This window comes from Drosophila willistoni (assembly GCF_018902025.1).
Source record: "Drosophila willistoni isolate 14030-0811.24 chromosome XR unlocalized genomic scaffold, UCI_dwil_1.1 Seg41, whole genome shotgun sequence".
Taxonomy (NCBI): Eukaryota; Metazoa; Arthropoda; class Insecta; order Diptera; family Drosophilidae; genus Drosophila; species Drosophila willistoni.
Window position 1 is genome coordinate 5,752 of NW_025814058.1, and position 140,174 is coordinate 145,925.

General features: G+C 35.7%; 17 protein-coding genes and 5 non-coding genes across 29 annotated transcripts; 11 read left to right on the top strand and 11 right to left on the bottom strand.

Annotated features, from left to right (window-relative positions):
- Nucleotides 1-8,020: 8,020 nt before the first annotated feature.
- Nucleotides 8,021-8,103, bottom strand: Trnal-cag. The gene has a single exon. It is a non-coding gene; the product is annotated as a tRNA-Leu (tRNA).
- A 409-nt stretch (nucleotides 8,104-8,512) lies between these two features.
- Trnal-cag lies at nucleotides 8,513-8,595 on the top strand. Its single transcript has one exon. It is a non-coding gene; the product is annotated as a tRNA-Leu (tRNA).
- A 278-nt stretch (nucleotides 8,596-8,873) lies between these two features.
- Nucleotides 8,874-8,956, bottom strand: Trnal-cag. The gene has a single exon. It is a non-coding gene; the product is annotated as a tRNA-Leu (tRNA).
- Nucleotides 8,957-17,312: 8,356 nt separating this feature from the next.
- Nucleotides 17,313-17,395, top strand: Trnal-cag. The gene has a single exon. It is a non-coding gene; the product is annotated as a tRNA-Leu (tRNA).
- Nucleotides 17,396-17,811: 416 nt separating this feature from the next.
- Trnal-cag lies at nucleotides 17,812-17,894 on the bottom strand. The gene has a single exon. It is a non-coding gene; the product is annotated as a tRNA-Leu (tRNA).
- Nucleotides 17,895-17,993: 99 nt separating this feature from the next.
- On the bottom strand, nucleotides 17,994-18,965 carry LOC26530133. Its single transcript, XM_015178311.3, has one exon. The coding sequence runs from the start codon at nucleotides 18,921-18,923 to the stop codon at nucleotides 18,066-18,068; it is 858 nt and encodes a 285-aa protein (XP_015033797.3). The 5' UTR covers nucleotides 18,924-18,965; the 3' UTR covers nucleotides 17,994-18,065.
- A 26,812-nt stretch (nucleotides 18,966-45,777) lies between these two features.
- On the bottom strand, nucleotides 45,778-49,884 carry LOC6643183 (dyslexia-associated protein KIAA0319). Of its 2 annotated transcripts, XM_002065679.4 has the most exons (8): nucleotides 49,071-49,884; nucleotides 47,579-48,925; nucleotides 47,372-47,503; nucleotides 47,205-47,313; nucleotides 46,941-47,131; nucleotides 46,345-46,879; nucleotides 46,108-46,278; nucleotides 45,778-46,033 (listed from the first exon to the last, which is right to left on the bottom strand). In XM_002065679.4, the coding sequence occupies exons 1-8, from the start codon at nucleotides 49,821-49,823 to the stop codon at nucleotides 45,828-45,830; spliced, it is 3,444 nt and encodes a 1,147-aa protein (XP_002065715.3). In that variant the 5' UTR covers nucleotides 49,824-49,884; the 3' UTR covers nucleotides 45,778-45,827. The 2 variants fall into 2 exon arrangements, with proteins under 2 accessions (XP_002065715.3, XP_023031966.1); XM_023176198.2 differs by lacking the exons at nucleotides 45,778-46,033; nucleotides 46,108-46,278 and having other exon boundaries at nucleotides 46,529-46,623; nucleotides 46,802-46,879.
- Nucleotides 49,885-51,438: 1,554 nt separating this feature from the next.
- LOC6642997 (NAD(+) hydrolase sarm1) lies at nucleotides 51,439-71,271 on the top strand. Of its 5 annotated transcripts, none has more exons than XM_002065681.4 (9): nucleotides 51,439-51,645; nucleotides 57,625-58,097; nucleotides 58,996-59,398; nucleotides 64,311-66,326; nucleotides 66,392-66,571; nucleotides 66,668-66,837; nucleotides 66,981-67,231; nucleotides 67,796-68,876; nucleotides 71,123-71,271. In XM_002065681.4, the coding sequence occupies exons 2-9, from the start codon at nucleotides 57,790-57,792 to the stop codon at nucleotides 71,205-71,207; spliced, it is 4,494 nt and encodes a 1,497-aa protein (XP_002065717.2). In that variant the 5' UTR covers nucleotides 51,439-51,645; nucleotides 57,625-57,789; the 3' UTR covers nucleotides 71,208-71,271. The 5 variants fall into 5 exon arrangements, with proteins under 5 accessions (XP_002065717.2, XP_023031964.1, XP_023031965.1 ...); XM_023176196.2 differs by lacking the exon at nucleotides 71,123-71,271 and adding an exon at nucleotides 70,651-71,020; XM_023176197.2 differs by lacking the exon at nucleotides 51,439-51,645 and adding an exon at nucleotides 55,669-55,709.
- A 309-nt stretch (nucleotides 71,272-71,580) lies between these two features.
- Nucleotides 71,581-72,682, top strand: LOC6642998 (vesicle-associated membrane protein-associated protein A). The gene has a single exon (XM_002065682.4). The coding sequence runs from the start codon at nucleotides 71,756-71,758 to the stop codon at nucleotides 72,488-72,490; it is 735 nt and encodes a 244-aa protein (XP_002065718.2). The 5' UTR covers nucleotides 71,581-71,755; the 3' UTR covers nucleotides 72,491-72,682.
- Nucleotides 72,683-73,526: 844 nt separating this feature from the next.
- LOC6642999 (transcription factor 25) lies at nucleotides 73,527-76,440 on the top strand. The gene is made up of 6 exons (XM_002065683.4): nucleotides 73,527-73,825; nucleotides 73,911-74,347; nucleotides 74,424-75,275; nucleotides 75,338-75,664; nucleotides 75,741-75,973; nucleotides 76,100-76,440. The coding sequence occupies exons 1-6, from the start codon at nucleotides 73,670-73,672 to the stop codon at nucleotides 76,246-76,248; spliced, it is 2,154 nt and encodes a 717-aa protein (XP_002065719.1). The 5' UTR covers nucleotides 73,527-73,669; the 3' UTR covers nucleotides 76,249-76,440.
- Nucleotides 76,441-77,303: 863 nt separating this feature from the next.
- Nucleotides 77,304-79,578, bottom strand: LOC6643152 (actin-related protein 3). The gene is made up of 6 exons (XM_002065684.4): nucleotides 79,349-79,578; nucleotides 79,020-79,200; nucleotides 78,630-78,941; nucleotides 77,748-78,284; nucleotides 77,600-77,683; nucleotides 77,304-77,527 (listed from the first exon to the last, which is right to left on the bottom strand). Exons 1-6 carry the CDS (start codon nucleotides 79,390-79,392, stop codon nucleotides 77,432-77,434), a joined length of 1,254 nt encoding a protein of 417 aa, XP_002065720.1. The 5' UTR covers nucleotides 79,393-79,578; the 3' UTR covers nucleotides 77,304-77,431.
- Nucleotides 79,579-80,009: 431 nt separating this feature from the next.
- On the top strand, nucleotides 80,010-85,358 carry LOC6643153 (importin-7). The gene is made up of 10 exons (XM_002065685.4): nucleotides 80,010-80,382; nucleotides 81,482-81,717; nucleotides 81,791-82,294; nucleotides 82,371-82,547; nucleotides 82,616-83,559; nucleotides 83,622-83,845; nucleotides 83,910-84,220; nucleotides 84,281-84,483; nucleotides 84,573-84,842; nucleotides 84,904-85,358. Exons 1-10 carry the CDS (start codon nucleotides 80,293-80,295, stop codon nucleotides 85,098-85,100), a joined length of 3,156 nt encoding a protein of 1,051 aa, XP_002065721.1. The 5' UTR covers nucleotides 80,010-80,292; the 3' UTR covers nucleotides 85,101-85,358.
- Nucleotides 85,359-86,829: 1,471 nt separating this feature from the next.
- Nucleotides 86,830-87,377, top strand: LOC6643154 (39S ribosomal protein L36, mitochondrial). Its single transcript, XM_002065686.4, has 2 exons — nucleotides 86,830-86,878; nucleotides 86,936-87,377. The coding sequence occupies exon 2, from the start codon at nucleotides 86,936-86,938 to the stop codon at nucleotides 87,326-87,328; it is 393 nt and encodes a 130-aa protein (XP_002065722.1). The 5' UTR covers nucleotides 86,830-86,878; the 3' UTR covers nucleotides 87,329-87,377.
- A 145-nt stretch (nucleotides 87,378-87,522) lies between these two features.
- Nucleotides 87,523-88,626, top strand: LOC6643155 (2-aminoethanethiol dioxygenase). Its single transcript, XM_002065687.4, has one exon. It carries the CDS (start codon nucleotides 87,647-87,649, stop codon nucleotides 88,457-88,459), a length of 813 nt encoding a protein of 270 aa, XP_002065723.1. The 5' UTR covers nucleotides 87,523-87,646; the 3' UTR covers nucleotides 88,460-88,626.
- LOC6643156 (lariat debranching enzyme) lies at nucleotides 88,603-90,729 on the bottom strand. The gene is made up of 2 exons (XM_002065688.3): nucleotides 90,425-90,729; nucleotides 88,603-90,342 (listed from the first exon to the last, which is right to left on the bottom strand). The coding sequence occupies exons 1-2, from the start codon at nucleotides 90,619-90,621 to the stop codon at nucleotides 88,929-88,931; spliced, it is 1,611 nt and encodes a 536-aa protein (XP_002065724.1). The 5' UTR covers nucleotides 90,622-90,729; the 3' UTR covers nucleotides 88,603-88,928.
- An 87-nt stretch (nucleotides 90,730-90,816) lies between these two features.
- Nucleotides 90,817-93,504, top strand: LOC6643157 (SUMO-activating enzyme subunit 2-B). The gene is made up of 4 exons (XM_023176106.2): nucleotides 90,817-91,088; nucleotides 91,165-91,319; nucleotides 91,418-91,705; nucleotides 91,775-93,504. The coding sequence occupies exons 1-4, from the start codon at nucleotides 90,945-90,947 to the stop codon at nucleotides 93,429-93,431; spliced, it is 2,244 nt and encodes a 747-aa protein (XP_023031874.1). The 5' UTR covers nucleotides 90,817-90,944; the 3' UTR covers nucleotides 93,432-93,504.
- Nucleotides 93,505-94,030: 526 nt separating this feature from the next.
- On the top strand, nucleotides 94,031-97,485 carry LOC6643076 (phosphatidate cytidylyltransferase, photoreceptor-specific). Its single transcript, XM_002065690.4, has 7 exons — nucleotides 94,031-94,326; nucleotides 95,690-95,814; nucleotides 96,031-96,127; nucleotides 96,204-96,380; nucleotides 96,449-96,937; nucleotides 97,012-97,143; nucleotides 97,215-97,485. Exons 1-7 carry the CDS (start codon nucleotides 94,192-94,194, stop codon nucleotides 97,425-97,427), a joined length of 1,368 nt encoding a protein of 455 aa, XP_002065726.1. The 5' UTR covers nucleotides 94,031-94,191; the 3' UTR covers nucleotides 97,428-97,485.
- An 892-nt stretch (nucleotides 97,486-98,377) lies between these two features.
- On the bottom strand, nucleotides 98,378-106,068 carry LOC6643077. Of its 2 annotated transcripts, none has more exons than XM_047012270.1 (7): nucleotides 105,747-106,068; nucleotides 103,413-104,484; nucleotides 100,975-103,348; nucleotides 100,770-100,903; nucleotides 100,605-100,703; nucleotides 98,925-100,543; nucleotides 98,378-98,852 (listed from the first exon to the last, which is right to left on the bottom strand). In XM_047012270.1, the coding sequence occupies exons 1-7, from the start codon at nucleotides 105,963-105,965 to the stop codon at nucleotides 98,703-98,705; spliced, it is 5,667 nt and encodes a 1,888-aa protein (XP_046868226.1). In that variant the 5' UTR covers nucleotides 105,966-106,068; the 3' UTR covers nucleotides 98,378-98,702. The 2 variants fall into 2 exon arrangements, with proteins under 2 accessions (XP_046868226.1, XP_023031933.1); XM_023176165.2 differs by lacking the exon at nucleotides 105,747-106,068 and adding an exon at nucleotides 104,550-104,862.
- Nucleotides 106,069-106,174: 106 nt separating this feature from the next.
- Nucleotides 106,175-110,670, top strand: LOC6643078 (helicase POLQ-like). The gene is made up of 8 exons (XM_002065692.4): nucleotides 106,175-107,037; nucleotides 107,117-107,569; nucleotides 107,631-107,836; nucleotides 107,905-108,507; nucleotides 108,569-109,468; nucleotides 109,529-109,663; nucleotides 109,820-109,933; nucleotides 110,019-110,670. The coding sequence occupies exons 1-7, from the start codon at nucleotides 106,224-106,226 to the stop codon at nucleotides 109,898-109,900; spliced, it is 3,192 nt and encodes a 1,063-aa protein (XP_002065728.1). The 5' UTR covers nucleotides 106,175-106,223; the 3' UTR covers nucleotides 109,901-109,933; nucleotides 110,019-110,670.
- Nucleotides 110,671-110,881: 211 nt separating this feature from the next.
- On the bottom strand, nucleotides 110,882-114,575 carry LOC6643079 (titin). Its single transcript, XM_047012271.1, has 7 exons — nucleotides 114,509-114,575; nucleotides 114,150-114,349; nucleotides 113,985-114,079; nucleotides 113,810-113,924; nucleotides 113,356-113,489; nucleotides 110,963-113,296; nucleotides 110,882-110,901 (listed from the first exon to the last, which is right to left on the bottom strand). Exons 1-6 carry the CDS (start codon nucleotides 114,549-114,551, stop codon nucleotides 111,007-111,009), a joined length of 2,877 nt encoding a protein of 958 aa, XP_046868227.1. The 5' UTR covers nucleotides 114,552-114,575; the 3' UTR covers nucleotides 110,882-110,901; nucleotides 110,963-111,006.
- A 12,013-nt stretch (nucleotides 114,576-126,588) lies between these two features.
- On the bottom strand, nucleotides 126,589-132,305 carry LOC26530134. 2 transcript variants are annotated; one of them, XM_023176149.2, is made up of 2 exons: nucleotides 132,192-132,305; nucleotides 126,589-127,847 (listed from the first exon to the last, which is right to left on the bottom strand). In XM_023176149.2, the coding sequence occupies exon 2, from the start codon at nucleotides 127,108-127,110 to the stop codon at nucleotides 126,859-126,861; it is 252 nt and encodes an 83-aa protein (XP_023031917.1). In that variant the 5' UTR covers nucleotides 127,111-127,847; nucleotides 132,192-132,305; the 3' UTR covers nucleotides 126,589-126,858. The 2 variants fall into 2 exon arrangements, with proteins under 2 accessions (XP_023031917.1, XP_023031918.1); XM_023176150.2 differs by lacking the exon at nucleotides 132,192-132,305 and adding an exon at nucleotides 131,989-132,075.
- Nucleotides 132,306-135,141: 2,836 nt separating this feature from the next.
- On the bottom strand, nucleotides 135,142-139,141 carry LOC6643080. Its single transcript, XM_047012287.1, has 4 exons — nucleotides 139,138-139,141; nucleotides 138,552-138,739; nucleotides 135,454-135,576; nucleotides 135,142-135,376 (listed from the first exon to the last, which is right to left on the bottom strand). Exons 1-4 carry the CDS (start codon nucleotides 139,139-139,141, stop codon nucleotides 135,185-135,187), a joined length of 507 nt encoding a protein of 168 aa, XP_046868243.1. The 3' UTR covers nucleotides 135,142-135,184.
- Nucleotides 139,142-140,174: the final 1,033 nt, after the last annotated feature.

The following is a 140,174-nucleotide window of genomic DNA, read 5'->3' on the forward strand; positions in this document are numbered from 1 at the left end:
TTACAGGATCACAAAGTTGGGTTAGGTGAGAATATTTGAGGTTTTAGGGATTTTCTATGTAAAAAAACATAATTTTTACTAAATCGTGATTTTCTCAGAAAAGATGAAATTTTACTTTTTGAGGTTTTAATGCCAACTGAAAGTCAATTTGCTGATGGATAAACTGATATATGAATTTCAAAAATCGGTCAAAAATTGACACTATTAGAGGTTCACAAAGTTGTGGTTAGGTGAGAAAATTTGAGGTTTTGGGGATTTTCTTGCAAAAATAACATAATTTTTACTAAATCGTGATTTTCTCAGAAAAGATGAAAATTTTACTTTTTGAGGTTTCAATGCCAACTGAAAGTCAATTTGCTGATGGATAAACTGATATATGAATTTCAAAAATCGGTCAAAAATTGACACTATTACAGGATCACAAAGTTGGGGTTAGGTGAGAATATTTGAGGTTTTAGGGATTTTCTATGTAAAAAAACATAATTTTTACTAAATCGTGATTTTCTCAGAAAAGATGAAAATTTTACTTATTGAGGTTTTAATGCCAACTGAAAGTCAATTTGCTGATGGATAAACTGATATATGAATTTCAAAAATCGGTCAAAAATTGACACTATTACAGGTTCACAAAGTTAAGGTTAGGTGAGAATATTTGAGGTTTTAGGGATTTTCTATGTAAAAAAACATAATTTTTACTAAATCGTGATTTTCTCAGAAAAGATGAAAATTTTACTTTTTGAGGTTTCAATGCCAACTGAAAGTCAATTTGCTGATGGATAAACTGATATATGAATTTCAAAAATCGGTCAAAAATTGACACTATTACAGGATCACAAAGTTGGGGTTAGGTGAGAATATTTGAGGTTTTAGGGATTTTCTATGTAAAAAAACATAATTTTTACTAAATCGTGATTTTCTCAGAAAAGATGAAAATTTTACTTTTTGAGGTTTTAATGCCAACTGAAAGTCAATTTGCTGATGGATAAACTGATATATGAATTTCAAAAATCGGTCAAAAATTGACACTATTACAGGATCACAAAGTTGGGGTTAGGTGAGAATATTTGAGGTTTTAGGGATTTTCTATGTAAAAAACATAATTTTTACTAATCGTGATTTTCTCAGAAAAGATGAAAATTTTACTTTTTGAGATTTTAATGCCAACTGAAAGTCAATTTGCTGCTGGATAAATTGATATATGAATTTCAAAAATCGGTCAAAAATTGGCACTATTACAGGTTCACAAAGTTGGGGTTAGGTGAGAATATTTGAGGTTTTAGGGATTTTCTATGTAAAAAAACATAATTTTTACTAAATCGTGATTTTCTCAGAAAAGATGAAAATTTTACTTTTTGAGGTTTTAATGCCAACTGAAAGTCAATTTGCTGATGGATAAACTGATATATGAATTTCAAAAATCGGTCAAAAATTGACACTATTACAGGATCACAAAGTTGGGGTTAGGTGAGAATATTTGAGGTTTTAGGGATTTTCTATGTAAAAAAACATAATTTTTACTAAATCGTGATTTTCTCAGAAAAGATGAAATTTTACTTTTTGAGGTTTTAATGCCAACTGAAAGTCAATTTGCTGATGGATAAACTGATATATGAATTTCAAAAATCGGTCAAAAATTGACACTATTACAGGTTCACAAAGTTGTGGTTAGGTGAGAAAATTTGAGGTTTTAGGGATTTTCCTTGCAAAAATAACATAATTTTTACTAAATCATGATTTTCTCAGAAAAGATGAAAATTTTACTTTTTGAGATTTTAATGCCAACTGAAAGTCAATTTGCTGATGGATAAACTGATATATGAATTTCAAAAATCGGTCAAAAATTGACACTATTAGAGGTTCACAAAGTTGTGGTTAGGTGAGAAAATTTGAGGTTTTGGGGATTTTCCTTGCAAAAATAACATAATTTTTACTAAATCGTGATTTTCTCAGAAAAGATGAAAATTTTACTTTTTGAGGTTTCAATGCCAACTGAAAGTCAATTTGCTGATGGATAAACTGATATATGAATTTCAAAAATCGGTCAAAAATTGACACTATTACAGGTTCACAAAGTTGTGGTTAGGTGAGAAAATTTGAGGTTTTAGGGATTTTCTATGTAAAAAAACATAATTTTTACTAAATCGTGATTTTCTCAGAAAAGATGAAATACTTTTTGAGGTTTCAATGCCAACTGAAAGTCAATTTGCTGATGGATAAACTGATATATGAATTTCAAAAATCGGTCAAAAATTGACACTATTACAGGATCACAAAGTTGGGGTTAGGTGAGAATATTTGAGGTTTTAGGGATTTTCTATGTAAAAAAACATAATTTTTACTAAATCGTGATTTTCTCAGAAAAGATGAAAATTTTACTTTTTGAGGTTTTAATGCCAACTGAAAGTCAATTTGCTGATGGATAAACTGCTATATGAATTTCAAAAATCGGTCAAAAATTGACACTATTACAGGTTCACAAAGTTGTGGTTAGGTGAGAAAATTTGAGGTTTTAGGGATTTTCTATGTAAAAAAACATAATTTTTACTAAATCGTGATTTTCTCAGAAAAGATGAAAATTTTACTTTTTGAGGTTTTAATGCCAACTGAAAGTCAATTTGCTGATGGATAAACTGATATATGAATTTCAAAAATCGGTCAAAAATTGACACTATTAGAGGTTCACAAAGTTGTGGTTAGGTGAGAAAATTTGAGGTTTTGGGGATTTTCCTTGCAAAAATAACATAATTTTTACTAAATCGTGATTTTCTCAGAAAAGATGAAAATTTTACTTTTTGAGGTTTCAATGCCAACTGAAAGTCAATTTGCTGATGGATAAACTGATATATGAATTTCAAAAATCGGTCAAAAATTGACACTATTACAGGATCACAAAGTTGGGGTTAGGTGAGAATATTTGAGGTTTTAGGGATTTTCTATGTAAAAAAACATAATTTTTACTAAATCGTGATTTTCTCAGAAAAGATGAAAATTTTACTTTTTGAGGTTTTAATGCCAACTGAAAGTCAATTTGCTGATGGATAAACTGATATATGAATTTCAAAAATCGGTCAAAAATTGACACTATTAGAGGTTCACAAAGTTGTGGTTAGGTGAGAAAATTTGAGGTTTTGGGGATTTTCCTTGCAAAAATAACATAATTTTTACTAAATCGTGATTTTCTCAGAAAAGATGAAAATTTTACTTTTTGAGGTTTCAATGCCAACTGAAAGTCAATTTGCTGATGGATAAACTGATATATGAATTTCAAAATCGGTCAAAAATTGACACTATTACAGGATCACAAAGTTGGGGTTAGGTGAGAATATTTGAGGTTTTAGGGATTTTCTATGTAAAAAAACATAATTTTTACTAAATCGTGATTTTCTCAGAAAAGATGAAAATTTTACTTATTGAGGTTTTAATGCCAACTGAAAGTCAATTTGCTGATGGATAAACTGATATATGAATTTCAAAAATCGGTCAAAAATTGACACTATTACAGGTTCACAAAGTTAAGGTTAGGTGAGAATATTTGAGGTTTTAGGGATTTTCTATGTAAAAAAACATAATTTTTACTAAATCGTGATTTTCTCAGAAAAGATGAAAATTTTACTTTTTGAGGTTTCAATGCCAACTGAAAGTCAATTTGCTGATGGATAAACTGATATATGAATTTCAAAAATCGGTCAAAAATTGACACTATTACAGGATCACAAAGTTGGGGTTAGGTGAGAATATTTGAGGTTTTAGGGATTTTCTATGTAAAAAAACATAATTTTTACTAAATCGTGATTTTCTCAGAAAAGATGAAAATTTTACTTTTTGAGGTTTTAATGCCAACTGAAAGTCAATTTGCTGATGGATAAACTGATATATGAATTTCAAAAATCGGTCAAAAATTGACACTATTACAGGTTCACAAAGTTGTGGTTAGGTGAGAAAATTTGAGGTTTTAGGGATTTTCCTTGCAAAAATAACATAATTTTTACTAAATCATGATTTTCTCAGAAAAGATGAAAATTTTACTTTTTGAGGTTTTAATGCCAACTGAAAGTCAATTTGCTGATGGATAAACTGATATATGAATTTCAAAAATCGGTCAAAAATTGACACTATTACAGGATCACAAAGTTGGGGTTAGGTGAGAATATTTGAGGTTTTAGGGATTTTCTATGTAAAAAAACATAATTTTTACTAAATCGTGATTTTCTCAGAAAAGATGAAAATTTTACTTTTTGAGATTTTAATGCCAACTGAAAGTCAATTTGCTGCTGGATAAATTGATATATGAATTTCAAAAATCGGTCAAAAATTGGCACTATTACAGGTTCACAAAGTTGGGGTTAGGTGAGAATATTTGAGGTTTTAGGGATTTTCTATGTAAAAAAACATAATTTTTACTAAATCGTGATTTTCTCAGAAAAGATGAAAATTTTACTTTTTGAGGTTTTAATGCCAACTGAAAGTCAATTTGCTGATGGATAAACTGATATATGAATTTCAAAAATCGGTCAAAAATTGACACTATTACACGATCACAAAGTTGGGGTTAGGTGAGAATATTTGAGGTTTTAGGGATTTTCTATGTAAAAAAACATAATTTTTACTAAATCGTGATTTTCTCAGAAAAGATGAAAATTTTACTTTTTGAGGTTTTAATGCCAACTGAAAGTCAATTTGCTGATGGATAAACTGATATATGAATTTCAAAAATCGGTCAAAAATTGACACTATTACAGGTTCACAAAGTTGTGGTTAGGTGAGAAAATTTGAGGTTTTAGGGATTTTCCTTGCAAAAATAACATAATTTTTACTAAATCATGATTTTCTCAGAAAAGATGAAAATTTTACTTTTTGAGATTTTAATGCCAACTGAAAGTCAATTTGCTGATGGATAAACTGATATATGAATTTCAAAAATCGGTCATAAATTGACACTATTACAGGATCACAAAGTTGGGGTTAGGTGAGAATATTTGAGGTTTTAGGGATTTTCTATGTAAAAAAAAACATAATTTTTACTAAATCGTGATTTTCTCAGAAACGATGAAAATTTTACTTTTTGAGGTTTTAATGCCAACTGAAAGTCAATTTGCTGATGGATAAACTGATATATGAATTTCAAAAATCGGTCAAAAATTGATACTATTACAGGTTCACAAAGTTGGGGTTAGGTGAGAATATTTAAGGTTTTAGGGCTTTTCTATGTAAAAAAAATATAATTTTTACTAAATCGTGATTTTCTCAGAAAAGATGAAAATTTTACTTTTTGAGGTTTTAATGCCAACTGAAAGTCAATTTGCTGATGGATAAACTGATATATGAATTTCAAAAATCGGTCAAAAATTGATACTATTACAGGTTCACAAAGTTGGGGTTAGGTGAGAATATTTAAGGTTTTAGGGCTTTTCTATGTAAAAAAACATAATTTTTACTAAATCGTGATTTTCTCAGAAAAGATGAAAATTTTACTTTTTGAGATTTTAATGCCAACTGAAAGTCAATTTGCTGATGGATAAACTGATATATGAATTTCAAAAATCGGTCAAAAATTGACACTATTACAGGATCACAAAGTTGGGGTTAGGTGAGAATATTTGAGGTTTTAGGGATTTTCTATGTAAAAAAACATAATTTTTACTAAATCGTGATTTTCTCAGAAAAGATGAAAATTTTACTTTTTGAGGTTTTAATGCCAACTGAAAGTCAATTTGCTGCTGGATAAATTGATATATGAATTTCAAAAATCGGTCAAAAATTGACACTATTAGAGGTTCACAAAGTTGGGGTTAGGTGAGAATATTTGAGGTTTTAGGGATTTTCTATGTAAAAAAACATAATTTTTACTAAATCGTGATTTTCTCAGAAAAGATGTAAATTTTACTTTTTGAGGTTTTAATGCCAACTGAAAGTCAATTTGCTGATGGATAAACTGATATATGAATTTCAAAAATCGGTCAAAAATTGACACTATTACAGGTTCACAAAGTTGTGGTTAGGTGAGAAAATTTGAGGTTTTAGGGATTTTCCTTGCAAAAATAACATAATTTTTACTAAATCATGATTTTCTCAGAAAAGATGAAAATTTTATTTTTTGAGATTTTAATGCCAATAAAATGTCCCGATTGGCTGCTGCAACGAATAGATGTCCTTTGTATCCCGTCTCTGGAAAGACTTCAATGAAATATAGACAGGCAACGTTCCTGAAATCCTCCAAGTTGCCAAAGAACTCTTTAAGCAGGTTGAAATGGTCATTGGTACGAATGTACCAATCATCATAAGAATTTATGATGAGAGGGTTAAAACCAATCGCCAATTCTCAGTCCATGTAAGGAGGACGGAGGAGGTGCTCTGCATGCTCTCCTCACCTCGAGTACCTGACTGAATTTTACCAGGTCCAACACGATGTCGCAACCCAAAGAGATCCTGTTTCAATCTTAATTTAAAGAAAAAGTAACTAAAAATTTCACGAATCTTTAATCAGAATGTTTTGACAAAAAGTAACGTAAAGTCCTTAATTTCGCATTATGTACCTAAATTGTTTGATTTTACTGCTATAACTATCCACACTGTGTGATTATGTATTAAATAAGAGTTCAAATATTTATGGATATTGTTTTCTTGGGTGTATGGTATATTAAAGTCGGCATAAGTATTTCCAAACATCTTTACATACAGTGAAGAGACAAGTTAAATGTACAGGGTACATGATTTCTTATCTTCATCTTTAAATCATAAATTATTGGAAATTCTTAATTAAAAGTGTTAAAAGTTTTTCCATCAATTTCATACACAGGTGTTAAGCTGCTTTTGCATTGAATGTCTATTACAATTTGTTGTCTCTGGTTGAATTTAAAAGCCAATTCAAATGTCATAAATATAAATATTTTCTTAAAAGCTGTCACATCACTCATAGTTAAAAACAATTTTATTTTGTTTATTTCTTTTTTTTCCAAGAAGGCTGCGGCAAACAGACTGTCAATACCCTGTCAATTACCTATGACATGGAAAGGGGCTTTTGTCGACATCAATTACAAGCATAAAATATATAAAACTCTTTCTAATCAATACAGGCCTTTGAGAAAATCTATCTTTCCACCTTTGAATATATCTACAGGAAACATAATTACTAGATTCTATAGGGTATAGTGTACGTCGCTATGTTTATTGAATTTGTTTAGTTTTATCATTATAAAGTGTTGCGAGCAATTAAACATTGGTCTCTGTGTTTTTTTAGTTGTTTAGATTTTATGGGTCTGCCGATTTGTATGCGATTTATATTATTTACGCGAAAATAAAAAACAAGAAAAACATTTGTAAAAATATAAGCTAAATGCGAAATTGGATCGATCTGGGAGAATGAGCAGCAAGTCAGCAATTTCAAATCGATCCGAATGAGTTGTCGGACTTGAAACAGAAGCATAGACATACATACATATTACATATACAGTGAAACCTCGATATAACGAATCTGAGGGGGATCGCAAAATTATTCGTTATATCTATTGATTCGCTATAGGTACTGAAATGTAAAACCTTAGTCCTTTCAAGGGACTTAACAAAAAATTCGTTATATTGGGTTTTTCGTTATAACGAAGTTCGTTATATCGAGGTTTCACTGTATATATGTAAGTGTGGCGATGCCAGACAGCGATAATTCAACGTCATCATCATTATTTTATTATTGGTGTGTGGTCTTGTCCAACTGACAGACTGACTGACTTGACTGACTGACTCTGACTGACTACTGCTTGCTGTCTGGCTGGCTTGGTGGGTGAGTGAGTGAGTGTCTTACTTACTTGACTGTCTGACTGAGTCTGATTGTGATTAGAATATTGACAACAACAATTAAGCCGCATACAAATTGATTTATTTGTTATTGTAGATCATTTCGGTAAAATTACTAGATTATCCCTCACAACGCAGCCAATAAATGGAATTCCTGAGAATCGTTTTGTCTGATTGCAAGAGAGATTACTATCATCATCATCATCATTAGTAACTGTGGCAAAAAAATTCTTGTCAGAAGTGGGATTCGAACCCACGCCTACAGAGTAGACTGCGACCTGAACGCAGCGCCTTAGACCACTCGGCCATCCTGACCATGTGTTGATTCAACCAGAAAATTAAAATTGAAAATAACCAAATTGAAAGAGCATACAACAAAAAAAAAAAAAAAAATTGAAAGGGTCATTTAAATTGCTATATCAAAGAATGTAATCCTCCTCAAATCAAATATATATCAAGCTATAGAAACCTTAAAATACATATACATATATAAATATGTACATGAGATTTTCAATATTCGATTCAATTACTTTCTCAGATTTGTTTAAAACTTATACACACACACAGACAAACGGATTCAATTCGGATTCAAATAAAACAAGAAAAAAAAATTTTGTATTTATCTTTTATTCCTATTATTTTAATTATAAAAAAAATAATCAAAATGATTGCCTGATCTCTTTTGAATTCATTTCAATTTTTATAAATTGCTGGTGGAAACACAGTCAGGATGGCCGAGTGGTCTAAGGCGCTGCGTTCAGGTCGCAGTCTACTCTGTAGGCGTGGGTTCGAATCCCACTTCTGACAAGAATTTTTTTCACAAAACAAAAAAAAATTTTTTTTTTTTAAATACTTTATGAAAAAAATACATATTACTTGAAAAAAAAAATTGTATACATATTTTACAAAATCTGTTTAAATTGTTTTCGAGAAATTCTTTCAACTTTATACTACATACACAATCTAATTGTCAGTTTTTTTCAAGGTTTTTAACAAATAACGTATTTTTTCTCTAGATATTTTATTATTAGATTGATAGAGAAATAGGGAAACCATTTGATGTTCATTTTGAAAACAAAATAGTTTGTCAGAAGTGGGATTCGAACCCACGCCTACAGAGTAGACTGCGACCTGAACGCAGCGCCTTAGACCACTCGGCCATCCTGACTACCTGAATGGCGCTCAGTCACAGTGATTCGATGCCTTAGAGAGAACGTATACGACATGTCTTACATGTGTTAGGCCAATCACAATTCACACTTAACACTTTGAACTTGCCTCTGACTCGGATTCTGCCATTGCTACTGCCCACATGTTGAATTCTGGATGAATTATTGCATGTGCAGCAGCGGCGCCCCAAAGGCAAAAGACAAATTGCATCTCCCTCTATCTCTCCTGTCCTTCTGTCTGTCATTTTGTCTGCATCGCACACAACAAAAAAAAAAGAAGAAAAAAATAAAGGTGTGTACACTTTGAGACTTACTGACAAGGCTCGAAAATGTTTAGTCAGTCAGTCAGTCAGTCAGTCGGTCGGTTGGTCGGTCGGTAGATGGAAAATAATGATAATAATAATACTATATTGTATACTATATATGTATATACAACAACAAGAAATCAGGTCAACATCATATATCAAGCAAAATGAGCGACCGACGATTGGCAAGTGTCACTTTTTATATTTATTTCGATTTATTATTATGCAAGTGACAGCAGATTAACCGAAAATAAAAGTAACAAAGTTTTATACATATATAAGTAGTTTATGCAAAATAATTAAGTTATACAATAAACTAAACGAAAAATGTTTAAAATTTATATACATATACATACATACATACATACATATATGCGTGTATGAAAAAAAGCTTTGACATTTCACACGCAGTTTAAGGCAGCAGCTGCAGCTGCTGTCAGTTGTTGCATTTGTTGTTGCACTTGTTGCAGTAGCAGTTGTCTTTGTTGTTGTTGCTAGATCGCACGCACTTTCAATGCATTTCAATTAGTTGAAGTTGACGCGCTACGCTTGCTCCACTTTGACTTTGAGCCTCGAGAGTTGCGCGTTTATATGCTATATAAAACATGCAATTAAAGGGTATACAAAGCTGAGCAAAAGTCTATATAATATTTAAGAAATTTACTTGTTAAAAGTCAAGCAATATATATGTATCTCTCCATATATGTACATATTAGCAAATTTAGTTTGTTTCTTTACCTATTACAGGGTATACATTAAGTTGAAGCCACAATAAATTACATTTTTGTGTTTATTTTTTCATATTTATAGCTTGATGGTAGACATTTGATAGGCATTTGTATATGTTAATCGGAAAAAAAAAAGAATATTGAAAAAAGTTAATTAAAGTTTAAGCTTAAAATTCTCATTAATTTACTTGTTAAATTTATTCTCTAGACATACATGTCTTGGGCAGACACTAAATGTACCTTCCACTTTGATGGCAATTCAAAAAAAAAAAAAAAACAATTCATTATGATTAATGATCAGTCTGTGATCGGAGTGATCAGTGATCGGACAGAGCAGAGCGGACAAAAAGCGCAAGAACTAGAACTTATCTGACCCATATTTTTTCCACTGAATTATTAAATGCAGCAATTCGAGCCAGTTTGTAAGAAATAAAATAAAATTAGCAAATTGCCCGAATGTCAATCAAGCATCATCAATCAAAATTTGTGTTTGCCACTGTCACATTGATCACAATATAAATACGTATAAATAATAACAAATGGAAGGGAGGGAAGGGGTAGCAGAAGAGAGGAATATACATAGTTGGGGCAATAGATGGATACACATGAAACATTCATTGAAACTATTTGCTTTAGGCCCAGCGGGTGGGTGCAGTTGCATTTCGACTTCGATTTGGTTTGGAGTTTGGTGTTCGTTTTAGGTGCAGCCAAAAAAAAAAAAACACACACACACACACACACATTACTGTTCTGGAGGTTGTGTGTAAATTACCATAACAATAGGGGGGAAAAATTATACATATATTGGTATTTAAGGGGGTATTATGTAGGTCAACCATAGAAAATATCAAAGTCAAATGTTAAATGCATACAACCATGATAAATACATATTCATATTCACCTTAAGTAGATGGCTGAACAGAAGAACCTCCACTCTCCTCCCATCCCTTTTCTTTCCATTTCGTCTTAGCCAGAAACGTCTGCAGACTAAATTCAACTGTGGAAAACTACCAAAATTTTCCAAATTCATCGAAAAGCAAATAACTTCTTCGAGCAGAGTAAAAGATATTTGTTTTGTTATTAGTCAATTAAGTGTGAAGAATTGAAGCCTTAAAAGGACCCAAATCAAATACTTAAGCCAAGAAAAAAAAATGCATATCATAAAAAATAATGAAGCAAAAATTTAAAAACCAAAAAAAAAAAACAAAAGTTTTGGCCAAGTTTAACATTGTGGTAGTTTTTATACCCTTACTAGCTATATGAATAAAATAATTAGCAAAACTTTGAAACGTTGTTAAGAATAATTCACTTGATATGCTAGAAATGTTTCCTATTATATAGATTAATATCTTTTATTTACTATTTTTCACTACATGGCACAAACTTGTGGCCAAAATGAAAGTACCCAATGCATAAGGGCAAGATACTGGCCCCTTCAATTGGTTTCAAATAAAGTTCCATCAGACAAGTCAATGATCTCCTTCAAGTTCAAAGTCAAAAGATTGCTCCACCTAAAAAAGCAACACACACACACACACACAAGATGCCGCCAGTTGGCTGGAAGATATTTGGACAAAAGCATTAATCAATTTCTGCATTGTCTCTTTTAACTCTAATTGTTGTTGTTGTTATTTTTGTGGCGACTCTTAGTGCCAAATTTGTACAAAGTTAATTAACAGGTTTCATTGTTTCATTCCAGGTCCAAAGTATTTCCTTTGCGTGGGGGGCGTATACGTAATATTTATGGAAGAAAGGCCAAAGAGAAAACGAGTCAGAACACAAACAAGTTTCATTTCAAATGCAAATAATAATAATAATACAAATAATAAAATGTGTTTTTTTTTTCAAATAATAATAATACGAATGTTTTGTGCATATGCAGATATTTTTGTTGTTGTTTAATTTTTGGTTGTGGTTGCACACGTGCAGCACTACCCCGCCTCCTCTGTCTCTCTCTATTTTTCTCGTTTTGTCTTGTTCTCTCAACAGCTTACGCCTACGCGTTGAAAAGAAGAAGCCAGCAACTTTAAGCCATGGCTCAAGCCAATAAAGGTTGTACGAAAAGTATATTATAAACGTCATAAGGGCGCGGGGGGTGTGTCCCATTCTGTTCGAGGAAAACAAACCAAAGGCCTCTCTCTCTTAATGCTACTGATTAGAACTTAGAAAGGCAACGCAAGGTAGCCAACCCTCCTATCACCCTTTTTACTGAGATGGTGACGTATACGCCACCACGTTGTCTTCTCTCATTAATGACGTAAAAGATGTCGGCGTTGTCTTTTATTTTATTTTTGGTATACAACATCATGTGGGCAGACGGCCAGCAAGTAACGCAAATTACGCTCTCTGCCCGCCGTTGCTCCTCTCTGGGGTTCTCTTTTGCTCCCACACTCTCACGCACAAACACACACACACACAGAGCGTCGCCGACGCTGTCGATCGGTTTGCTTCTGCGCTGCCGCTGCTGCTGCTGCTGCATTGAGCTTCAAGCAGCGTCGCAGTAAACAACTGAAAGCGCAACGCGACGGTTCGAGAAAATTTTTTGTTGTTATTTTTATGTGTTAACGGAAAGTTACAGACGAAAAGAAAAAAAAACCCAAATAAAACAAGACGAAATTTCCACCCTACATGTAAAGGAAAAAATCATTTTTAGAGTAAAATTTACAAATTAAAGTTTCCAAAACCAAAAAAAAAAGTGTTACAAAAACTTTTTTGTGTGCAATTACGAAATCGTCAAGTAGTATTGTCCGTGTGTGTGTGTGTGTGTGTGTATTTTTTGGGGATTTTTTTTTCCTTTTTTTTGTGGTTTCTATAAATACAAACAAATTTTTTTTTAAAACGCATATGGCCAAGAAAGAATAGGAGAAAAAAAAAAAAATAAATAAAAGAGCGAAAAAGCAGCAACTGAAACTGACGGGTTGATTGACTTAAAGGAATTTCAACTCAGCCTCCTCCAGCACCCACTGCCGACAGCACCAGCACCACCACCTACACCTCCTCCTTTCCTTGCTGCTTCTTTTTGCTCATTTTGTGTCCAGCTTCCGTTTTCGACGCTGCTGCTGCGACGTCTGCTTATCTGCCGCTTCAGATTTTGACGACTTTTGCCGCTGACATCGCAGAGACGCTCACTGCAGAGTCTCATGAATAAATTTTTCTGTAAGTGCAGTAGATAAATCTGTTTTACTCTCTCTTCCACTTCCTCATCTCTCTCTCTCTCTCTCTCTCTTTCGCGTAATCAGTGCAATTTCTTGTTGTTTACTTAATTTTTAGCTGTAAAATCAAAGTCGGAAATTTGAAATTGAAAAACACAGAACAAAAAAAAAAAAATCTTGTTTCATTTGCTTCGTAAAGTTTATAAGGCAAAATTCCACATGTTAAGTGAATGCGGCCAACCGACCTTGAGAAATTCTTAATCAAAATAATACACGAGAGTGCAATTAAATTTCCTTCTAATAAAATGCTCTCGGGGATGCCGACCCTTTCCTGACCAGGCGGTGGGGTGGGGAGGGGAGGGGTAGGTAGGTAGGGGCGTAATAGGATAACAAAATCAAATTCAAATTGCCAACCTGCTGTTATACGTGGAACAGAACTAACAGCAGTTTTTGCTTTGTATGACACCCACACATATGGATTCGATTCGATTGGGATTTTTAAACAAAAAAAAAAAAAAACATTCTTCTCCATGATATTTTTTCAACTTGCCCCTACCAGCCCCCTCGCGCCCCTTGGCCAATTGTCTATGAAATAAAATCTGATTTTCACTTGATTGAAGTTTGTGTTTTTGCACATGTTTTTGTTTATGCCTATAAATACATATATATACATACATATGTTTATAAAACTAACAAAAAAAAAAAGAGAGAAAAAAATCGTTGTAATAAATAACAAATGCTAAATAAAAAACCCAATTCAAATAAACAACAAATAAATAAATATAGAAAGAAAGACGGTTCCTTAATGGTAGCTGCTTGTCCGAAAGTGGTAACCCACACATTCACAAAAGAGGAGGAGACCTAAATACAATAGCACCTTATACCCATTGACCATCCTGACTGTAAGAGAATAATAGAAAACATATTGAAGAAATCTAAATTTAAGTTAAATTATTGCAAAACTGTCTATATAAAAGTGATGTGGCAAGTTCAAGAATTGTTATCCAATTTGGTTTTTTTAAATATTTAACCTAAATAATCTCTTTTATTTGAAAATACAGTAGAATCCGGTTATAACGACTCCGTTTGTAACCTCCGTACGGTTACAGCGACTAAAGTTCGATGAGTGATTGGTTGGTCCCAATACAAACTTATATGAAAGGGCCTCCGTCTAGTACGTCTTCCGGATATAACAACAAAAATCGTCGGTCCCCTAAGCGTCGTTATAACCGGATTCTACTTCACTTTCTACACTTCTTTTCTTTAGTTCACTTTTTTGGAAAATAATTACTATTTAATTACTTTTTGTGAATCTTAGAACCACCTGGTTTTATGTCCAGACCACTTTTTTTGGTTAACCAATTGAAAAAGACGGCGTAATTAATCCTTGTCATAGCAAGGACTTACATATTTCACTTTGTTAAAAAAAAAAAAAAACAAAATTTGGCACATGAATTTGAAATAGATAGTTTTCAAATTCTTAACTATATCAGAAGACTCTAACAGAACTCAAACTCTCTACCTTATAGTTGGGTATTCTGCAGGGTATCTTTATGCCAAACTTTTTGCTTGGTCTACATTGCTACTAGCAGGATATTAATCACTAGTTAACAATTTGTAAAGCAAAATAATCAATCAATCGCATAAATTACACTATTAAAAAGTTTATTAACCCTTTTTGATTTTTGTTTTTGTTTTTAAAAACCGCTTGTAAACGTGCTGGAAGGTAATTTAACAGTTTCCCACAATAATTGCACGTCTGTCGGGCAATAAAAGTGGGCAAAAAAGTTAAATTCACACTGACACACACACACACACACACATGTATATCTTATCTGTTAGCCCATGCATGTATTTTCAATGTCCATATCACACGATTTTGTTATGTTATATGTGTAGTAAGTAAGTAGCTGGGATGAGGCAATTGGGGCGGGGAAAAAGGCATTAAAATGCATTAGGCGTGTTACACACACACATAAAAAAGGGCTTTAACAAACATTGTTAGTGATTTGCCATACATTTTATAAGTCATTCATCATCCATATAAGTGACCATGAGAAAGTTTTATACACACATAGATATAGGTGTTTCTTTTTTTTTTTTGTATTTTTGGTAACATCAAATGATTTTTTCTTTTATCATTGATATGAAGAGAACCTTGTGAATATTTGTGTGGATGAATATTTTTTTGGTTGACGTCAGATAAAAAAGCCAAAAATCGACAAATCCAACAAAAGCTACAAAAAATAATAAAAACAAAACTGACCCAGCCAAAAATGGCATTGAGCTAATGGCCTATAAATCGGTGGAAATTCGAGAATTGCAAAGAACTACTCAACTCTCAATTGTGTCAATTTTTGCTTTGTTTCCAAGAATGAAAAGAAAATGAAAACGAAAAAAAAATTACGACAATTGCGATTATAAATTGTTTAATTGGTGTCAGTTTTATATTTCCACCTTAATTTTGTTTGATTTTTCTCTCTCTCTCTCTCTCTCTCTCTCCCTTTCAGTCAATTTTCTGCCAATTTGTGTTTTATTTGTTGATACAGAAAATGACTTTTTGATGAATTAAAAATTGCGCAATTGCCACTATAGATTGACCCATTTATTTATTATTTTTTTTGTGTTTATGATTAAATTAATTACTTACTACGACTTATCAAATTGGAAATGATGAGACAAAGACACACATACAAAGCTTTTTCTTTCGATTAGCAAGTTAGAACTACAGTGAAACTAATTGCAAGTACTCATTGAAAACTCAATACTTTTTAATTTTAATTAGTAATTGCAACACGTTCGATTATACGTTTCATTTGAAAAATACATAACAGTTATGAGTTGTTCAAGCATTTTGCAAAAAAATTTCCGAAACATCTTGTCAAAACATTTCATTTCTTTTCATTTTCCAATTTTTCCCTACTTTTCAGATAAACAAATAATTAGCCAGAAAACCGACAAAAATGCGCATTGCAAAAATTACTTCTATATATAAATCGACGTTGTATATTATCGCATAAACAAAATGTTGTTGTTGTTGTTGTTGTTGCTCCTGCTTGAGGCCTTTGAATTTGGTTTGAGTCTCTTTCATCAATTTTCATACACACATTGAGTAAAATGTCATTTGAAGAAAAACTCATTAAAATTTTTTGGACCAGAATCAGACTGGTGGAGAAGGTTTGTGGACACGCCCATTCTTGAGTTGACCATTCATTTACTACTTCTACCAACTATTCCTCCTCGTCAAAACTGAATCGTAACGCCTTTATTTTGGCTTAAATTCAAGAATGCGGGTCTTGACCTCTTTTTTTTTGTCTTTTGTTGTAGCGGCGGCTGTGTTACTCTTTGAAAATTCATAATGGTCAGAAAACAAAAACACAAGAGAGGTACATTTGTTTTTTTTTTTGTTGTTGTTGTGTGTAAATCTCTGTTCTTTATTTTAATACCCCCTAAACATGGGTAGATTCCCACATGGGTATATAAGAACAGCGGACAGATAAATTAATTTGGAATCAAAAGGGATCCCAATGGATTGCCACGCCCCATGGCAAATTTGGTATGACGTCAGAGAGAAAGTGATTTTTAGTTTTGGACTTTTCTTGATAAAGAGTATTGTAAAGTAGGCGCTACGATTTAAAGTCTACAAAAACATTTTTTGTTGTTGTTTTCTTCTTTTATGACTAATCGGCTTTAAGAGGCTTGGTCTTGTTGTTGTTTTTATTGCTGTTCACTTTGAGGAAAGATAAGAGATTTATTTATCTAACTATCTCCTTCTCGCACACACACTCACTGGGCTTGTGTTCAACCAATTTGTCGGCTTTTGTTTGAAAAGTAAAGCAGCAGATCGAATCAATTTAATTTGCCATTATATTGTAAGAAAATAGAGAGAAACAACAAAAAAAAAAAAAAAACAAGACTTGTTATTTAACTCTCAATTAGTTTTGGTATCACAAATTGGTATTTAACAAATTAGCGAAATACAACACACACATATACACACACACAGCAATCATTCACTCACATTTAATAATCAGTTTTAATTAAATAATTTGCATAGATCAAAGTAATTTTACCTAGAACAGCGAACTGAAAGCTCTCTTTACCTTTAGCTTTTTAGCAGTTTCTTGTCCAAATTGCTTGAATCGACGTTTTGACACAGAATCAACAACAGTCAGGATGGCCGAGTGGTCTAAGGCGCTGCGTTCAGGTCGCAGTCTACTCTGTAGGCGTGGGTTCGAATCCCACTTCTGACAAGATTTTTTTTTAATTTTACAAAAAAAAAAAAAAACGGAAACAAAGGTATTGAAAACGATTGTATTTAGCAAGGTTTTCGAAACGATAAAGGAAATATTATCAAAATGCAGAAATACAATTACGAATAAACTAAGAGACCCAATCAACTTATAATTTTTTTATATACAACAAGTATGTTGCTTATTATATTGATTATTGTCAACTTTGTAGACAATTAAATATTGTATGAACTGATCAATTTTACTTCTTTACTTTAAAAATGGCTTCCCAGTTTTCTACTTACTACAGATATAAAGGAATCCGCGTAAAGTGAGGTAAAGGTGTACTTTAAATTGCACATAAAAAACATTCTGTAAAAAAAAAAAAATCTCCCTCTAAAAAACAAAAACATTAAAATTAAGAGCCAAAAAAATCTTGTCAGAAGTGGGATTCGAACCCACGCCTACAGAGTAGACTGCGACCTGAACGCAGCGCCTTAGACCACTCGGCCATCCTGACTGTTACAGCGGCCGAGCCAAATTAAGCATACAACAAGCGGCCAGGCAAAACGCCATTCCCAAACACAAATGAAACAAACTAAAGACAAAGCGATGTATCTCACATTATTCAGTTATGTTATATATGTATATTGTATGTGTTCATATACATCAATTTCTTGAGTCAAATGCTTTAGTGTCCATATATAAGGATTAATGCCCTCAGTAACTGAAATATAACCATTCGATTGACTCTCTGCTCTTTGAATCCCTTTACATGAGCCGTGATGATCTTCTCAAAGATATCCAAGCGTTCCAGTGTGCATAAACGCAAACTGATGACACTGCGCGCCATTAGCAATTCCTTGGCCAAATTATGAAATTCGCTTATAAATTCTTTGAATCCATCGTTACCCTTCTCGGCGGCCAAATCGTAGTATTTGACAAATACTTCATCCACATTCTCATCGCTTATATAGTTTAGCATTATCTCATCCCAGGCCGATTGTACATAGGGATCATGAAGGGATAATAAACGCCATGCATTTGACTCATTGATGAATAGAAAATTATTGAATAAATTTAATGTCTTCTTGGATTCGGCGAATACTTTCAAAACATTTTGACTCGTTAGATCGTTGCGCAGCAATATGAATTTCAACGGGAAATTTGGCAATTTAGGTACTTCTGTTATTAACAAATTGGCCAAAATTTCACAAACGAAATGCGTAAGACTATCCATTTTGGCATCCTCAAGGACGCCCAGAAAGAGTATATAATGAAAATGACTCGTTATACCGCAGAGACTAAAAATTAATGCACTATATCTCTTATGTACCGGTATTAAATCGAAGGTAAGAAAGCATTCATTCTCCAGTTTATTGGAATTACCCTGCTCAAATATAAATGAAGTGCGTTTCAAATATTTATTATCCTTATTCTTGTCCTCAAGTCGTTCATTATAAAATCGATCATAACATCTTTGTCGATCCTCATCGTTCAGTTCCATATATGAACGTAAATGTTCGATTCTTACGCGTTCCATATCCATTTTGTTTAATTGTTTTCATTCGTTTTTTTTTTGTTGTAATTTTTTTTCCCAAACTGTAATTTTAAAAGATGTTTTCTTCAAAGATATGTTTATTCCATTTTTTTTCTGAATGAAAATTAACTCATTTGACAAGTTAAAGGTTCGTCATCGGATCTAAACTGGATCGGTGATGGGTCTGGTATAATCTTTTGTGCAATATTTTATCTGTTGTTACGAATCGTATGGAAGATAATGTTAGTATATTGATCTTATCTGTCATCAGATGCTCTTTAAAGTTATTCCCATTAAGAAAAGTATAAATAAAAGAGAAATTCATTAAAAGTAATAAAGTTCTTGTTGATTGATTTACGATTTTTATGGCTCCTTTTAAAAACAATTAGTTAACTTTGCAGTGATTTTAATAGAGACTTATATTCGATTAATATCAAGCGAATAAATTTCTTTTTGTTTCGTTGTAGACAACAATTCAAGGCCAAATGATTCTATTTAACGTAATGGGGGTAACACATGAAATCTCCCTCTACCCCACTCCACCCCATCCGCCATCTCCCGTGACATTCAGATCCAACTTGAAATAAAATCATTTATCATCATCCCCGTTTACGCCCCTTTTCAATATCCAATAATTGCTCAAAAAATCTTTTAACTAGAAGTAATCGTCATGATTAATGTCAGGCATCTTTGCAATTTGCATAATTGCAATTTATTGTAAAACCAACCATGGGCAAAAATAAAAAAAAAAAAATATTTCAAAAATTTGTTGTTTTTCTCTCGATACTGAAAAACTATTTAAGGTGAAGTTAAGGCCAACGGCTTTTCATTTCATTTGTGTTGTTTTTGAGTTTTGTTTATTTTTTTTGTAAATATGCAAATTATTGCGCCGCTGGCACTTCAAAAGAAACTTGTAAAACGCTTTGGCAACCCTGCCAATAACTATTCTCCCTGCCTGCACACACACACACACACACACAATGACACTTGACACTCTTCATCAAATGGTTTGACAATCAATCAGAATCAGAGTTGGGATTCTATTGACAGCATTGCTAATTAGTTGTCAAGAAGTTGAAATGAATGCAAATTGTAAACGAAATTGAAATCAAAATGCAATTGTCAAAGGTTGCCAAGTGGGTCGACCGTTTAAATAATTGATTAACTGCATCACTTGCATAGTTTAGATGAGAATACTGTGAATGGAAGGGGCTAAGAAAAAGGGCCCTTAGAATGTTCGGAAAGAAGTATTGGCTCACTTCTTATTCAGTTCTTCACGAAGCCAGTTGTTCACTGACTCACTTGTTCAGGTTTTCGCACAACCAATCAAAATTTTAGTTCTTTAGGTTTTTATGCAAACTTTTAATTTACTTTTGATTAGGAAAACTGATATATGATTTTTGAAAATCGTTTAAAAATGTACAAGGTTATAGATTCGCAACGTTAAGGGTATGAGAGAATTATAGAGAAATTTTCGAAATAAATTTTTGGGATTCCATGTGTTTTTTTCAGACTGTATTTTGGTAAATTTCTAACCGATTTCAAAAAGTTGTATTTCAGTTGATTTGTAATTTAGCATATTTTAAAATGGCATCAAACATTTGGATATTTAAAAAATTATTTTTTCATCCGATTTTTGAAACAAATCATAATTGTTAAGCATCTGTACAATTTTTTTTCAGAAATTGCCAAAAAAAATTTTTTTCAAGAATTTAATGCATATTGAAAGACAGTATTCTAACTCAAATATAAACTATTAAAGCAAGGCTTAATCTTGTCGCCACCTTCAAAACAAATATCCCATTATGATATCCTTTTCGCAAGAGTATAAGAACTGATCAGAGACCGCAGAAAACAAAAGTCAGTGCAGAAATGAACAAGTGGTCCAGTGAGTCACATGATTAAGTGAGTGTTTAACTGAACTTGTTCATCAAAATTAGTAGTTGGACCCAACAATCCTTTAAGAGATTTCATGGAAGTTTATTGCTGAGTCATATAGTCGATTTTGTATAGTTTCATTAGCCAATTGGCAACGTCTGCATAGAAGAATCATGATCTCGATTTGCGAAACATCGTTACACACTTGATGCATTCTTTTTTTTTACTAATTAGTCTTTCAATTGTGGTTTCAGTTACTACCAAAAGGTGCAATGTCTGACAATGACAAATTTTTGCTCAACGAGTGGGTGTTAAAATGATACCCTACAGTATATTGAAAGACAAAGGCATATCATTTCGATTGCCCAACAATAAAACTTTAGTTTTATTTCAAAGTTCTATTAGTTACTCAACTGAAGTCTTTGGATCTTACAATTAGTGTGAGGCAACGTCTTATTTTTAATGCCTAGTTAACCAATTGGAATAGCTCATACCCTACCCTATATTCCCCTTACTGAATGGATTGTTTTAGTGGGTAGAATAAATTTATTCAGCAGAGTTCAAGGCAAGAGAACTCACTCACTCTGTGTTCTAAGATTTCATTGTTATTATTTCCAAGTAATTTAACTAAAAATGGATTTTGATTTCTTATTCTTGTTTCTATTTATTACAGATTAAAACTTGCCTATTTATGGTAAGCTGACTTTTGTCTCTGACTCTGACTCTGGCTCTGGTTAACTGAGAAAAGAACCCACGCAAGTCACGAAAATTGCGACGAATGACGCCGCCGTCGACGACGACGACGACGACGACCGACAGAGGCGCGATGCGATGTGAATTAAATTGAACGACAAACCGCCGCCGACCACGTACAACAATATATATATATATGTATATAAAACGTTCGCTTCAAGTTCATAAAAAACAATAAAAGAAAATATCATAAATTAAAAGTGCAAGAAAAAGAGACAAGTGGAGGTAAAAAAAAAAAAAGAAGACATCGAAGAGGAAGAAAAGGTGTTGGCTGCATTTTGCTTTTGATGTGTTACCAGTTTCTGGCGACGGTGCGAAAAGTGGGTCATCATCAACAACAGTCGAAGAAGAAGAAAAAAACCCACACGGCAGAAAACAGCACGTAGCAAGGAAATTAAAATTAATAATATTTATTTATTTTGTTGTCTGTTTATGTTTATAAAGTGTAAATTATGCAATTGCAAATTCATTGATAAAAACAAGAGGAACAACAACAACAAAAATACAACATACACACAACTACAGCAACAACAGCAACAACAACAAAACAGAGTGAATAATTATTGAGTATACGCCACCGGATACAGAGTGAGCTCTCTTCCCGCTCTCTCTCTCTCTCTTAGTCTCACTCTCACTCTCTTTAAATATGAATTCACCACAGCTAGATCCCGTAAGTATCTGAAATGGCGTAACCTAACGTAACGTAAGACGATTTGAAAATTAACGTATTTCTTTTGGTTTCTTTCCATTAGCCCGCCCGCCGACTAGCCGCACGACAAACTTTACGCCTGGCCATACCCAAACAACAGGGTGACTCCAGTCTACTACATGGCCAAGGTCATGGTCATGGTCCTCATGGTCCTGCTCAGCAGCAGCATCATCATTCGGCTGGTAGCAATATCTATCGTTATTCACCCTCACAATTGCCACCAGCTCCCATGCTAAAGAAAACTGCAAACTTATGCTCAGGCATACCAAAATCCGCCTCACCATTGGAATCGCACAAGTTGCCCAATGTCACGCCCATTACAACGACTACCACACCACTGATCTATAATGGTGGTGGTGGTGGCTCATCGGCATGTGGCACAGCTGGATCAAGTTCCTCGTCATCGTCCAACTTTCTAGGAGTTCGCAAACCCAGCCTTACTCTCAATTCATCCGATATACGTAATAATAATGATCTTTTCGCCTTTGCCAAGGACATGTCACCTGCCTTGGAATTGAGTGGTAAATGAAAATGATTTTAAACTGACTTTTACGAAGTTTATTAACTATTTCTTTCTTTTTGCCTTCAGATCATACACATTCGCCCATGTTGACGGATATTTCATCCGTTTATTGCAATGGTTCGTCACCAACTTCGGGATCGACAACAGGTTCATCGTCACAACATCATTCGCAATTGGGCAGATTGTTCAGTTTAAGTCCTTCGAATATACGAAGTTATGGCAATGTAAGTATATTTAAACGTATTCAACGAGGGAAAATCTCGAGTTTCGAGAAATTTCAATAATAGTTTTTATTTTGATACAACATATTGAAAACATAGGAAAATATAGCTAAATAGCTTTATTTCACAAGGTATATCTATACCTCGATATACACTATCTCGCAATTGTTTGGCAACTATCGAAGAAAATTATAAGACTGAGTTTACTTTGGTAATAACGGTTAAATTAGGTTTCAAACGAAAATTCCCTGAATTATAAGAAACTGGCAAAACTTATACAAAACTCTGAGACTAGAGTGCACTTCTCTAAATAATTTGCTATATAGGTTAAATACTTTTTGTCAGTTCAAAAAAGGTTTCGAAAGCTTTTGAATTTTCTGAAAATATCTGTCGGTCTGCGTTATAGAGCTTGTTCAGATTCAATGAGGGAACTAAATTTTTTAAAGAACTTTATCAAATTAAAGTGAAGGGATCTCAAAATTATTATTCAATGAAAAAAATACAAACTTTCGGCTAAGTAATTTAAGTTATTGTGGAAGGAGGCATTTTCTTAGTACGAGGCTTGAATTCGCACGACTCTTTTAAAGTCTAACTAGTTGAAGTTATAAGAAATTTAAAAAAATACACAAATTTTTCGAAATATTGCCCAGAAACTCCGCAAATTCTCCTCCAGGATACAACCATGAATTACTAGTTTACCTTTCAAATGTTAATGGCCATTAAAGGGCCAAGATTTTTCTGAAAAGCCATAAAACAAACTTAATTTTTATATAGGAAGACCAAAACCTTAATACATTTCAAAAGTTGTAGTTAATATGAAGTTTTAAGGAGTTTTATTAAAGAATTCCTTTGGACTTGACTTTAATGCAAATAATAATTGCCACTCATTAAATGTCACCCATAATAATAATTACCCAGAGCTATTTTTAAGCACATAATTTTTCTCTAGTTCTCTTCTGGTCGACCGCCAAAAGGTCATGACTCAGTTTAGGCTCGTTTTCTGCTCCTTTTCTGCATACGAATACGATTGTTGGCCCACAACACAAACATAGAGTGAGCCAGTCGGATTGTCGGAGTCAGTAGAGCTTTTGAGCCTTCATTTATGACTATATACATATATATATATATGTATATACATAACTCACACCTCAAGCGGCGACTCCAACAGTCTGGAGAAGCGCGCGATTCCCGAAAGACCCTTTCGGGACACTCCCTTAATGACTTTCAACCAAATAAAAAAACCGGCTATAGCTGGCTAACTGACTAACCAACTAACTGGCTTTGCTTAAATCCACGTAACGCAAATGGCTGGAAAATAGCGTCAACTTAATTAATAAATAACATTTAGCACGTTTTTCTCTATAGTCAAATAAGCTGAGCGGGTGTAGTAAATAGGTAAAGGTATATAGGAGGTACATATATATATACATATGTATACCTACAAATACAATATGCAAAGTGTCGTTATGGCTAAATGAATAAATCGCTATTGGGTGTTTTGATTTTTTAATATGGCCCGCCGTGTGTCGTTGTTCATCGTTCATTCTGATTTATGCTGCTTTATGAATACCCTACACACATTCGGAGTTATTTCATTTCATTCTGTAGATTAAAGAAAAATGAACCCTTGATGCATTGATAAAATCAGTCAACAACCATTTAATTAAAAAGAAAATACAAAACAAATAAAACAAGCCAATAGCCGTTGACCCATTTTAGAAGGGCAAGATTATCAATAGAAACGAAAAAAACACAACACAACACGAGGAGGACAGACAGGGAGATCCCCCTGATCACATTACATTCCATTACTTTTTGTTTGATATCAATATAATTTATTACAGCTTACACATATCTATATAGATTTATAATGTAATTCTTTTGATATAATTGAAATGAATCGAGTATACATGAAAAACTTAAGAGCTTTAGAATTATTGAGAACTATGAAAGAGAGTCAACACGTTTGAGTTAAGGATCTACATTAAAGGTGTCTAAAATGTAAGACGATTTAACTGAATTCTATCAGGAAGAATCCCAAGATAAAGTATATAACCAGTTGGTACAATATCAATTGATATACACTTTCTTTCTTATGCTTTCTGATTAAAAGGGGAAAAAAACTGAAGAACGTGAGCACAAAGCAGATTAGTATAGAACATAATTATTAACTATGGATATCACACACACAGCAAACAAGAGACAGAGAAAGAGTGTTAAAAAATAACAACAAAAATTACTAAATCGATTAGAATAAACCTAAGAAACTTGACAATTCATGTTTACCCCTTATCCAAATGGAGTATATATCATGAATCTTTTAAACAAACCTAACTCAAACTTGGATTTAGAATACCATCAAATGTTGTCACATTGAGCCGAAAAGAATACTAAATATGTTGATAGTGATTCAATTTTGATTTTTTATCCATCTCTCTGGCATTATATCTATATCTTTATATCTATGCTGGACGTCATTTCTTTGCAAATCCAATCCAGTCTGTCAGTGCTTCACTTCGTTGTTTTTTTTATATAGTTTAAACTTTTAGCATAAATAATCTTGATCTTGAAATGAAATTGATTTGTTTAATCCATCTGTTATACCTATTTGTTTGGCTGTCAATCCATTCGCTTAGCCATCATCAACTTATCAGATGTGGATCCATTTTTTTGGTATCCAGTGGTGAATTTAGAAATATTTCAACGGATATCCGCCTTTCCCTTAGATCGATCAGGGAAGATATCTATTCAAATTTCAGGGTTAACTTATTTTCAAGTGGTGCATTTGTTTTCTAGGGTAACTTAATTTCGAGGCCCTGTTCTATAATTCATGGAAATTTGTTTTATTTCGAGGTTTTAGCATGACCCACACGGGGAAAGGGTGGCCAGAGAGGGTTGTGGTAGCTGGTTGAGGGGTGTTAGCAGGGAGCAGGGAGGAGAGGCAACTATTGAAATACAAATAAATACACACACAACACACACCATTATTATTATGATGATGATGACGCCGGCTTTTAGGTTTGGACGCCGAAATTTTTTGTGTTAGGCATAAAGCTCACCAACCAACGAACCAACCGACCAACCAACCAACCAGCCCAATGAAGCAACCAGCCAAGCAAAAGCAGAGGAGAACCACACACAGATACAAACAAACAAATAAATAAACACACACACATAGAAATGAAAGCTACTTATAAACTGACAACTGTGTTTTTTTTTTTTTTTTATATTATTGTACGGCATTTTGTGGTTTTCGAAAGAATTCCATTTTCAGTATTTGCTGAATTGAGATGCGCGCCGGTTGGGGCCACGATTCTTCCCAGTCAGAGAGAAAGATATATACGACATATGTGTATTAGAAATTTTGAAAGAAACAGAAATTATAAAAGTCAAGCAAAATCTGTAATTAATTGTTGAATGCCGTTTTTCTGTGTGTGTATTAGTTGTTTTTGTTTATGTGTGTGTGTATGCTAATGTTTATATATGTGTATCGGGTTGTTTGTTGTTAATGTTTCTTGATTAATCCGATGTTAAGTCATGGGCAATCGTTTGAGTGGCTTGTGGTGTAAAAAAACAACAACATTAAATATCACTAATAACGACAACGAGAAGCAACACCAACAGCAACAACGACAACAAGAACAACCATTCGAATCGAGCGATAAAAGTATTTGTAACCATAATAAATCACTTAGAAGGAAATCAGGTGGAACATTTGGCAGTGGAGTTGGCTTTGGTACCTTTCGTTTTGGTAGCGCTCGTCGTTTATCTTTAACAAATTGCGTCTCCAAAGATAAACGAACGCATGCAACAACAACAACAACAGCTACACCTGAAATATTGAATGATATTTCAATTGTAGAGCAAACATATCAACGTGCTTTAGAGGAAGATTCATCCAAATTGAAACCAGAAATGAAAGTTAATGCTCAACTGCCCATTGTCAAGGTGAGTTAAATACCATCAGTAGCGCCACCACCCTACCCTCCCTCCCTCCCTCCTCCCCCTCTCCTCATAGAGCCACCCACCTATTGTGTTTTTTTTTGTTTTTTGAAAATTCCTTTAACAATTATGTCATTTGTTTATTATTTTTTACACTTGCAGAAAAATTTAATAATAAAAAGCTTTTATGTAAAAGAAAAAAACTTTTTGGGGCTATTAAAAATATTTACTTAATGTAATTTTTAAACTATGTGGCACAAGAGCCTTAAATGATTCTCCTTTCTTAAAGAAAGACTTTCAATAAACTGCCTAGAAGAAGAGTCTCTAATTGACATTCTTTTTCCTTAAAGAAAGACTTTCATTCTTAAAGAAAAACTTTTATTAAACTGTAAGGAAGATCAGTCTTCAATGGAACTTCTCTTTTCTTAAAGAAAGACTTTCATCCTTAAAGAAAGACTTTCATTGAAGTGTGTAGAAGAAGAGTCTCTAAAGGAGCTTCTCTTTCTTTTAAGAAAGACTTTTATCAGTTGAAGATTACGTTTCTGGGTTTCTGGGTCAACTATAACACCCAAGTAAAATTTTTAAAATTCTGATTCAATATTTTATTTTCCTCCTACAAATGTTCAAACTAGATTCATATATGTATTTTAAATCTTAAGTGAGTAAAAATTGTAATAATATTGAATGCAGCAAACTTAGAGTCTTCTAAAACGTTAAACAGATTGGGGACTATTTATTTCACAAACTTTTCTCTCAGTGCATTCTACTATGAATTTGTATAAATAGCATAGAGTTCATTTCATCTAAGCTTTAATTATTTTGATTATGACTGTGTCTCACCGTCTACACGGTGCCCTGTGTGTGTGTGTGTGCGGTGTTTTCATAGAAGTTCATGGACAATAAGACGAATTTTTTAAGGTCAAATTTTAGATATACGGGTAAATTTCAATATATGTATATAATGTGTATTATTGTTGTTGTTGGATTGAATTTCGATTCGGTCATTAGCTGGAAATTGATAAGGTGTAAAGGCGGATGCTTGTTAGGTGTCAATTCCACTGTGCTTAGAGGAAGTTAAGGGGGGGAGGTTAGGGATTAGGTATATAAACCTGAAAACAGATTTATGACTAATTTGTAATTGAAATGCGTTATGAGCTATGAAAAATGAGACACAAAAACAAACAGTAATAACCAATAGATATTATCATATGATAATATTATCATTATAATGCATTATAGAGACAAAACGGAATTCCCTCTCAAAGGGGAACCATTATAGATTTCAATGATAATGAAAAACCTATTAGAACTTATGAATTTCATTTGCTTATAATATAAACTTGAATTGAGCAGTTTTAAAAGGTCTATAGTAGAGACTTATTCTCTACATCTTTAAGGCCAAGTTAAAATTGTATTCCACTTTATCATGAAGATGTATCGAAAATCTAATTTTGTTAAAATATATAAAACATTTCTATGAATTTTTGACAGCTAAATTTGTATTTTTTAAGGTTTAGAAAAACAGACTGAAAATTTATGTGATTTCGATAAGAATTTCTTTCCATTTTGTGACCCAATTCCAAATCATCAATCATATATACACACAGAAAGAAAAAATACAAAATTGTGAGGGAAAAAAACGTGTTAAGCACGCTTTGCACATAAATCTGAAGAGGGTAGAGGAAGGGGAGGGATAAGCGATGGAACAAAATGAAAAAGAAAATGCATAAAAATCAATTACGCATGAAAATTCAACAAATGATCAACATGATCACGATCACACAATGATCATGATGATGATGAAGAAGATGATGGAGGTTTTTTTTAGGGCGTGGAATGATTAGCCCACGGGCCCCTTTTTGACTACTACTATGTATGTATGTTGTATATTTGTATGTGTGTATGTGAAAGACCTGAGAAACTGTTGCTGGTTAGATGAAAGCTTGAGCATGAGTCACATATGAATGAATGAATGTCTGTGAGAGGGAGTGAGAGGTTTCTCAGAGACAGACACGAGACGACGATGTGAACCACAACAATTTTCTTGTTTCGCATTGCATTTTTTTGTATTTTGATTTGCCACTTGATATACCCCATACCCATTACCCATACCCATACCCCAACCAGCCAGCCAAATGAATGAGTCAGATGACTCAAAGACAGACTTTTAGGCGAAAGTCGTATCACCATTTCGATATAATTGAAGATGTTTTGTATAATCAATTCTGTTTAAACGCAGTTGCTAATGATGATCATGATGATGATGAGTCAGGGCAAAGGAGAGGATCATCGTCAAACATTATCCAAGATCTTGACTAGCCAAAAAAGATCAAAAAGCAGATCACGAGCAGCAGCCAAGTGACATGACTAAGTGACCTGAATGAAACTGATGATTTTGGTTCTTGGCAAAAACAGAAAACAGATTTTCTATAAATTTTGAAAAATATGATGGATTAGCTTTAGCAAGCAACTAATACGAAAAGATTTTCAATCGCAAATTTTAGCTATGTGAGAAATTTTGGCTTTTATTTTATTGGGTGTTCTGTTTGGTTGTGTTTTGTTTGGTTGAGCTACTTTGAAATTTCCTGGAAACATTAAAACCATTTCATATAAACACAAGAGCATTACTTTTCTCCCTCTCTCTCTCTCTCTCTCTTACACTTTTGTGAACTTTTTGGGTTTTTTTTTCTTTCGTTTTTGCGCTAAAATCAACAAACATTTAATGCACGTGTCGATTTCCATTCAATCAATAAGAAAATACCAGCAAAAAGTCAGAAAACAACATGAAAATGTTGTTTTTTGTTTATATTTGCCTAAGGTAAATATAAAATCAAAACATATATAAACAATTAAAAACTACGGCAACAACAATAACAATGGCAAAAAGAAGTTTAGTTTACTTTTATTCAATTTAACGAGGGTCAACCACATAGTTGGCTAAAATCGTAATGTAGATAACCACCGCAAGATCATTTGCCCCTTAAAATGAATTTTAAAAGAGAGTTTTTTGAATGCTCATCACTTATATAAGCACTTACCTGGTAAGCATAGCTGGAACCAGATGGGAGTAAGTCAGGTGATCTGAAGAAAGTGTTAGATATAGGTTCTTCAAATAGTTTTCAACTCTCCTTACAACTTATTAGTCAGACTTTACAATTATTTTCATGTTGAAATATCTTGATTTCTTATTGAAAATCCACCTAGACAATATTTTAGTTTTATATTAACAACAATCTGAACGATTGGCATTATTGATTTGTCTTTTTAGCATTCTTTCGAGTTATTTGTTATAAATAAATCTGAGTGGGTGTAAAAAATGTTACCCAAAGTCAACAAATTCAACCAGAAAACCCTTTAGAAAGGATAATGGAATTCAATCCTCTACTCTACCTTCCCGGATAGAGTACAGGATCTCACATATAGAATAGATGATCATTTAAATCGATTCTTGCTATAACTTTTGGATTTACGCTTATCAAATAATGCAAGCTCTTTTTCTCTTTTACCCTCCACCATCAATGAGAGGAGCACAAAGTGAAAGATACACTTAGAGAGAGAGAGAGAGAGAGAGAGAGAGAGAGCAAAGTATATAAGCGATCACTAAAGCTAGTTCTCTCTCTTTATATCTCTTTCTCATTCCCTCTCTCTCTCTATCTCTCACTCTCTGTGGCTGTCTTTCTTTACTTCATGTTGAACCTGCTGAATGCCGCTGGTTTTCGGTTTTGGTTTTGGTTTTGGCATAGAGAATATATATTTTTTCAGTCAGTCTTGTGTCGAACACTCAACCGTCGAGTTCAGACGTAACGAAACGTATCGAAGACAACGACATTTAAATGCATAAACAATTATAAAAATAAAAAAAAATATAAAAGAAAAAATACAACTTCTTCGTTTTTTGTTTTTGTTTTTTACATGACATGGTGAAATTGATCCAAGAATAGGTTAAACAAAAAAGTACGTAATGAAAAATGTGGAACAAAAATGAAAAAATTAATGTCAAACCATTTGAAATCAGTGACGTCTTTATATATATATATATACATAACAATATATCTATGAATTTCGTATATTTTTATGCATATATAATTTTGTGTGTGCTAAACTAAATAACAACAAAAAAAAAAAAAATGTGCTAATGAAATTTTCAATAAAACTAAAAGCTAGAAATTTACATAATTTTTTTTTTCTCCCTTTTTCTTTTGGTTGAAAACAAGTTTGTGTTTAAATAGTTGTTGTAACGTTACAACGGTGGTTATTGCAATCAACGGAAATTCATTAGCCAGTTTATATGGCCCAAAAAAAGAAAAACACCAACAACAACAATAACAACAAACATTTCATAACAAAAATGCAAACGGAAATGGGGGGAAAAACACACGTGGGCTGATTCCAAAAAAATCTGTGTCTCTGTGTGGGCTTTGAACTTGTAAGACCGCCCCAGTCCCCAGTCACTAGATATATGTAGATACATTCGATTGAAAGAGTCAAGGTCTGTCTATAAAATAAAAAACACAACTCAAGCCACTCTATATAGACAAGGAGAAGATAGAGATAGATAGATAGAGAGATAGAAAAAGAGAGCATTTGAAAGAGGCATAAAAGTGTCGCAAAAGTTTCATGCGAAATATATACACAGATATAAATCCATTGTTCTAGAATTTTATGGAAAATTTCACATGAAAATCAGTTTAAATTTGGTATATACAAATATTTGAGTTGTATAATGAATATTAGATGAAACAATAATAGAATATCCATGAGGTAGAAGAAGGTCTAAAACAATTTTATGTAAAGATCCTTTGTTTCACAATGATTTTTGGAAAATTATGATATATATTTAGTCGACAATTTGATGTAAATATCCTTTGTTTCACAATGATTTTTGGAAAATTATGATATATGTTTAGTCGACAATTTGATATACAGATCTTTTGTTTCACAACGATTTTTGGAAAATTATGATATATGTATATTTCTTTAACATATCACCATGTTTTTTCTATATTTTTGTCTTTATTTCTACAATTTCAAAAGATTATGGCATAAATGAACGTTTCGTTTACGATTTGGTAACATGGAAACTTTGAATGCATTTCAAAATTTTCCATTGCCAAGCCTAGAACTAAAATAAAGTGCTTTGATTTAGCTAAAGTAAAATATTAACTTGCCATAGGATTAAAATTAGGTTTTCCTTAATCCTTGCTTGAAAACTTTAAGTTAACTTCTATAGAAAGTATATATAAAGAAATATAGTTTTAACTTTAGCAGCAAACATTGTCACTTTTAAAGAAATTCTTGTTCTTTCTTTCTTAAACCAGTTTTTGTTTTTTTTTTTGGCTATTTTTATATTGTATTCTCTTCTCACTTCTTTAAGTAAAAGGTTAAGAAAAGAAAGTTTACTTGAAATATAAAATAAAGGAAGAAAAAAACTTGACTAAAAAGGATAAACAAAGGCAGAGATTTTAATTTAGTGTCTTTTGCCAAAAGTTAAGATAAATTGGCTCAGCACATGAAGAAGTCAAAAGTGACAGAGGGCAGGAGAGAGAGTGTATCTTAAGGTCGGCTTAAAGTTGTTGATGGTTTTTTTTTTTATTTCTTTCTTGGGCAAGGCTTTCTTGTTCTTCTTCTTTTTAAACACAGTCGTCTTTTGCATTGTTTGTTTCGTTTCATCTTGTTTTATTGGTTAACGGTTTTTGGCTTGTGCCTTTTTCGTTGTTGTTGTTGTTGTTGTTGTTGTTTTTCTTTGGCAAAAACCAGATGCCTGAATCAAAAAAAAATCAACAAAAATAACCAGAAATGTTTACAAAATATATTTCAACGAAAAAAAGTTTTTTTTTTGAAAAGGAATGTTAATTGTTGAAAATTATGTTTTGTTTTTACCCCCCCTCTCTCCTCCTTAAGCCAAATATTTTATTATGAACAACTAGCAAAAGGAAGAAATGCCAATGAACCTACCGACAAAAACAAAAATTCCAAATACCAAATCGAGTGAATAGAACAAATTTAACCAGAAACCAATAAAAATCAAAGAAAATCAAAAAGTGAAAAACTTAGTGGAACAAGAAATTGTGTTTGTTTTTGTTTGTTTTTTTTTTTGTTTGTATGATTTTTGGTGGATCAAGAAAACATGGTTGTCACATCCACACGAAATCCACTGCAGACCACAACAAATTCCAGTGGCAGTGGCAGTCATCATCATCATCACCATCACGCTGCAGCACCAACAGCAACAACAATGCGTTCCCGTTTGATATTTCCACGACAACATTATCAGGTAATGGGTAATGGCCCACAGCCCCCGCCCCCCAAAAACCCCTTTTATATAGCAGTTAAAGAAAATTCTACCCTAGATGGGGTTAAGAACCAACATTTCGATAGGCATATGTATTTCTCTCTATGTAGCCAAACCAAGTACATTAACCCCGAGGCGCCGCGGCTTGAAGTGACCAACAACAAGCGGCAGGCCAGGCAAGGCCAGGCAGAGGCAGGCAACCCAGGCAAAGTGACGCGGCGCGTCGCCTCTAAATGGTCGGAGTCAAAGTCGGAGTCAAGTGAAAGGCAGACAGCAAAATCTATTTATGACTTTTATTTTTTTTTTTTTTTTATGATTCTTATAAGAAGTTTGAATGGTGCGTACCAGTCTCTTTCTATCAGTGTGTGTGTGTGTGTGTGAAAACATGGACAAAGAGCATGTCACACGGTATTGAGCACAAATTGTTTCATACGAAACGATCTTTGAAATGTGAAATTTGAGATGTTTTCTTTATTGTTCCTTGATCACTTGTTAATGCTACCTGAAGAGCTAATAATAATAATAATATGAAAAATTGTTACTTATACGATCCATAGATAAAGATTTCGTATTTCATTTCCTAGAGTTGTCTTCAGTGGCGGATTAAAGAAAGCGCGGGGCCTGTTTTTAGATTAGAAGATTATTTTTCTAAGTGAAAGTTAGGACATGAATAAAAAACGATCAAAAACTAGACAATTTACAAAGATAATATTTTAAACATAATTATTTTGTGGTCAGTCTGCCTTCTTTTTAACCATTTTTAACCGATTTTTAAAGAAATATATATCAGTTAATAGTAATTTGATTTCCAACACTTGAATATTTGGAAAAATTAACTTCGACGCGATTTATCATAAAAATTACTAATTACTAATTATTTATTAAAATCGAAAGACATTATTCTAGCTTAAAAATAAAGACTTGAATTTTTTAAATACTCTAAATATTGACTAAGTTAGAGCTTTATGAAGTAATACTAATACAGTAAAATTCGGTTATAACGACTCCGCTTATAGCGTCCCTCCGGTTATAGCGACTTAAGTTCGATGAGTGATTGGTTGGTCCCAATACAAACAATATGAAAGGACCTCCAATTAGTACGTCTTCCGGATATAACGAAAATCGTCGGTCCCTTGAGCTTCCTTACAACCGGATTCTACTGTATTACATCTCTTCAAAAGATAGCTTGATAATTCGAGTTACTTAGATTCCAAAGTAAAACTGAAACAGCATTGAAAAAGAGATATCACTTTGGAATATCGGTTAAAGTTTGGGAAAGTTACAGATTCGCAAAGTTAAGTTTTAGAGATATGTTCAGATCGGTTTAGAATATTCTCTGCGTACTGCTTTAGTTTATATACATAAATTTATATAAGTATATCTATGAATTAATAGATATATCTAGAAGAAATAGTCTTTTAAAAGTTTATATCTATGAATTAATAGTTCTAGACTTTTAATATATATAAAAAGTTATACACATTTCAACAATTTAAGTTGATTTAAGATTTCAAGAAGAAAAAAAAGTCTTTTAAGTGTTTATATCTATGAATAAATAGTTATAAACTCTTACAAGACTATTTCTTGTTGAAATGTGTATAGCTTCTCATGTCCTTGTGCATATAACTGCCTACAAAATTTAAATGAATTTTAATTTTTGTTTCATATTCTATGAAAATCCAAAGGCAAACAAATGACGAGCTTGTCAAACTGTATATGTACATGTGAATGCATGTGTGTGTGTGCTTTTAAAACTGTAATGCGTTTGTGATGTGTTTAATTTTTAGCACATTTTGTGCATTTTAAATAGCATTTTAATTATTTTATGAGGCCGCTGGCACAAAAATTTCAAACGCATTTTCAAAGACTTGGTCGGTCTCGACTCTCCTCCTCATTCCTCACCGCCCCCTCTGTATCTCTCAATGCCCATCTAACGTTTTTGGTCTCTAGAGAATAAGCAACAACATCAACAACAACAACAACAACAACAATTTGTAGCCACACTATATGGTTTATGTTGTTTTTGTTGTATTTACCCGTCGAGCAGCATTTTGGGTGTTTTGTTCTTTTTGTAGTTTTTGCATTCGAAATTTGTTGATTGCAAAAACGAAAATGGCAAAAAAAACAACAAGAACAACAACAACAAAAAATTCTAAGAATCTGTGGAAAAGATAGACAGAGGGGGGAGACGAGGGCAGCGGCGGCTTTTGCGATGCGGGGTAAAATCCATTAAAATTTTGGTCGGCGTCGGCACAATACATAAATTTTGCGTATCGTTTATTTGTTTATAATTTAACATTATGTGGTTGGGTTTTCGGGTATTTTTTCTTTCTTTTGGGGGGAGGTTGGGCGTTGGGGTGGAGGGAGGGGTGCTGTTATTTTTGTTATTGTTATTGGGTCGTGGCTAGAGGCAAAAAAGGGAATATGCAGGGGAGAGAGGGAAAACTAAATGCGTCAACTAGTAGTGGTGGAGCGGCTTTCTAATTATAATCCCATAAGTTGCCTTTTTGCCCCTTTTTTTCCGGCATACCGACAATATATTTTGCCATATGCCGATTTGCACTCTCGACCTGGGACAAGGCAACAAAAACACAAAAAAAAATTTATCCATTTTTTTTTTCGTACTAGTTTAAAGTGTTTTTTATACTCCTCTTTTTCACTCACTGTTCCTCTTTCACTTGATATCAATGCTCTTTTATTCTATCTTCTCTCTCTCTCTCTCTCTCTCTCTCTCTCTCTCTCTCTCTCTGCATGTCTCTCAATTTATATTTATAGAGAATCTTTTTGGAATCAGTTGTTTTTTTTTTGTTATACTCAATTTGAAATATATTCTATACTCTCTTACTCTACTCCACACCACTTGCCCATTTCCACTTTCCACTCTGAAGTGCCTTTTGGTTCGCTGGCTCCGCGTTCTCCACGGAAAGCATCATTTGATTTCATTTCCAGAACGTGCCGACGATTCCCCAGATCAGCCAGACGGACAGACATCTAGTCAGGCCTGCCCCACTCAGTCAGTCACTAACTCTGAAAGCGGCGCCCGTCGGTTTGACGTCAATTGGCAATGGACGGAGAGACAGACGGGCAGACAGACACCCGGAATGGACAGTCGGCGCGTCATTGTCGGCAAAGGGGGCAACAGCCAGAAGCAGATTGAGAAACGAACGACACTGTCTGAAAGTTGAGAGAGAGAGGGAGAGAGAGAGAGAATGTGTGGCGTGCGGCAAATGAAATAAAACTAAAAGAAGAAAAAAAACAGCCATACACAACCGATATATTATCGTGTATATATATATATATGTATACAGATTCATTAGGGGGCAGAAAGAAATCTGCCAGTTGTTCTTATTGATATATGTTTGTACTAATATCAACTAGCTACATGAAGTTATTTTCAATTAAAGATCCACAGAGGGAAACAGAGACAGAGAGAGAGAGAGGGAGGGCACGAAAACACTAATTAATTTAGCTATAATTAATAAATGATTGGAAAATCTTTGGCAAATTCAATTCAAAGATATTTCTTACAAAGAATTTTCAAATTTTGAAAATTTATTCTTAAATAAAGTTAAAAATTAAACGAATTTTTCTAAAATTTTTAATTGATTCAAGTTAAACTTAAATTAAATATTTTATGAAATTTATAAAACAGAAATCGTAATTGATTCAACGTATACTTAAATTAAATAATAATTATTATTTTTGATTCTTATTTTATGAAATTAAAATGGTATACATAATAATTTCTATGATTTTTGTTTATATTGATCAAAAAACTTGAATTGTGTCATAAATAATAGTTATTTATGAGTTTTATAACACTTTTATTTGTTAAACAAGAAAAAAATGACTTATACTTTGGGATAAAATATATTAGGAAATTCTTTTTCGAATTTAATAATCGAAATATATAAAATGATGCCTAAACTATAAGAGAAGCACTTAACAATCTATGGAAATATGTAGTAAAGGAATATATATTACAAACCTAATATATAATTTTTGATCTGCTATGGTCTATAATTTCAAATGAGAAAAAATAATAAACTAAACATCAAAGAACCACCCAACAGAGAGCCATTCACCTTATGGTTCACAATATTATAATTTATGAATGAATTCAATTAAGATAGCGGGCCAAGAGAAGGGGAAGGAGGAGGAGGAGGCGGAGGAAACCGGCCTAGCTAGATACACAAACACCTCCACATTCCCCCTTCGCCCCCTCGAGATCAACCATTACATTGGACATACACAGATCAGACAAGTTAAATTGCAGTTCAATTTAATTAAAAGGCCTCAATTCAAAATGCAACGGAAAAGGATCGAGTTCGAAAGCAATTAAACAGGCAGCAAATAGATAAAGTATCTAACAGATACAAAACGCCAGAGAGATAGAAAGAGAGACACAGTGAGAGGAAGAATCAAAGAGCTCAACAAGTTAAAGCTCTCTCTCTTTCTCTCTCTCACTCTCTTCTCTCGCCGCCTCACAGTGGTTAGGAAAGAAAAGCTTCTCGAAAAGCACTAAAAATTGTGTTTTTTTTTTATTTTCTGTTGTGATTCGTTTTGGGCCAAAGAGTAGTAGACGACGCGTGGGGACTGGGTCTGGGTCGGTGGTGGGGGCTTTAGGGATCAGGGGTGAGATGACTGAGCGGGTGGGGGTGGAGGGGCGGTAGGGGAGGCGTGTTGCAAACAAGTTTATTGTGTGTTTTCATTCAGTTTTTGTTGCTCAGTTGTGTTCGTTGCTTCCGCGCGTGCAAAAGCTGAACAAAAAAAATAATAAAAACACAGCACAAAATATTGTATATTTTAAACACAAAACCGAAAAATATAAAGAATATTTTAAAAAATATTTAACTAAAATTGTGCCGCTCTTACATGGTTTTTTTTTTTTTTTGTGTTAAAAGTAGAAAAATTATGAAATAAAATGCAAAAATTATGAACCAGTCAATGTTTTTTTTGTTGTTTGTTGTTGTTCCTCTCAATTCAACAAATTTTAAAGTGTAAATTGTTAAAAAATTGTTGATTAATTTATTGTTAACTAAAATAAAAAGGTAAAGGCAAATGATTACTGGAACAATAGTTTTCATTATATGTACATATATTCTCTGGAATCGACAGATATATATAATTTATCTAGAATTTCGCACAATCGTTTTTTTTTGGTTTTGTTTTGTTATTTATGTATTTTTCCCCGTTGGTTTTTTAACGAACCGGTTTTCCTTTTTTTCTGCTTTGATTTTTTTTTATGGTTTCCTTTATATTTTTGCAATTTTTTACTAGTGTTTATTTATGGCTTATCTTTACTTCGGGCCTTTTTTTTTGTATTTGCTGTTGTTGTTTTTGTTGTTGTGTTATCATTACTAAACAGAAAAGTTGTCAAAAGACATTAAACCAGCCCACGCAATCGAGCAATCAAAGCTAATCAAACACACACACCCAGAAACACACACACACCGACACACACACAGAGGAGAAGTGAAAAGAAAGGAAAGCTAAAAGGTATTGCAAGGACTGCATTAAAGGAAATCCTGCTCTTAAACAGATATTTAAGGACTGACACAAACTAACAGTAATTGCTTTAACTAAACAAAATAATTTGAAATTGAATTTCGTATATACAGTGAAACCTCGATATAACGAATCTGAGGGGGATCGCAAAATTATTCGTTATATCTATTGATTCGCTATAGGTACTGAAATGTAAAACCTTAGTCCTTTCAAGGGACTTAACAAAAAATTCGTTATATTGGGTTTTTCGTTATAACGAAGTTCGTTATATCGAGGTTTCACTGTAATAGACATGAAAATTGTCACAACTATTAACAAAAACTATCTAAACTTAGTAATTTATTAACTAGAATTTCTTAAGGCAAAACCAAATCACATTTGTCCATTGAAAATTCAAGAAAATTCTTTATTTTTTGCTAAAATGTATCTTACAATTAAATACATTTCTGTTACATCAAAGGGTCAAAATTCTTTATAAATTCTTTAAGAATTTTTTTATCTCTTAGAAACCATTAAGAAACAGAAATGTATTTAAGATACATTTTAACAAAACACCTTAAAAAATCAATTCTCATAACTAAACAAGAAATCTTTCGATTTCATATAGAAGATAATCTTTAGTCAAGACAAATCAATATAATTCAAATTAAATTCAATTTAAAAGCAATTATATTTAATACCTAACTATAAAATATGAAACTTTGGCTTTAAAAAAGCAATTAAAATGGCAAATTAATGCTGATTATTAAAGAAGTTTAATTGCAATATTCAAATGAATATAAAACCATAGGGCCGGGGCTAACTTCGACCGAGTCAAAGTTTGTATACCCTTGCAACTTTTTTAATAACTTATCTAAAAAGGCTAATGTTTGCGAAAGAACGGCCTACAATTTTAGCATAGGAAATAACTAAGATATTGATCAAAGTCACTGTTTTCGCCCAAACAGTTCCTATGGGAGATATATAATATAGTTACCCGATCCTTATCAAATTCGGCACAGCCATTAACAGATATATTAAACTAACAAATGTTTAATTTGAAAGTAATCTCGTCAAAAGTAACGAAGCTATTGACAAAAGTCACTGTTTTCGAAAGATCGTTCCTATGGGAGCTATATGATATAGTCACCCGATCTTGATCAAATTTGGCATAGTCGTTTATATATGTAATTAACTCACCAATATTAAATTTCATGACAATAGCTCAGAAACTTTGCGTTGATCCAGACGGACGGACGGACGGACGGACGGACGGACATGGCTATTTGAACTGTTCTCGTCGTGCTGATCAAGAATATATACTTTACTTTATATGGTAGGAAATGCTTCTTTCTATGCGTTGCATACTTCTGACCAAAATAAATATACCCTTTTTGCAAGGGTATAATTAAAATGTTTAAGCCAACCGACCTCAGCTCAATTTAATATTTCATATTTGCATTTATAGTTTTATTAAAATTCTTATATAATATGTTTTATGAATTTTGAATTGAAATCATAAAAATAAAATTTCTTTTAGTTCATAGTAGCAATAAATTTTTCTATATACACATAAGTGTATATCTTTTATTGTATTAGTTGTAATCGTCAATTTATTCTTACTTTACTGTCAAATAGTTGAAATATTTGCAAAATGATCATTCTTGCTGCTTACTTTTGCCCCCCCATCCCCCCTCAATATTCTAATCAATGTCTTTTAACGCATTTCCCTTCCTTTATGTTTTGGTTGGGATATTAGAAACATTTTGCCAAAAATTAAATTGCATTTTACAATATAAATTAATCTCTGGGCTAATGAGACAGATTTCGTTTTGCTGCTATCTTTCGGTTGGTGCAAACGGTTTCTGCTGTCTGCTATGAGGCAAATCTTTTGGGTAATTGGCTGTGTAATGCACCTGTTTTACTTGTCCCCCCTATCCCCACCTTCTTTACCTGTCCCTTTTGTTTGTCGTACTCTCGTCTCTCTTTCTCTCTCTTTCTATCTATTTGTCTCTTATGTTTTATGCTATGCAATGGCCTTGAACTTGCCTATGCCTTTTGTGTGTGCTTTCTCCTCACTCTACCCCCATCCAACCTCTTTTTACATTTAGATTTTAGCAATTACCCCCCTTTCCGACCCCACTGTCCCCACCCCCACTTACATGCCCCATTATATTATCTGCTATCGGGAGAGAAGAAAATGCAATTTGTCTAGCTAAATTATTTTCCGTCTATCGCGTTAAAAGGGAAATGCCTTTGCCATGTCGCATTTATCTAGTATAGTTATTAGATTTTATGAATTGCATTTTCACTTCACATTTTAGCCCTGCTAAGACAACAACAACCACAACAACAACATCAACTACTATGAAAAAAATTGCGCACTTGGCAGGTGGGCAAAAGGTGGGAAGTGCAAATTGATTTACTTCAAGCTGAGAAAGTTGAGTGCAAAGGCGGCAACGTTGACAGCGGCGTCGACAGCGCGGCCTGGCTAGACATACCCAAAATGGTTGACAAAATCTAGACTCGGTCACAGTGAGTGCCAAAAGTGTGACATTAAATGCAAATTGATGATGAAAAAATGAAAGAAACTCTCAAAAAATATTTTGTTTTATGTGTGTTTTATATAGACTCAAGTGTCCTTTACTTTTAAGCATAAGGACTTATTCTTAATAGATTGAAAAAAAACTATTTCGTTTTTAAAAGATTTTAAATTTCTGAATTTATTGTTTTAACAAATAATTTTAATACTTTTTAAAGTCTAAAACACAAATTTCCATACCAAACTTTTTCCGTTTATTTATATTAAATGAAAATGTTTATTTTTTACAATTTTTCGACTAAATTTCATGACTAAATTGACGAAAACTTGCAGTACATGTATATTTGAATGGCAAGAATATTCAAAAATATTCAAATAAAATCCTTAGGATAGCTTTACACATGAAAACAAAATGCATTTGTGCATCTACTTATGGCAAACAGTGTGCCCTCGGCCCACATGCAAAAGTCAGGAAATCGAACCTTTAAGCCAATGCATTGTCTTTTCGCTTTGTCGTCTTCCCACATGCTATAGAATTCTAATAGAATTGAGGGCGATCCTCTAAGGTTTTTCAATTTTGTTGTTTTTGTTATTTTTAATATTTGCTTTTCATTTGCATTCATCTTCTCACTTCTGAACGCAGTCAGAACAATAAACTTGCTTCATAATGAAGGAAAAGTCATAACAAACAAAAGTTTGGCATTCATAGATGAATAAATGACACTCCAAAGAGAGAGAAAGAGACAACGAGAAAAAGATGCGAACATATACACAGATAGACAACGAGTGGGGTGGGGGAAAAGAGTGAGCGGGAGAGAAGAAGCCTAATTAAACAATAATAAAACGCAAATAAAACACACATTTTGTTTTTTGTTATTTTTGCTATTTTGGACTTGACTTGGGACGTGTATCTGCAAGATAAAACAGCAACAACAACAAAAAACTGTCACGAATACATTAAAAATCACTCAAGCGTTGTCTTCTGTGTGCCATTTTGCAAAAAAAAAAAACCAACCAACCCCTCCCAATCATTCACTGCCTCCACTCACTGCCACCCCACCCCCTTTTTTTTAAAAAAAAGTGGTGTTCATTTAAATCACATAAAAAAATTTACAAACCAAAAACAAAAAAAAGAAAAAAGAAAAAGAAACAAACAAAAAGATAGAATAAAATACAACAAACTTTTTTTGTCATCCAGTTTTTTGCTCTTTTTTTTTTTGCCACACGTTTCGCTTTTGTTTATGTTAATTGATAACTTTTTTCTCTTTTTTTTTTATAACATTTTGTTGTTGTTATTATTGTTGGTGCTGAATGAAAAACCGTATAGGTATAGGAAAAGACCTTGAAATAGTTTCAAATTGTTTGGCAATTTTTGGAATTATTGTATAACAAGAAAGAAAAACAAAACAAAAATTGTTAAAAAAAAATAGTTCACTTTTGATAACTGAGTTTAAGCATTTAAGATTTTTGTTCTCATTTAGTTAGAAAAAAGAAAAGAAAAAAACACAAGAGAGATAACAAATAACATAAAAAGCAAGCAGAACAGAATTGTGACTTTCAAACTGTTAAGCAACAAGGCATGTAAAACTATGCCAGGTCCAGTTCCAGTGATCATTTCTCTATAGCGCAAAAATTCTTCTTGCATGAAATAAAGACATTTTCAATTTATTTAATTTATGCAAAATGCTTATAACTCAAAGCGACAGGTGGCTATTTTTTTATTTTCAAGCCAAATGATTTGTCAAATGATGACAACAACAACAACAACACAAAAAAGAAGAGAGAAGAAGAAAAAAATAACGAAACACCAGTAGCCTGCCTGCCTGTGGCCCTTCCCCTCTAACCCAATGAGTGGCGGGGGGGATGGGTAGGGGAGGGGGGCTATTATATAGTCAATGTTAATAACTCTCAAACAGGTGTAAACTGTCAACGAAGTTGAACATGGAAATTAGTCAAAAAGCAATGAAACGATATTGAAAATTAATGAATTAACAAACAATAAAGTAGAAAAATTAATGTACAATGGATATTAAAGAATTTCAACTTGAAGAAACAACATTAATATCAATTTGACTTTGAGTTTTGAATCAACAACAACAAAAACAACTTCATAGAGGAATTCACGTGTGCTGTGGCTTGGTTTGGTTTGGTTTGGTTTGTTTGGTGGGTAAGGTCAAAAGTTCAATTACCTTTCTGGCATGCAAAATAATGTAAGGTCAAGAGTAACAAGAGTAAGAGTAGTATGTAATTAGCAGCCTTGACGAAAGGACACTAAGGACAACATTTTGGGCAATGGGCATTGGCGCTATGGGGGAATCGCGTGTTTTCTTGTTCTATGGCCGCACCCAACTACCCTCAAAAAGAGCTGTGAAAAATGGGCCATGCGTGTGGCATGTGCGAACCATAACCACATCAACAAAACTAATGCTCCACCATAAGACTGGCATACTTCACATTGAGATACCCTGTACAGTAAATGAAATGAACAAGATCACAGGGTAATAAATGGCTTACTACTTGAGAAATTTAGTCAACTTTTCTGCTTCTTAAAGTTAAATCAAGTTTTTATCGTTTTTTATTTTGGAATAAGTTTAATATACCTATCAAAATTAGCCATAGGGTATTAAAAACGCGAATAATAAAATGCACACACACATACAGATAAACGTACACGCGAAAAAGAATTCACCAAAAATCCGGCTAAAATCAATAAAAAGAAAAGAAAAAACATTTAAGCCATGCTCAGACAAGGCAGCCTGACAAAATAAAAACAGGCCAAAATGAATCACTTTTTTTTCGGAGATATTTCGAGAGAGAGACTATTACCAGGAAAACAAAAAACACACACACACACACAATGTACAAAATCCGCATACGGTCAACCGAATCGCAATCGGTCGGACCAAACTAGGCGGATGTGTGTATTATAAGACGACGCGTTACGCGTGGGTTGACCTGTGGTCCATGCAAAAAAGAACTGCGTCATTATTTGTATTAACTTCCAACACGAATTCTTCACTTTTCTTTGGATTTCTTAACTTTCGTTTCCTTGCGAAATTATGAGAGGGTCGTCTCTCTCTTTTTAGGCTGGTCGCGTGTGTCAACTTGTCAACAGGTTATCTCATCCACAGCAAAGGAATTCCAAGAAACCATTCAATAATACAAATATAGATTTATATATATATGTATTAATTTACTTTTTTAGAAAATCTCCTTTCATCTTGCACCAGAAGTTTTTAGCCAAACTAAAACTTAACTTAAATTGAAAGCGAATTTAAAGATACAAAGATTACATATAATTTTTAATTAATTTGTTACAGTTTATGCCTTTTCTTTTGAAGAAGTCTCAAGGACTTCTTATTATCCTTTATAATTTACATGTACCCTGCTATAAGAAAATTTACGGGGGGTCTGGCACCATCTGAGGCCGAAATTGCGCAGAATGGAAAATCCATTGCAGACTCGCCACCCAAAATGGGGGAGGTAAAGTTTTGGCAGCTTTTTGGGAAAACAACGCGTGATCTCAAATGAAAAAGAAGACATTCTTTTTTTTTTGGACTTAAAGAAGTCTTAAAAATGAAAGGAAACTGAATTCTGAAAATAGTTCTCGGGACGAAAATTATTAAAATCGGACTAAATTTAGCGTAAGAAACGTTACCGAAACGGTAGAAAAACACTATTTTCGGGAAAACGCATTTAAAGCGAACTTGGGTTCTCAGAAACGGCCGGAAATGGGGGCCTTCCGGTTACCAGAAACATGAGAAGGAATGCGATTTTCACAAAACCCTTTCTGTCACGTATTCTCAAATAGTAGTAGGTTAAAATAAAATAAAGTAAAAAAAATTTCGATTTTTTTTTCGGTGGGTTTCAATTGAAAGAAATAAATTTCCAATTATCAATTTCTGAAAAGTTTTCCTTAAAAAATGGTCAAACATTACAATTTTTAAGGGCTTTTAGCAAGCCATTTAAAATGCTAAGTTTGAAATCTAAAAGAGCAAATTGAAATAGGCAATTTAGTCAATTTTTTGTTAAGGAATTTAATCCTTTTCAATTGGTATGTTAAATGTTAAATATCTGTATTTTAAATGAGGTTCTTAACCATTTCGAAATGCCCCACTGAGAAATCGATATGATGTTAAATCATCATGGGGTTAAAACACATTTACATTTAAATATATAGGTATATATATTTTATTACATTGATTGTGAAACATTCTATAGCCTATATACAGATATAATATATATATATATAAATATAAAAAATGGAAAGCATAGTTGTGTAATAGTAGTCAAATGTAAAATTTGTGGCATAAACAATAAATATTATAAAAATAATACTAATTAAAAACAAAGGAACATAGCGAGTTTTTGTTTCCATCAACAAATATATATGTAAAAATATGTATATTGCACATATGTAGAAACGTATATAGAAAAAAAAAATCATATAAATTTATATATCACACACACACTATAGATACATATAGGTATATATATATGTATATATCAACTAACACACACATTTAGGTTACACGGATTTAGTTTTTAGTTAATTTTTTTTTTCACTTATGCCTTAATTTTGCGCCCCAATTTATTAATTTGGTATTTGTGGCCAGTTTCACGGCCGGAGGAACCACTACCAGTTCCATTCCCGCCACAACTATGACCACCGTGCGCTGAAGATCGATGTGGAATTTTGCCATTTGACTTTGTGCGGGTTTCGAATAAAACATCTGAATCGGTTTCCGATTCGGTAAGCGAAGTACGTGAATCTAGTTTATAAAAAAGGAACGAATTGATTAATATATCGGACAATGAGAGGAGGTAGATTTAGAGGTAGACTTACAATTGATTGACTCCTCATCTTGATTGCCTATCAGGGCATATTTTTGAACTTTCTGGCGTAGCCTTGGCTTCGTTTTGGTTTGTCTACAAGCGCAGGCTATGGCCCAAAAGACACCCGATAAAAGCAGGCAAGTGAATATTACACCGACAAACACATATAGAATGGACCAATCTGTATGGAAGAGAAATCAATATCATGACTCTGCTGGATAATCTGTATCTCATTTCTTGTATTTACCACAATTAGCCTCATCGTTGGCAAAGAAATAACCAGCCGAAGGCATCCAAAATGCCTCACATATGCAGGCTCTGGTTGTGGGATTACATTGACCATGTCCAGAGCAATTATTCTGACAGACTGTCGCACGTATATCCACAAATAGGGCACCCAAGATGGAGGCATCTTTCTGTAGTTTAGCTCGTAGTAATCTCTCTACGTGTAGACCATTTACCGCCTTCGATTCGGTGCCACTGGCCGGCGATATTCTCATCACATAGAAGACCAATACAGCTGCCCCTGTATTTAGATCATATTTAAGTTCCCTAATCTCAATTTTATTATCATCACCCAATAGTAATTGCAATTTTTGTACTATGGAATCTAGTTCGGATTGGGTTAGTATGGTTATATCCATGGGTAAAGTTATTTGTACCAAATGCATCAACATCGGATCGGGATGAACATTAATGCTTACGGTATCCGAGCTAGTTAATCCCTGATCATCGCTAACAGTTAGCTTGAAGACATAACGTCCCTGGACAAGATTGCTTAGCTGCCAAGAAACAAACAGATATTAACAGAGTGAAACTTTATAGTCTTCTCTTTCCTCTTACAATCATTATGGCTTGATTATCCGTATTGCCAACAATGACGCCTGCTGCCAAACTATTATCCTCACGTGTCCATTGATATTTAACGACTGCCAAATCATCCCACGATTGCGAACCATTCAAATATATAGCCGTCATGGGCAAGGTAATGCTATGATCTCCACCAGCATTGGCCACCGGTGCCGCATTGCGTTCTTGGGACAAAGTAGAACCATTATTACATCAATCTCTCCCATTGAGATGAAGGGGTGATGATGGATGACTTACCTTGAACTATTTTAACCCAAGTGGAATCGCTTGCTGTATTATTATTCTCATCCATTACGGTTAATTCAAATTCATATAGACCCAATGTCAGTGAAGTCGCATTGGCCATCTAAAAAAGGTTCACATTTCCTTCAAATTCTTTATAGTATATATATAGATTTTCTTACTGAAGTATTCGCTTCTAGTATGATGGCATCCTTGGGTCCACTTATTTGCTTCCAGTGATAGGTTTTAATGCCAATATCATCTTTTGATTCCGAACCATTGAGTAATGCCCAATTGATGGGTAAACTGGTAGTCTATATACGAATATGTGATAATGATGAATCACACTCGGTATATCTTAATTCAGCAGATATCAATTCTTTCCTCACCTGATTGGCACCTGCTTTTGCTATTGGCGGTGAATTGGTTGGTTGCTTAACAAATACATGAACTTTCGCTGTACTCGATTGGCCACTGGCATCGGTTACCTTCAATACGAATGTATACATGCCCTCCTCCAGATTCGATAATTGTACATAGGGAGTTCTTGTATTTTGCATATCAACAGCTTTGGCCTCATCGCTGGCATCTTTAGTCCATTCCCAGGCAACAATTTCATGATCATCCGAACTGGCCGTGCCATTGAGAGTGACATTATTATTGGGTAAATAGAGAATGACAGCATCACCGGCATTTGCCACCGGAGCATAATCCGTCTCTTTGAGCAGAGCTATAAAGGCTGTGGTGGAATTCGTGACATTATTGGAATCGGTTACAGTCAACTTGAAGGTATAGTTTCCCGGCGATGTCAGATCCAATTGCAATGTGTTTACCTCCGGCAATTGGGGTTGATAGCCAATGGGTCCGGATATTACCTCCCAATGCCAGTTGATAATCTTGTCATCATCCGTACTTGTACTTCCGTCGAGTATGGCATTTGTTGTGGGTTTCCGTATGATTTGCACTCGTGGTATTATAATCACTTGCGGTGCCTGATTAATACGCTTCTCGGGCAATACAGTGACATTTGCCTCCGCTTCGCCAAATGATAGATTATCCTCACTGGTAACAGTCACCTTGAATGTGTAGAGACCCTCGGAGAGATTTGATAGCTTTACTTTCGATTTACTTTGATCAGAAATTGTGCCATTCATTGGACCCTTTGGCTGTGATATTAGAGTCCATAGATATTTGTATTTCGTATCGCTTGTCTGCTCATCGGGCACTGTGAATGCCGCCAGAGTAACCTCCTGTTCGGGCAAACGGACTTCTTTGGACATCACCGATACCACAATATCCTTATCTTTGTCTTTCTCTTTCTCCTTGGGCACAACCATATCTGGGGACATTTCAGTTCCCACATCTGATGGCAACATCGGTTGCTGTTCCTGTTCATTACTGCTGCTGCTGCCGGCGGCTGCTGTTAAATAGGAACGATATGGTATTGCTCCCAATATGCATTTACGTTGTTTATTCCTTCGATAGCCGGTGAGGCAAGTGCATAAACCTGTCGCTGCATTCGGCTGTATGGGTACACATTCCTCTTGCGGTGGACACGGTGTCTCCAAGTCACATGTCATAAATTTTCCCTCTGGTCCACCGAAATAGTTTAAGTCCTCATTGATCAGGACATCATTCTCATTGTCCTGCACATTGGCGGCAGCGGCGGCATTCATCATACGTTTCTCGGCCATTGGTGGGAAATCCACTTCATCCTCATATGAAGGCGAATCTGGCTGCATTTTATTGATTGAAACATAAGTAAAAGAAGTTAACACTCCTCCGCCTCCCCCTCCCTCTGCAAGTCTCTACTTTTGTTTTATCAATTCCTTACGCCCTGCTTAGGTAGACAGGGAGAGCGTTAGGAACAGGGTTACTCACCTGAGTGCGTGTCAAATATGGCAGTCTTTGTCTTGGTTTCTTCCAAAAATTCAAGACCTCCTCATCGTAGGTCAAAATCTCAGTTTTCTCATTGTGTTTGGCCTTTTTGAGTATTTGTGACCAAGATTCATCTGTATCCTTTGGATTGACCAAAACCATTTGAACCTTTTCAAGCTCTTCGACTCCCGGTACGCCACCACCACCTCCATTACCACCGGCACCGCCTACTCCACCGCCACCACCACCGATGGTTCGTTGGGATTTCTTGGGTAAACATGCCTCATTGCTAACACAATGGATGTGAAAGCATTTGGCCTTGAAAACCAACACCACATTGCAAGCATTGGCAGTGTGATTCTTTTCACAACAGGCCTGCAGGCAATTCCATAGATAAGTCTCCTCTCCAAGATCACGGTCCCCACCCTGGGCCGCCGTTGTGGCCTCCGATGGTGGGGATTTGTATTCCTCAAAGATTCCTGCTTTCTGCTCATCTCTGGGCAGGGCATTCTCAAAGACATGTCGCAGCATGCGAGAACATATCGGAGTCGCAGTCGTTTTGCCATTATTGCCCAGAGAAGTCTCACCTGCTGCTGCTGCTGCTGCTGCCAGCTTTTGCTTGGCTGCGACGACGACGTCGTCGTCGACGTTGGCATATGCTGACGCCATCAGGAAAAGCAACAAACAAATGTAGCAAGTCCAAATTGTTCGTATGGCTACAGTCTTAGCTGCTGCTGCTGCTGTTGCCTGTGCCATTGTGTTAGCAGAGGATTTGTTCGTTTGCTGCTTTATGTTGTTGTTGTTATTATTATTTTGTTTTTGTTTTGTTACTTCGGCGTTCGGTTTTAATTAATTTTAATTAAATTAAAGTTATGAATTACACATTTTCAATGTTGCCAGAAGCGGAATTCCGCTAATTCTGGCAACACCTTGGTACAACTTTACTTTTGTCACAAGTTACTTTTCATCGCGATGTCTGGCCACACTGATTACAGATTACATGGCGGCGCCACAGTGCCACAAGTGCCGCCGAAATTCAAACAGACGACAAAAGCTTTTAAAAGCTCATTCGTGGTTCACATTAGTTTTGCTCTGTATTTATAATTTTGTAGGATTGTTGTACCCGTGTACTTATATTAATAACAGCAATAACGAAAAGTTAATTTGCAAAATTATCGATTTCAGAAAGCAAAGCACAATAAACACACCCACATATATATGGAGATGAGTGAGTATGAGTGCTCCCTCCCTCCTCCCACACACACAGAAACTGAAATGTAAATTTTTCAATCGCAAATCAAAACTGAAAATCGAAACAAAACAAAACATTAATTACAATTCCAATTTCAATTCTTAAAAGGGGAGGAAAGAAGAAAAAACAAACAACAAAATAGCAAAATGGCCATAAATCACAGCTATTGCTAACTATATGTATATGCAAATTTATCAACTCTACAAAAATCAAAAATAAAAACAATTTAAAGAAAAATGGCAAAAATTGCAAAGGCGGCAATAAAACAAAAAAATCTTGTTGAAATGTTAAAGGCTAAACAAAAGCTAATTAAACGTAAACTATTTATTTCGCATTACTTCAAAGCAGCAAAATTATCTAGAGAATTCTCCAATATCCTTTTTGATTTTCTTGTAAAATCTTTTACACAAATATGTGAAATTAAAACAAAAAAAATAGGAAATTCTTGCAGCTTGTGTCGGCTTTTTGGTGTTTGATAAATTTCATGGTAAATTTTAATATATCTCACTAAATAATTTAACTGGCTTTTGGTCTGACGTCTATTTTAGTGGGGGATTTTATTTATCTAAATCTTGCGGCATTAAAACAAAACTACATGAAATTGATAAAGTTTGTGAGCCATTGATACAGTTTGACAATCACAACACTTCACGATTCTTTTTTGTTTGTTTTGTATACATATCCAAAAAAAAAAAAAATGAAAAATGGGAAATGTTAATGCATAATATAAACACAAGCAGATTTATCTGCTGGGATTCACATTTTCTCTATATGTATGTACTTATTTGTTTATTTAGCAATTTTTTAAATGTTGAGAGGCAATAGGACGGTTTTTATTGCCTCTCAACAGTCATGTATTTAAGTGGGTGGGGGGAAATGGAATCCTTTTAGTAAATAAACCTCTGCTAAAATTTCGTTTCTCTTTTATTGCAGATGACAGATTTTTCGGATAGTTCGACCAATGGAGTCGGCGTGCTGAGTCCAGCCTCCACTTTGATTGAGAACTTTCACAAAAAGAATCACAGCAACAGCAATAGCAATAGCAACAACAACAACAACAACAGTAGTAGTAGCAGTAACAATAATAACAACAACAGCAGCAACAACAATACAAACAACATCAGCTGCAGCAGTTCTGGGAATTCACCTCAACCACCAACTCAATCACATCATCAGCTGCAACCAAGTCCACCCATTTGCCTGGCAACAACAACAACAACGGCAACAAATGGTGGTGGTTCCACAGGCAAACAGATCAACACAAGTTCTAGCTCTTGCAGTAGTCTTAAGGAAACCTCACATCAGTCTACTTCCACGTCACAACAGGTAAGCACCAACACCCCCACCACCGCCCCGGCCACCGTTAGGCCCTGCCCTGCCTGCCTGCCAAGCAAGGTGAATGATTAGACGAGAAACGCATATACGCATAATAGGGCTATTTTTACATTATTACCTTTTCAGTTGATAAACAACAAAAATTAAACAATGCATACATTGGCTAGGTGGTTGGTTGGCAGGTGCAGGTAGGGGGTAACCCTTCTTCGATTAGATTAAAAATTATTGGGGGCGACACTTTGGCTGCTGACCATCACCAACCACTCATTGATCGATTAGAAATCACCAAGTATACTCATTACATTATTATTAGACAAAGGTATATTGAGCCAAGATTCTTGTCCGAAATCTTTACGTTGCGTTGTCGACAAAATCTTTAAAATCTTTCAACTTTGATCATCAATTAATTTTAATCGTGAATGTGAATAGTTTAACTGTCACACCTTGCGTATACGTCATAAATGAAGGGATGCCAAAGGGCCAGGCTAATCTTGTCTGTCAAGTTTCTTTAGGGTATTGAAACTGTTATCATGACCTAAGCGCGCCCGCTCCATGCAAATAAAATGGCCAACAACAACTATTGTATTATTTCCGCTCTGTGATAAGAAAGTCAAATGTAGTTGGTCAAAAGTTTTGCCTAAAAATAAAGCATTTTCTAATTGTCTGTCTATCTCGGGCCTATCTCTTGAAGCCCCTTATTCATTTAACCATCCCCCCAGCTGTCTGCCTGTCAGTCAGCCAGCCAGCCTATGACACATATTTTATTTTCAAAAACGAAAAAAAACTAATAAAGCAATCAACAAAGTTCAGTTCCGATTTCATTGTCAGTTTGCATCTCTCTTTTAAATGAAACAAAATTTAATATTTGCTTTCTCTCTTCGTATAGATCAGAGTCATTCTCTCTCTCGCTCTCTCTCTCTCTCTCTCTTTAGCATTCTTCTAAAATTGTTAAGTATGACTCATTTGCCGGCACACGAGTCTGTTGATATATCATTCGTCTTGAAAAATTCGACGTCAGAAGCGTGTCTAACTGGCCCTCTCTCTATCTCTCTTTCTCTCTATCTCCCAAGCTCCCTCCGCAACTCTCTTGCTCCATCCAAAAGGCGGATGTAGATGATGATCTTTCAGGTCTTAGTTGTTGATTTAGATTTAAATTAGTTATTGCGCGACCACAAAATGAATTCTTACTTCCATAAATGGCACTAGCTTTGGGTCTATAAAAGATCAAGTACATTCGCGTGGGTGGCTGGTTGGAGGTAGTTAGAATTATCAACATTTTTAGCTTGTGCAAATTGCACTTGAATAAGAATGCCCGAAGCAAATAAGAGGCTGACAAGTAAAACTTTCATTTATGACAGTCAGAGGTGGTGGATCATGTGAAGGTCGTTTATCACTTTAGTTAGTTGTAATTTCCAACTAGTTTAAGGGATGCGATTCTGTCATCCTTTGGCGAAGTCTGCTGATGATAGAACTTGGTGGTTTCTCACCTTTCTGCTCTGGCTATAAAAATAATCTTCTTCGTAAGGTTTGATTAACTTCAAGAAGATGGAAATCTAGTTAGAAGGGGACAGCCCCTTCATAACTTGGTAACTTGGCTCCCACAATTGCTTGGGTTTTAACCGAATATTGTTTTTAGACCGTTTCTATGCCACTTGAAGAGAGAATATAAATAAAACGGTGTGCCGCTTAGTTGTTTTCTATAGAATCGATGAGAAGCAGGCAGAAGAAAGAAGGTGGCGGGCGACCTCATCCACCACACTTAAATTGAGTGGTATGACAATTTTTGTTTTCTAGGTAAAAAAGCTTTTTTTTTTGTATAGTCTCAATGATATGGTTAACAATATTTCGCAGAAATTGTTGACCTAAGCGACAAGGAAAATTATTCGCAATGAATTCTATAATATAAAACTATATGGCAAAAGAAATGATATGTATATCCTTCTCTTTCCAACTGACAAGCACAAAACCAACCGGTTGGTTCATTTTGAATTTATATATTGAGTCAAATATATTGAACTAAACAATTTATTAAAGTATTAACACCTAATTATGCATACTAATACTAATTACCTACTAGAAAATATAAACAAATATTAAAATGAAACAATAAAATACAAAACAAAAAAAATCACAACTCACTCACTCTCTCTCTCTCACTTGCTCTATCTACATTTATTACACTCTCTTTCTCTTTCTCTCTTGGCTAATGTGAAAAGTTAAGAACGCAAAAAATCAGCAGAGAATAAAAACACGAGATACAAATCTTCTGAGCGCTGGCATCAGCTTCAAGCAAAACGAACGCGTTAATTAGACACACACACACACACACACACACACAGACATAGAATAAAAGCAGCGAACGTGAAATGAACACACACATATCGAAACAGACACAAGCAAAATTTGATTGGTAATGCAAAAATATTCAAAAGCATAAATTAAAATATAGACAGAACTAAAACTACCTACTACGAGAAGGAGGTATTCAAAAACTTAACTTTGACGACTTTAAATTACCCTTTAACCCGGCATATTGAACACTTTTTACATAGTGTTACATTCTTACCTTGCACTATAATCATTTAACTATTTTTATTATATTTAATTAACAGTCATCTTGTTCTTAGATGCTCATGCTCACGCCGCTTTTCCTCCTGTCTGTTCATGCACCTTTTTGTTAGTTTTTTTTTTTTTGAGAGGGTGGTGGGTGAATGGGACAGGGTAGGTACATACCTATATATACATACTCACATCATATTTACATAGAACACCCAACCACAACACAACAACAGCGATTTCCTAGAACTCTCAGCTCACTTAGCGGCTCTCGCCCCCTCTCTTCCGCATACAAGCCAATAGACACACAGACACACACACACACACACTTAAGCTAATGCCAGCTCTTTCGCTCTCCCCAAAAGACCAAAGTGATCGTCGCGCAAAAAAAAAAAAAGGAAAAAAAAAGGCAGCAGCTGTCAGCTGTCAGCAGCCGGCGTCGCTGCCGCTGTCGCCGCTGCGCCGTTACGTTTTTGTGGCTGGCTAAAAAGCTCTCCCTCCCACTGAAGCTCGCCAAGTTAGAAATTGCTCAGCCTCAGAGAGCTCATTTTTACTTTAGTTAACGAAACGAACGAACACGAGGGTCGCACCACTAGCAAAAAAAAATTAACTAAAAAATAAAAATATTAAATAAATTAATAAAACGAATTCAAAATACCGCAAATAGTTATTCAAATTTTTCGCGTGTCAACCAATTTTTTTTTTGTTTTTGAAACGCATGTGTGTGTAAAACCCTCAAACGAACTTTGGAGAAGAGCAACAGAAAATTCCCCCCAAAAACCCCAACTCCTATTAAAAATCGAAAAAGAGACATTTTCTGTTTTGCTTATTATAACAACAAGAAAACGAACAATTTTTTTTTTTTTTATTATTATTATTATTGTAAAAAAACGAACTCGCCTCTCCATACCTTGTATATGTACATATAACAACAACTAAGTGTTATCAGTATTGAAAAAAAAAAAAACGAACAACAACGAAAACAACGACAACAACCACAAAAGAAAAAGACAAGAATTGTTAAAGTTCAGTCGTCTAGCAAATTCGAACAGGGAAAACGCGGAAAGCGAACGCGAATTTTGAGCGAAAAACAGAAAACTGAAAACAAAAACGGGACAAAAAAAAAATTGTGCAAAAATTGTTTGATTTTAGTTTTGGTTTTGGTTTTTTTTCTTTAATCTGTTCCGTGTGTCTCTGTGTGAAAAGAAATTTTGTGGAAAACATTAAATATACTATATAAATACCTACAAAAAATATACATGGTATATATAGATAGTTGTGTCATTTGCAATGATAACCAGTTGCCCGCCCCGCCACTCTGATTAGGCGGCCCGTATAGTATACGTAATATTTGGCTTGGCTAAACAAAAATAAATATTAAGGAAACAAAACAAGAAAAAACAAAAAACAAACCATAAATTTCTATTCAAATTTCATAGAAATTTGTAACGAACTCGCAAAATATAAGAATTTATATATATTTTGTAATAACTCGAACGGTTAGTATACAGAGCAACAACAACAACAACATCATAACGATAAATTAGTAAATGACGCAGTGTTTGGTATGAAGAAACGAAAAGTAAAAAAAAAAAGTAAATTGAAAAACATAAAAAAAAAAAAAAACAGAATTGAAGAAAAAGAAAAAAAATGTTATAAAATTGATATCTAATCTTTTATTTCAAATGTCCGACCGTCCGTTCGTCCGTCCGTGCCTCCGTCAGTCAGTCCAAGAGTATTTCCACTTTACACGAATGCTCTCTAAAATATTTACTAAAAAGAACTTGTCGATAAGAAACAAGTGAGAAAGACGAGACATAGAGAGAGATTGAGAGGGAGATTGAGAGAGAGAGGGGGGAAGAGAGCAAGAAAAAGGGTGAGAGAGAACGAATGGGTGATTGGTGGGAAGGGGGGCAGCATTTAAGGGCGGGGGTAAAGAGATTAAGACAATTGATTAAGCAAGTTAGTTAAAAGTAAATGTTTAACTTATATTTCGACCAACATGGCGTATACTTGATATTTGTTTGCAACTTCATTAGGTCAACATACATAGTTAGATAGATACATATGTATGTATGTACCTATGTACATACATATATGTATGTATGAAGAAATCTGTCAGGTCGCATCACTTGTATATAGTCGCCCACATTCCTTTTCATTATAGTCTTAAAATTAGCATTGATTCGTAATATCTGTGTGTTTGCTGCTGTTGCTGTGCTTGAGTGCCATATTTGTCGCACAATTCGTGAGATTTCTTGGCTTCTGGTCTGAGACCTTAAATAGCCAAAAGCAACAACACAATAACCACCACGATAGAAACCTCTTTAGACTTTTCGTATCGCATCGTCAAATTAATCATGGTTTTCTTTTTATACAAGGCAAAACTTTCATCATCATTTTGATTGTTTAATAATAATAATGGTCGGTAGTCTTTAACCAGTTGAGGATGAGTTCATTCCATTCAATGGTCAATGCAAACCTCCTACCTTAAGTCATTGACTTGAAAATTAATTTCAAAGTGATCGTGGACAAGAGAGAAAATCTTTAGCAGATCAAACTTACTTCTTAAACTTTAATTTTGTTGTTTTATATTAGTATATCATTTGGTTTGAAATTTTTAAAGGTGATCAATTAATTATTAACAAAACTCATAATGTTTGCAGCAGTCTCTGAAAAAAAAACTAAAAAGTATCTTAAAGTTAGTAAGTGATCAACTGGCAGCAGGTTAGTCATTTTCTCTCTCGTTTCAGTTAATTCTTGTTGCACATCAAACACCTGATAACAATTTGCATAGCAATATGTACCTTATCATTATGAAGTTTTCTTAGAAAAACTGCTTAATGTAAAAATTGTTGTCTTATCAATATATGGTGTTAAGAGATAGGATAAAATCAACATTCAAGTCATTGAGGCAAATCACAAGAAGACGCAAATTCTCAGATTCACATAAAAAGTGTTTTATTTGCCAATTATCAAACTTTCTGTTGGAATTTCTTTATCGCAAAAAGAAAAGACCAAAAATCATCATCATTATCATTATTCCCATCTATCAGTGGTGCGCAGTGGTCGTGTTGGTCGGGTTGGTAGGTTGGAAAAGCCGTGGCTAAAGTAAATAGTATACGGCTTCATGTCAATCCCAAAGCAAATGGCCCCAGTTGATTTATGTATCAAAGGCAAAACAAAACAAAAAAAAAATGTTAGAGCGCCAATGCCATAAACAGCCAAAAAAAAAAAAAAAAAGATAGCGCCACAGTTTATCAAGTGAAATAAAATATTTACTCTATATTTTATTGAATAATGCAGACAGACAAAAGGGAGGACGGACGGATAGAGGAGCTGAAAATATTTTGGCCAAAAGACATTTTTTATATTTATTGATGTTCTTGTTTGGTTTTCTGATTTTTGTTTCAGGTTGTTACCGGCAGCAGCAGTTTAACAACGCGTGTTGAAAAGAAATCGCAGCGTCTGCATCATCATCAAATCACATCCTCGTCACATTTGTCGAGCTCATCATCTCAGTCAACCACACAGTCCTCCACATCATCGTCCTCATCGTCGTCGTCGTCGTCATCGGAAATGAAAGCAGCGGCCGTAAAGCGTGATCTCACTAATATACAAAAGTCCATGTCGGAGATAAACGATTTGGCCATTGAACGTATGCAAGGAGGAGTAACTGGAACAGGTACAACAACGTGTACAGGAGGAGTAGGATTAAACAGCAGCATCACAGCATCCAACACACCAGTCAATACCAATAACAACAACAACAACACAATGGCCACCACCATTGTGACGCCATCAACAAAAATGACATCGACCCATCCATCGATCGATGATCTCAGGGGTCTGAGCAGTCAGGACAAGATAACGCGGTTACAAAATCAGTAAGTTTTCAAGATAAGCGGGGTTTTTTCTGTTTTTTTAACTATTACGAAGTGTAACCTTAAGTCTGATATCTAACTGAAGCTGTGTATCATTGGGAATTCCCCATCTTTTGTTCTGAATGTCACTCATTAGCTATGTAAGCTATGTAAATCAGATTAGTTGGGAACAAAGACAGCTCAAAGCTCTTTGGTTAATCAACACTTTGGCCATGCCGATGTTTGTATACCCTTTCCAATTGTTTCCGGCCCTGCACAATTTTGATCCGATACGTTCTTTCTTAAGGAGCATTCAATAATTCAATAAATTTCAAATGGAAGAGGCGATAAGTTCAGCAAAATCTCACTGAATATCAACGAAGATGAGAGACATAGTTAAAAATGTCACGTCAACCTAAAAAAAGTGTGAAAAAGTTATTAACTTTTGTTTTTTTTTTTAATCTCCAATAATCATTTTCAGATATATAGCTAGGAGTGGTTCCTCGAGATTTGCTGTAGCAATTTAAAAATTTTTGGTTTGGGCATAAAAAGATTTTAAAATACTCTTCGAAGTTGCATAAATTTTTGTTCAAAATCTTTAAAGTAAAAGTAATAATAAGAGCTTACCTCTTAGTATGCCCAATTATAATAAGAATCTAATTAGATGTGACCCCTTGGGAAAGTTTTCTTAATTGAAAAGGTTTTAGGATTAATCATTCCACAAGAGAAAATGTTTAGGATTAATCATTCCACAAGGAAATTCTTTAATATAGATGTCCGATTCGATCTTAAATACAACACGTTTAGTTTAATTCTCATGATTTTTTATATATGATCAAGGACTTAATGAATAAATATAGCCTACTTTTCTGGGCAACTTTTTAAACTAATGGCGCTCTGTTTATTTCTCAAACACTTTTAGATTGCGCACCTCATTCGAGAATCTAGTGGACGGCAATGATGACTGCAATGTCATAGTTACAATGCCCGACGACGATGACAATCCCCATCATCATCATCCATTTGGCAGCGGTTTGGATTTAACTCATCCCACTGCCGCCCAATTGAGTGCCAGCAGTGGTTTGAGCGGCTCGAATAAAACTATCGATACCATTAAGTTTCAAGAGAAACGCACCAAAACCGAATCGAAAACAAAAGTGGTCACCGATGGTTACAGTTCAGAGCAGGCGACAAGCAATTCGGCTGAAATGAAACGTCTACAGGCGGGCGATATAGATTACAAAGAGAATAAGGCTGCTGCGGCGATGAGAAATCGTACGGAAATGGATGGCGTTAAAACCGAGGAGAATGCTGCTGTGATTCAGGTTAGTCATCACTCTCGCTTTGCCCTTCGAGAATGGGAATTTACCACATACAACACACACATCCCAACAAACGATTCCATCGTATCAAAGTTAATACCCGGCTAGCTTATCCCACCCACTTGTGCCTTTGCTTTGCCCCCCAGAGACGAGGAGCTTTTTATGTGAAAAGCTTACAATAGAATGACGTACTCCTATTCAATGAACACCCTTTGGGGGTTTGTTTCGGTCGGTTGGTCGGTTGGTTGTTCGCTCGGTTGTTTTGGTGCCTTAACCAACTGTTAGACACTCCTTTTTAGTTTTAGTGTGAAGTTCATTGCTTGCATGTTTGGCTCGAATTCCGTTAGATGGGATGTGTGTTAATTACATTACAACAAAAACGAAACAAAAAAAGAAAAGAAATACCAAATAACTGAGAAAGTGTAAATTACCACCAGCAAGTGAAAGTAGTGAAAAAGATATTTTTATTGATTTTTATATTGCCCGAAAATAGGCAACAAATTTTTGTAATTCAATGTGAAATGTTTTTAAACAAATGCCTGCTCTTAAGGAGCCCCAAATTTTCATTTTCTCTGCGCCGGAACTTTTGCAAAAGTGACGACATCAAAGATAGCAAAAGCAAAGCAACTTCTAGCCCTTCATCGTCTTCTTCTTCAATGCTGCGAAAATTTCAGGTACCCGAATATACCAACATTTAGTTGCCATTGGTTACAATAATTTACCATTTGTAATTGTTGTTGTTGTTGCTGCTGCTGGTCTAGGGTCTGTGGTAGCCTTATCTAATCAGAACTTTAGTAAATTGCTTTACATCCTTTATTGAATAATTTGGGCATGGCAAATTAGCATAGATTGTTTTACGATCATTCCAATCAATGACGACTATTTTTTTTTTTTGGCTGATGAAATTTATGGCAAATAATTGCATAATAAGTATAAAAAATTTTGCTCAATTCATTTGTATTTCTTTTGCCTACTTTTGGGGGAATAAACTTTTAAATTTCTCTCGGGAAATATTCAAGTTTCTCAAAAAAAATATTCCCTTATGCATAAACAATTTTTGGATAAGGGTTCTCTTGTTTTTCTTCAAGTTTTTAAACAAAATAAAGGATTTTCCCTACTAAGTTTGTAAAAACATTCAATACTAATACAGTAGAAACCGGTTATGACGACTCCGCTTATAGCGTCCCTTCGGTTATAGCGACTAAAGTTCGATGAGTCCCAATACAAACTTATATGAAAGGGCCTCCGGTTGGTACTTCTTCCGGATATAACGACCAAAATCGTCGGTCCCTTAAGAGTCGTTCGAAAGAAATCTGCCCGAAACACATCAATGGATCAAAATAAAATATTATGATATTTTTTATTTACCTTATTGAGTTCTCCCCCGCTAAGAGACGACATCATCGTGCCAAATAGGTACATAATTTCCCATATAGATATACGATATACATATATGATGTTGGCTCTGGGCCAACAAACACACACGTTCCCGGGTTAGCAGCATCTTGGATCGGGGCAGACGAGGAAAGCGTTAAACACAAAAGCCCTCAATAAAATTCTTCAAAAACATTTATTCTCTGTGTTTGTGTGTGTTTGTGTTTGCTTATGTTTCTCATTGTTTTTCTTGTTAATTTTCAATGAAATTTTAGTAACAATTAAAAATCTTTGGGACCCCTTCTTTTGCGTCAATTTGTAAAATCCATTTAACGAGGAGGCAAAAGAGGCACGCATTGCAAGAATTTCCAAGTAACGCAATCGAAACTATATATATAAATATACATATAAATAATATATATATATATGTATAGAGTTCTTTTCTTTTTTGATTTATTTGCCATTATTTTACGCTCTGAAACTGTGATGTTGATATTGTTGTTGTTGTTGCTGCTGTTGTTAGAGTGCTCTAGAATTTTGCGTTTCTTTTAAATACATACATATGTATATACATATATATAAAACATTGCTGAGCGTTGATCGGACGTCTCAGTATCAGACAGACAGAGCAAAGCGAAACATCGTTCGTTACGCCATGTAGAAACAAAAGTAGAAAAATAGCAACAAAAATCGAAATAATTATTTGCATATATTTGAAATTTACTAAGTATACATATATATGTATATACATGTGCATGCATAGGATAGATAGAGAGAGATATATATATACATATATAGACGTACATATATGCCTCTACTTGTGTGTGTTGATCGGTGGGAAACTGTTGAACAAAATGTGTCTATTTGCACTTCCAAAAAAACAACAAAAAATGACAAAGACTTCCTAATTAAATAGCATAATAAGAATAAACCGAAATAAACGGCTGTGAAAATATTAAACGAATCGAGTGTGAAATTATCCTAATAATATATAGATACCTATTCAAAATAAGTAATACCTCTACATGATATTCAAAATACTATAATCTGACCTTCATTCAAAGTTTTTCAAACCAAAAAAAAATTGATTCCACAAAGTGATGAAATCAAGTGTGGAATGTAAATTGTCGGCGTCTACGCAATGAAACAGGTGTTTTTTGAAATTGTTCTACAACAAACTTAACGAAAGTGACAATTTGTTTGCTTCTTGTAGTGATATGCTCGAGAAATTTTGTGTTTTGATTCAACAAACAAACTCAATTTAGTCTTAAATAGCAATTAATATTGCTGGAATCATAAAAACATCAACATATTTTGAATTTGACGACAAAACTTAACGAAAGTGCTTGAGTAAAGAAAACTGAACGAGAAAGTGTAACACAGTTCTTTAAAAGATAAACCAAAACTTACACAAGATAACTCCAAATGGTCGCAACTGAACGAAAGAAAATTAATTGAAATCAAAACTTGAAATACTTAACGACGATTGAAAAAAAGTGTTTAATATTCGTATCGAACCCAACGAAAGATTCAAAAAAGTCAAAAGCCAACAACAAATTAAAGTTGGTCGAAGGGTTTCAAAAATCAAACCCAACGAAAAATCGCTACGAAAGATATATTTTCGGTTTTCTAATTGAAAAAAAAGGCTGTTTTTTAGATGTTCAATCTAATCCCAACGAAGGATAAATGAAAATTTACTCGCTGCAGTTTTTGAACCCAACGAAAGACTAACCTAAAGATGGGCTATCGTTTTCGACGTTATGTGAGCTTCAATTATGTTTTTTTTTCTTTTTTCAAAAAAACAAACCAAAAACATATTGTGTACAGAGCAACAAGTGTTTTGTCCCCCAATGTAAAATTTCTTGTTAATTAATACAACAACAACAAAAGTAATAATAATAATAACAACAATAACGACAAAAAGTTCAACAAAATAACTGTAAAACTCGTACAAAACCAATTTGTCGGTCAGTGTCACACACACACACACAGACACAGGCATATAGAAAGACATACACACACATACACACACAGAAAAGACACACATGGATACAAAAGGCAATTTAGTGCGCTATTTTTATGTGAATGAAACAAAATCGAAACATTTTGTTTAAATTATATGAGAAGGAGAAAGCAAAAAAATAAAAAAAAAAAACAAGAGAGAGATTTCTTCAAAAACACAAAACGAACCAGAAAACATTTATATTTTTTCTGCCTGTTCGTGTTTTTCGTTGGCATTGAAATTCCCTCGCAACGAATCAGTCAAATCAGTTTAGTTCCGTAACGCCTTTCCGCCGTTCTGCCGTCCCGATGTCGCAACAAGCACCTTGGCCCGTCCGTAAGGGCATCTTCCGTTCGAGTGGTCAATCGGATTTTGTGCCAAATCGTTCACCTAGTCCCATTGTTGAGATGCCATTATCACCACCACCGCCGACGCCTCAGTCCAACACAAGCACATCGAATCGTTTTTCTCATGGTCGTTCCAATTCACCAATGTCGCCGCCACCACAGCCAATACAAGTTATTAATGTTGGTAATAATACATCATCTGCCATGTCCACTTCATCGTCCGCTGCCGCCAGAATATCTGGTTCAGCTTCCAATTCTGCCGCCACCTCTTCATCCTCCTCCTCCTCCTCTTCTTCGTCGTCGTCGTCGTCGTCATCGGCTAAGTCTTCAAGTTCTAGTTCACATAGCACAAGAGTATGTAAAAGTTCTAATCCACCTTTACAGCCAATTGCCAACTGTCCTATGTCACCGTCACCACCACCACCACCAACAACAACAACAACAACTACAATACCAACACCACTCTCTCCGCCACCCTCAACAATATCAACAAATTGTCATTTAAAAAATGTTCGCGAAATACCCATCGAGGTAGAACAGAGCAAGGTATAACACAGTCTGATTGACTTGATTAGAATTTCAAGTGAAAAAATGGGTTATACATATTTATTTATTGCAAGTTTTCAATTGCTATAACTGCTAAGTAATATGGCTTATTTTAGCTTTTTTTCTTACAAACTGTTATACATTTTATTCTGTTATACTATTGCGCTTCTTATTTTATGTGTGGATAATGTTTGGCTATGTGAAAAATTCAGACTGCCAACAAAAACTGTCATTAAAAAATGGTATAACAATATTTAAACTGTTATACTTGCATTTCTGTTCAACTACTACAACCATTACTATAGGAATATGTTCTATAATGGCATAAAGCTTTTGTAACGGCGTTTTTAATGCTTTCAAAAACTGTTATACATAATTTAAAAGGCGTTACATCGGCTAAGAAAACAAGTCAACTTTCCTACTGCTTAAATTTGGATATTTCTCACAAAATCTACACCTACATATCCTACAGATTCGTCCCAGCTTTGGAGTATAACAGAGTAAACTGTTATATTTGATCTTCACTTTGTTAAGCATGATAGTTTGTGGCCCCACACATTACTTGTTTATAATTGATTTCAATCAAGCTGTTATATATATGTACTTACTATATCTCTGTCTCTCTCTCTCTCTCTCTATTCTGTAGGAAGCGCTCTCACTACGCACCGGAGACATCACACAACAGGCCAGCAATAATGTGGCCGCCGCCAGTATTAAAGTCCAAAGCGATACCTTTTCGGCTGACAAGAAGGCCATTAGCCAATCGCAGCAATCACAAACAATGACCACAAATGGTGGCATCATTAGCCAGGAGAAGCACATGTCATCGGCCAGTCAAGCCAATTATTCGATGACCCACAAGGGTGTCTCGAGTACGGGCAGCAGCATGATCACCTCCTCTTCTTCCGCACAAATGTCCTCCGCTGCCATGAACGGTCATCAAATGATCAAGCTAAACGATCTCAAATTGGACGATTTGAAATCGCTAACAGCCGGCAGTGGCCAACAAGAGATTGAGCAGACCATCAACAAGTATTCGAATGTCCTAACCTCATTTGTTAGTTCACTGCAAGAGGATGAGGGTGGATCAACGGCTGTTAGTCTTACTAATAGTAATGGTGGATCAGCAGGAGGGGGAGGAGGAGGTGGCGGAGGAGGCACCAATTCTGGGATCAGCGGAAGCAAAGAGAAATCCGAATATCTCGAAAAGATCAATGAGGTGATACGTCGTGCCTGGGCAGTGCCCACACATGGCCATGAATTGGGCTATTCCCTGTGCAATTCTCTGCGTCAAAACGGTGGTTTGGATTTATTAATGAAGAATTGTGTTAAACCCGATCTCCGTCTGCAATTCTCGTCGGCCCAACTGCTGGAACAGTGCCTGACCACAGAGAATCGCAAGCATGTTGTGGACAACGGCCTCGACAAGGTCGTCAATGTCGCCTGTGTGTGTACGAAAAAATCGAATATGGAGCATTCCCGTGTGGGTACTGGCATATTGGAGCATCTATTTAAACATTCAGAGGGCACATGCTCGGATGTGATACGCTTAGGTGGCCTCGATGCCGTACTTTTCGAGTGTCGTACCAGTGATGTGGAGACATTGCGTCATTGTGCCAGCGCCTTGGCCAATCTATCTTTGTACGGTGGGGCTGAGAATCAAGAGGAAATGATTCTACGCAAAGTCCCCATGTGGCTATTCCCATTGGCCTTTCACAATGATGATAATATCAAGTATTATGCCTGCCTAGCCATTGCCGTTTTGGTGGCCAATAAAGAGATTGAGGCCGAAGTATTGAAATCGGGTTGCTTGGATCTTGTAGAGCCCTTTGTCACCACCCACGATCCATCGGCATTTGCCAAATCCAATTTGGCTCATGCCCACGGACAAAGTAAACATTGGCTCAAGCGATTGGTTCCCGTCCTAAGCTCAAATCGTGAAGAAGCCCGCAATTTGGCTGCCTTTCATTTCTGCATGGAAGCTGGCATTAAACGGGAACAAGGTAATACCGATATTTTCCGTGAAATCAATGCCATTGAGGCATTAAAAACTGTGGCCAGTTGTCCCAATGCCATTGCCTCGAAATTTGCCGCCCAAGCCCTGAGACTCATCGGGGAGACTGTGCCGCATAAATTGTCGCAACAGGTGCCCTTGTGGTCGGTGGAGGATGTCCAAGAGTGGGTTAAACAAATCGGTTTCAATTCATTTATCAATCAATTCGCCGAATCCCAAGTCGATGGTGATCTTCTATTGAAACTCAATCATGACAATCTACGCAGTGATATTGGCATCACGAATGGCATACTCCTCAAGCGTTTCGAACGTGAATTGCAAAATCTCAAACGTATGGCCGACTACTCATCAAAGGATACGGCAAAAATGCATCAATTTCTATCCGAAATTGGTTCTGAATATTGTACCTACACGTATGCGATGCTAAATGCTGGCATCGATAAATGTGCCTTGCCCCATGTCAATGAGGATATGCTAATGACGGAGTGCAGCATTAAGAATTCAATACATCGCTTAAGGATATTGAATGCCGTTAAGAATTTAGAAAATTCTCTGCCCAGTTCATCGGAAGAGAATATGGCCAAAACATTAGATGTATTTGTTAGCTACAGACGTTCCAATGGCTCACAATTGGCCAGTCTACTAAAGGTATACACCCGATTATCCCCATCCATGTCTCCAGCCAACTATATTTGTCCTGTTTCCCTCTTTAGGTACATCTACAATTGCGTGGCTTCTCAGTCTTCATCGATGTGGAACGTTTGGAGGCTGGCAAATTTGACAATGGTCTATTGAACAGTATTCGTCAGGCAAAAAACTTTGTCCTAGTATTAACACCAGATGCCTTACACCGTTGTATCAACGACGAGGAATGCAAAGATTGGGTGCATCGTGTAAGTACATACATATCTCTCTCGAATTGACTTTAGATATTAGTTTTCTTTTGAGCCATAGTCGATATTTTATCTTAATATTTCTCGATTTCATAGGAAATTGTGGCTGCACTCAATTCCAATTGCAATATTATACCGATCATCGATCAGCATTTCGAATGGCCAGAGGGGGAGAAGCTGCCCGAGGATATGCGTAGTGTTACGCATTTCAATGGCGTCAGTTGGATACATGACTATCAGGATGCATGCATCGATAAGCTCGAAAGGTATATTAAGTGGCGCAACTAGGATTTAAAGACTAGGAACCACGCACAAGCACAAGATGGCTAAAAATCGAAAAAATAAAACCAAACCAAATATTAAATCTCTATTATATATATGTATATGTAACCTATATATTATGCGACAGATTTTTGCGCGGCGAAAAGAATATCGATCGCATTGCGGCCATGGTGCCCGGTACGCCCGGTACATACCAAAGAATGCACAGCAACGATTCCGACTATCAGCAAAACTCTGGCTCAGGCGGCGGAGGCTCAGGAGGTGGAGGCTCTGGCGGAGGAGGAGTGGGAGGATCAGGTGGTGGCGGCGGCAGTGGCGGCAACGCAGGCAATGTGGTGGATGGCCTAATGACGGCCAATGGCAATGGCAGCGGACAAGGTGGGCCAACGAGTTCAATACAAAATCAATTACCCAACTCAGCTCCAGCGTAGACAAAAAAAAAAAAAAAAAAAATTAATTCCCCCTATCGAATATATATTTTACTATAAAAAAACACTACGTTAAGCAAAAAAAAAAAAAAAAAAACACTGAAAAAGATAAGAAAAACGACCAGAAACAAACAAAACAGAAACCAATCAGAAACCTCGAAAAACCAATCGACCAATTCACACACACAAACTGCACATCACTCTCTCACACACACACACTCACACATACATATACACATACACATAATACATAAACTTTCTACTCTATCTAATATTGCATTCGGCACACCGAATTGATATGCTCTTGCAGTTTTCATAATTTGATCCGCAAACTTTGAAATTTTCCTAAAAACCAAACTGCAAGTGCATTAAGTAAGACTACTAATTTATATATATATTTATATATACCTCTATATAATATTTCCGTTAAAAGAAAATTCAAATTCAATTCAATTCAATCCACACCTAAAAATGTTGTTGACCCGCTCCCCCCCTTACAAAAAACCATCGGCAGCTAATCACCAGGCAAATAGATACCGGCAATCCCCAGCACCCAGCGGCAATCGTCAACGTGGCACCACCGGCAGCACCTCGCAATTGGTCAGCTATGGTCGTCGTCCTCATAACAGCAGCCACCATAACATATTGCCACCATATCGCACACAGCAAGCGGCCTTGCTGCATAAATCGAGCGCTGGTTCGGCCTCGATGCAGAATATGATGCCACTATCATATCTGCCACCGCGCAGAAGTTCTGCTGCAGGTCTGGCGGGGCTCAAAAATGGCATGGATACCTCATATCGTGCCCACAGTGTTGATGGTCTGCTCGATAGTCATCAGCAACAACAAGAAAATACACTGACAACGCCGGATCAGCGTATTGCGGCAGCAGCTGCCTTGGTCACTGCGGGTAGTGAAGCCCTCACATTCGGCAGTAGTTCGAAAACTAGTACGGATACTCTACAACCAGAGGAGGAAGAGGAGGAGCAGCAGCAGGATCAGCAGGGCAGAGCAAATATTCAGGCAACCGTACAGAGGCGAGAGAAATCATCATCGAATGTGCAACAACATCGCAAATCGCGTAGTTTGGATCACATATTGTCAAAACAAACACTGGCCGAGTTGAATATACGTGCCGAGCCAAACATTAGCATAAATGAACCAGTCGATGAGACGCAAAGTTTGCAAAATTTGTCCATGCCAATGGCAGATACTGCTACATGGCGGGGCACTGCTGCATCCTCGTCCACATCATCATCGAAATCGCCAACACCCGAGAGACCAGCAAGAGGCCCACCACCGGCATTACCGACGCTAAAGCGACAAAGTCCTGATGGTGTTAGCTCTACGGAAAGTGAGGATCAACAGCAGCAACAGCGTGAGGAGGAGGAGGATCAGCAGCAGCTGCAGCGATCGTTGCAGCATGGCAATCAGCAGAGGGCCTCGGCACATGTCCATCGTGGCAATAGTTTGAACAGCAATAAGACTTCCAATTCATCCCTTGGCTCGAATGCCAGTGCCAACAACAGCAACAACACCAATAACAAGACGATCTTTAATCGTACGATGAAAAAAGTACGCTCGCTGATTAAAAAGTAAGCCAAATCAAATCAAAACAAACAACCAAAGCGAAAGGATGATATAAAACGCTCCCGCTGCTTTCTATTTCTATATTCGCTCTCTCTATATCTCTCTCTCTCTCTCTCTCATTTAATTAGTTAAGTGCCTGTTACTCGTTACTCGCTACTCGTTACATTTTACTACCAACACTATCATCAATCCAACACACACACACACACATGTTAACGTTAAAACAATCCAAATCGAATCTCATTATCTACCTTTTGCAATGCCAGCGAAATCAAACGATAAATAGATAGATATATAGAAATATATTTGATCCAAATTTAATTTGTCATTGCCAAAAGTAATAATCTGTAATCATTTCACACACTCAGTCACAGTCCATCCATCCAATGTCTCTCTCTCTCTCTCTTTATAAATTATATATAACTCGATCTGGTGCTGGTTCGCTATAATTTATTTACAAGTAACTCGTTGTTTTCACTAAAACTCGCCTGCGTTGCCTGCCCCTGCCCCTCAAAACGAAAAACAAAAAACCCATGACCCCGCCCACGCTCTGACCAGAGCCGAGCTTTCTCTCTCTCTCTCTTTTCCCTCCTTTTCTATTTTTATTTCTCTCTTTCCGTCTGTCTTTATCACGTCACTTAAATAGTCGAAAGGAATCTATTTGCCTTGTGATTAGATTGTCAAAATAAGAGAAAAAAAATATATTTTTTTTTCATTTTTTTCGAATTTATCAAACAAAAATCAAAAAATACAAAAACCAAAAAAAAAAAAAAATAATAAGAAAAGGAAAAGAAAACAACAAACAAAACACCATTCAACTTTATACTATATATTCTATATGCAAACAATACATACATACATATATAGATTGTATGTAAACCAATATTTATGATTCATAATTATAAACCAAAATTTGTAAATGTCTTTTTTTTAATCTTCAAAATTATATTAAAAACAAAAACCTTGTACCGGGGCTGCTGCAAAATGAATGGCGCACTGCTTGCTGAGGAGAAATGAAATATTTCTCTTTATATACATAGATATAACTGTTTATTGTGTTTAATTCCAAGTTTTTCGCTTCGTTAAAATTCGCTTTATACATAGAAACTCGAGTAGCAGGAAGCAAGCAGTGCGCTTATACGACACAAGCTGTTTGAGTATTGTTGTGCAGCCCTGCTTGTAACCGTCCCCCCTGCAAAACAAAGTGGCTTAAAATCGAAAGAGAAAAACAAAAATGAACAAGTAATGAACACTATTTTTAGTGATATTTAAATATGACAAATTTACAAAACACAAAAACAAAAAAAAAACGCTGTACAATATTTAATTTTAAAAAACGCAAGAGATTTTTTTAAGGTCCTTTTTTTTTAATTGCAATATTATTATATAAAAATATTTAATATTTAAATACCGCCTAAAATATAAAGAAAACAAAACAAAAAACATCAACAAAGTCAAATAAAAAAAAAAAATGTAAACGTAAAAGAACAAGAAGAATCTGTGTATTATTACGAAAGCTCCTTAACCCGACCCCCCGACCCATCCCTAAAACGAACCACCCACCCACCGCCTTTTTCTTGCTATGTTCAATTATCATTTTGCATGCTCATCCAAATGTTATTAATGTTTCAATGTGTTTATTTGTGTTTTCTTTCCAATTGTTTAATTCGCTGTTATATTGCTCATTTTTTGTTAATACTTTTTTTTTTGGTATTTTTTTTTTTCTCTCCCTCTCTTCAAAATATGATTTTTTTTCGTTTGTTTCTCTTCTATTTGTAGACCTTAAAAGCGAAATTGGCTTCTACAATTTGTTGTAACTGTTGTATTGTTGTTGTGCCTGCACCTTCCCCTGCACCATCACCCCTTTGAAAAGAACAAAATATATACGAAAGAGAACAAAAAAATTAGTTCCCCACATCTTGCTCTCCACGCACTTCATCAAAATATTCTACCCATGATGGGGGTGGTGAGAAGACGCTGCGCGCAAATTCACCTCAACTCAACTCAACTTGAAGGAGCAAACACAACACAACACGCACACACACAAGAAAATCAAACTAAACATACAATTGGAGAAGAAAAGATACCAACAACATTCATTGTTATTATTTATTATACAACCGCAACATCCAATAATAAATATATATATAAATCTGTATATATGTATAAAAGAAAGAAAAAAAACTAATTGCATTTGTTTTCATATATATGTACGTATATTATGTATATATGTAATTGTAATTGTATATAGCAATGATCTGGAGGATGAGGAACTATCGAGCATAATACTGGCTAAGGCAACGGCTCCAACTGCTGGACGTATGATATTTTGGTAACCGAAACCGAAACAATTGAAACTAAAAATTTCAATAAAAACGAATCAACAATTTTTGAAGAAAACTTTTTGTAAATTATTCTTAAGGGGGTCCTGGGATTGGCATTAGTCTAATCAGGATCTCAAGTAAGTACGAAAGAGAAAGTGGTTCTGCTGCTGACTCTCTCACAGTCAACACAGTGATGGGTTATATTCCTCATTCACATAAAGAGGATCAACTGTTATTTGGAAGCTTAAGTGATCGATTTTCGATGTTGTTTCAATAATCGATAACACATTAGGGGTTTTGTCAATTATTTTTCCACCCCTAACGATAGAGCAAAGTAGGCTTTTATTTTAGCTGTCGTCTCATATGATTCCTTCATGGGATGTGAGATCTTTCTGTATATTCATTGTTGATTTCGACCTACACTCATTCACATCGTTTGGCTTCCAAACTGAGAAAGTAAAATAAGTAACAAAAAGCACAGTACATAGTTTCAATAAGTTCGAAAAAGAGAAGACAGACGACGAAAAAAAAAAAACAAACAAACAATAACTACAATAACAATGGCCAAAAAAAAGGATGCTTTGCTTAAACTGGATCCCGAGCATGAGTTGATTTTCGAAGGACCGTTCAATCGGACCATTTCGAAACATTTGGTTATAAAAAATCCGAGCAAAAGTATCCGTGTTGCCTTCAAAATGAAGACAACATCTCCTCGCTTGTTCTTTGTGCGTCCCAATATTGGCATTCTGGATCCCAAACAGCAGGTCTCTGTGGAAATCTATGTGCAGCCAGTTCATCTACGTCCCGACATGCAACAAAAGCGCCACAAATTTCTGATTATGGCAGCCGAGGCGTTGCCCGATGTAGAAATGTCCAATTTACAGGACTTTTGGAAGATGCAGAAACCTGACGATATATGGGATACCAAACTCAAGTGTTTCATGTTGGCCAACAAGGATGAAAGAGTGCGTGAAGCCGGCGGTGGATCTGAACCTCTATCGCTGCCCCAAATAAAATCTATGCCAGAACCTGCTTCTGCTGTCGGTCAAAACGGCCAAGACGATAAACAAGAAACTGGTGGTGCTGCTGCGCTGATGGATGACGGATCTCTGCAGGAGAAGTGTCAACAACTTGGCGCAAAGGCCACATTGAACCATTTGAACACAATTACGCCAGTTTCTGTTTCCGCCGATTCGTCGTTGAAAGGTCGTCAATTTTTCTATGCAATGGCCTTCATGATAGCCCTATTGGCTGCTATTGTTGTCGCCTTTGCCGCTGGCCAGCTCCATATTTAGAGAGCAAATCATCAAATGTTAGTTTTTTCTTTCGTTACATAAAACACATTTTGTATTTCAATGTATTCAAACCATTTAGCTAAACATCCACACTCCATCACATCAAAAACCCAACAATGAAAAATTATTTTTGTGTATTTAAAAATTCAAATATAACCTCAAAATTTTACCAAGTTGTATGTAAAAAAGAAATATATATATATTAGTTTTATACAAACATACATACATAAGTATGTATGTACATAACGAAATTCATTGCGATTTGTAAGCAAAATAATTTAAAGAATAAACCGTTTAACGGTGAATGACTTACCAATTTACAATTAATTTCTCCTTTCTATCGTTCTCTTTTGTTTTCTTACACACACACTAGCACTCCCGTTTAAACGAAACACTAACAAAAACAAAAGCAAAAATGGCGCCCAAAGTCAAGCTTGGGTTACTCTCCATGTGTGCGTGAATGAAATATGTAAAGCAAAACCGTTTGCTGAATCCTTTTTCCGATTTATCAGATTAACAGCAGCTTATGTATGTACATATACTTAAACTTGTGTATACATACATATGTATATTCATTTAAAGATCTTTAAAAAAACACTTGCAATATAAATAGTATTAAAATGCCATTGAATAAAGTATTTGTCAATAAAAACTTTTTCTTAAAACAACGAAAATATTTTTTAGGAAGCACTACATCACTAGAAAAAAATTAAGAAACTGCGAGCAAGGAGCTTAAGCGCGAAAAGCAACGGTAAAAACAATCGCATTGCAGTGTGACCAAATACCAGTATTTTAAAAGCGCCATCAAAAAGATCAATAGTTCTCTAGGTTTTCTATGTCAAACAGTTGCAATTATTATTTATATATAAAAATAACATTTGAAAGGCAAATGCAAAACGCTTAATCACCGCGGGCTTAGAATTACTTGGCAGTCCGGCAATTAGGTCACACTAATCAAGAGCAATTTGTAGTGTGACCGCAGGTGGTAAATTGAAAAAATATCATATTGCATCAATAATCGATAAAGATAAAGTGCAATAATAGTGACATCTCTAAAACGTTCTGTCCATCTCCGATTTAATTTGTTGTTAAAATAAAAGAGCGGAGCAGAGCGATGCCACCTTGTTGACATCATATATAATATAAATACATAAGAATTTTTAGAAAATCAATCACAATATGTCTGTGCGTATGCTGAAAAAGCTGCAAAAGGAGGCAGACCTACTGAATGAACTAGTCTTAGACGAAGAGTCGGAGGAATTGACAGATAATGATGAGTTGCAGGGTCCAGATGTTGTTGCGGCGAGGAAATCAAACCTAAATCCATTCAATTTGGTATGTATATAAATACATGCATATGTATAAGTAAATAGAAATTTTAAGAGCCATGTGATGATGCCAACTCAACTAATCCAAATAGCTGAATCAACAGGGCGAATGCCTTTCGGAGAGTGAATTCAAGGAAGATGACAACGAGACAGAACATCCATCATCGGCGGCTAAAGCTCCAAGCGCTGGTCAGAGTAATGCTAATACATCAGCTACCAACAAGAAGAAGAAGAAACGCAAGAAGAAGTCCAAATCGAATGGCAATCATATAAGCAGCGAGGATAATGAGCAGCAAGATGCAAAAGTTAATCCGTTGCTGGGCGATGTTTGTGATGTAGCGCCTAATCAGGCCAAACAGGAGAAGGAAGGCAAACATCAGCAGCAAGGAGCGAAACAGAAACAACCCCAGAAAGTGGAGCAGGAACCGATACATCAGCCACCTAAAAACTTATTAAACGTGGAGCTTAAGCACTTGAATGCCCAGAACGAAATGAGGCGAACGTTTGGCAAGCGAGTGGTCAAAGTACAGTAAGTACATGGAATGACCAATCCAATTAACTATATATGTACATATATGTTAAATCCAACCATCTCTTTTATCCAGAAATAGACGTGGCCGGCAAAAGGTGACCTTAAAAACCACCCATATGGTAACACCTAAGGATACATGGCCGCCATTGACAAAGAATGCCGTTACCATGAGGCTAATACCTACACAAGAGCAAGCCGGCTCCAGCAAATCGCCTGGAAGTGTTCAATGGTTCACGTTCGAACATAGTGAATACTATCAGGGTATCCAATCAATGTTTTTAGCAGCATTGGAGCGCATCGATTCAGAATTTCTGATCACACTTATTAAACGCTGTCCTTACCATGTGGACGCTCTGATCCAGTTAAGTGAAGTGTGCAAGATGACAGAAGATTATGCCTTGGCTTCGGAACTTATGGAGCGTGCTCTATACCTTTTGGAGTCTTCGCTTCATATCAACTTCAGTCTGACATCGGGTCTGTGTTGTCTGGATTATAACTATCAAGAGAATCGATCGTTTTATGTTGTGCTCTTTAAGCATGCCCAATATTTGGAAGAGCGAGCCTGTTCACGCACTGCCTTTGAGATAAGCAAATTGTTGCTTAGTCTTCAACCAAATGCCGATCCATTGGCTGTCATCTTGGTCATTGATTATTATGCCCTAAGAAGTAAACAGTTTGCTTGGCTGGAGGAGTTCTACAATGAATATAATGCTATCAGGAATCTATCGCAATTACCTAATATGGCTTACTCCTATGCATTGGCATTATATATGCTTTATGGATCTTGCGAGCGTTCCAATGAGGCATTACAATATGCTTTGCTTATGTTTCCGGGTATTCTACGGCCCCTGCTTGATGAGATGTCCGTGCAGGCGGACAAACGCGTGTTGGCTTCGTCTTATTTCTTTGCCGATGGAGCGGGCAAGTAAGTTTCCTTCTAAATCGATGAAGGGGCTTGGACTTCATATATTATTATTTTTTTTGCAGACAATCACCGGCTCTAAATCAGCTAGTGTGTCTATATATATGTCGTGCTCGCGTCGTTTGGCGCCAAAACGATTTGCTGCCTTGGCTGGAGTCGAATGTGAACGTTGTACTTGATCGCATTAATAACAAAGACCCATTGATTAAGGAATATCAGAATAAACGCATACATCGCTATGCTGGCACGCCACCACGTCCCATTCTACGTCATGTCATACTGTCCGATTTCAAAGAGAAAGTCCCATTGGCAGTGTTTATTTCCAAGGAGAAACGTGCCATCATGACCTATGATCCATTGCCACCAGAAGAAAGCATAAATTCGTATCATAGGTGCGTTAAGTGCTGCTAATCCCAGAGAAGGGGAAGCTGAACAACTGTCCCTAACTTTTCTATTTGCTTATTCAAGAAAACCACCGACGTCGACGGCCAGCAGCCCCGCAACCACAACCAGCACTGTATCCACATTTTTTCAGTCTTTGCTGCCATCGTTCAATTTACAACACTTTCAACAAGAGCGTCTTCATGCAGAAATTGAATATGCGGCAGCAGCTGTTGAAGGAATCGAGGCTGCCGAAGCCGCACTTGAAGTAGTTGCAGCTGCAGGACAACCTAATGCTCCCAATGCCAATGCAGTTGCAGGTAGACCTTAATAATTAATAACATTTGCCTTATCATTCGATGAGAATGCGCAAAAACAATCCACTTGAAATTGTTATCCAATTATTGTTTCCCGTTGCATAATATTATTAATTATATCAATTATAGAAGCGGGACTACACCAATCTTTGAACCAAATGATGGATGCCATGCGCGAGTTTTTACAACATTTTCGTTTCGAGCAATTTCGAACACAGGATATGGCCAGTGACGAGGAAGATGATGAGGAAGAGGGATCTAGTGACTATGTGGATTAAAAAAAACTGTTGACAACACAATACGCTTTAACATATATATATATACAAATATATATATCTGATCTGCTATAATCACCACCCACAGCCACGTCACAAACAAATTTCTACTGTATGTACATAATATATAGTACGTGTTTAGAAAACTTTTTTTTCAATTTGAAGTAATAAAAATTTCCATGTAAAAAGCTTTAATGAACAAAATATTTGTGTATTTAATATCGTTTACCGTCGTTCGATCTGAAAGTAAGAAAATATCTGAAAAAGAGTTCATTTTTTAAGAATTTTTCAACGAGAATCGCCAATGTACTCTTAGAAATTTGGCTATATTTCGATAAATAGTTATCCAATTTGATTGAAATTTTCATTTAATGTACTTACTAAAACTTAACATGGATATCACAGTATCAAGTTGAGATTTATCTGATCGAATAAGTGGTAATTTTCTTCTTCTTTTCATTAAAATGTCAAATGCCAAATAGATATGTATTTATTTTCGTTTTGGGCTTAACGAACGTTTTTTTTTTTCTTTTAGTTTTTAATTATTGGTTTATTGATTTAATTAATGCCTTTTCAATTATTACGCTTATCAATATAACAAACAGATTTTTCATTTTCATTACTTTTCTCATCAATATTTCTTCAGTTGTTGTAATATTACTATGACAAGTACAATTTTTGTTGTTGTGTATAGAGCGGGGGGGCAATGATTCGGTGTGTGTGTGGTGTAAGTGTATCTGTATCTGCGAATGTGGGTGTGTGTGTGTGTGAGTGTGGTGTCTAAAAAAATTTTAAAAATAATGCACCTTATAGGAAATGTTCAACTGGCATATTAGAACTATTTTTGTTTTGTTTTCTTTTTTTTTTTTTGTTTTTTGCTTAACAAAATCATCACACAGAAGAAACATAAAATGTATAAAAAACATTTGGCCAATTTTTAATCCTTTTTTCTTTTTTGTTTGTTTTGGGATTTTACACTAAACATTACTAATGCCTAGGCAAAATAAAAAAAAATACTATAGCTCGGGGCGGGTAGCGGCAATAATAATAATAATACATCGAAAAAAAACATGAAATTTTGTTATTGGAAAATAATCAAATATAAACGCAGAATCGGACAGGCAGATCAGATCAGATGATAAATAGATAATGGGAACGCGCTTTCGTAATCCGATCCAGGATCCAATTATGTCATGGTACCAAAAACAGGATTGTGACGGCAAATGCTGGGACCATATTCCTCATAGGCAGCCTTCGTGTGACAGACTTGATAAAATTCCGGCTGACAAATGATAAATTATTTAAACAATTATTCAAAATATTCTTCAAAAGATTTTTAAAGGTCTATACACACCGTTGAGGCCAACATGCTGCCACCGAACCACACGGCGTATCGCTGCATGGGATGCGTAATCACTTTGACATCAATAGGTTTTGGCTAAAGAAGAAAACAGAAACATGATTAATCAATCTAAACGGTGAGTCATGGTCAAGAAACAAACCTTAATGCGTCCCTCGGACAAATTCTCGCTAATACGTAAACGGGTGTCCACCGAACGCTTAATGTCACGCTGCAAACGTCGTCCGAAATCCTTAAACATTGTGGATCCACCACTTAGTACAATATTATTATACAATGGACGCCTCACATCGATTGGGCAATTTTGTATAACATTATCAACAATTTCCGATAGTGGAATGGTAAAATCGGGATTCGAGAATTCCGGATGAAAGAATATTTCAGGTCCTAAGAATCTTTCATAGCCGACATCAACTTGGAATGATTGTTTTGTGACCGTATTAGCACCAGTATAATTGCGTATCCATCGATTTGGTTCCGCATCGTACTTGGCAAACTCTTTGGCAATATCTGGACAAATATAGCAATGTTTCTCTTTGATCGCTTTGGCAGTTTCCAGACTCTGTTCGGGTGGTATGCCCACTTCACGTTCACGCAATAAACTTTGAATAAACGACGTAATATTGCGTCCGGCAATCGGTATATGCTTAATGCAAGATCCAATCACATAGCCATCGGCCTGTAAGAAGAAGCAGAAATTCAAAAAGAGAAAGAAAATGTTTAAAAGTGTGATAACGATAAGCAAAATAACGAGAAATAACAAAAACAAAACATGTATATAAATAGCAGTATTAACAAATACAATTGGAATGAGGTCAAATCTAAATTAATGTTCCCAATGCTGATGCTGAACATATTTAACTATCATAATCGATGACATTTTGACTGATGATGCATTTCCATACGAATATAGTAATCTAAATTCCAAATACTTTCTTTTCTGAGCAAGTGTTTACTGTACATACTTCAAACGAGTATATATATATAATACTGCTGATAAGATATGCTGGCTGGTGCTGCTTACCACGGGTATAACATGCGTCACTCCATCTCCACTATCCACAACAATGCCTGTTAAAGTGCGCTCCTCAACTCTAGAGGCCCAACTGGCTGCCAGAGCGAGAACAGCCTGTACGGCTATATACAGGCCAGGAACATTGAAAGTCTCAAACATAATTTCAGCCGTATATTCTCGATTCTCTGGCGTATTTAGTGGCGGTTCAGTCAGCAGGAAATAATGATCCTCCGGTTCAGCGCGTAAATACTTAAAGACACACTGCTCCAAGAAGCGTTCCATCAAGTCCCAATCCTCCACAAGGCCATGACGTACGGGATACTTCATAGAATACAAAAAAACAAAACAGAAATTAGCACTCACATGAAGATTACTATTTTGAGTCAAAAAATACCTTACCTTAATCGAATAGCCAGTGGCATCGAAGGCTTCGTCACCAATGAAGAAATCTAAATCTTCAATGCCTTTTGTGATGCGTCGCGTATTGGTGTCACCAACTCGAGCCGATTCCTTAATGGCTATGGCCGAGGGTATAATGAACTGGGGCTCCTTGTTGCCAGCGAATCCCAACTTGGTGTAGCTGTGATGAAAATAACAACAACATTTGGGGGGATTAGGCTTTATTTTCTTTTTCCCCAATTTATTTTCTTTCCGTCTTTCTTTTTGCAACATCTAACACGGGGGCGGGGTCCGTTGAAGGCGGTGTGGGGGGCCAAAAAAAAACTTACCCGGTTCCAACGTCGATTACGCATGCCGGTAGCCTGCCTGCCATAGTCTTTGCTGTTGCTTTATATGATATTGTATTCCAATTTAATTAATTTGTCACTTTAAGCTTATGTTTAACACTAATTCAAATGCGTTTCCCCTTGCTGATAAACACTAAAACTTTAGAAATTTTCAACCACACCTCCGCGATGTGTCACTTTGCTTTTGCTCTTTGTCACACACACACACACTCATACCATATATGCAATTGGGTTCCAGAGTTGCTTTTGGTGTGAAAAGAGCCTCAGAACTAGTTCATAGAACTAGTTGAAATACTGATAAAACTAATAACATTAAATATTAAAAATAATTACATGGAAAGTCTTTGTTGGACCAAATTTAGCCAATATTAATGAATTTTAACTCCAATTGAACCATCAAGCACACATACATAACTAGGATTTGAGAACTATTTAATTTAAACTGTAACTTTTCCACTTTTACTTGTTTTAGATTCATGCATAATATCTCACTTTTTAATGGATTTTTCAGATTATTTTATTTTTTTAGTGGGTTAGCTTAGATATTATTATTATTATTTAAATACAGTGACTTTGAAGAACTACCGAATACTAATTTTTTGCGGCATTCATGGGCGCTGAAAATTTATCGATATATCGATAAAGCTTCGGCAAAGTTCGGCGGTGTGGCGCTGCTTGTTTTTCCACGTTTTTTTCCTTATTGGTTTTGCATGTCTTCTAAAATATTATTCACCTGCAATAATATCTAGTGAACATTTAGAAGCGGTTAGTGGGTGTGTACTCAGTCGTACTGGTGGTCAGAATTGAAGGTGCGTGTGTACTGCGACCGGCGAAACGTGTGTACTGTGCCCAAGACGGTATCAAAGAAGAGAACAACGCGTGTGTGCGAGAGAGAACTAAAACGACTAATAACGACAAATTAAAAAATGGAGGTACAAAAACTTACGGAACTGTTGCGTGCAACGATAGATCCAAATCCTGAGCAAAGGAAGGCTGCCGAGGATCAATTGGCCCAAGTAAGTGCAATACAGATTTTTAGCTAAAATGCATTCTCACCCACACACGCAAGCACGCACACACCTACCTAACCCCCATCTCGCTAGCCCGCCCACAAGCTCAGCTGGAAAGTTGCGGTTTCTGAGGTGGCGCCATCATCTCGTTGACCAAAACCATGTGCTTTTTTTTAATTGTTCGCTTTTAACCTACCTACTACTATCTCTCTCTTTCACTCTCACTCTTTCGCTTTTGGTACAAAATTCATTTGAAGTGGGAATCCACTAGCGAGCGCGGGGGGTAGAAATAAAAATGTTTTGCGGCAACAAGTATCTGGCGGCAGCAACGGGCTAAGACCGAGAAATGACCAGAGAAATAAGAGAGCCAACGATGATACGGTAGCTAGGGAGCGGGATATGGCCACAGTGACTACTTTTACTGTTGCAATTTTTGTGCATGTGTGCGTGCGTGTGTGTGTGTGCACTGTGGCCCTAAATTATTAGAATTATTTAGTTCGCCTTTAATGAAACTTTCTAGTCAAAATCTGTTCGATTTAACCCATTATCTTGTAGCTGATGAGATCACTCGTCAACAATTTTAATTAGCCTAGACCTATGATTAGAATTTCCATTATAAATTTAACCAATTAACCAATTGTTTTTGTGTCACTGTTCTGGCAAAGCATTGACTCAGCTTAGCCACCAGCCACAGCCGCAATCGTTGTCCGCCCTTCCCTTTTTTTTTTGTTCAAATGGTTAATTAACTTTATCAGCATTTATAGAAAATTGTTGTCGTCGTTGCCGTCGTTGTCGGCGTGGTCGATGGGGCTTTTGGGCTATGATTCTGGGATTGTGTTATGAATTTAAATGAATTCTAAACACCTGACCCGACCCAACTCTCACCCGCCTCCTCCCCACCCACCACGTGTTATTTACTTTGCTGTTATTTGAATCTTTTTTGGCTAAAACCCTCCATCCCCCCCACCCACACCCACACCAAAGCATCTCCACTTACAATTTCTCCAGCTGTGTAAACACATAGAAAAATCTATTTAGACTTTTATTTCTCTCTCGGCATAACATCTATCCCACTCTTTCTCTTTCTTTACCTCTCCCACTCTAGATACACAAAATCATTGGATTTGTGCCGACCATATTGCAAATTGTTATGCAGAACACATTGGAGCAGCCGGTACGTCAAGCTGCTGCTGTCTATTTAAAGAATTTGATCAATAGCAGCTGGTCGGATCATGAGGCAAAGCCAGGCGAACCGATACCATTCTCCATACACGAACAGGATCGGGCCATGATACGTGGTTCCATTGTAGATGCTATTGTTCATGCCCCTGAATTAATTAGGTAAGAGGATTCACGCTTCAGATGATTCAATTTACTCACATTCTACCTTTCTTTTGTTTTACCTTTTACCTAGAGTTCAACTCTCTGTGTGCGTTAATCACATAATTAAAGTTGATTTCCCTGGAAGATGGCCACAAGTGGTTGATAATATAAGCATTTATTTGCAAAATCCCGATGTGAATGGCTGGAATGGTGCCTTTGTTACCATGTATCAATTGGTCAAAACCTATGAATACAAACGATCCGAGGAGCGTACCCCATTGAATGAGGCAATGAATTTGCTATTGCCAATGATATATCAGCTGATGCGTTTATTGACCAGCCAGGAGCAGCAAACGGAACAGGCGGTGCTATTGCAAAAACAAATACTCAAAATCTATTATGCATTGACACAATATAGTTTACCCTTGGATTTGATAACCAAAGAGGTATTCTCACAATGGATGGAAGTATGCCGTCAAATAGCCGATCGTCCCGTGCCAGATTGTTCGCATTTGGAGGATGATGAGCGTACCGAATTTCCCCATTGGAAGGTCAAGAAATGGGCTCTACATATTATGGTTCGAATGTTTGAACGGTGAGTGTGGTAGTAATTAATTTTAAGTTCAAACTTATCTTATCTATTTCTATCTATTTTCGTTTCTCTTTTATAGTTATGGCAGTCCTGGAAATGTTGTTAGCGAAAAATATCAAAAATTCGCCGAATGGTATTTACCTACCTTTAGCCACGGTGTCTTGGAGGTACTATTAAAAATTCTAGATCAATATCGCGGTGGGGTCTATGTTTCGCCACGTGTCCTTACTGATGTACTCAATTATTTGAAAAATGCGTAAGTTTCATTCATTGATTTATAATTGGATGAAAAGATCAAAGTGTAAACCATTTACTACTTTCTAGTGTGAGTCACGCGTATACGTGGAAGCTAATTAAACCCCATATGGTTGCTGTCATCCAGGATGTGATATTTCCGGTTATGTCATTCACTGATTCCGATCAAGAGCTATGGGAAAGTGATCCATATGAGTATATACGCTTGAAATTTGATATATTCGAAGATTATGCGACACCGGTGCCGGCGGCACAATCCCTACTCCATTCGGCTTGTAAGAAGCGCAAGGGTATCCTGCCCAAGGCCATGAGTACGATAATGCAAGTGATTACGTCACCCAATGCGGATAATAAACAAAAAGATGGCGCCCTCCATATGATTGGTACATTGGCGGAGCTACTATTGAAAAAGACTCTGTATCGGGATCAAGTTGAATCGATGCTAACCACCTATGTGTTTCCGGAATTCCAAAATCCGGCTGGACATTTAAGGGCACGAGCGTGTTGGGTCCTACACTATTTCTGCGATGTCCAAATCAAGAATCCCGAAGTTCTACGCGAAATTATGCGTTTGACAACCAATGCCCTGCTAACGGACAACGAGTTGCCAGTGAAAGTTGAAGCAGCCATTGGCTTGCAAATGTTCCTATCGTCTCAGGAGAAGGCACCCGAATATGTTGAAGGACAAATTAAAGAAATCACCAAGGAACTATTGACCATTATCAGAGAGACCGAAAATGAGGATTTAACGAATGTTATGCAAAAGATCGTATGCACATTTACCGAACAATTGTTGCCTGTCGCTACAGAAATCTGTCAGCATTTGGCAACGACATTCAGTCAAGTTCTCGAATCTGAGGAGGGTTCTGATGAGAAAGCAATCACAGCCATGGGTCTATTGAATACCATTGAAACCTTATTGAGTGTAATGGAGGAACATCCTAATGTTCTAATCAATTTGCATCCAATTGTCATTAATGTGGTGGGTCATATATTCCAGCATAATATCACAGGTAAGTTTTAAGTCACAAATTGCCCCAAAGATGTTCTTTAATTTTTCTTATTTCTTTTGCAGATTTCTATGAAGAAACATTTTCACTGGTCTATGATTTAACTTCTAAATCCATTTCACCCGAAATGTGGCAAATGTTGGAATTAATCTATCAGGTTTTCAAAAAAGATGGAGTCGATTATTTTATTGATATAATGCCAGCGTTGCATAACTATGTAACAGTCGATACACCAGCGTTTCTTTCTAATCCCAATCGTTTGCTGGCAATTTTGGATATGTGCAAAACCGTAAGGCTATCACTAAGAATTATTATAAAAAACCATTAATTTTTAATATTCCAATTCCAAAAAGATGTTGAATGGCTCGCCTGGTGAAGATCCTGAATGTCATGCCGCCAAAATAATGGAAGTCATAATTTTGCAGTGCAAAGGACAAATTGATTCTGTTATTCATATGTTTGTTGAATTAGCTCTATCCCGCTTGACGCGAGAAGTTCTATCTTCCGAATTGCGCACTATGTGCCTCCAAGTTGTCATTGCTTCACTCTACTATAATCCCCAATTGTTATTATCCATTTTGGATAAGATGTCACAGCAAAACAATGAGCCAATTATATCGCATTTCATTAAACAATGGCTACACGATACGGATTGTTTCTTGGGGTGAGTTGGAATTGTATTGCATTGAAGCTTTTCTCTATAATTTTATGTTCCAATTTCCAGTATTCATGATCGTAAACTGTGTGTTCTGGGCCTGTGTACGCTTATCTCATTGGGTGATGCAAAGCCTCAAGTACTGAGCGAAGTTGCTCCAAAGATTGTGCCCTCGCTGATACTTCTTTTCGATGGTCTAAAACGCGCTTACGAATCCCGAGCACAAGAGGAGGAGGAAGAGGAGAAAGAAGAAGATGGTGATGACTGTGAGGGTGAGAGAGATAAAAAAACCCATAAAAATACTATAGGTTGAGCATTTTTCACATTAATCTATATAAATATTATTATTACAAACTTGCAGAAGCACTATCCAGTGATGAAGATGATATGGATGAAATGGCTCCAAATTATTTAGATAACTTGGCAGAATTCGCCAAAGCGAAGGGTGCCGAAGCTGGATTCGAGATTAAGGCGGAACTGAAAGATGATGATGAGGATTCTAATGATGAGGCTGAAGAGTCTTTGGGTGATCTAAACGAAACTGGTCTTGAGACATTCACAACGCCGATTGACGATGAGGAGAATGACTCTGCCGTTGATGAATATTGGACATTCAAGGAGGTTATAACAGGTAAAAAATCGTCTATACATATTTTTAGGATCATTTGAAATTGACTATTTCCTTCACTTAGCACTTTCCGCCCAAGATCAGGCCTGGTATGCGTTACTCACCTCCAATCTGACAGCAGAGCAGGCTAAGGCTCTGCAGGATGTTGTTGTCACTGCTGATCAGCGTAAAGCTGCCAAGGAATCAAAATTGATTGAAAAACAGGGTGGCTTTGCCTTTCCCCAAACCACTGTGCCCACTTCATTCAAATTTGGCTCTTAACTGAGAACTTTGGCGACAATTTAACACCAATAACAACAACAACAAAAACTAGAACGTACATCGAGACTTGGTTTGATTTTTGACTTGATTAATTGTTTTTTCTCATAATTCTTTCCACACAAACGATAAAACATAAAAAAAAAACACAAAAAAAAAACAATTAAAACTACGAAATGTTAAATGGCTGTTAAGGCATTCTCTGGATTTTCGTACATTATATTGTACAAAAAAACAATACGCAAAGCATGCTGCAAAATATATACATATTATATTTATTTTATAGATATAGAAATATAAAAGAAAAAAAAAACACAAAAAAGAGAAAACGACAAAGTGGCCGGATCAACTTCGGCCGGGTCGAAGTTTGTATACCCTTATGTAAATTCTCGTTTGGACCGATCAGCTAGGGCTTTTTTCTCAATAGAACAATTTTTATTTGGATCTATCGTTCCTATAGAAGCTATGTATATGACAATGCACTAATCCGATCGCATTGTCCGATTATTATTAATTTTTTTTTTTAAATTGAGAGATCAATTTGTATGTACAGTCGGATATTGTCGTCGCCATTAAAACAGTTTTTGAACTTTTTTTATTTAAAATGAATAATGTGCTTTTTGTTGCAAGGGTATTAAGAATACACACATGCACCTGTAGAATTACTTCGTAAAGTCGAAAAAGCTATATACATAGCACTATATATATATATATTCTTAGCATTTCTCTGACTTTGATGCTTTACGGTATTCAAGTCACTTTCTCTTTCACTTGGCATGCAATTTTAAGAACTTAGATAATATACCAAAAACTTATCAATAAGAATATATTTGTATGTATATGATAGATAGACTAGCCCGATCTGGATCGGACGGATCGAAGCTATTTTTCCTTTGATACAAAATTTTATCCTCTCAAAATCTCTTAACACAAAAAACTAGTTAATAAAATTTGATTGATTTTTTTTCTAGGGATACATTCCTTTGAAAAATGTAACAAAATTTATTTGCTAATAGCAAAATAGAGAAGACTAGTTATGGCTAAGAATAAAGCTTCTTGCTGAGCATGGTAGTACTTTCTGAAAGGGTATACAAACGGACAGAGTCACTAAAAGAACACTTTTTTTCGAGCAACTACACTAAAATTGTTACGATAATAACTTTTAAGTTGCAAAGTCCATTTGTAAATCATTGTAAAATGTAAAAAAAAATTCTCATAAAATGAGGCCCAAAGTCCCCTAAAAAACTTCATTATAACTCCTAACCTACCTTTCTCATTTCTCTTCAAGCAGAGAGAATTAGAATTCAACACAGAGCATTTCACTTTATATACACACACATGCACACCATACACACATAAATATATATATATTTATATATATACACACGTATATAGTTGTATTAGATGGAACGATATTTTTGAAAATAAACAAAAAGAAAATAACTTACAAATTTTTAAAGTTTAATAAGTTTGTTTTAAAGACACCTTCATAATATGTGACAAAAAACGTTAGTTTGTTTTTATCTTAAATTATGTTTCAGAATAATTTTGAAACATTAAAAATCTGTTTTCTTAATTCTACAGATTTGGTTGTTAATTGTGTTGCTATGAATGTTTGAATTAAGCGCCAAGAAAGAAATTTCAGTACAACTCTTATATTAGTGATGGCATTATTCACATGCATTGCGAGAAAAGTTAGGGACTATCGTTTACTTTTCGTGTTACCTAACACTATTGCTCATGTGCACATCTCTAATTACTTATCACAGCTGAACGGCGAGGTATCTGTTGTTTTATTTTTGTTTTGCCTAATTTAAATGAAAACTTTAATATTTTAGATGTCATTCTCCAGTAAATTGTTGCAGCAGAGCTGCCGCCTCTGGCAGAGTGTAAATGCCACTTGTCGCTTTCACATGTTGACCCGACCGGCAGTAATTTCCACCCACATCAATAGCAACAACAGTAAAAGCAACCAACTGGCTCCTTCCACAACAGGAGGACTTGGAGGATTATTGTTGCCATTCAACAGCCTTTTACAGCAAGTAGCCGGCTTTAAAGTGAAAGGACGTCTCAAGAGACGTTGCAAAGATTGCTACATAGTTGTGCGACAGGAGCGGGGTTATGTCATCTGCCCAACGCATCCGCGCCACAAGCAAATGTCCATGAAGAAGCGTGATTATAAATCTTGGATATTGACTCATGCCACGCAATCGAAAGAAAGGGGGTTCTAAACATAGAAGGCTTGGCATTTTGTTAAAACTTAATAAAACTTAGAAAGAAGATTAACCGCATTCAATTATTGACATAAATTGCCCCCATCTTTACCAACACTTGATAGCGATTAGAGACAAACGGTTTGCCACCATCACTTCTGAGGTTGTCACTGTTATCTGTCACAATATGTTAACTGTGACTTTTACAGTCTGATTGCCCATCACTATTGTAAACGGCTGGCTTCGACTTTAGTGTAATTTGTTTATCTGTGGATTTCGATTTTCTCAGTCGAGAAGCAAGCGACTGTCAGTTGGGGCCTCGGCTGATAAAAAAAAATGACCGCACACTTTATTAATGTGCTGCGTCAGGCCTTTAAGACATTCGACCGGGCCAACAACAACAGCTTTCAGGCAAATCTCCAGCAGTTGAAGCTTCTGACAGATGAACTTACATACCGCGATTTGGATCTCAAGGAGGACCTGTTTCGCAATGCCGGCAATGTTGGCCGTGCTCCTTGCACATATATGCATATCTTTGAGGATGAACGCTTCTCGATGAGCCTGTTCATTGTGCGTGATAGCAGTTCCATTCCCCTGCATGACCATCCCATGATGTATGGCCTTTTGCGTGTTATTTGGGGTCAATTGCATATTCAAAGCTATTCCCAGCAATTGGAACCTCATGAGCCGTTAACCTATGAGAAGAATCCCTCTGTGGTCAAAGTATCAGCTGAGCCACCCTGCCTAGCCACAGTGGAATCACCCACAGTTTTGCTTACTCCGCGCAAGCGAAACTATCATCACATCACACAATCCGTCACCCCAGGAGGGAATGGAGTGGCAGCGTTTTTTGATATCCTAAGCCCACCCTATGATGCCAATATCCCCTTATATGGGCCACGTCGTTGCCGCTTCTATCGCCCTAAAATATTGGATAGCAATGAGGTGCAATTGCATTGTATACCGTCGCCCCTTAGTTACTATTGTGATATGCTCGATACGCCGGAGACTATTCTGGCCTGTGGTTTCCGTTGTGCTGCCGAAGCGGCAGAAGGAGGAACAGGCAGTGATGGAGGAGGAGGAGGAGGAGGAGGTGGTGGTGGTGGTACAACGGCTCAAGGACAAGGACATGCCTCCAAAATACAGTAATATTTATCATGGAAATCCATTTAAATCTGATATTCTTATTTTTTTTACCCTGTTTAACTTATTTAATCTCTATGCAAAAAAAAAAAACAAATTAGGCGACAATTGCCAAGCATTTTCTGTGTTATTTAAATAAAAAAAAGAAATTTGCCTCTTTTTTTTTATTTAAATGTTCAATTATAAAGATCAATCAATTACTTCCATAGGTTTTCTGCTCCTGTTTCTGTCAGTATGAGTAGAATTTGTACTTAAGATAGAAAAATATCAAGAAATTTTAATTATTTTCAAAGACTGTTCATTATATTGCACAAAATTCAAGGTGGGCTTGTCGATTTGTGCGCTTATAACTAATTTACGAATCAAAATTTGAGTTGAAATATCTAGTTTAAGGTATTATTTTTGTACAATTTATGTTCTGCAAAACATAAAATTGAATTGTTCATCTTTTCGCAATATTTTTTAACTAATCACATTAGTCGTTATCTTCGTTTTGATAAATACTTTGGTTTCTTCTTTTAAATTGTTTGGGACTTCCAAGCACAGCAGGTGCCGCCTCATCCTTTGGCTTATCCACCACGGACACATCCTGAACATCTTCATCTTTATCTGGTTCATCGGGCAAATCTATGACATTCTTATCGACATTTGCTGTCTCTGTGTCCTTTTCATTATTGTCGCCTGCTGTGGGAGCTGGCAAATTTAAATTCAATTTCCTTTTCGATGGTGTAACTATTGAATCGCTTTTAGTTTCTTCTAGTTCTTCATTCATCGATTGCTCTTGGTTTTCTTCTTCCTTTTCGAATGCCATCATGGATGGCAATTGCTTACCGTTGGCCAGAAGTGCCAAGCAAAGAGGATCATCTATTCCCAAAAGGGCACAAAATTCATTACATTGAGGATTCAGCTGAGGTGTAGGTTGTTCTATATACATGTGTTTATAATTCGATTGTTCCAATGGATCGTATGCCTTGGAAGTCATTTGGAAATTCTCAGGTATTCTCAGACTGCTGAATTTCTCATGGATTATGGCCAATTCTTCTGGAGTGGGTGTAAAATTAAAACGTTCTGTAAGCTCTCCAGCCTTCTTACCAGGCAAATAGTAATAATTTTCCTTGACTGAAATCAAATGATTCGTGGTAAGGAGTATAGACAACCATTCTGGATCATATTCTAAATGGGGTTTGCCCTCTATAGGGTTGCTTGGTAGATCAAGAACTTGAAGAAAACCCCGTCGAGGCAGGCATTTGTCCAAAGCTAAGAATTTTGTTGTGGTGACAGGCGATTTGGGAGTAGAAGGCATATCTCTGACATCGTCATCATCACCATCACTATCGCTACTGCTTGATGAGGAGCAGGAGGTTGGTTTAGGCTGATGCGGCACCAAAGCGGCAAATTTACAATGTAAGTGGGCCGCAAACCAATATTCCGGCCTTACTGCCTTCAGCAATTCTTCAAGCGGCACACTACCAAGTTTGCCAGTTTCCATATCGTCTGCAAAGAAGGGTTTTCTTTTCAAGAGATGCTCTTTGTTGCCGTATTCGTAAATGCCGGTGGGCCAATCATGTGACATGAAAATATCCACCTTTCCCGACAACTGTTTCAGTCGAAAAACCTCTAACTGACGCACATGATAGACACTCCGACAAGTGCTTTCCGTATAAGGTGGAAATTCATGGTGACCCCTTAGAAAATCGTGGCCTTTGTAAATGCCACTGATGCCAGCTATGCGAAGGCCATTAACTTGCACCACCCCAGCATATCCAAGATAGTAGATATTGGGTGCTACCCATCCACCATAAGGTAATTCTTGCAGGTAATTGGATGCTTCGTGGTTACCGCCAATAAAAATGGTCAGCACAGGAGCCACTAGTTCCCCGCTATAGTATCTGCAGAAAGACAGAGTGAGAGAGAGAAAGATGTCGCAGTGAGTGAGATATAATACGAAACTGTGTTGTCAGCATTGCTCACTTGTAAAACGTGCAAATGTCCAGATACTTCTTAGGCACTGCCATAGTTTGTAAGTCCTTCAGATTCCTGGTGGATTGAAAGTCGCCGCAGCATAGAAGTAAATCAATTTTAATCTTCTGCTCATTCTCAATGCCCTCTATGGTGTTATAGATACGTTCCAATTCGCCATGGGCACATCCTTCTATGGCAATTTTCATGATTCTTTGCTAATTATTTAATATTTGTTTTGTAAACAAAAAAGTAAGCCCGGCATAACAAAGTGTGGGAAAACACGCAGCACGCTAGAGACGATCTTTTTGTTGTTGAAATACTTGGCGCCACTGTGCACGGTTGCAAGTATGTTATCGACTACTAATAAGTCACTGTGCGTGGACAATAATAATTTATCGATAAGCACTTAGCCTTTTGTACCATCTCTATCCGGCGTCATCTTTTGCAAATTTTAACGCCAATTCTTCTTTGATTTGATTTGTGTGAATAATTAGTTACTCGATTGTTCGAAAGGCAAATTAGTCACGAAATGGCTGCATCTATTGATGGCATATTGCCTAAGACTTTGCAAGAACTAGTTAAGTCATCAAAAGTTCTTGTCGTGGGTGCCGGTGGCATCGGCTGCGAGGTGCTGAAAAATCTCGTCCTTAGCGGTTTTCTCGATATTGAAATTGTGAGTATTAAATGGACATTTGACTCTTTTTTTCAAAGAACTTGTTTACAATATGCCATGTACGTCTATTGCACAGATTGATCTCGACACAATTGACTTGAGCAATTTAAATCGACAATTCCTATTCCATCGGGAACATGTGGGCAAATCCAAGGCGAATGTAGCCCGTGAAAGTGCTCTAAGCTTTAATCCGGATTCCAAAATAATTGCCCATCATGATAGTGTAACATCGTAAGTATAAATTAAATTTGTTGAAGCAGATCGCGTTTACCTTTAACAGTAGATAGAAAACAATTGAGCCAACCGGATAATTGACTGATTCTTTTCAGCGCTAAATATGGTGTGAATTTCTTTAAGAAATTTAATGTAGTTTTGAGCGCCTTGGATAATCGTGCTGCTCGCAATCATGTTAATCGCATGTGTCTCAATGCTGATGTACCACTAATTGAAAGTGGAACCTCTGGATATAATGGTCAAGTTGAGATTATTAAGCGCGGGCTAACGCAATGCTATGAGTGTACACCAAAGGAAAAGCAACGCAGTTTTCCAGGATGCACAATAAGGAATACACCATCGGAACCCATTCATTGTATTGTATGGGCTAAGCATTTGTTTAAGTATGTTGCAAAATCAGACATAACCTTAAAATCACAACTAATAACTTCTATCTTTCATTTTTCCTATAGTCAACTTTTTGGAGAATCGCTGGAAGATGAGGATATATCACCGGATTCAGCCGATCCAGAAGCCCAGGATAAAAAAGATGATGCTAAGGAAGATGAAGTTAATGCAATTGAAGCTAATGAAAATGAAGCTAATGAAAATGAAGCTAATGAAAATGAAGCTAATAAAAATGAAGCTAATGCAAAGAAAGCTAATGAAAACGAAGCTACTGGAAAAGAAACTAATGAAAATGAAGCTAATGAAAAAGAAGCAACTGAAGGTGATGCTAACGAAAAAGAAGCAAATGAAAAAGAAGCAACTGAAGGTGAAGCTAAAGAGCAAAAGAAAGAAGATAAGCAGGATGATGGCAACATTGTACGGATTAACACCCGTCAATGGGCCAAAGATTGTGAATATGATCCAACTAAGTTGTTTAACAAATTCTTTAATGAGGATATCAATTACTTGCTTCGCATGTCGAATCTGTGGGAATCTCGTAAGGCTCCAACTCCAATTGAATGGTCATCGCTACAGCCAGTCGAGGGCGAAGTATCTGAATACGGGAAACAGCATCATAGAATTTGGTCCATAGGAGAATGCTCTCAAATTTTTGCAAATACTCTGAAAGACCTAAGTTCGGCATTTCTCAATTTAGAAGGAGATGATACTTTGGTCTGGGATAAAGATGATCAACCGGCAATGGACTTTGTTTCAGCCTGCGCTAATATACGTTCGCACATCTTTGATATAGAGAAAAAATCTCGTTTTGAGATTAAATCTATGGCTGGAAATATAATCCCAGCCATAGCTACTACAAACGCAATTACTGCTGGGTTGTCGGTGATGAGAGCATTTAATGTCCTTCAAAGCAAGTGGAAACAATGCAATTCAGTGTATGCTCGTCTACGCACAAATGGTCGTAATCAGTTCCTGGTACCGGATACCTTTTTCCCGCCACCCAATCCTAATTGTTATGTGTGTGCCAGTGATCCGGCCATCATTCTCAAAGTTGATACGAAACGTATTACCATTAAGGATCTTCGTGATGAAATATTAATTAAAACACTAAACATGGTGGATCCGGATGTTACTGTCGATCGAACCGGTTCCATTTTGCTTTCCTCGGAGGAGGGCGAGACCACGGAAAATGAGGGAAAACTTTTGAGCGAAATGAACGTTGTTGATGGCGTGATATTGGAATGCGATGATTTCCATCAGAATTACAAACTGAGAATTATCATAAATCACTTTGATGCAGACCGAGAGGATAATCTATTCGAAGTTGTAGCCGATAAAAGCCAATTGCAACCAAAGGATGAAATTAAAGAAGCCGAGGACAAGCCAGTGGAGGAGAAGCGATCTCGCAAGCGTTCTGCCAATGGTAATGATAGCCCAGACGATGGACCCTCCACTTCAAAACGATCACGCCCCGATCCTGAGGAGGACGATTGCATGGTCATTGAAGACGACGATGATGATGTGGTTATCACATCGCCTCCCGATAATGATAGCGATCCAAGTCCTCCTTCTCCTAAGAAGCCAGAAACAGGCTGTAAGCGCAAAGCCAGCACGGATATAACAGAAATTTTGGACTCATCTGATGAGGATGATGACGACAACACCCAACCCAAAAAGACCAAGCTGGATGATACTCCTTCGGATGTCATAAATATCGATTAAACATTTACATTCTCAAAATAATGGAAACATGTATTTAAAACATTAAATAAAACAAATCGATTTTTCTTTTGAACTGTATTAACTTTTAAATATCAATTTATGAAGTAAATTGTTTGCGACTTTCATTAATTAAATATTTACATGATAGAAGAAAATGTTGAATTCGAGTCGAAAAAAAACATAAATCCAATTAGTTTTAAAAAATTTGAATATTATGCTCCCACTATTCTGTGGCCATTAACAGTGTCATCACTGCTACACAGCTGTTATGTACAATCCAGAGGGTCGGGACTAAGTTCGGCCGCGCCGAAGTTTGTATACCCTTGCATGTTGTTTTGTTACTCTTCCCTTACCTATAGTCCCTAACCTATACACAAATTGAAAAAATCTTTTGTGTATGTATATGACAGCTATACAATAAAGATATCAGATTTTGAACAAATTTGGCACAGTCATTAATAGATATATGTATATCGAGTTGTTAAATATTTACATTAAACACTTTTAACCAAAATGAATATACCCTGTTTTGCAAGGGTATAAAAATAGGGGTTCAACAAGCACCATACGATAAAAGTGAATAGTGGGCACTGCAAAAACAATCAAAAAGGCAAATAGAGAAAAATTCTCGGGGAGAACGGAACAGAACAGAAACAGAAACCCGAGAGTTAACAAACTCAAAACAAACTTAATAAATATAAATTAAAATCAATATTCAATTTGAATCGATTTCGGTTAAAGCGAGATTCGGTTACAAATAATGACCGAAGTGCGACGCAGAAGGATAGAGGATGAAGCAGCGCTCCATGCTGGTGAAGCAGCGCTCTCCGGAGGTGAAGTTTCTACTGGAGCTGGAGAGAAACGCAATTCATCGGCGGCTGATTCCTCTGATCATGTAAGTCAACGTTTTTTTTTTTTATGTTTTAGAGAGACACAAAGGCAATTGACTTAAATGTGGAGCAGGCCAAATTCCTTTCCAATTCCATTTGCATAATTCAGTGGAGCGCAAAAAAAAAATCAAAAAAAAAAAAAAAGAAACCAAGAAAAACGAGAAAAAAAACAAAACACAAATTATTTGTATGTATTCCAATTCTCGTGTGCGCGTGTATGTGTGTGTGTGAGTGTGTTATTGTTATTTTCTGACGCACAAGCAGGTGGGTGAAAGAGCGAGAGCGAGCATAAAGAGAGGCTAGAGAAAATCCAATAACAACAGAGATGCACAAACCAACCCCCACCCTCAAACCACCCACAGTGCTGTAATGTAGCGCCATTATGCCCAACATACAAAATCCAATTAAGTCCACTTACATTACGGAAGCCGAATGGCTTTCCTATCTACCTCTCTCCTCTCCCCTCCCCCCATTCTTATTATTAATCTCAAATCATCTCTCCTTCCTTATGCCATTCATCCTTCATTCATTCCTTGGGCCGATCTGTTCCGGATGGTCTTGCCATCTCTTTTTCCCCCGCGCCATCGCCTTATCAGAACTCGACTCACAATTTTGGCAATAAACACGCCACCAGAGAAAAAAAATTGCTTGTAATTTTCAATATACCGGCTACTATGTACCCTATAGTTATTTCAGCTATAAGCTGTAAAAATATTCCTTACAAATATTGATTGTTTTTTTTCATTATAAATGACCTCAGCATATGTCATCAATATTTATAAACTTTTTAATGGCCATACCTGTGATAGACACAGATTTAAACATACTCGAATGTACTCTATAGAAAACTAAAGGGTAATCATCTATGAACAAAAAAAAACCTAATAACAAACACAGAAAAATGATAAAAAGTCGCGCAAAATTTATTCGGCGGCGGGGAGAATTTTTTGGATAAAAATGTTCATTTTGATTGTATTTGCTGTTGTTGTTGTTGTTGTACTATACATTTGCTTTTACGTATCTTTAGGAGCTGACTGATTATAAAGTAACTGTATATATGTATGTATGTATGTATGTGCAATATTTTGTTGTCCATTGTCAATGGACTTTGAATTTAAACCCTAATTGCGAATAGAAACAATTTTTTGAAAAACAAAAAACCATACCCAACACTTTTTAAATAATAAAGCAAAGAGAAGTTGTTCAAAATTTGATCATTAATGTTGGTCAGGAATATCAATATACATTACATATATACAAATACAGTAATACAAGTGTCTGATAAGAGGAAAAGAATTATGTACATGTATAAACATTGTCTAGGGTAATTTTTGTTTGCAATATATATTTAATTCCATATTATTCTAGGTCGATTCGGAGGAAGAAAAAATTCCTGAAGAGAAATTTGTTGAAGAGTTGGCCAAAAATTTGCCACAAGGTACAGATAAGACGCCAGAGTTATTGGATTCAGCTTTAAAGGATCTACCAGATCGGTATGTACATATGTGTGTGTGTAAAAATAGAAACAAAATGCGCTAAATGAAATGAAATTCCAAAAATATTTCATCATCATCATCCGACACAGCAGACAGCTGTGCACAAAACGGATACTATTTACATTTGTACATACATTTCATTTCATATATATATATATATGTATATATTTATGTATATTCACTTTGGCATATTATTTGTTTTCATTTTGGCAGATGGAAAAATTGGGTCATTCGTGGCATATTTACATGGATTATGATTTGTGGATTTGCCCTAATCATCTATGGTGGACCATTGGCCTTGATGGTTACGGTGAGTTCTTCTTAATGATTCACTTAATCACTGAGAGAGACAATCCCCTAAATATAAAGCTTTGAATCCATTTCAGACTTTGCTTGTGCAGGTGAAATGCTTTCAGGAGATTATCTCAATTGGTTATCAAGTGTATCGCATACACGGTCTACCTTGGTTCCGTAGTCTCTCATGGTATTTCCTCTTGACTTCAAATTATTTCTTCTATGGCGAGAATCTTGTTGATTATTTTGGTGTAGTAATCAATCGATTGGTGAGTAGAATCATAGAAAGATTGGATTGGGTTGTCAACTAAATTACAAATTCTTTCTCTTTCTTTAGGAGTATCTAAAATTCTTAGTTACCTATCATCGCTTCCTATCGTTTGCTCTCTATATAATTGGCTTTGTATGGTTTGTCCTGTCGCTGGTCAAGAAATATTATATTAAACAGTTTAGTCTATTTGCCTGGACTCATGTCTCATTGCTGATTGTTGTTACACAATCGTATTTGATTATACAAAACATATTCGAAGGCCTTATATGGTTCATAGTGCCGGTATCGATGATTGTTTGCAATGATGTCATGGCCTATGTATTTGGCTTCTTCTTTGGTCGCACACCGCTCATTAAGCTGAGTCCCAAGAAAACCTGGGAGGGTTTCATTGGTGGTGGCTTCGCTACCGTGTTATTCGGTATACTGTTCTCATATGTCTTGTGCAACTATCAATATTTCATTTGCCCCATACAATACTCGGAGGAATTGGCGCGCATGACCATGTCTTGTGTCCCAAGTTACTTATTTACTCCACAGGAATATAGCTTAAAATTGGTAAGTGTCACAAACAGCATAATGGATTATTAATAATTGTTTTAATGTTGTTTCTTTTTGTTTCTCCAAAACAGTTCGGCTTGGGCAAGACCTTGAATATTTATCCCTTTATATGGCATTCTATTTCGTTAAGTTTGTTTAGCTCAATAATTGGACCATTTGGTGGTTTCTTTGCTTCCGGTTTTAAGCGAGCTTTCAAGATTAAGGTAAGCGAGCAATAATGCTCATCAATCATTTTTCGATTGGGTAAATTAATGAATTTTTGATTTTGTTGCAGGACTTTGGTGATATGATTCCCGGCCATGGCGGTATTATGGATCGTTTCGATTGCCAATTTTTAATGGCAACATTTGTTAACGTTTACATTTCCAGTTTCATAAGAACCCCATCGCCGGCCAAGCTCTTGACCCAGATATATAATCTAAAACCAGAGCAGCAATACCAAATTTATCAATCCCTTAAGGATTCTCTAAGCGAAGTGCTGACCTAAACTACAAATACTTGAAAACTAAACAAATATTAGTTTCCCACACATTTAAAAACATTAACTAAAAGAAAATTGTTTGCTTTTAATCAGCAAAAAAGAAAAAGAAAACAAACAAAAGTTTTTAGTTTTATCGAGCCAAGAGGAGGCGGCAGTTAAATATTATGATTTTTTTTTTTGTCATAGCTTTTAGTTTAGACACTTTTGTTATTAATTTTTATGATTATTTTAAGTGCAATCCAAAATTTGTTTATTGAGCGATTCCATTAATCTAATATCTAGGGTCTAAAGCAAACGAAACAAACCAGAAAACAAAACAAAAAAAAAAATCAATTAAAAATGAATTTAATTATAATAATTATATATATATATATGTGTGTGCGTGAGATGTTGTTAGTGAATTTATATAAAAACTTAACTACTATAAATGTAGGAGACAAAGAAGATGTGTAGATGAAAGTGATTAGAATACAACAATTGAAAATTCTAATTGCTAATTTTAGTCAATGACCGAAGCATTTTAAGTTTCTAATCAAACAAACCAATAAGAACAACACCAACAACAATAACAAAATACGTAAACAAAAAATGAGTTAAGTTTATTGAAAAAGAATGAAAAGACTTTTTGTTTTTATTATATTATTTCGCTTATTTTTGTGCAATACAAGAAATGAAACAAAAATGAATATATATAATGATATATATAAATCCTTTTTTTTATTTGTATTCATTATTTTCTTCAATATGTTCCTTTCGACTTAGAAATATACACACATAGTGTTAGATTGAGTCATCAAATATGTTTTACGAATTAAGTGTACAAAGATTTCCCATTTGAACGAAAAAAAGTAAACTAAACTATAAAAAAAAAATGAAAAGTAAGAAAAACTAAAATTCTCTTCAAGTCTCTCTATTGATGTTATAAAAAAAATATATATATACATATATATATAAAATTGAATAATCAAGTAATTGTATTGACTTTATTTCTTATTTCTATCTCTCTCTCTATCTCTATCTCTCTCTGTAGCCTAGTCAGTGGCTCAATCTATAAAACTGTTGTAGGGTGGCGTTTCTCCCCCCATGAAGCAACACTGAAAGGAAGTTCCATCGGGGATAATGAAAAGGATTATGGATTAACAAATTTGTTTCTCTCTCACACACACTCACTCCATCTTTGGCACTTGGAGATAAATGTAATCTCGCTATGATACTTTATGGCACTTTTTGCTTATCTATGTAGCTGCTTTTTGCTTATCTATGTAGCTGCATTTTGTTTATCTATGTAGCTGAGCTGGTCAAGTCAATAGGCTTGATCAGTAGTTTTGGCATTAATGAAGTCCGCAAATCTTCAGTATGTTCACGCTCCAGATCAAAGTATACTCCTCGATCACGAGCATCGTTCAATAAGGCACGCCACATATCCACCGACTGCAAGTAGACAAATTGTTTTATAATTGAAATCGTTTTGGAACTAGATAAGTTATTGTTAATTATGTTTACCTGCAAATCATCAAAGTTGCCGCATATAATGAGACATCTTTTTGCTCTGGTTAGGGCGACATTAAGGCGTTGATAGTTTGTCAGGAAGCCACAGCCACGTGTTCGGGCATTCGATATGACTATAATATCCTTTTCCGTGCCCTGATACGAATCCACAGTTGTTGGTATAATCTTCATTTCTGCGGGTATCAGTTCACTCAAGGCATAACATTGACTACTGTATGGCGATATGAGACCATAACCATATTTCTTGGTCGACATGTGTTTATCCATTTCGATTAAAAGATTAGCCACAAAGCGAGCTTCATCATTATTGCTTACACTTCGACTGTTAATGCAATTTGTGTCTTGGGTAAAGCTTAAATTGATGACACAATACGGTATGAGCGGAGATTGAGTCCGGCGTAACGCGCATGGAGAATCGACCAGCTGATCCTCGTAAAAATAACGATTGGGCCATCGACATATTTCCGGATGCATACGATATTGCATGCTCAATTTAAAGATTTTCGTGTGGACCAAATGAGAGCTACCTGGCTTATCCAATTGATCATTGAGACAACGCTGGACGCGATCAAACATCGAGTTGGCCAACCCAAAATCTTGAGCCTTCTGCGATATAACAGTTGCCGGCAATTGTTGGGTATCACCGACTAATACCAAATGATTAACCGCAAAACGCAGGGGCAACAGGGTCCAGGGTTCCGTGCATTGGGTGGCCTCATCAATGATGCATATATCAAAGTAATTAATGAATCGAGACAATTTCACGCATGATGACAGTGTGGTACAAACGATATTGCTTCTACGTACACACGTTAGGGATATATCAAATTCCTCGCGTTGTGTTAAACGTGGATTCAATTGATCCTGTATGTGAAGGCATTGTTTCTCTTTCTGCTCCAATTGCTGTCTGAGTCGAGCACTTAAATTCGTTTGTTGTCTAATACCTTTGATTTCCGTTTGCAGTTCGTTCAATTGATATTTCAATTGTTCCAATTGTTCTACATTTAAACGCTGAAGTTTATTTCGTCTAGCCTGTTCCAGATGATGTTCGATTGACAGTATTCGTGTGTCTTTTGACATTTTTTCATACCAACCAAATCGAAGAATATCAAACTTTTCTCGTGACATTTTTTGCCTGATATTTAATAAATATGAGGCAATATTATCCACAGCTGTATTCGAATGAGCGCAAATGAGTATTTTGCGATCGCGTTTATTTGCGGTGTCACCATAAAGACATTGCAAGCATAGATTGGATAGAACCATCGATTTGCCAGTGCCGGGTGGACCCTGTATAAGGGTTATACTTGCATTGCCATCGTCTATCACACGCTGGCTGGTCTGCATAACTATATCACGCTGATGTTCGCTGACACCGTAAAGGTATCCCTTATAGGCTGACATTGGTTTTGTTACCCTTTGGACATGCTCACTGGGTGTCAGTATGCGATGAAATAGCGGTGAACATCCCAATTGAGAGATTGCCTCAATAGCTCCCAATTCCACACGCAAATTGTCAACCACTGCCCGAGCGGTTAACGTTTTTATTTCGCTTAATTGTTTCATATGGATATTGCCTTTTAAAATGCGAAAGACAAGTTCGGTGGAATTTTCTAATTGACAGAAAATAGAAAAAGTAAGTAATAAACTCTTTTGCCATCGCCATTTGCTTACCCGATAATCTTTTTACTCCAATAAGGCAGGCAAATACTTCTTGCAGTTTATTCTCATTAGACAGGGTACAGAGATTGTGCCATTGCATCTTGTGGTTGGCTGTAATAAATTCATTTTGTTTAGTTATATATGTATGCATTATTGCCGTTATCATATAGATCGTACTTCTGGTAAAAAGCATAAAGCTATCATTTTCATTAGTGAAACTTTTTAAATAGACTTCAAAATTAACTGTAGACTGTTTGTAATCTCTCTCAATGGTCGTTAATAGCTCCAGTTTCATCAGAGGCACAAACGTTCTAGGGGGGCAAAAGAAAGAATGAATTCATCATTAATTATTATTTCTGATTATTCGTGTTCTGATTCTTACTCTTTGTATTGTCGATAGGTTTTAAACTCATTTGGTATGGGAACTAGGACATCCGACTCGGCTACTACATCTGCACTTCGTACCTTCAACCATTCATTGCACCATTTCAAAATCAAACCCATATAGTCGTTGGATCTTTTTCGCTTGTTATATAAATCCAGTGACCATTTTCTTCTATCCTCATAGACACTAGAATATTGCTTTAGGGCATCTTTGTGAATTTTTGAATTGGTAGTTTCAAGGGACTCGATATACATAATCTGTGGAACCAAATTGAATCTCACATGCCGTTCGCTACGAGCCTCCTTGTCCAGCTGTTTACGTAATTCAAATTCTCTTTCCATGCTGGCAAAGGTCACTCGATTGCAAGTTTTTTGATTTCGGGCAATGGCAGCATCACGACGTTCGGGCGGCCGTCTGGCTACAGTAGATGTGGAAGCGGAAGTGGATGCCGCAGCAGATGTAGATGCAACAGTGGATGTAGATGCAGGAGCGGATCTGGATGCAGCTGCGGCAGCGGATGTGGATGCCGCAGCAGATGTCGATGCAACGGTGGATGTAGATGCAGGAGCGGATCTAGATGCGGCTGCGGCAGCGGATGTGGATGCGGTGGGCACATAGGCATCATTGGCTGCTTGCAATTGCTGAGAAAACGTTTCATTACTGTCACGTCGAGGACATGGCGAAGAGGGCGCCTTAGCGGACAATTTGGGTTTTTTTGCAGGCGGGGTTGCTTCAGTGGATGCACTTGTTTCGGTTAGAAAGGCTCCTCGATTTGTATGATTCAGTTTGGGCACTTTGGTATTGTTGAATTTTCGCTTTTGAGCAGTAGAAGTTGTTGCCTCCTCCAATTTCTTATCGTCGGCTAGTTTCTTAAGTACTTCCTTTCGGGTTTCTCTTAATTTTTCATCATCCTTTCTTTTATCTTTACGTTTTTGATACCATTTCGATTTCATTTGAGCCTGGCAATCCACCGATCGTTGACGTTCAAGAACCTTATCCTTGGTTGATGTTCCTCTTCGAGCAGAGACACCGCGTAGCTTACCGCGCCCAGTGGGCATGCATGGTGCCTCTATGACCACCAAACTGCGTGGCCCACTCAAACTCGATGAGCTAGAACTAGGTGATCCTGCCTTAGTAGTTTTCTTTTGAACTTCATTTAACTCCTCCTCTGATGGCGACTTCTCTTTGGAACGTGAGCGTATTTTAGACTGATGGCTAGTGGTTTTGGAGTCCTTTTGGTATTCGTTGAACTCCTTTTCCTTCACTGGCGACTTCTCTTTGGAACGTGGCCTTATTGTTGACTGGTTGTCTGCGGTTTTGGAGTCCTTTTGGATTTTATTTAACTTATTTTCCTTTACTGGCGATTTCTCTTTGGAACTTGGGCGTATTTTAGCCTGATTACTTGTAGTTTTAGAGTCCTTTTCGATTTTACTTAACTCCTTTTCCTTTACTGGCGATTTCTCTTTGGAACTTGGCCTTATTGTAGACTGATGGCTTGTAGTTTTGGAGTCATTTTCGATTTTGTTTAACTCCTTTTCCTTTACTGGAGATTTCTCTTTGGAACTTGGGCGTATTTTAGCCTGATTACCTGTAGTTTTGGAGTCCTTTTCGATTTTACTTAACTCCTTTGCCTTTACAGGCGATTTCTCTTTGGAACCTGGCCTTATTGTAGACTGATGGCTTGTAGTTTTGGAGTCATTTTCGATTTCTTTTAACTCCTTTTCCTTTACTGGCGATTTCTCTTTTGAACTTGGGCGTATTTTAGCCTGATTACCTGTAGTTTTGGAGGATAGTGGAGGTAGTTCTGTAATTTTGTCGACCGTCGTTTCCAATTGTTCTAATGCAATGTCTTCGTTTTGAATTAACACGGATTTGGAACGCTGACGTTTAGGTATATCTCCCGAAGAAGATTGAGGTTGTTTTTTAGTGACTTCGCGTGAAGACATGGATTTCCTTCTTTTGGTTTCTTCCGATGGTTTCTTGGCCAGTTTATGTTTTAATCCAACTGAATCTTTACCAGAACTCGGTGGTGACTTATCGGACTTAATAATGGGCTTCAATTTCTTGACCGCGGCGGCTTCAGCACAGATATCCGCTATCATGTCTTCGATTTCGTCTTCTGTTTCTAGCTTGTCATTGCTATCTTCAGTTGTCTTTTGACGTCGTCGGAATAAAAGTTGTTCCTCTGTCAGGGCAATTTCTCGATTTAAACAGGCAGTAATCTCTTCCTCCATCGAAAGTTTCTTTTGACGACGAGTAAATAGGATAGCATCCTGCTCATTACTAAACGAACAATGGTGATCAATGGATTTCAACCGAACTGCGCAACGCCGCGTTTTGGGTACAGTATACTTTTTTGTAGTGTCATCTTCTAGAGAAGGTGTATAAAGGTATGTAGTTAGTATTAGTATATATGTATTAGTAACAATACTTACCCTTATCCACTCTGTGATCCACAGACTCAGCATCATCGCTGCTACTGCTATCAATGCGCATTCGATGATTAGGGCGAAAGAACTCAATATTATCATTGTCATCTGTATCGTCCGCCTCATCTTCGTTGTCCAAGGGATAGACTTGTGATAATTCCATTTCGGCATCTATATCGGCATTGTTTTGTGTCAACAATTTGGATGACCAATCGGCAACTTTATTATAAGACTCTATATCATCATCTTCTATGACAATGATCTCATCATCATCCCATTCGGGAAAAACATTTGATGCTGGCAAAGGTTCCTCGTGTTTCACTTTTTTTTCAACACGAAAATCATCATCGTCATCAAAATCAAAATCAAGCTCAAAATCGTCGTCCAAAGCCATTTCTTCTTTCATTCCCTGTAAGACGACTTGAGACATAGCCATATTCTCATCATAGTCGTCCTCTGGAGGAGATGGTGGAAAAGTAGGTGGTGGATTTGAAAGTGCGGGAGGTGGCGGAATTGCCGGTGGAGGCATTTCTTCTCTTAACTCAATACGATCACCATCGTGCATCAGTTTGTTATTAGTAACTGCTGAGCTGCTTGTTGTAGACAATTTGTTATAGACATATGGATTTAATTGGAGTAGAGTGTCTAAAATTTGCTCATCCGGTTTCCCGAATATGTCTTCAATATTATTGCTCACATGGCTTACGCCCTCCTCTTTAACGTCAGATAACTTGGGTAAGTGTAATCTGCTTGACGTGGGTACATTTTCTTCGACTTCCTCTTGTGTCTCCTGTTTTATATAATATGGCAATTGCTTGGCCAAATTAAATTCAATATCCCTGTTACCCCTTACTTCAGGTCCTTCCGGTGGCAATGGCTCGGTATCATCATCTTCGTCGGATGTTATGACGATCTCTTCACCAAGAATCACTGTTTTCTTTAACTTGAATACCCCATGCCGAGATGGCACAGGATATTCGGGATCTTGTATACTTAGGCTAATCACATCTCCTTCGACGGCAGACTTCTCTTCGGCTTCGAGGCGCACACCATTATGAAAAGCTCCATTCATGGCATTCTGTTACGCAAATGTTTTTATTGAAAAGATTCTTTGCGAGATTGATTTGAAATGATTCAACTTACCATAGATCTTAGCTTCACTCCCGTACTACTAACTATGATTTTCATGTGTTGTCGTGAAAGATAATCGTATAACTCATTAAGAACTATGTTGCAACTAGAATGACGACCAATTATGTTCTCTCCGGAGGACAACAGGACTCTGTTTCTTGTGGTCACATGCTCCAAGTACCAATCGTCTCCGCCAACTAGCTCATGGCCATTCGCATCATGTCCGTTTAAAACCATCTCACTTTCTTTCAGTCCATTAAAAAAAAAACGCTAAGCTAAGGAATAAAACAACAGGTTAGTTGCATCTCATATTTCAGGGCTGCACAGTCAGTCATCTAGCGATTGAATAAATCTATAAAAGGAAAGCCGTGATTTAAACGGTTTCAGATCGCATATGCAAAATAACCTCTTTTAAAAGGTGAAAAATATTAAATAATAAAAGGTTAATATGAAATACAGATTAAAAATATTGTCTGGTAGATTAATCTTTAAAATCCTTTGATTTTTTACTAATTATAATCAATCACACTTATCGAAACAAGCAACATATATCGATAGTAATCGCAGACGCGCGAAAATTTCACAACACACGCGGAGTCAGCGAAAATTAAAAATCGTTGGACAAGAATTGATTTGTAATGAAATACCCGGAAACAATTTTGCAATTAAAGCATTTTTTGTGACAATTAAGGGGGCAGCTCCCTTTTTAATGCCAATTTAGCAGATTTGGATGTATGGAACTCTTCCGCTCTTGCCAAGAGTGACAACCAAATCCTGTAGCGATCTTTCAATGAACGATTTGGATGATGATGTGATCTTCAAGCTGGTCAATTTAAATGTACCTTTGAGACAAAAGTTGATCAATTTAAATGATCTTTTGATATAAAACTTTAATGACCTTCAAGACTATTTTATTTCTTTTATCCCATTATTAAAACAACTGAAAATTGCGAGTGCTTGGATGATTTTTAATAAGGTTAAAGTAAACGAACATTTGCATTTATTCTTCTTAATCTAAATACACCGTGCCGAGGTGATACCGGATTTTCTGGTACCCCAAGGCAAATCAAGTCTCCTTCGAATGCAGGATTTTCTTCGGCTTCGAGGCGTACACCGTTATGGAAGGTTCCATTTAAGGAATTCTGTTAAGAAATGTTTTATCATAAATATAATTTTCTAGACTGTTTACTGCTGATCTATTCTACTTACCATAGATCTTAGCTTCACTCCTGTCGTATCAACTATTATGTTTAAGTGTTGTCGGGAGAGATAATCGTAAGACGTACAGAGACATATATTGCAGCGGGAATGACGACCAATTATGTTGTCTCCAAATGACAACAGCACTCTGTGTCTTGTGGTCACATGCTCCAAGAACCAGGAATAGCCGCCATTTGTGTTGTTTCTATAAAAACCCATTTTGCACATAACTGTATTTTATTAACTAAGAAGAAAGGCAATGCTAAGGCAGTAAGGCTTAAGAATGCAACAAGTACATCTCAAATTTCAGGGCTGAACAGTCAATTCAAGAAAGGATTGTGGTGGGCGAAAACCGTGATTTAAATGAAACATATCGATATACGTAACGGTTATCGATAGAAGCCACAGTCGTGCGCTGTGCACACTTTTGGTATTTTTCACAACGCGTTAGTACGTACTGAATGCATTGAGCGCGAAACTATTCCAATGTCGTCAAATAAGCGAAAAGCAAGTAATAACACGCAGATAAATAGTTGTCAACAGCCAGATTCCAAACGATTTTGCAATGAAAGCATTTTGTGGCCAGATGACAGCCAAGGGGATAGTTTCTTTTCCAATGCTAAGTTGGAAGATTTGCTCAGTGGCAACAACCATAGTAATGGGCAGCTAGAACTCTTCGGCACTCAAGCTCCAACCCCACAGCACAATTTAAGTGGATCTGACAATGGTCTATTTGCTGATATATCTTTTCCCGAACCATCAATTACACCGTCGCCAAAGGTGGAAACTAAAACTCGTCGTGATCTCTCCAAGATCAACCTAGATGATGATGAAACCACAGCTGATGAGATCTTTAAGCAAATATATTTAAATGATCTCAGCGTTGCGGAAATGGAAGACATCTTCCACGGTGCAGAAGATTACAGTGATCCATTACAGCAAAATACACAAATTTTCCTAGATGCCGTGGCCTTTAAGAAACCCAAGACTGTAATGAAAGATACCAATGTGGAAGTAAAGGATACAATAGCAAACAATGAATCCCATTTGTTATCGAAGTCCTTGTTAGAATCTACAGTCCAGGGGACACAATATGAGACATGTGAGAAGCTTCAAAACTGTTCTATGCTCGATCCCATGTTGTGGGATAGTCAGGCATTTGCGGATTTCGAGAAGCAACAGCAGCAGCAGCAGGAGAATATCGAATACCCGACATTTCCCTCCAAAGGTGATTTCTATGGCCTTCCAGATAAAGTGCGCCGTATGATATTCGAGCATAAAAACATTAAGAGTTTATATGGTAAGTGCTCCGGGAAGACGTATTTTTTTTTTTTTTTTTGAAATTTACTATCAATTTACTATTTTACTATTAATTACAGAGTGGCAAGATGAGTGCCTAAATTTGCCTGCTATACGCCAGCGAAAAAATCTTATTTATGCGTTACCCACAAGTGGAGGCAAGACATTGGTAGCCGAAATTCTGATGTTACGCGAATTACTTTGCCGGGAGAAGAATGTCTTATTTATTCTACCATATGTATCCATAGTGCAAGAAAAAGTCAGTGCCATGTCTCCATTCGCAATTGCCTTGGATTTCCTAGTCGAGGAGTATACAGCTGGCAAGGGTAAATGTCCACCACAACCATGCCGAAAGAGGCGTAGACTTTTCGTGGCCTCAATAGAAAAAGGTGCAGTCCTAATGGATAGCTTAATTGATGTGGACAGACCTCATGAGATTGGTTTGGTTGTGGTCGATGAGTTGCATTTGATTGGCGAAAAGGGTAGGGGTGCCACCTTGGAGGCTCTTCTCACCAAAGTAATGTTTCTGAATGGTATGTGCTGGAGTTTTCTTCATTGAAATATGTTTTGGATTGAAATTTCTTTTATTTTTAGCTGGCATCCAAATAGTGGGCATGAGTGCAACCATAGGTAATCTATCTGAGATTTCATCGTTCCTCAAGGCAGATGTGTATACCCGTGGCTTTCGACCCGTCGAATTAAAAGAATACATCAAATGTGGCACTGATCTACTACAAATTCATCCAAATGGTAAAACTCCAGAGGAGATTTTTATCCCTAGCCGTAGGGTGAACTTTAATGTAAGTCTGGTAAATGTTTTCAATAATTGAATGGACATTCATTTAGATTCTCCTTTCTTTCCTCACAGTATAGTCCCGCTGTGGAACGTGCCGATCCGGATCATTTGGCTGGTTTGATAAGTGAATGTGCTCCAGAACATTGTTGCCTGGTATTTTGCCCCACCCGCAAGAACTGTGAGAATGTCGCCCTTCTCCTGAGTCGTATTGTGCCCAAGCAAAAGTTCTTAGAACATCGTCAGAGCGAAAAAGTTGATCTCATGGACGCATTGGATAAAATATGTGGCATTCTTAGTCCTGTTTTGGCCAAAACTTTACCCTATGGCATTGCCTATCATCATTCGGGTCTCACGACAGATGAACGAAAATATATTGAAACCGCCTATAGATTCGGGGTCATTACTGTCATCTGTTGTACATCAACTTTGGCAGCTGGTGTCAATTTGCCAGCCAAACGGGTGATCATACGTGCTCCATATGTTGGCCAGGAATTTATGACATTGTGTAAATACAAACAAATGGTCGGACGAGCTGGTCGCGCCGGTTTGGGTGAGGCTGGCGAAAGTATATTGATTGCCCAGAGCAAGGATAATCTGCAAGTGGGTCAAATGATGTTCTCACCCATGGACAAAGCATTAAGTTCAATGGATCACTTGGAAGCAGTTGGGTTGCAGGTAAGTATTGCAGTCATTCCTAACATAAATGATTTATGTAACTAAAATGTGATATTTGCAGTCTCTTATTTTAAGTGTAATTGGACTTAATCTGGCTGAATGTCGTCGAGATTTGAATCGTTTAATTAATAGCACTTTGTTAGCCGTACAAGCCAATGCTCTGGATGTGGCTGTAGATGATGTGGTCCTACGTATTCTACGGGAAATGTTCAAAAACAAAGTTCTTCAACTATCGGAACCGCAGAATAATAAAATTAATAAAAATAATTGCTCAGATATTATAACGACACAGGATATTAATCAAACAGCAACAACATCAAATCGCTCGGCGACAAATGATCGTCGATTGCTAATAGGCCAATCGACACGTTTTCAATTGACCAGTATAGGCAAAGCTGCCTTTAAGGCGGGCATTGATTATAAGCGGGCCTATGCAATACACAAAGAGCTGAAATTGGCTCAGCACCAGCTCATCCTAACCAATTATCTGCATTTACTGTATTTGATTGTGTGTTTTAATTCGAATGAGCGTGGCGATGAACTCTTTCCTGCCGATGCATTGCGTCTGTTTCATGCCTACTCATCGTTAAGCATAAACAAGCAAGCAATATTCCGACAATTGGGCTTCACAGAGGCTCATGCTGCTAAATTATTTAAAAATCAATCGGTTCAAGGACCATTGGCCCTTCAATTGAATCGTCTTTACAAGGTGCTTATATTGGATGATATATTGGATTTAGAGCCACTGCCCAATGTGGCATCCAAATATAATGTGGAGCGTGGCACATTGCAGCACTTGATTAGCCAGTCTATAGCTGCCTCTAGTGCCATTGTTCGCCTCTGTGACGAAATCGATGAATTCTGGTGCTTTAAGCCATTGTTCGAGAGAATTCTACGTAAAATGGATCGCTGTGGAACCTTGGAACTGGAGCCATTATTGGAATTGCCTTTAGTCAAAATTGTAAGTGTGTGTATTTATTTATGAATAAACCTTTCAATTTTATTCCCTTTTTGTTTTTAGAATCGTGCCAAGCAACTCTTTGCAGCAGGCTTTAAATCTATTGAAGATATTGCCAAAACACATCCCATAAATTTAGTTAAATCCGTCGAGCATATGCCACTAAAAGTGGCCACTGAAATTATATCAGCCGCCAAGGTTTGAATTTCTATTTAAATATATTGCTAAAAATATTTATCAAGCTGAAAAGATAGTAATATCTTACCTATTACTGTTACTTCTAATGAAGTCTGAAATATAGGAATTATTAATTAGTTTTCACTTAATTTATTTTCTTTCTCTTTTTCTGGACAGATAATCCTAATGAAAAAACTTGATCATTTGGAAGAGGAAACTGAAAATCTTAAAGTCTGCCTACAAACAAATCGAGAGTAATAAAAGGAAATGAAAGTGACAAGAAAACGAATGGTAAATAGGTTTTTTGTTTTATTTTATTTTTATAATTATTATGATTTTATTATATATGTCTTCTTTTTTTTTTTTTTAATATTAGACGCTGCGACTCAAGTCCCTTAAATATTATTCCGCATATAAAAGTTGTTTTTCCTATGCGAACTTTTTGTTATACAATTTGTTTTTTGTTTTTGTTTTATTTAAATTAGGATACTTATTTTTGATTTTCTATAAAATTTACATTAAGGACATCGGCTGTAAATGATTGATGTCGTCGTTTGTTGCTCTGTTTGTGGTTCTTTTTAGTTTTTGTAGTTGATTTACAGATAAAAACTACCAGATAAAAAAAAAACACTTTGTTAGCAATCAAATTTGCCAGAATTGTTGATTTTTGTTTTTGTTTCGGCTACTATCACGACAATTGAGTATTATACATGTATACATATATGTATATATATATATATAAAATGTATACCTATATGTTTTAAGTTAAGGGCAAATGAGCAAAAATGGCTTTGCACAATTTAAGACGACTCGAATTCAGTTTATAGCTTTAATTCTCTAAAGTGTCCTTTTTTTTTGGTTTAATTCCATAACATCGTTTGTTTAGTTAAAATTTGTCGCAAAATTATTTATGAACAAATATAATTTAAAACTTAAATATATAAAATGTTGAGTAAATTTTTGTTTTGTTTAAGTTATCTTTTAATTTTGTCAAATGGGATGTGAAATAAATTCTATTAAAAAGAAAACTGCACAAATTTATTTAAGCTATTTGCCCTTAAATTAAGAATTATAAGTAATTATCATTCTTTTCGACTAAACATTACATAGAGTTAGAGAGTTTTGCTTTTTTGCTGCAAGGATGTAGAAAATGGAACCAAAATGTGTGCACCATGTGGGATGGAGGCAGAACATTCTCTCGTTCTCTACCATTATTGTTTCTTTTTTGTTTTTTGTTTTTGTGTTTATTGTATTTACAACTGTTGAAAGAAATTTGAAATTTAAAGGAGAATTTGTTACTGGACGGTGTCATGTACTCACCTTGATTTCACAGTGTACGAGATCTGTGAACAAAGACAAACAGACTAATAGGCAAAGTCATCGTAGAAATGCTGGGCGACCCTTACTGCTGCGGCTGATCCTCCGGCAGCAGGGTATTCGTGTCGATGTGAACGCGTCCCTTGCGGCGATGGGCCGACAATAGCCCGCCGGCGTATATCTGTCGATGAGAAATAGGAATCACTATGATAGCCACCAGCTGCTGGTGATGATGAAGCGGATAATGAGGATAATGATTGCTGAGGCTGAGGCTGAGGCTGAGACTGAGGCTGAGACTGAGTCTGTTGCTGCGGCTGATAGGCAAATGGATTATTGTAGGCACTGGCATAGGGGCGATATTGAAGCTGTTGTTGTTGTTGCTGCTGTTGTTGCTGTGGATGTTGATGTGGATGCGAATGCGTATGCGAATGTGTGGATAACGGTTTAAGCGTAGGATCTAGTGCATCATTTAAGGTCACATCGTAATCATTCTCATAGAGCTCATCCAAATTAAGTTTGGGACGTTGTGGCTCTTGATTACGTTTGGGCGTGGCTGGCGGCAAAGCACTGCGCGGTGGCAATGTTGTTCGAGATAATGGCGGTGCTTGTTTGCGCCTCTCATTGAGAATACGATCAGCGGCATCATCAACATCATCATCATCATCAGCCACATCAATATCATCGTCATTGTTGTTGTTATTTTGACTTCTTAGCAATGGCGCTCCATGTTCGAGCAGACGAACACCTGATATGGTGGAGCCCATATCAATGGGTGTACTCTGAGTGGTCGGTGGAGCTGGTGATGATGATGGTTTCAAAGCCACGCCCACTGGTTGCAGGCCACGCGGTAAATAAGGACTACCACCACGTGAGGGCAAAAATGGACGTTTGACCACACGTACCGCTGATGGCCGCAATGAGGGCTTCACTGGCTCCAGTTCCTCTGCCGGCTCCTGATCATCGTGCTGCGACTGCTGTTCCTCCTGCTGCTGCTGCTCCTTGACAGGCTCTTGGGGTTCGATTCTTTGTCTTGTCTGTTTCCTTCTAGCCAATACGTTTACTCTTGGTCGTTGCGATGGAGGCGCTTCAGCTTCATCTTTATCATCCGCATGAATGTCCTCCGCTTCTACTATGGGCTGACGTGGACGCGGTATACTCTTACGTGGAGCTGGCTTTGCCCTCACTCGTTGGCCTCTTATTGGTGGATCTTCTTCATCCAAAAAGTCGACATCAGCTGCCGACGATGGTGGAGGTGCTCTGGTTCTGGCCTGAGGTCTTGCCTGTTGCTGTTGTTGCTTACGACGCGTTGTGGGTGGCTCTTCATAGTAATCCTCTTCAAGAGCAACCTTCTTCTCCGTCACTGGCTTACGTAGGGGATTCCTTGTGGGTCCAGCTGGTCGCCGGCGTGAAGGTGCCAATGTGCTTCTAACTGGCAACGGTTGCTCATATTCATCATCTGCCGCTCCCTCTTGTTGAGCTTCCTGTTGATAATAGTCGTCATCCAAATCGGATTTTGGTGTTGTTGTAGCTGTATTTGTCTTTTGCACTGGATAGGAGTATTTCTTTTTCTCATTTATGGGCACTGGCCGGGCTATACGTGGCGGAGCCCGCGGACGTGCATAAACCGAAGCTGCAGCTGCTTTCGGTGTTATGAATTCCGTCAATGATTTGGCTGTGGATGTTTTTATTTTCTGGGGCGTTTGCTCTTCGGCTGCCTCTTCTTGGTCAACATCCGCATAGGGTTTCTCGTAGTCATCAAGATCGTCCAGAGCGGCAGATGAAAGCGAACTGGGTGTGGTGCCGCCACCCAAACGTTTCTCGTTCGAACGTCGACGATTGAGCAATGATGTACGATCCTCGTTGAAGCTGCGTCGTCCCTCTGCCTGCGGTTTGCGTGCTGATATCTTGCGTCCAGCTGTAGCTGGCTTACGTCGACGAATTCCTCCACGTCGATCATCGTAATCTTCGTCCAATGGATCTTCATCTTCATCCCTATAACGATTGCGATTGCGTCGTGGTGGCGGTGGCGGCGGGGCCGCAGCGGGCTTCTCATCGTCATATTCATCGTCATAGTCGACCTCTTTGATGGGCTTTCTATGACGCTGCCTCTTCGTTTTCTGACGTCTATTGAAGCGCTCTTCATAGTAATCGTCTTCGTATTGCTGCTGCTCCTCTTCCTCATCGTAATAATAATCATCTATGGGTCGTCGATGATCATAGGGACGCCTTCGCTGAGGACGCTGTGGCCCTCGACGTCTATGAGGTTGGGTGGGTGGAGGCTCTGTGGTTGAAGTTGATGTTGATGTCGTTGTGGTGGCCATATACAATTCGTCGTTTCTGCATACAAAAAAGATAAGTTCATCATTTCGAATGGTCTTCACATTGAGACTACTTACCTATTCCAATATTTCTGTGATCCCTCGCAGTCCACATCGGAGGCGAAATGGCAAATGAACGTACGTTGATCGAATGCCGTAAAATTGGCGCACAGAAAGTCGTGACGTATCCCATAGACACAGTGATGATAGATCTGTCAAGTCAAGAGATTCATTTTTAATAACATTTTATCAAGCATATCTAATCTACTACCATGACTAAAGTAAATCTTTATCGTTTATTGCTTCGTTTTGGCATACATAAACCAATTTTTGAGGTCAAGATCATAGCGTAAACAAGTTTGTTTTATTTTTTTTTTTTTCGGGGCACGTTAAGGCGACGGCGAAAGAGAAATTACCCACCATTACGTGTGTGTGTGTGTGTGTGTGTGTGTGTGTGTGTCTTTAGGGTTGACCAATTGTCATACAAGGTTGTCGACTTTATTGTTTACGTACTTAGTTACTAGTTACTCACTTGACACTTGTATTCGATGGAGGCATAGAAACCATCGTGAAGTCCCTCACATTTGAAATGGATCTCATCTTGGGGTGGTACAGTCGATAAAAATGGATAGCTCGATAGATTATAGCTAAAATGAAAACCATGAGTTTTAACACTTTGAATCTAATCCATTAAATTCTGTACTTACCCTCTTAGCTCTCTGGGTAAATTTGGATCCCAGATATAATCAATTTGAGGTATTCCCGTTAACTTGGAGTTCTTTGATATCGTGACATTATCCTCCTAAAAAAACGAAGATGCTCAGTTATTACTTATCCGCCATGGATGCCATATGTCCTTTAGATTCTCTTACCTTTGCATTATCAGTTGCATCTCCACTGGGTGGCACTTGCTGCTCTTCATCATCGGCTGAAGCAGCCGTTTCTTGAGTTTCCGATGTTTCTGTTGTTGTTGTTGTTGTTTTGCTTGTTGTGGAGGCGGGTGTTTTGGCAATAGAAACCTTCTTGAAGGGCAGCGCAGCATCCGTGGAGGCCAATAGACTCAATAGCAGCACTAATTAAAAAAAGAGACATAATATTGCATAATATTTATATGTATTTTTGTATTTTTTGTGAATTATATCACTTTCGATGGGATAACAGGTAGGAGCTTAATCCGGTCTTTGGTGAACTGGATTTAAAAATAAATTTAAACCTTTTATTTTCAACTTACCTGCCGCTGGTATGAACAAAAGCCAATGTTTGGCTCTTTTCATTTTGTGGATTGCTTTTTTGGTTTGTTTTTAAATTTTGCTGTTTTTTTTCTTCTTCAAAATTTTCCTTTCCTGCCTCTTGGGTATTTATATAAATTTTATTTAGCTATAATCAAAAAGAAAAAAAAAACAAGAAATAACTTTAATGAACCATAGTTCATTGTACGCTGAAAGAAAAATAAAAAAAAATAAAAAGAAATTCTCGAGTTCTGAATCAAAAAAGTTAATTTAATATTTTCGGCACGAATATTCGAGAATTGGCCTGGTCCGCACTCACGTAGTTTGCTTTGTGCTGAGCTTTACGTTCTTTCAACGTGTCGGCGGAAAAGAAAGAAGGAAAGAAACCAAGCTCCCCCCGCCCACCCCCTCCCAGTCAAGTGTACAGATTTGGTGTGTAGAAAGTGTTCTTTTAGGCTGTAGTGAAAATGCAGTTTGTCTAACTATGGAATGGATTTCACTACATTCTGTGAAAATCGGCTGCCTACCACTTTCGATGTTAACCAAAAGAGAACTTATTAATTTTAAATTGAAACTCAACTTGGTAAAGCTTTAGCTAATTGAAGCGATTTTTGAGAAATATTTTTTTTATAGTTTTGTGGAGAGCAGGAATAGCAAAAATCAAGCTGAAAGTCGTCAATATATTCAAAACTCTTGGTATTAATTTGGAAAACTATGAAAAATAAAAATATCACCTAACAAATTAAGACTTTTCAAAGTAAATGTCAAAAGGAGAGATAAGGCTTCTCAGGTTGTTTTGGTAAAAAATGCAAATTATTAAATCTTTACAGTCCTAGACACAACATCTTAAGAGATTTACATTCAATCCCTGAACATATATGTATATATCCTAGAAAGCCTTGTAAATTTTGTTGAATGAAATGTCTGTTGAAATATTCTCTGTTTCAAAACAAAAAAATAAATGAACTAAGCCAAAATATATTAATTAATAAAATTTTGTAAAATTGACATAACTTTCCATATTAAAAACAAATGAATTAAGAGAAGATTTCAGAGTGAACAAGTTCGTTGCCTAAGTCATTTGTTTTTGGGATATGTTTGTAGATAAAATAAATAAAATCAGACTTAAAAGATAAGTCTGTTGTAGTTACTCACACTCTTTTAAGCAAAATATTAATCATTCAAATAAAGATGTCAAAGATACAAAACTGTCTGAGAAAATTAAGCTAAATGAAATACTAGTTTTTGAATACAATGAATAATAATTTTTTCGGGTATTCAATTTGCATTTATTATTTGTCTTCTCTCTTATCCATTTGATTATACAATTTGCGAATAGAAGAACCCTTTGGCATTTACCATTTAATAGAATGCAGTTATACAATACAGATTATAATCTGTCGACAGTAATTATCATATATTTTGTCAGCCAAAAAAACAAATATATGTGCATGGGTATGGGTAGATATAGAAAAAAGCAATCACAAGCCATCAACTGATACATTCATTTGCAAAATGTCAAAAAGTGCCAAACAAGCATCAGAAATGTGCATTTAAAATGGACAACACAATACACGCAGTCACACACCCACACACACACACACACACACACACACACACATAGACATGGGGTGTGAACAAAACAAAATCTTTGTGCCACGAATAAATGGAAAGGATGGGCCGTCGTCGTCACATTTAGGCATTTCAATGAAACGACTTCAAGGAAAAACCGAATCAAACAATGGGCAATAAAATGAGCTGATTGCAATCCCAATGATCGATATGCTCTCTCTCTCTCTCTCGCTCTCTCTCTCTACTGCTGCCAAATTGCAATGATCCAATGAACTTTTCTAAACTATGTAGTAAGCTTTAGATATAATTAACTAAAGTGTGGCTGTATGTCTGTCTGACAGTCTCTCTACAATATAGGCATGTCGGTGTTTTATCTATGTTGTTTGTATAGTTTGTATTTCACTGCGTATTGAAAATGAAAGTGTTCAAATTGCTATTCGGTTTTCAATTTGATATAGTTATGCATTGTTATTTGCTCAGTTATTCATTTATTGTGTGTACTCTCTGGGTAGCTACCCTTTCGCCTGGTGGTGGTGGTGGTGGTGCTGTTTGCTGCTTTTGGCCAGTTAACTTACGTAAAGCAAGCAAAAAGACGTTTAGAAAGACAGAGCAACAGCGAGAGAGGGGGAGAGAGAAATAGGGGGGAAGGAAAACGAAATACAAGCAAAACGAACAAGCTAAAATAAAACGCAAAGTGACATTGAAGGCTGTGCAACCTAACTAATTATGCAATTACCTGCCACTTGACGCGTTTTTCCCTCCACCACCACCACCATCTTTGTCTCTCTCTCTCTCTCTCTCTCCCCCTCTCACAATTTATCTCTCTTTCTTGATTACTGTCTCTTTGTTTAACTTAACGGAAATCGAACAGCTAAGAAATTAAGTGGTAAGATAGCCACATTTTAATTTTAGCTGAATTTGTAAAAGTATTGCTCAGTGGTGTGCGAAAATTGGTGTTCAAATCAAGATCAAAAATCAATGAAATTTAATTGCAAGTCAAGAGAAATATTTATATTAAAGATATTTGTATTGAAAATTTAACCCATTTTATGAAAAAAAGAAAATAATTCAAATTTAATATTTGAATTGTTGAATTTCATGAATTTTTAGGCATTTCTGTTATACCCAACTGTTATATCGCTTGTGTCCTTTGATCAAGTCATACGAAGTGAAAGAAGCAAAATAGTGTTATACTATCAGAAGTGTTATACTAAACTTGTGTCAATAATGATTGTACTATTCTGTTATATAGCTCTATGGCAAAAACTTTCATACAACAACTTTTTCGTGCAACTTTTAGGAACTCTATTAGATTACGGCTAGTTGGTGTATGTAGCATTGTTATACCATATGTAGGAGTAGCCATTCAAAACTGTTATACAAAACAACCATTGCAAAGGTCTCTTAGCTTAGAGGCGAGCAGAGAGCTTTCAGTGAACAATTAGGTAGAATCTTTTCCAAAATTGTATACAAATCTTGTTCCTAATTCTTCTGTTCGCCTCGATTTTACATTGAAATTAAACTGTTATAAACACAACTGTTATACAGGTTCAAAAACCACATAATTGTCCTCGACTATAGTAAATATCGAGAGACTTGATTAAATAATAATGCAAGAAACAAACAATTCAATACAATTATTATTAAAGAATTCATTTAAGATTGGTAAGAAAATGTCTTGATTGATTTAAAGTATGTTAAAAGAAAAATATATACATGCATATGTATATCAATTTATGCCAGAATAAATCAAAATTCATTGGAATTGAAATATGCAAATGTTTATGTCCATCTCTATCTGTTTTTTAGTATCTATGCGGTGGCAATTCTAGTATATATATATATAAATTTTTATTCATTTTATATTTTAATTGTATTCATTAGTTTTCGAAAACAAAGGTCATTCCTCAATAAGTCATGTCTTCGAGACTTTTATGATAAATGAAGCCATACAGCTAAATAAGGTAAATTTATGGTTCAGCCTTTTGTGTCTGGGCTACTTTTGTGCAATGTTGTATTATTGTCTAACAAAATAAAATATTTGATATAAAATGCCTATTAATAATGAATGTTATTTTTACGGTTGTTGTTATTGTTGTTGCCTCTTCGTTTTAGGCATCTAATATTTTACAGCCCACCAGCAACAGCAACAGCAACACCAACAACAACAACAAACAACTTTGTCTCTTGCCTGGCTTATTGTCTTTAATCAAGTTCAAATTCAAGGCTAAGTCATGACACACTCACACAATCTTACACCCCATACGAGGGCAGACAGAAAAGTAATTTGATCAATAGCGATTAAGAGAATACTATTTCCCTTTTTGATTTATTAACCATAACGAGAATAATTTCAGAATACTTAAGTTAGTTGAGAAGATTTTGGCCTAATCTGATTGTTGGTCCAAAAGATTGTTCTATCTGTAAACATTTTACAATTGATTCTAAGCAAAAGCAAACTCTTGTGCTTGCCCTCGTATACCCGGCGGATACATAATATACCGGTAAATAAATGATGATGCATCATCAATCCGATCATCATCCACTTGATCATCATCATCATCATCATCAAAAATGAAACGTTAAGCATAGAAACAAATCTAGATCTGATTTTAGGAAGTTTCCAATTAAATTTTATGTAGATTTTTTTTTAATTTGTTGGTTTTTTTTTTTAGTTTTTGTGTGTTTGCCATGGAAATTTCCTTGAATTTGTGCAAATTTCCCATAATTTGTTAATAAATTTCGCTTAGAATTAAAAAGAATAAAACAAAAAAAAAAAAAAATAAACGAGATAAAGATTATTCTTAAGGTTATTCACAGTCTAAACTTAAAAGACAATAAACAATTAAAATTAATTTTTGTATAATTTTTTTTTTTCGGTGTCTTTTTTTTTTTTTTTGCATTATTTAAGAGACTCTACTACACTCTCGATTTCATTTACATTTTTCTTCGACGTCAGCAACTGGTTCCCCCCTTGGCGCCGCCCCGTAGCCCACACTCCCCAATTTTTTTCTTCGGATGAGTTTTTATGATAACTAATTTGTTGTTGTTGTTGCTTTTAGTTGGGTTTAGTTGCCTCAACCGGTTGCAGACAGAAGTCAAAAGTTGTTGGCGTCGTCGTCTCTGCAGCAAGAAATTAGCATCTCTTTTTTTTATGTATTTTTTTGTATTAGTTTTTGTCATTTTTTTTCTTGGTAGCTTTCAAGGTCGGGTTTTGGTTTTTTTTTGTTGTCTTTTTTGGTTATTGTGTCTGTGTGTGTGTGTGTGTGTGTGGTCTAGTTGCAAGATTATTGATTTGTTAACCTTTTCTTAGTGCTATTGTTGTTGCTTAATGACTTCTTCACTTTTATCCGATTTGTGGTACGTGTTGGCACCATTTTTTACGTAAATGCTCCATATTAATGGCAGATCATAAATCTACCGGCTACCCATTTTTGGTTTGTAGCTTGTTTGCTGTTGGTTTAAAGGTGTGAAACTGTTAAATTTCGATTGACAAATTGATATAACCTTCAACTACTTTTTTTAGATCGCGAATTTATCGTTTGAAAATGTTATTAGAGACAAAAGAAGGAAGTTGAGTTTATGATGCATTTAATTAATAGCCTTGTGCGGTTATTTACCATATGGAAATGGCTAATTTTTATTATGAGACATTTCCCATCTTAAATTTCATAAATCAAATGTTTGTTTTCTATAATCGGAAGTATATCATAAAGAATGCTAGAGTCATTTAAATTCCATTTCAAAGTGACTTTTACTTTCAGTGAATTTCCTTAAAAGATCATTCAAAAGTGTCTAACGATATATAGTTGAAACATTCATCTGAATCTCATACATATATCCCTAATATTACATTTTAACATTGAGTAAGTGATTTTATGCGAATATGAAAATGAATTGGCTGTTTAAAACACTTATTTGGCGAATATTTTTAGTTCGATTTCGTTTTTCAATCCCTCATTATTCGCTGTTTTGTTTTTGTATTTTTTGTTTGTTTCTCTTTTCATGCAACTGCAACGGCATCTTCACACGAATGAACGAAACCAAATCCATCTCGTTTGCCAAGTGAAAACTGAGAGTTTCCTTTTTGATAAAACCATTGCCATCAAATTCAGTTTGTGTGTTGTGTATTTGTTTTATATTTATTTCTATACCATGCACCCAGAAGGAGCATCAAATGGTATATTAAAGTCGCCAAAATGTCTGTAACTCATCCCTAGCCTTGTCCGTTTGCATTATCATCAAGATTTTGCTGATTATAAAGCCTAGAGACATGAAATCTATTTTGCAGGCTCCTTTACAGGGATGAGCAGACCAAGTTTTCCTTTTTATCCCCCTAGCTTGGTTTATTGGACAGAGTTGGTCGTTGGCGGCGCTAAAGAGTAAGCAAGATAGCCTGTACTTGTGCATGGTATATTAAAGTCGGCGCTACGTTGTACTTAGCTAATTTTATTTTTATATACTTATATTTGCCGTTCAACAAATAAGTTTAATCCAGCGATTCCGGTTAGGTTAGGGGCAGATGCGAATGAATGTCAATGCGAATTATTCAAAGTTGATTGGAAGACCGAAATGATCGGATATGCAAAGAGACATATTACGATTATGTCTTTCTTTCACTCTGTCTCTCTCCCTTTCTCTGTCTATCTCTGAGCTCTGCCCACCACCCATTACCATTACACTTTGGATGGAAAGTTTCTTTTTGTTGGTGTTTTAACTTCTTGACTAATTAAGTTGCAACAGCAACAAAAATTGTAATAATTTTTGTTAAACGTTAAAATTAAAAAAAAAATTACAAAAAAAAAGAGTGTGAAAAAAGGCAAATAAAGTGAAGAGTGAAAATCTGGCTACAACGGGAGAGATGAATGAAAGTAAAATTTCAAAATTTCGTTTGCTGTTGCTGCTGTTGTTGAGGTTGTTGTTGTTGTTGTTTTTGTAGCCGATGATGAAAGTAAAATCGGCGCAGATTGTCCGTGTATATTAGAGTATGTGTATGTGGTCGTTTTTCTGTGTGTGCGTGTGTATGTGTGTGTGGCAGATGCGCCAACTAAAAAACCAAATTGTAACTGCAAAAGAAAGAAAACATCATTTGATGTTGCTGATGATCATGATAATGATGATGATGATTATGATGATGAAGTAGATAACAAACAATGTATAAGGTGCACAGTAATAATTAGCAACGCCTGAGATAATATTTCTTTTGCGAAAATTACAAAAATCAAGAGATTTGTATTTTTTTTTTTGGCCATGATTTTTTTTCTTTTATTTGGCGTGGCAACTTTGAAGGTGTCTGACTTTTAGAGCCATTTTTTTTGAAACAGGAGAGTCTACATATTTAAGAAAGAGTTTTCTCGAAATAAAATAAGAAATTTCAATAATAACAAAATCATATTTAACTTACCTTAAATATTTAATTTCAAATTGCTTTGTAATCCACAAAATTCTGTCCAAATATTATTTCAATTGTTGGAAAATGTTTCTTAGTTTTATTATTATAATTTATTTTGTTGTTGTAACAATTTATGGTGTTTTCTTTTTAGAATTTATGTTTTATATCTAATTATTTAAAATAAAAAAAAAGTGGCTTATGTTGTTTTAGAAAATATAGAAATGTGTTCAAAATGTTAGAAATTCTATTGATAATAGAGAAAAATTTATATCAAATATCGTTTCAAAGTAAAGTTAAAGCCTCTTCATAGTTTTTGTATAGTTCAGATTATAGAAATGTTAGATAATCTTATTTAAAGAGAATGTATCTAAATCTAGTATTTATGCAAAGATACATTTCTGGACCTCTTTTAAAAAGGATTAAACCTAAAACTTGATTGGCTTTCCATTTCCATCCTTCAGTATAGTAAAAGCAGTATAGTTTTTCTTTTAAGTATTTCAAATTTTATAATAAATAGTTATTTCATTTGTTTTGAGAAAACTTTTTAAGGATCTGATTTCATATTGTTTGAATGTGATTCATTTTTTTGATTATTTCAAATACACAAATTAACAATTTGTTTGTTTTTAGGTATTATTCAGAGATGTATATATAATCAGAATATATTACTGGATTCTATAAAAGATAATTCTTTTCTTTCGTAATTTTTTATGAGTTGTTGTTAAGTATTTTTTCATAAATCAAATTTAATTTGCACTTAACAAAAGTTGAACAATACGAAAAAAAAAAACTGCCTTTACACACATCAACACACAAACGCACATACACACACACACACAAAACATACGCACACACATATGCACAAAGAAAATTGCAAGCCACAAATGGTTTTTCTTTGTCTCTGTGTGTGTGTGCGTGTGTGTGTGTGAATTTGTTGCTGCGCCTGTGCACTTGTGAAAATTTTATTGCTATTTTTTTTTTCTATTTGGTATTTTGTAACTTGTGAGTTTATATTTCTCTTTTGTTATTGTTGATAATGGGTTTTTTTTAATGCACTTGGGAAAAACATTGAAATTTTAGAAGATTTAGGCACAGATTTTTCCCTTAAAACACAGAAAAATTCCAAAAAAAAAAGCAAAAAATACAAAAATTGAATTGAATTTGTTTTTATTTTGTTTGTTGTTGTTGTTTTTATATAATTTAAACTCTCTTTCTGGCACACACACACACACACACACGAAGGCTAGGCGCATGCTTCGTCGTCTAACTACGTTTACGTTAACTGCCACGCCCACTTACTGCTGGTGGGCTGTAGTGTGGATTTGGCTCCCAGAGAAATGAATTGAAAAGAAAAACTCGTCCGATTGCTGCTGCCTACCTGCCGTTCACCTGGCTAACCGTTTGCAGACTGAAATTGCAGACGGAGATTGGCCAACATGAGTTGAGAGTTGGCATAAAACAAAAAAAAAAAAACAAAAACACTGAAAAAAATGGGAATTTGGTTATAGTAAAGCTTTTGGTCAATGCTAAAAACTGGTTTCACATTGCTTTTGCGCATGCGCGGCACGTTGCCCATTCAAATTGAGAGAGACAGAGAGAGAGAGACACACCGAGTGGAGAAAAGAAGATGGAGAGAGAAGAGCGTAACACAGAGCTAAAGATACATGAAGCTAGTCAGGTTGACGACAGAGAGATAGATAGTTTGATAGATGGACGGAGAGATTATGCGATTATATTGAGAGACACACACAGAGAGAAAGAGAAAGAGAAGAAGAAAGAGAGCGAGCTTTTCATTTAAGTTCAAGCTGGAAGAGCACTTTAATACATTGGAGCATTTTCCTTATACATTTTCCTTTTGGTAGCCCCCACTACACACACGCACACACACACACACACACACACACAACATTCTGCAATAGATTTGTTTTTTGCCTTTGATTTACTTTGTGACTTTGCTTTTAAAAAACTTTTAATATTGCAGTGATCTGTATTATATACCCTGTTTATAAGACAAATGGGTATATTCAATTTGATATACTTATATAGAGCTAGCTATATTAATAGGCAGAAAATGTCCCTTTAATTCAACATTGAGGCATTTCAATTCTCATTTAAATATTTCATTAAAATTTCTAAAAATTCTGAGAATCAAAACTTTTGAAAGCTAAGAATCTATATCCCTTCTTTTTATACCTTTGCTAAGGGTATTATAGAATGGGAGAAGCAGAGATTCCCCACCAAAGAAGCCGTTTCGATATAGCCATTGCCGTCTGTTTCTATATATCCCACTTGCCTTAGCTTAAAAGTTATTGTAATGAAACTTTATATTTAAGTTTTCGACTATAATAAGTAGCTTAAGTTCTTGATTTGGCCTGATCAGACGCTATAAAACTAACAAACTATCTTTTTCGATAGTTGACTTTAACACACAGAGTACAAACAAAGTCGTTGCCAATATTGATTTATTTCCCCCTTTGTTTCATTTGATTTTATGTTTTTATTTTTTATTAATTTTACTTCATAAGCAGCTTAACAGGTTTGTTGATAAAGATTTTTGATTTGCTTGCAAAATTTATATGAGAAATAGATTTGCAAAATTAATTACAAATTGATTTCCTTATGGGCCAATATGTTAGATCAAAAAATATACAAATATTAAAGCTAATTTCCATTAGTAATCCATTTAATCACCTTTTGACTTTTCATAAAAATCTCAGAAAACAAAAGTTGACACACTTCAGACAAAAGAATTAGAATGGGAACAAAATAAAAAGAAGGATCAAACGTCGTTATGAATATGATCTATTCAAAATGTACTCACATTATGGCTTAGAGAAAATGCTTTTGAATGAATCACAAATTAATATGCCTGGCAGCGTAATGAACGACCGCAATGACATAATATGAAAAAGCGAAACAAAAAATAAATAATGAAGATTCAATTAAAGTGAAGCCCTTTTTATTTTGTTGGCTTTGAAAATAATCAACTATCGGGGCAGATGGCTGATGGCTGATGGCCTGGCCATTAGTCACACACACGCACCACCTCAAATAAACTATTTTGTGAATTTGTTGGACTCTGGCCATAATGAAATGAAACGAGCTGAAATTGTTTAAACGGTTCATGAATTATTGCGCATACGCCGCATGGTTCGGTTCGGTGCAATTAAATTTGTTAAATAAATGCATTTTGATTTTCATTTAAAGAAATGTACAAGCAAAACAAAAAAACCAAAACTAAGTAAGTAAATCGGAATTGAATGCAAAATAATGCCCCTAGCTCTATCTCACTCTAATCGCAATAGCAGTCGCAGTCTCTTTTCATAATGAAATCAATCAGTGCGGTAACTGGCAATGGATTATGGCATATTTAACTGTCTCTAACTCCTCTGGCTACCTCGCCACTTCTGGCTCTGGCCTCAGTGTGTGTGTGTGTGTGTGTGTGTGTGCGACTGTGTGTGCTATTACATCACAGAGACAAAGTACTCCAGCTTAAATGCTGCACTGCATCCAATCCGTCTCTGACGTATGTGAAAGTTGAACAAAATACAGAAAATACAGAAAAAAAAAAACTTAACTCCAACTCGAAACTCCAAGCAACTTCAAACCAAGTCAAGTCTCCAGCTTTAGCTTCAGTTTCAGTTTTAAAGTGCGATTGTCTTGGCTTATTCAAATTGGAACAACGTCGCCAACTCTCTTAGAGTCGTTTACCGCATGCGGAATTGTTTCTTATATACATATATATGTATGTATTTGTTGTTGTTGTCTTTTTGGCGGCGTGTGCCGCCTAAAATCTTGTTACATTTTTATATAGTATACCTATACTTATACATACATATATAAACTACTTTGTGATACTGCATGGTCATATATTAGTAGTAGTAGTAGTAGTAGTATATAGTTTTGTCTATGAGAATGGGAGCACCGTGTCGACTTTAAATGCATATGTGTGTGGGTGTCTTTCTCTCTCTAATACTGTGTGTGTGTGTGTGTGTGTGTGTCTATGAACCGGTTGCAGTTGATGCTGGTGGCAGTTGTTGTCGTCATATGTTGTAACTACTTAACTGGTCCACAAAACTGAATCCATTCCAGCCAGCTGACTGATCAATATCGATTTTGGCGCCCAACATTCTCCAAGTGTAACAAATTTTCCATGTGCATAACTGCTTTAACTTAATCTATCATAGTTAGAGTTGTTGTAAGTGCATAATCAAAATTTATGATCTTTGGGTAGACTTTATTCGTCTATATCTGTGCATCGTTCTACATTAGTTTAACAAGGGAAAATTCAGGTATCACCGTAAGAGCTATATGTGATCACAATTTGCTCTTTCTTATCAAAAATAGATTGAGTTTGTGGAATTTAACGATAATGTAATAGAAAGTATCAGTCTAATCAGACTTTTGAATTCAAAGTTCTTTGCAGTCGCAATTTTGTAATTTTTAAATCGGGAAATCTTTGAAAAAACATCTCAATTTCGACAAATACTTTGGCTTTTTAGATAAATCTTGAGAAAATACAGAAAAATAAACTTTATAGCATCAAATATGATGGATTATCCCATTGAGTATACATATTGAGTAATTGAAGGCATGTATTAAAAAATATTTATCCAAAAATCTATTATTTAGGTATCCCAACTATCCTGTTTCGTCCTCCCTTAAATGGGCAACATCTTGATCCCAAAAGGTTTAAGAAGAATTCATTTGGACAAAAACAAATTGTTGTATTATGCGTCACTTTTAATTGTTTGTTGGAATGTCTCTGAAGTCACGATTTGTAACAATTTCAATTTATATCCCATATAAATGTATGCTTACCGTTTTTTGTTTTGCACTTACCTTTACAGATTTCTTTAACTGTAAAAAATCATTTGTGACTGCAAAATGCAAAATGTTATAATTATATTACGAGTTGTTGCTGCTGCTGCTGCCTCAAAAAAGGTGGTTCAACTTGTTTTTTTTCTTATTTTATTACTTTTATTTTTCATTTATTGTTTATTTAAGCTTTTTGCTGTTTCTGTTGTTGTTGTTGTTATTGTTGCTTAACACAAATTACAAGAAAACCAGAACCAAGCTGACAGGCGTCGTCAACTGGCAACTGGTTCGATTTTGTGCTTTTTATTTCTTTGTGTTTTTACATTCTCTTAGAGTATAGGGCCTTGGACAGCGATTGCGATTGACTACCGACTGAATTGGTCTGTATAAGTTGTAGGGCGAACGGGGAGTGTTAGGTGTGGTTTTTGTTGGGGGGCAGGGGGTGAGCGGTGAGGTCTAACTGGAATTGCAATTTCAATTCCAATTCCCCGAAAACGTTTTTTTTTTTTTTGATTAAATTCATCTAGTTATGCATGTTTTGTATGGTTATGTGACCTTGTCACTGTTTCTTTAAAGTATAAAAAAATTAACAATAAAACGAAACACTTTACTCAATGTACTATTCGACGGGGGACGATCTCCTTGATCTCTCCCATTGATCAAATGAGCATCGATTTGGGCTTCCAATTCATCGCCGTAGCGTAAAATATACCATTCGGCTATGAAATATAGAATCAATGTGATGAAAGCATATTTCAAATAGATTTTAAATATATCCAATATATGGATGCCCAATTGATGCAGCAATTCGCAGAGATCCATTGTTAATTGAAAACTGTTTGTGCTGGGCTAACGTTGCGTATGCGTAATGCAAATCTTTACTCTAGTCTCTATATTCCTCTCTATTTGATGGCAATTTTGTTTTTTTCTGTTTTTTTTTTTCGTTCGTTTTGTTGTGTTATGTTATTTTTGCCTATCAAAATTGAGGTCGTCTTCGACTTGGGGTTCGAGTTCGGCTTGGACTTGGTCTCGTCGTCGTTGATGATATGTGTTGTAGTCGCAGTTGTTGTTGTTGTTGTTGTTGATGTTGTTGCTGCTTGTTGGTTTTATTATTATGCAATAAACGTTTTTAGTTCGCTTCGTCTTAGGTCTTCTTTTTTTTTTTTAGCCCCGCGCTGCACATTTTTCGCTTTTGGTTTTTAGCTCATTTGAAATTTTTGTATAGTATGTTGGAGCTGTTGCCGATGCTAATGACGATGATCATCGTCGATGATGATGAAGATGTTGATGAAGATGATGATGTTGATGTTCAAGCTGCTGCTGCTGCTGCTGATCCATTCCCTTTTTGGGATGCTCTTTGAATGCCCCTCACACCGCTGTTTGTTTTTGTTTTTTTTTTTGTGGGTTTTCAGTTTCGGTTTCGGTTTGTCATTTGATCATCATTATGCGCGCACCTTAATTATGTTAATTTGTTTAGAGCAGCTTTTGTTCAAAGTTGCCTTTATTGTTGTTGCTTTCTTTACAAGACTTTATTAAGCTCTTTCTTTCACCGCATCGGCCTGTAAAAATGGTAAAACACAGAAATTTCATTTTAATTTGATTGAAAATTAATTGGTCTTTGGCTTTTTGTATTCGTATGTATGGCTGAAGATGACTGACTGACTGACTGAGTGAGTAACTGTTTGATGTATTTTTTGTTGTTGTTGTTTTGTTTTTTGTTTCTTTAACAAATTGGATTGCGAAAAGAAAAAGGCAAACAAAACATAATAATAGAGTGAAATGAGAAACTAGATCATAGCTACAAAAGCAACAAAAAATAAATATATAGGTATATACATATAAGAAAAGGGTGTAGCCAAATGAATTTCAAATTGAGGCAGGTCAAATTTCGTATCTTCAATGAAATGCTATATCTTCCAGGTATAAATTGAGCCAAAGCGAATGTATAATAAATCAATTAAGATAATTTCACTAAATTTGGTTGGCTTAAAGGTTGCCAAAGTCATGGGAACTGTATCAAATTTGTAGCCAACTAGTTTCGGAATGAACTGACAATATTTTTGAACAACGTTTTGTCAAAGAAAAGTATTAAAATTTTTTTTTTTTTACGAAGATTATTTAAAAATTTAATATTTACGACTTTGTTTTACTTTCAAATAACGAAACTAAATTTTATAAAGATTAAACAAAAGTTGAATATAGATTTCGTTACAAAATTGAAGCACTTAAAATTCTTTTTAAATGGAAATTTAATTCCTTTTTAACTTGGTCATTATTTAAATAGTTTCCTTTGCCAGTTGAAGAAAATATTTTTGAAAAATTGGAAAAGAATTGCAGAAGAACGAATTTTGCAATTTATTTGAACATAATTTTGACAATTTTTAAGGTTTTCAGATTAACTTTATTCTGCTTCAAAGTGATTTCACTGAAAGTAGTCATGGTCTATCAAAATATTATATATAGATCATGTATATATATATTCAGCATCCAATAAATCTTCATAATTTTGCTTAAATCAATGCTAAATGTTACGCTTTACATTTAAAAATATCACATAATCATTTTCATAGATCGTTCACCTTTCTATACAATTGACCCAGAGACACTGAACTCTTTAGTATCTATTGGCCTATTATTAGCCAGTCTGTCCCCTATCTCTCTCTGTCTCTCTTTCTGTCTCTCTCTCTATCTCTTAACCTTCAACCCAACACGAAATCGAAACTCCCCGTTTATTTGCTACACGTTTCCTATTTCCCCCCACAAATCTCCCTCCCCCAAAGACAAATCTCTGACTCGATCTGTGTGTGTTTGTTTTTGGTTTTTGTGTCTTCTCCACAACGAAGTGAAGTAGTAGCCAAAGCAAATCTTTGACAAACCCAAGTCAAAACTCGCTTAAGATTGCACATCTTTCAGTTTTGTGTGATTTGAATATTCGTACACTTGACAATCGCTTAACGAAAATCTACTTAACCTTACGATTTGTATCTCTAAGAGGTGACTCCTCTCTTCGATAATCGCAGCAATTATTTTAAGCACACACACCAACAAAATCAACTTCAACTTGGGCTTTTGAGGCTTTAGGCATAAAAAAGCCAAACAAATTGTATTACATTAACAACCGCAAAACAACAACAACAACAGAAACAAAAAATATCCACCAAGTTGCAATGTCCAAACCAGTTGCATATGAAAAGGCACAGCTTTGTGCAAAGTGGATTGCCTTCGTCAAGGAGATGGTAGATGGTCGATGGTCGACGGGAGCTGGACTTTAGAGTGCGTAGTCATGTTTTTGGCGTACATTATTTATATAAATACATACACACATGCATGTATGTGTGTATCTTCCTGTCAGGCAAAAAAGAAGAAACAACAGTCAACAGGCAGCAATGGAAAATGTAAATGCTGAAGTTGAATTGTCACATAAAATTGAACAAGAAGATACAGTGAATAACACTACGCAAGGGGGGACCAGACAGCACTCAAAGTCTACCCCCAAAACTAGACTTGACTTGAGCCTCCTCGTCAAGTGACAACCTGAACGAACGGGGCAGATCCGAAGCAGAAGATTTCGCAGAAGCAGAAGCAGAAGAGTCTCATATGGGGCTTGATCTACCGGTTTTTCGATTTCGATTAATTTTTTCTTCTTTTTTTCTTTTTCTTCATTTATTTATTTTTATTTTCTTGAAACCCCCAAAGCAGACACCTTGAAAGACCTTCTGACATTTTCAGTCATATCAAATTATTTTCACTGTGTGTTTTCTTAATACCCTTACTTACACTTGGATAACAGTAGATCAGTAATAAAATGAAGATTTCTGCTTGTTGAAATTAATGAGTTTTGCAAATGAATTAACCAATTCGATTGTTTATACGGAAATTTATTCTAAAGAGTATTATAAAATCTTTTGGCAATTGTTTGTTTTTTCTTTTCTTGCGTTTTTTTTGCAATTTATTAAATTTCAACATCATAAAGTTAAATTAATGAAAACATTTCTTGTTGTTGTAGTTTTTATTGTTGCTGCTGTTGTTGTTGTTGATTGCTGATCATGAAATTCGCGTCACATTGTAAATTATTTACTTGCATATTAATTAGTGGTAACAACGAACTCATTTTTTTTGTCTTTGGTTTCTGCTTTTGGTGTTTTTTTTTTCTTTTTTCAAAATCTTATTACATAAGGATTGCCCAAAGGGGCCAAATGGTGTTAACTGCTGCTGACCAGTTGCCGTTGTTGGCCCATTAACAAAAAAATATAACTGAACGACAGAAAAAAACCCCAAATCGAGTAAAAGAAAACGAAAAATGTGGGTGACCAGAGTAAAAGAAAAACGGGGAATGAAAGAAAAAGAAACATTTTTGTAATTTACCTTACAAGACGAGTCAACCAACCAACCAACCAACCAATCAGCCACCCACCCACCGCCATCGCCATCGCCGCCGCCCAATTGTTGACAAGTTGGTCAAGTAAATTGAAGTTGGAGTTGGTTGTCAAATTGGAGTAGACTCGATTTAACCGGGTCACACTTTGCTGCCTTGTCTGGGCACTACTAACAAAAATTGAAAATGGCTTTTAATTAGGTTGTTGTGTCTTTCAATTTCCAGTCATGTTGTCAGTTTTTTCGGTTAAATGTGTTTGTTATTTTTGTTTGGTCTCAAGTATTTCCGTAACCCATTTGGTTGGCTGGCACTCAGTCAGGTTTTGGTTTATGCTTGAGTGATTGAAATTGCGTAGGTGTTGTCATAATTACCCACTTTTCATGCCCTGTATATGCTGCATTTGGTAAATGGGTATATTACGATCGATCAAATGCATGTAGCATTGGCAGGTTGACAATAAACTATCAAGATTTAGCCCTAGGAATGGCTAAGAATATAGAAATCAGCCCTCTCTCTTTCTCTCTCTATCTGTCCCTCCCTTTTTCAAAAAGGGTTGCTTGTGTAAATTCAATTTGGTGAAAAACCATTGAATGTATAGTTTTTACTGGGTATCTTGGGATCGTTAACTCCTTTCAACTTATTTACTACTGTTTACGGAAATGAATTGAACTACTTTGAATTTGAATAAACATAAATGTAAATATAAACATTAATTAAAAACAAAAACTTAGGAAAAAATGTGAACTTTAACAATATTCTTAGACTATTTTGTAAAGATCTTTGATCTTTGAGGATTTTCTAAAAAGGGCTTTTGAGTTTGTATTCTATATTATTTTTAGAAACAAATGTTTTAAAAGCAATAGCTTAGTATTTCAATTGATATCTTAGAGTATTACAATGCTAATAACTTTATTTAGATGAGTTCAATGAACTCGATAAGGTTGCTTCGTTGACATTTGAATAGCTTATCATAAGATTGCTAGTATAGACTATAGTATCCATACGATATTAGGAAGGAGGCCTTACTTAAGGAACAGAAAGTGAGCAGAAGATTAAGCTGAAGATCTAGTCGTCTATTCTAGGATCTATAGGATCGGTAAAATGTTACGAATGACTTAATTTGGGAGTAGAATGTGGCGGAAGGTGGCTGAAGATCAAGTCGATTAAACTAAAGATAATGCTTGGAAATTTTTAATTTTTATTCGGGCGAAAAAACTCCTAAAAACGTTGGATAGAATTTCATTTGTGGTTGAACAAATTTTTTCGCCCATTTTAAAGTTCGGTGAAGGGAGCGATTAGCTAACTAACTTTATCAAATTTCTCACCGCTTCCTCTTCCTATTTAAATGTGGAGTAAAATAGTCTTTCAGTGGGTTCATAGTCAGCCTTCATCATATTACATTCACTTCAATTTGGCTACTGGAAACAGGTTTTCATCAATGGGGGAATTTACCCAATTGCATTTTTTTTGTTACTTGCCTGTTGCTATCTTTTACTTTATCATCTGTGGCTTTTTGTGTTATAATTACCGCACTATTATCAATTTTCCAGACAGACAGGTGTGTGCCAGCTCCAGGTAAACAAGAGACAAGGTAAACAAAAATAAAAAAAACCAAAACCATACGTATATATAAAACGTTTACCAAAAAAAAAAAATGAAAAAAAATCGTACGAAAAAAATAACAACTGATTTTGACAATTTAGACTGGAATACGTGGCCGACTTCCAGTTGCCCATATGTTCGGTTGATCGATCAGCTGTTTTTGGCCAAGTAAAGCTTTGAAGAACAAATAAGCTAAGCTTTTTACGGCTAAATAATCGATATAGAAAGCTTAAAATGTCTGGAATAGTTGTTGTTGTTGTTGTGCTTTCAGAGCGTTGTTTAAAAATAATTGATCACTGAAAGGTTGATTCAATGTTTATTCACTTATCACAATCTAGTGATAGTGAAGTGATATCTCATTTTAATGCTTTCAATTGAGTGTATGTAATTCACGCATTATCTTTATTTTTTAGTTTAAATAATCTCTTTCAATCTGCATTAAAATCTCAATAAATTAATTTTTTGCCAATTTTCGCTTCAATTGTCATGATTTTTTTTCAAAAATTGAATCGAAAAAAAAATTTGTGAAATGTACAAGTGTTTGATGTCATTTTAATATATACTTAATTCTGATTTATGTATATGATTTTTAACTTTTTGAAATCGGCTAGAAAATAGTCAAAATACAGTCTGAAAAAAGGCAGATTAACCAATAATTTATGTTAAAAATTCTATAAACAAACATAATCATTTATAATTTAAGTTTTACATAGTTTTACTTTTATTATAGCCCCGAAAATTAATATTTTTGTTTTTCTATTGCGCTGGCTTAATCCGCCACTGTGTTTATAAACAATTATCTAATTTTGGACATTCTTTCTTTTTGGCTTAAACATTTCTTAGCGCCACTTGACCGTTACTTTACGGCAACTGACAAAAGCTGAGCAATCTGAAAGTAGCTGAAAGTTGCTCACTGAAAAAAGCTCTCAAGTACAATTAACATTGGACTGTTAAACCGGCAACGGGTAATATAACCGTTACTGTTAATAACAGCACTGGTCGACTAAGACCTTAGCACTGCCGGCTCAGACCTTTGGACTTTTGACTCAGACCCTAGAACTTCCGGCTCAGGCCCTAGCAATGGTTGGAGTTTTTATACCATACACCCATAGGGTGGTATATTAAAGTCGCCAAAATGTACGTAACAGGCAGAAAGAAGCTTTTCCGACCCCATAAAGTATATATATTCTTGATCAGCATTAACAGCCGAGAAGGATCAAGCTATGTATGTCTGTATGAACGCCTAAATCTCAAATAGTATAAGTGATAGGGCCACCAAATTTGGTATGTAGACTCTATGTAAAATATACAAATAATTGGAAATTTAGCCACGCCCACTCCGCCTTCATTATTTACAAGTTAGTCCTATTAATTTCTATTAATCTACCAAATTTGATTAAACGGACTAGAAACACGCAAAATATTCGTATAAATGAGTTTTACTAGGCGGTCGAAAGGGCAGAATTGGCCGTTGTCGGCGAGACGACTTATTTCATTTGAACTGACCAAACAAAACTTTTGTTTGGGTACAAGAAATCTAAAAGCATTTACTCAGAAAGTCATTTAACTAATACTTTTCAATCTTCCACAAAAAGGTGAGCAGGATGTCTATATAGTTTTATCATCAGCAGACTTTGATAAAGAACTCTAGAATTGCAATGTCTTCAATGTCAAAACTAGTTGGGAATTGCAACTAAATGAAGCGATAAAAGATTGAAGCCTACAATGCAATGCAAGGTTAGACTTAAATTACAAAAAGGTCGTAATCTAACCAGCTAATACTTTTTCGTTAAAGTTATTTTAATATGAAAATTGCTTTTAATATTTGTATTTTTTTGTATTTTTATTTTTAAATGTTGTATTTAAAATTAAAGGAAATGTGAAATATTTCTACAACAATGAATTGATGATGGTATACATGTGTATATGTGTGTGTGTGTGTGTGTGTGTATATATTCTTTTTCTTTTGTTTTGCTATATACAAAATTATACAGTTTTGGTTTTTTTTTTTGTTTGTTTCGTTTTTTTTTTTTGGGTAACATTTTGCAAAAAGAGGTAGAAGCCAATTGGATTAAGTATTAATAACAACAACAACGACGACAAAGCATGCTTTTTTGTCCCCCGATCCAGATCCCCTTAGCATTCTTTATCTTCCATTTTCCATCCTTCATCCTTCAATCCTTTATCCTTCATTTTCTGCTACATTCATTCAATGGCCTCAATTATTTCATATTCTTCATCCAAAGAATGATCATAATCGATATTGTATTTATTTTTGATTTTACTTTTATAGTCACGTAGCTCTTGATCGTTTTCAAATTTATTGGGATTATAGCGTTGCCTTTGCTGTTGTTGTTGTTGCTGCTGGTGTTTACTGTTGCCGGTGTTGCTGTTGCTGCCGTTAGGTTTCTTTTTTCTTTTGGCATTGCTGCCACTGTTTGGTTTGATTGTTGGTGCAATAATTGTGCGATTTCTAAAACTATTTGGTTTAGTTTCTAATCTAGATTTAATTCTATTCCTATGGGATTGATTTTCATTATTTTTACTAGAACTATATTGCTGTTGCTGTCTCTGTTTCTGCTTCGGCTTTTGCTGTTGCTGTTGTTGTGATGATGATAATGATGATGAGTATGACAATTGAGTGGAGTTTGGTGTGGTAAATCTCATCTGTCCTCTAAAACTATTTTTGGTCATTTTATTGTAGTTTGTTGTTGCAGTGCTATCTACGATTTGATTGTGATTGCTTGTGTTGCTGTTGTGATTATTGTTGTTGTTGTTATTGCTGTTGCTGTTGCTGGATTGCTGTTGCTGCTGCTGTTGTTGTTGTCTTAGAAATTGTCGCTGTCTGCTGCCTCGTTGTCTGCTTGTTGCTGCTGTTGCATTTGTTATCCCAATTTTATACTCATCATCAGCCTTATATCATACATCATTCTGCTGCTGTTTACGCTCGGGAATACGATATAATTCATCATTATTTTGATACAATTGCTCAGAGGTGGCGCAATTCACATTGGACCACCAATCGCAGACACGTACAGCCTGATTGAATACAGTGCCATTGGGACATAGGAAGGAATATTGATGACCCGAATGAAGGCACCAATGCCAGACCTGTGTATATAGAATAACAATAATAAAAATGAATTCCCCTCTCCATTTCGATATCGAATTTTGCAGTTGCCACTCACCTGACAACGTGTCTCCGTATCAGCATAGTAGCCCGGTTGACGTCCTTGGCAATTGAAGGATAGACCCTTTGGTACAGCATCATAGGCAGGATAATCCTCACCAGCAATATAGCCATCAATTTGCTGTGAAAAATAGAGTACAAATACAGACAGATTTTAATAATTATGTTTGTGATGTGATGTATAAATAAATTAAGAGAAACCCAGAAAATGCATTCCCATGTGAATTATCTCATCTCAGCCGGCGACGACCTTCAATTGCGACTAAAAGTGCCCAGAATTGCCCAAGCTGAATGCACATTAAAAATCAACAGAGATAGACCTAAACAATAACAAATTACATAGATGTATGAAACAATTGCACACAAAAACAAAAAAGACCTGACACAAAAATTTCAAATGCAAATGCAAAACACACACACACAGACACACACACACACACACTGGTAAACCAACAAAAGAATCAACTGGTGTTGAAAATGAATGAATTTTGTGTAAACTTTGGCAATCGTTGAATGAAAAACTCGTCGTGACAACCAACTGTCAATCTCATGCGTATGAAACCATGAAAAGCCAACAACAACATGACCACCCCCCACCCTCACCCATTGCCCATCTGCCCTCCCTTGCCCACTGCCTTTGCTTCTAGCTCTGAGCTCCCAGCTCCATTTGGCATTCGACACATTGCATCCGCCTATCTTGATCTTGTATTACAATTTGTATGGTAGATAAGGGCAGGAGAGGGAGATGCACTTTTCCTTTGCTTGTTTTGTTTGTTGGTTTTAGGTTAATGCTGAGTTTATGCTAATCGAAAATAATGCAAGACAAGAGTGCAGTCTTCAATTCATGTGCAACTGAATGATGGGAACAACAATATTTTCTAGGTGTTACTTTATATGGGAAATTATGATACATTTTCGAAATTCAATTTCGAATTATTTGTTTATATTCACAATGTGCGAACTGCCAAGAGCCCATTTTGTTGTTGATTATTGGTCTACTAAGAGGATGGACTCCCTTTTAATTAGTTGAGAAAACTAATACAGAATGGCATTTTGTTAACAAACAATTGCCCCACATTTTGGCTTTGGAATTAAGTTTAGCTTTTAATAATTTTGAAAACTACAAATCTAAGTCTTTACTTTTTTTTTGTTTGGGCCAAGTAATTGTATAAATTTTGTCTAGTTTATGCTTTTTCGAAGATCAAAGTGTAAAATTGTTAGCCTCAACTTAAATGTTGGCTTTTGGTCGTTTCGTTTGGTCGATTGGATAAGAAGCTATTTAGCCCTTTAGATTTTTTGGCAGCATTTCGGTTTGTTGTTGTTGTTGTTGCTGTTTCCATTTATTTCACTTTACTAACAATAAAGTTGCATCGATTTTCCTCTTCTCATTTTCTATCGTATGCAATTTTCACGCTAATAACTTTCATGAGGTTTTAACATTTTCAACTAAACAAAGGCAGCGTCTGCAACAACAACAACAATAACAATAGTAGTGAATTTTATTTAACCGCCCATTGCCTCAGTAACCCAAACATTACTTTGGCCCTCTTTCTCCTCCTTCTCCTCCTACACCCCCTCCACCCTCCTGCACACTGGCAATCGCAGTCAACCTTTTCCGTAACAGTTTTAACTGGTTTAAATACCAAAAGCAGACACAAAACTCTTTACTGACTGAAGCTACATATAACAATATAACAGGCAAAAGGAAAATGGGTAATTTTCCTTTTTTGTACACCAAAAAAAAAAAAAAAAAAAATTTACATTTTGTTTGTTACTTTTGTTTGTTTGAATGCTTAGGGCACCAAGGCTAATTGATAAAGTGAGTTGGTAAGTGGAAATACAGAGAGATTTCATAAAGTTCATAACGAAATTTGCATACCCTTTCAAATTAATGCTAAAGACACTAATTCTTATAGAAATATCTGGGAAAGGAGAGAACTCTTTCTCGAATTTCGTAGAATTTTTTGCTTTTTTTGGAATGACAACAATTGATAACAAAGGGATAAATAAAGGGAAAATAATGAAAATATTGAAATTTGAAAACCGAAATTAGAACATAAATTCGAAAATAAGAATTATATTCGAAATGAAGTTTGGTCTTCGGTGTCTTTTTAATCTCCGATGTTATTTTAATTACTTTTCGCAAGGGAAAACTAATTTCATAGATCAAGCTAAGTTAAAGGAAATACAGGAAGGAGTTTAAAAAGATTCTAGAAGAATGAAATTGTTGTAATATCAATATCAAGGAAAGGTTAAAGTTATTCCATATAACATATAAAACAATCTGCTTGAGAATATAGATGATGCAGTAAGGGTATCTTTGGTAAGGGTATCTCTAACACACACGACCAAAAAAACAAAAAAAAAAACCTTAAGCAAGTAAAAGAAGAAAACAATGACGACACCTTCCTTTTGCTTTAGACCATCAAATGAGGGTATGGGAAGAAGAAGTAGAAGATGAGGCAGGAGATGGTAGAGTAGGAGGAAGAGGAGAAGGAGGAGGAGGAGGAGAAGCTGCCGCTGCCGATCCCTCTGTGGCTGCTGCTGTTGGCAATGCTTTTGCATTTGCTTGGGGTTTTTAGTGGACGTGAGAAGATGTCTAACACTTGGTAGACAGGTCGTCGCTTGCACTTGCAAAATCTCGTGGAGAGTTACCATTTTTTTTCTCTGTTGTTGTTGTTGGTCTATTTTATTGTTGTTTTTGTTGCTGTTGCTGTTAAAGGCAACAATTGCAGTATTGGCTGTTGTTGTGGTGGCTGCAACTTTGCGTGGGAGTTTTTGTTGTTGTTGTTATTGTTGCTGGTATAGATGCATATCAAAAACAAGAGACAAATGGTGTGCGCAATCTCTTCTACTTGCAATGAGTATATAGGAAAATTATCTAAGATGACACTTTTTTTTTTTTTTTTTGGGTTTGTGTGCAGTAGCAGCTAATGAAGTTGTCAAAATAGAAGATCAGATTTAGGTGTTTTTTTTTTGTGGATTTTTCCCAGGCTCATCAAATTTCTCAGCGATAAATCAAACGATAATTGTTATAATCCAAAAGGGAATCTAAGATTGTTGTTGTTGTTTTCCTTTTTGGCCAGTAAAACTTACCCCATTGACACAATTCCCTGCCAGCAGTAGACCAAACACGATCATCATTATAATGGCAGTGGAGGAGATAAAGTTGCTCCAATGTTGAAGAAGATGCTGCTGCTGTTGTTGTTGTTGTTGTTGTTGCTGCTGTCTGTGGAGCTGCTGCTGCTGCTGTGGTGATTTGTTTGCTGCTGCTGCCATGATGTCTGTGATTGTTTTTGTATTTTTTTTTTTTTTGGTATACGTAATTTAAATTTTACTATCTATTGAAAAAAAAAAACGAAAAAACCAGTTGATTTTTTTTGTTTTTAGAAAGGAAACTGCAATTTTGGTTGTTTTTTTTTTTTTTGGTTTCTTCTCTAAAGCTAAAGAAGAAGCAGCAGCAGCAGTTGCAGCTTCTACAACTTCTGCTGGCTCCTTGTCCACCGCCCGCCCCCTCTCTCTCTGTCTGTCTGCGTGTAGAAACATGCAATTTGAATTTGATTTTTTATATTGTATGTTATATACATATGTATTTCTTTATGATTGCCTCTCTGTGTGAGTGTGTGTGTGTGTGTGTGTTTTTTAATAGATTGCTTATGGCAAAACCGCACAATTTTCATACACATTCTCTGCTTGACAGAAGGCATTCACTTTATGCGAATTACATATATATATATTTTCGAATGCTCCTTAATTGATCATCACAAATCTAAATGGGAATTTGATTATTGGTATATGCAATCTAACTGTGTCATTTACTTTACTTTTCAGATTAAATTGATTAATAACTATCATTAAATGGAACTTACTGCATTTTAAGGTAAGTTTTTAATGTCCTATTGATTTAATATTCTCATAGAGATAGTTAGTCATAGAAATTAATCAAGTTGAAGCTTGAGGCGAATTGTTATCTTATTCTTAGGGTAGAATCTCTAATTTTCGTTCCTACTTTACTCAAAATTTAATGAGATGTTAAGCAAATTTCATTAGGAAATTATGATTCCTTTAAGAAAATTAGAAAATTAAGATGATTTCTAGAATTTTAGCTACTTGTAAAGATGCTAAAATAAGAGAACAAAATCTCATATAGAATGATTCGATAAAGCGTAGAGTATTACTTATATAGGCTATAATTCGCTTAGAAGAGAGTTAAGTCTAGTATAGAAGCAAATCTGTCCAATTAGCTTAGAGAATAATTAAACTTGTTCAAAGAAGATATTAAAGAAGTTATATTAGAAATTATATATTTAGTCCTGTTAATTGAACCATTTTATCATGAACTACCCTATGATGGACATAGTTCTAGTTTAAGTTCATTCTGTTTATAAGAAGAACTCAAAATCCTTAGGCATTTGGCTTCATTATGAAAGCTTTGCCATTGTTCTCGTTAAAGTTCTTAGTTAAATTAGAATTCCTATCTCATTTGTGATCTTAAATGTTTGTACAACTATCCAAAGATATTGAACTGTTTGTTGATGCAATCTCATTTGCCCAAGTCCTTCGCGACAAAGCATAAACTGTCTTGTTCACTTTTTATCCAAATTCCATATCAATTCCCACTCCTCATGGGAACTAATTTACGTAATTGATATTTCTCAATTTGGCTTGGATTCGTTTATGTTAACGTTTTTATTTATTTATTTATCTTTTTCTTTTTTT

Bases quoted from the DNA above. Each gene is read 5' to 3' on its own strand.
- LOC26530133 (XM_015178311.3), bottom strand. From the start codon at position 18,923: ATGGATATGGAACGCGTAAGAATCGAACATTTACGTTCATATATGGAA.
- LOC6643183 (XM_002065679.4), bottom strand. From the start codon at position 49,823: ATGGCACAGGCAACAGCAGCAGCAGCAGCTAAGACTGTAGCCATACGA. The intron at 47,504-47,578 runs GTGAGGAAAGAA...ATTCGTATATAG, and splicing joins CAAAAGCAGGTGCCAATCAG to ACTACCAGTTTACCCATCAA. The intron at 47,132-47,204 runs GTAAGTCATCCA...CTTTGTCCCAAG, and splicing joins TTGGGTTAAAATAGTTCAAG to AACGCAATGCGGCACCGGTG.
- LOC6642997 (XM_002065681.4), top strand. From the start codon at position 57,790: ATGAAAGCAGCGGCCGTAAAGCGTGATCTCACTAATATACAAAAGTCC. The intron at 59,399-64,310 runs GTTAGTCATCAC...TCTATTCTGTAG, and splicing joins AGAATGCTGCTGTGATTCAG to GAAGCGCTCTCACTACGCAC. The intron at 66,838-66,980 runs GTATATTAAGTG...ATTATGCGACAG, and splicing joins TGCATCGATAAGCTCGAAAG to ATTTTTGCGCGGCGAAAAGA.
- LOC6642998 (XM_002065682.4), top strand. From the start codon at position 71,756: ATGGCCAAAAAAAAGGATGCTTTGCTTAAACTGGATCCCGAGCATGAG.
- LOC6642999 (XM_002065683.4), top strand. From the start codon at position 73,670: ATGTCTGTGCGTATGCTGAAAAAGCTGCAAAAGGAGGCAGACCTACTG. The intron at 75,276-75,337 runs GTAAGTTTCCTT...TTTTTTTTGCAG, and splicing joins TTTGCCGATGGAGCGGGCAA to ACAATCACCGGCTCTAAATC. The intron at 75,974-76,099 runs GTAGACCTTAAT...TATCAATTATAG, and splicing joins CAATGCCAATGCAGTTGCAG to AAGCGGGACTACACCAATCT.
- LOC6643152 (XM_002065684.4), bottom strand. From the start codon at position 79,392: ATGGCAGGCAGGCTACCGGCATGCGTAATCGACGTTGGAACCGG. The intron at 78,285-78,629 runs GTAAGCAGCACC...TTCTTCTTACAG, and splicing joins TGACGCATGTTATACCCGTG to GCCGATGGCTATGTGATTGG. The intron at 77,528-77,599 runs GTGTGTATAGAC...ATCATTTGTCAG, and splicing joins GCAGCATGTTGGCCTCAACG to CCGGAATTTTATCAAGTCTG.
- LOC6643153 (XM_002065685.4), top strand. From the start codon at position 80,293: ATGGAGGTACAAAAACTTACGGAACTGTTGCGTGCAACGATAGATCCA. The intron at 80,383-81,481 runs GTAAGTGCAATA...CTCCCACTCTAG, and splicing joins CCGAGGATCAATTGGCCCAA to ATACACAAAATCATTGGATT. The intron at 84,484-84,572 runs GTGAGAGAGATA...ACAAACTTGCAG, and splicing joins AGATGGTGATGACTGTGAGG to AAGCACTATCCAGTGATGAA.
- LOC6643154 (XM_002065686.4), top strand. From the start codon at position 86,936: ATGTCATTCTCCAGTAAATTGTTGCAGCAGAGCTGCCGCCTCTGGCAG.
- LOC6643155 (XM_002065687.4), top strand. From the start codon at position 87,647: ATGACCGCACACTTTATTAATGTGCTGCGTCAGGCCTTTAAGACATTC.
- LOC6643156 (XM_002065688.3), bottom strand. From the start codon at position 90,621: ATGAAAATTGCCATAGAAGGATGTGCCCATGGCGAATTGGAACGTATC. The intron at 90,343-90,424 runs GTGAGCAATGCT...GTCTTTCTGCAG, and splicing joins GACATTTGCACGTTTTACAA to ATACTATAGCGGGGAACTAG.
- LOC6643157 (XM_023176106.2), top strand. From the start codon at position 90,945: ATGGCTGCATCTATTGATGGCATATTGCCTAAGACTTTGCAAGAACTA. The intron at 91,089-91,164 runs GTGAGTATTAAA...TCTATTGCACAG, and splicing joins GTTTTCTCGATATTGAAATT to ATTGATCTCGACACAATTGA. The intron at 91,706-91,774 runs GTATGTTGCAAA...TTTTTCCTATAG, and splicing joins TGGGCTAAGCATTTGTTTAA to TCAACTTTTTGGAGAATCGC.
- LOC6643076 (XM_002065690.4), top strand. From the start codon at position 94,192: ATGACCGAAGTGCGACGCAGAAGGATAGAGGATGAAGCAGCGCTCCAT. The intron at 95,815-96,030 runs GTATGTACATAT...TCATTTTGGCAG, and splicing joins TTAAAGGATCTACCAGATCG to ATGGAAAAATTGGGTCATTC. The intron at 97,144-97,214 runs GTAAGCGAGCAA...ATTTTGTTGCAG, and splicing joins AGCGAGCTTTCAAGATTAAG to GACTTTGGTGATATGATTCC.
- LOC6643077 (XM_023176165.2), bottom strand. From the start codon at position 104,774: ATGGTTTTAAACGGACATGATGCGAATGGCCATGAGCTAGTTGGCGGA. The intron at 100,544-100,604 runs GTAAGCAAATGG...TCTGTCAATTAG, and splicing joins TGGAGTAAAAAGATTATCGG to AAAATTCCACCGAACTTGTC. The intron at 98,853-98,924 runs GTAAACATAATT...GTCTACTTGCAG, and splicing joins GCAACTTTGATGATTTGCAG to TCGGTGGATATGTGGCGTGC.
- LOC6643078 (XM_002065692.4), top strand. From the start codon at position 106,224: ATGTCGTCAAATAAGCGAAAAGCAAGTAATAACACGCAGATAAATAGT. The intron at 107,570-107,630 runs GTATGTGCTGGA...TTTTATTTTTAG, and splicing joins CAAAGTAATGTTTCTGAATG to CTGGCATCCAAATAGTGGGC. The intron at 108,508-108,568 runs GTAAGTATTGCA...TGATATTTGCAG, and splicing joins TGGAAGCAGTTGGGTTGCAG to TCTCTTATTTTAAGTGTAAT.
- LOC6643079 (XM_047012271.1), bottom strand. From the start codon at position 114,551: ATGAAAAGAGCCAAACATTGGCTTTTGTTCATACCAGCGGCAG. The intron at 114,350-114,508 runs GTAAGTTGAAAA...TTTTTTAATTAG, and splicing joins TTTGTTCATACCAGCGGCAG to TGCTGCTATTGAGTCTATTG. The intron at 114,080-114,149 runs GTAAGAGAATCT...TCGTTTTTTTAG, and splicing joins ATGCAACTGATAATGCAAAG to GAGGATAATGTCACGATATC.
- LOC26530134 (XM_023176149.2), bottom strand. From the start codon at position 127,110: ATGGATCTCTGCGAATTGCTGCATCAATTGGGCATCCATATATTGGAT.
- LOC6643080 (XM_047012287.1), bottom strand. The intron at 135,577-138,551 runs GTAAGTTTTACT...TATTTTTCACAG, and splicing joins CAGGGAATTGTGTCAATGGG to CAAATTGATGGCTATATTGC. The intron at 135,377-135,453 runs GTGAGTGGCAAC...CTATATACACAG, and splicing joins ATACGGAGACACGTTGTCAG to GTCTGGCATTGGTGCCTTCA.